Source organism: Pezoporus occidentalis, unplaced genomic scaffold (genome assembly GCF_034315485.1).
Source record: "Pezoporus occidentalis ecotype Australia unplaced genomic scaffold, CSIRO_AGI_Poc_V1 ctg46, whole genome shotgun sequence".
Lineage (NCBI taxonomy): Eukaryota > Metazoa > Chordata > Aves > Psittaciformes > Psittacidae > Pezoporus > Pezoporus occidentalis.
The window spans coordinates 8,000,278-8,140,914 of record NW_026915791.1 but is presented as its reverse complement, the minus strand read 5'-3'; the positions used below and the strand labels follow the sequence as shown (position 1 = coordinate 8,140,914).

The 140,637-nt window shown below is 46.1% G+C and overlaps 3 protein-coding genes across 9 annotated transcripts; 2 read left to right on the top strand and 1 right to left on the bottom strand.

The window, feature by feature from the left end:
• The first annotated feature begins 28,772 nt into the window (after positions 1–28,772).
• PRDM11 (PR/SET domain 11) lies at positions 28,773–81,138 on the top strand. Of its 6 annotated transcripts, none has more exons than XM_062635917.1 (8): positions 28,773–29,214; positions 48,662–48,780; positions 49,324–49,427; positions 50,317–50,579; positions 51,501–51,568; positions 67,222–67,409; positions 70,479–71,129; positions 71,960–81,138. In XM_062635917.1, the coding sequence occupies exons 2-8, from the start codon at positions 48,665–48,667 to the stop codon at positions 74,122–74,124; spliced, it is 3,555 nt and encodes a 1,184-aa protein (XP_062491901.1). In that variant the 5' UTR covers positions 28,773–29,214; positions 48,662–48,664; the 3' UTR covers positions 74,125–81,138. The 6 variants fall into 6 exon arrangements, with proteins under 6 accessions (XP_062491901.1, XP_062491900.1, XP_062491903.1 ...); XM_062635916.1 differs by lacking the exon at positions 28,773–29,214 and adding an exon at positions 29,486–29,692; XM_062635918.1 differs by lacking the exon at positions 28,773–29,214 and adding an exon at positions 30,415–30,720.
• A 4,021-nt stretch (positions 81,139–85,159) lies between these two features.
• SYT13 (synaptotagmin 13) lies at positions 85,160–105,177 on the bottom strand. Of its 2 annotated transcripts, none has more exons than XM_062635909.1 (6): positions 104,619–105,177; positions 99,584–99,806; positions 97,576–97,716; positions 95,632–95,945; positions 91,218–91,347; positions 85,160–90,947 (listed from the first exon to the last, which is right to left on the bottom strand). In XM_062635909.1, exons 1-6 carry the CDS (start codon positions 104,799–104,801, stop codon positions 90,643–90,645), a joined length of 1,296 nt encoding a protein of 431 aa, XP_062491893.1. In that variant the 5' UTR covers positions 104,802–105,177; the 3' UTR covers positions 85,160–90,642. The 2 variants fall into 2 exon arrangements, with proteins under 2 accessions (XP_062491893.1, XP_062491894.1); XM_062635910.1 differs by having other exon boundaries at positions 97,576–97,710; positions 104,619–105,174.
• An 18,498-nt stretch (positions 105,178–123,675) lies between these two features.
• LOC134172462 (astacin-like metalloendopeptidase) lies at positions 123,676–133,269 on the top strand. Its single transcript, XM_062635560.1, has 11 exons — positions 123,676–123,744; positions 123,974–124,002; positions 126,931–126,983; positions 127,791–127,862; positions 128,863–128,997; positions 129,618–129,735; positions 130,443–130,621; positions 130,704–130,788; positions 131,189–131,316; positions 132,317–132,432; positions 132,863–133,269. Exons 1-11 carry the CDS (start codon positions 123,676–123,678, stop codon positions 133,172–133,174), a joined length of 1,296 nt encoding a protein of 431 aa, XP_062491544.1. The 3' UTR covers positions 133,175–133,269.
• The last annotated feature ends 7,368 nt before the right edge of the window (positions 133,270–140,637 follow it).

Sequence of the window (140,637 nt, the reverse complement as noted above, 5' to 3'; positions counted from 1 at the left end):
CCCTTCACTGCTTTTAAAGCAGTTCTTGATCAGTTTTGAACAATGATGTATATATCAAAATCATCTAATTATTATTAATTTGTACTTCATAAAGAGAGAGCTCACATGGCAAGGAAACGAAGTCAGGAACCGCTCGAGATCTCACACCGTTTGATGGGCTTTCTCTGCCTGGATGCACAAGTAGTTGGTGGTTGGACTCCAAGAGCTTTGCCATCTGACAGGATTTAATTAAACTCTACTTCTGCGCATCAGGGTGGATGCTCCTACCCGACGGGCATCAGCACAGGCCATAGAGCAGGATGGAGAACTGGCTCTGCAAGGCCTTTTTGGCTTCCCTTTCTCCCTTGGTCCAAGGCCAAGACATCTCCCTAAGTGCCTGACAACTGCTGAGGATGCTCCTCACTCACAGGAAGGCTGGCAGCAGTCGTCAGGCTTCCCGCTGAGCTGTGGATGGACAAACAGTGTTGACAGCACAGCATCAGAAATCGCTGCCTCATGAAAACTGAGATATCTCGTGGGAATAGTTGGTGTCAGTTTTAAGAAAACATGTTGACTGGAAGGGTTTTGTAAGCAATGCTCTGATTTCATTTTGGTTTGAGTTTTGGGAACTCCTTGGCTGTCTTGTCAAAGAGTTTTAGCTATTGATTTTAATTGTGTGAATATACAACAACACATACGAAGGTTTATTAGGAAATACATGTTACGTTTTTATCTATACAATTGATAGAACCATGGAATGGTTCATGTTGGAAGGGACCTTAAAACTCATCCAGTTCCAAACCCCTGCCATGGGCAGGGACACCTCACACTAGATCATATTGCCCAAGGCTCTGTCCAGCCTGGCCTTGAACACTGCCAGGGATGGGGCAGCCACAGCTCCTCTGGGCACCCTGTGCCAGCGCCTCAGCACCCTCACAGGGAAGAGCTTCTTCCTTATATCTAATCTAAATATACTCTCTTTCAGTTTAAAGCCATCCCCCCTTGTTCTGCCCATAGCCCACTACTCATTTAGCTGTGTTACAGAGTGAATACTCTCCAGATGAGACTTCAGTGAAAAGCTGAAGGAGGTTTTAGCAAGTGAGTTCCAGGACAGAAATTGTTCCCGTCACTTTCTTTCAGAGTCATTATCTCCAATTCATGTGTGGAAAGCAAAGCTTCTAATTAGACACTGCAATGAGTGCATTTTTTATAAATAGCACCAATTGTTCCACTGGGACATTCTCATCTGAATCAGCTCCTATTCAGCTTTGCAGGCTGTGTCTTCCATGTGCAAGGAGGATGTGTTTTACTAACAAAACCCAAGTGGATTGCATGTGACACAAAGGCTGAGGAGTTAGAATGGCATTGGAGAAATCTGGGTTCTGCTGCTGGTTGACATTGGTTTCACCTGCTGCGTCATCCTGAAGTTGCTTAACTTCACCGCAATTCCACCCCTTTTCCATTCCTGAGTCCCTGGGACAAAACCACTGGATGAGGGTTGTTGCTACCATGGACCAGTCCCACTCCACATGGTTGAGTTACTGTGATACAAAAAGCAATTTCAGAGGCACTTTTTGGTGCACTTCCAGCGTGGAGTCGTACAGCAGATACTCACTTCAGGCCAGGTCATCACTGGCTCTGATGCATTTGAGTTGTGGAGTGCTTTGCTTCTGGAGTGCTTTGCTTCTCACTCTGCGGGAGAGAACATTTAGATAGAATCATGGGATGGTTTGGGTTGGAAAGGACCTTAAAGCTCATCCAGTTCCAACCCCCTGCAACAGGCAGGGACACCTTCCACTAGAGCAGGTTGCACCAAGCCCCTGTGTGGAACCGGGCCTTGAACAATGCCAGGGATGGGGCAGCCACAGCTTCTCTGGGCACCCTGTGCCAGCGCCTCAGCACCCTCACAGGGAAGAGCTTCTGCCTAAGAGCTCATCTCAGTCTCCCCTCTGGCAGGTTAAAGCCATTCCCCTTGGCCTGTCCCTACAGGCCCTTGTCCAAAGCCCCTCTCCAGGTTTCCTGGAGCCTCTTTAGGCACTGGAGCAGCTCTAAGGTCTCCCCTTAAGGAGCCTTCTGTTCTCCCTAACCAGCCCAGCTCCCTCAGCCTGTCCCCAGGGAAGCTCTGGAGAGCCCTGACTCTGAAAGCCAATGCAGCCCAGTGTCAGAGGCTGCGTTTATGTGGCAGTGAGTCTGTCACAGAGAGGAACTCTCAAGCGTGCCTGGGGCAAGCGATTCACAGGCTGCTCAGTTTATGAACACATCTCAGCCGGGAGCGTGCGTTTAATTGCTCAATGTACTGTAACACCCGTCGCTTCCTGCATTATCCACTTGCTCGAGCTCTAGAGCTGCCACCTTCTCAAAACAGTCATTTCATGGAGTGAATTGCCTTGCTGTGATTATCTTTTTATGCAATTAATATTTTCTCAGCAAATCATGGATCATGCTGCCTCCTCAATAGCTAAAGCAATTAATGAGCCCCAGCCAGCAGCCATGGCTTGAATGAGTCACTCTGCTGGAGGAAAAGAGATCATCTTTGCATATTCACCCCTTATGCTGTCATTTGCTGGTTGATGTTTTGGGCTGCCGGTACTTGTCTGTTATTCCGTGATGGAGCTGGACCAGGTCTCTAAACCTGCCAGGACAAGAGGCTGCATGTTGAGGACTTAGTCATAGAATCATAGAATGGTTTGGGTTGGAAAGGATCTTAAGATCTTCCAGTTCCAACCCCCCGCTGTGGGCAGGGACACCTCACACTAAACCATGTCACCCAAGGCTCTGTCCAACTTGGGCTTGAACACTGACAGGGATGGAGCATTTACCACTTCCTTGGGCAACCCATTCCAGCGCGTCAGCACCCTCACAGTAAAGAACTTCTTCCTTATATCCAACCTGAACTTCCCATTTTAGTTTATACCCATTACCCCTTGTCCTGTCACTACAGTCCCTAATGAAGAGCCCCACCCCAGCATCCTTGTAGTCCCTTCTCTCATCCTGGTGATCATCTCTGCTTCAGCCTTGAAAATCCCAGACTGGTTTGAGTTGGAAAGGACCTTAAAGCTCATCCAGTTCCAACCCTTGCCATGGGCAGGGACACCTTCCACTAGAGCAGCTTGCTCCAAGCCCCTGTGTCCAACCTGGCCTTGAACACTGCCAGGGATGGGGCAGCCACAGCTTCTCTGGGCAACCTGTCCCAGCAGGCTGTCTCCTGGCCAAACAGTGGATGGGGAAGGTGCCTTCTATAAAACCATAGCCCACCTGACTTCTCCAATAGGGTTTATGAAATTCAGAGAGCTACTCTGTGCTCTGTATCTTATTAAATGAGTGCACTTTTACACCCTTCTTCAAAACAGAAAAACCAAAGTGGGACATTCCTGGAGCAAATTCTGGGTCTTTTTTTAAACACATATACATCAGCCCAATACGCTTTTCAGCACCTGTGTCACAGGCACATTTCAGTTCATTCCTCCCGGTCCAGCTCCATCATGGGAATGACGGACATGTACCCACAGCTTCTACAGCTTGCCACAGTTGGTTTTGCTGAGTGAGGTCAAAAAGGCATTCTGAAACTGTCTGCAGTGCTGCCTTGGTATCTTCCTTATCTGAGAGAGCTAATGTGGAAACTTACAGTGTACAAAGAGTTGAAGTGCTATGAGCCGTTAAAGAATAACCCAAACACTGAATCTCTTTTGTCTCCATTTACCCGTCTGATTCTATGTGAAGTTCTTTGAGTCCCCTTTCATCTCTGACTAAAGAGATAGCTTTGTCATCAGCATGTTGTTTGGTCTTTCTGTTCACTGTCTTTCCAAGCAGCAAGAAATACGAGTCGTAAGGGGGGCATCTGAAGGACTTGAAGGCTTCTGGCTTAGCTCAGGAAAGCAGTTGTGTATATATCTTAAGAGGGATGGAAACCTTTGTACATCTGCACGAAGCAGGCAAGCAGAGAGGAGAAATAGCCTGATGTGTTGTGGTTGCTGAAGAGTGGGATAAACAGAAGCTTAAGGAGCCTTGGAGGCAGGGGTCAGGATTGGGAATTCGAAATGCCAGAAAAGAGATTAGGGAGCAGGCAGCAAGGGCAGGAGGCTAAGTGTGGCTGGAGAGTTTGGAGAAAGCATCACTAAAGCCTGACAAGGAAATCCAGGCAGAAGAGGCACAGGTTGCTTGGATGGTTATTTAGCTGGCAAGTGGAGGATGACCTGGAACTAGAAGAAATTAACAATGGAAAAAAAAAACCAAAATCCAAGTACTGATTGTTCAAATTCCCTTCGCAACCCAGTTTTGTATCTTTTTTATCCTAAGATTGTAATGTCACCTCTCCAAAGTAAAAATGGAGGAAATGGACCTAAAAAGGAGGTGGCAGTGAGCAAGGGGCCCTCACAAGCTACTGATCACATCATTCATGTGTTGAAGCTTTGATTTCAGCGATGAGAACACTCCAGGTCCACCAGATTGTTGTGTGGCTTTTAGTCTGAAGCTGCTGGCCATCATTTTACTCAAAGAAATCCCTCTGGATAGTTGGGAGATTGCTTTTGTAGATGGGATTAGTGCTGAGTCCACCTATATTATGGTTTCTTCCACTCAGGAAGCTTGTCTATAGACTCACTTCCGCGTACAAGGCAGGGCTCAGGAGGCCTTGTGATGCCCCTCCCTGGATGCCTTTATTGCTGCCTATTGAACCAAAGATGTCTAAGAAAGACACAGACCATGCATTAGCCTCCTCCTTTCCCCAGCAATAAGCAAGATCCAGCAGAACGATACAGATTTCTGCTTTCCACGTGGCCCTTCAGTTCATGTTTCTTTTGGGAGGGGAGAAAATCAGCCCACCATTATCATTTATTAACATCTACTTCATGCCACATCTGAATTTCTGACCTACATTGTGCTTGCACAAATAGGTCATGGAAGGAGAATAGTGCCTAAACTTCAAGTTTAGGTCTATTAATTATTAATTGCTCTATTTATTTATTCAAAGGCCCTGGTGAAATGGGAATATTAGCTGTGTTCCTTCCTCATGAGCTCATTTTCTTGCCTGCTCTCTTCTGGCTTTGCACATGTTCTTCTCCACAGAAACCAGTCAAAAAGTGTGTGTGTGTGTGTGTTTGTGGAAGGAAAGGGTCAGTTTTTTGCCAGGCAGGTCAGGGTATGGCCACATACATGTTTTTCATGCACCACTTTGTGGAACAACAAGCTGGCAGACAGAGTGAAATACTAGCTTCATTTCCTGCAGGTCTGAATTTAAAGAAATGGAAGCCAAGGATGAAGAGGCTGAATTGAGAACAACAAACACCAAAGCTACAGAGGCTCTGCCAGTCAAAGAAAGCCTTCCACTGCAGTGATTTATTAATCTGGAAGATGCTGAAGGAGTTCCTTTTCCATCAAGGCTACTCACCTGTAAGCCCCCTTGGTTGTTCAGGGTTTGGAGGATGAATCTGTGCCAAGCAGTGACACTCTTATGTCATCCCAGAATATTCTGCCTCCGTTGTGTGCTCTGTTTCTTGGTAACCCAAAAGAGCAGGAGTCCATAACCTTCCCTTTTATGCTTTCCTTCGCATCATCTGCAGCAGACTGGTGTGTCCAACAGCAGTGGGTGAAAACAGCCCTGTTCTGCGTGTGCTGCAGACAACAGCTCAGGCAGGACTGGGAGCAAACCCTGGTTGCACATCTCTGTGAGCCCAATGCTCCTGCAATGTGCTGCGTGAACACTGAAGGGAAGAAACAGCTACGTCTGGACAAGGCTTCAGGGACTGATCTGAGCACACATCATAAAATGGAACAAAAATCCCCATAGAAATCAAAACCTCTGGGTGTTTTCAGGGAAGAGGGGCAAACCCACATACCTTGGCAGGGCTGTATTCAGACCTGCTCTGAGTCTGCTCAGGTGGAACCTACTGATGTTGACATCCGCACACATTTCCTGAGACACAAGAGCACTGTATTCCTGTACTTAGCATCACCTACAAATCCAGGAAGAGTAAAGAAATCTTGTGTCTCTACTTGCATGTAACTTGATTTAGCCTCAAGGCAGACAGCCCAGCTGCAGGCTGGTGGCCTTCAGACACTTATGAGGCTGTAGGCATCTATGTCAATAATCCTCATCTCTCTCCTCCAAACAGCTCCTGGAGCATCATCCAGCATTTCAACCCAGCATCACATACACTCCTTTATTTTGGATTTAGGGATGACTTTTCTTTGGGTGTATTATATTTCCCCTCTTGTAAACGTTTAAGTATTGCTGCTGCATAAATACTGCCCCAAGGGCTCTTCCTAACACGTCCTGGGATATAGTTATTTTCTTCTTCTCAAGCATTGTCATACAGAGGAAATAAACATGAGGTTTCTGTCCAGAGTCCTGTCCAACTCTTTGGGTGTTCTGTCAGCTCAGATGAGAGGAGATAGAAAGTGATCCTCTCCTCATCGTGCTGCTGACAGCCTGAACTCCTCTCCTTCCTCTCCCTGCCACATCCTGCCATGCTCATTGACCCCAATCCCCACCAACTGCTCCATCAATAAGCTGTTTGCTGCCTGTGGCTCAATGTATCATCGTGCTGTGAGGAAAAAAAAGCAGCCACACATCCCTTTAGCAGGCTGCTTGTTTCAGTGTTTTAACTGTGCACAGAGATGCTCTGATTAAGTTAGGGGATTATATCCATCACCTAGTGAGAGTGCAGATAAAGACATAACTGCAGGTAATGGCAGTGTGAAGATGTGCAGACAGGGCAATAGACAGGAACAATAGCCTCTGAAAGCAAAGCAGGGGAATAATTTCAAGGCTAAATCACACACATTTGCCTCCTTTGGAGGTAGTTAAAGCAAATGATGTGGTGGGAGCAGGTCTAGAAGACTCAGAAGCAGATCCTGGCTTGTTTGGTGTTTAGGCATGGAGCTGGGTCCTCCCTCAGCTCCAGGCTTCCTGCCCCATCACAGGACTGTGGAAAGACCAGCACCCAGCCACCCAGTGCCACAGCAGCTCAGGCATCCCCTCTGCAGAGCCGTGTCAGGAAGGACACAGGGTGTCTCACAAACCTTCACCCGCTGCATTGACCCCACTGCTCTGCGATGCTGGAGGTAAAAATAACCAGTGCTGACACGCACTGGAAATACAAAGAGAGGAGGAGGCTTAGTAAAGGTCGAAGTAGCAACAAGCAGCAGCAAACTCCACACCATCTCCTTACAGTCTACAAATAAAGATGACTTCTTCCAGGCCTGAGTGGTGCATCTTCTCCCTGCTCATCTTGCAGCTTCCACACTTCTGCCCATCAGCAAGCTCCAGCTCCTCCACTGAATCATAGAACCACAGAATCAACCAGGTTGGAAATGACCTTTAAGACCATCAAGTCCAACTGTTGGCCAGCACTGCCAAGGCCACCACTAACCCACGGCACTGAGGCCTCATCTCCACGGTGTGTGAACACTTGCAGGGACGGTGACTGCAGCCCTGCCCTGGGCAGCCTATTCCAATGCCTGAGCACCCTCTGGGGCAGGAATTGTTCCTCAGCTCCATCTAAACCTGCCCTGGTGCAGTTTGAGGCCGTTTCCTCTTGTCCCATCCCTTGTTCCTTGGGAGCAGAGCCCAGCCCCTCCTGGCTCCATCCTCCTGTCAGGCACTTGTAGGCAGCGATCAGGTCCCCCCTGAGCCTTCTCTTCTCCACACTGAACCCGCCTCCCCCCGGTCCCTCAGCCACTCCCCATCACAGCTGTGCTCCAGACAAGTCTTCCCCACCCCACAACCCTTCCCCACCCCTGCATGCTGGTACCTCCTCTCACTTCTGCAAACTCAGTTTCCCTCTTGGTCAGTGCAATTCCTCCCTATACCCAGAAATCACCATCGGGCCCAGAATGCAACCACCAGCACCAGGGAGCAGACACTCACCCACGGAGCACACAGCCTGTGACAAACTGCAAACAGATAAATACACGAAGCATCACCCATCACAGCAGACAAGCCCCTAACGTCTGATGCAAGCATGTGCCTCTGTGCTTTAACCCAAAGGCAGATGGTTGAAACGTGGGGATGTTGGATGCGGCAGTTCCAGTTCAGACCTATGCTCGTTTCTGAGGATAACAGCACTCTGCAGAGCTGTTGGGCTGAAGAATTCCCAGCCCTTCATTTCGTTTCAGATTGTTTTGCATCCACACCGTTCGGGCCTGTGGATGTGGAACTGGTGAGTAGGCGTTCTCCCTCTCGCTGCCTGTATGCTTGAGACGCTTAAGCTGAAGAATAATGACTAGCAGAAGGTGAATATTGAATCTCACGCCTCTGGTATCAGCTTCCAAGCAAGTAATAACTCATGGTAGATAGAGTGCATCTCCAAGAGGTTCTAAGTATTTTCACATTAGGCTCCAAGGTAGAATTGCTTTTCTTTATGGGTTTTGGTTGAGGTTTTAAGGCTTTTTTCTGATGGGTTCATGTTTTACTCAGTAGGTTTCAGGTGGGAAGCAGGGGTTGGAGTTTCCCTTGCCACCACTACTGCATGGGGGTGGTTGCACCTTCCACAAACTAAATCTGCATGAAAGCACATTTCTTTCACAGGATTTTAAAGAGAAATCTATGAGCTGTTCTCTGTATGCATGCATGGATGTGCATGAACACACAGGGAACAAGGCCAGTGGGCTGTAGGAGCATGGCACTGCAGCGCATGGCCCATATGCAGTATAACCATGTAGGAAAGCAGTTTGATGGGCAGAGGGGAGTTGGATTTGCTACACTTTAAATGTCATTTTTTAGCAGGGAGGGGCTTTCAGGCCTCTGTGTAGGCTACATAGAGGAGAGAGCCAGGCACAGGGGCAGTCTGCCTCTGGGGAACATCAGCATTCCATGCGCCCTGCTGGGAAACAGGGAGGAGGAAGCCCCTGAAACAGAATAGGTTTTCATCCCATATGTTACCAGCTCTCAGCTCTGGTGCAGCAGCTTTGCCTCTAAAGGAGAGGCCACAGAGTTTCCCATAGCAACCTTTTTCAACAAGAGGCAAAAAGAGCATCGGCTGCCCCTGAAGACACTAAAAGAAGGTCAAGCTGCAGGAAGAGCCTTCACGCTTCACCCTCCTCGCCTGCAATTTACTTCTGCTCTCACAACAACACATGCCTCAGCTCTGCCTCTTGTCCTGGTTCCCATCTCATCCCCTTACACAGCAGCCTGTCAATGTTGCTGTGGTCGGGAGCAAGCCTCAAAGCACCGAGTGGTACAACATCTCCCTTCATGCCTCCTCCACCCCTAAACCTCTTGGACATACCCCATTTCTTCCATTGTGGGTGCTCACCCTTCTCTCAAGGAGAAGCAGGGGCCAAGCTCAGTGCTGACAGCCTGGAGAAGAGAAGCTGTGTAGAGACCCCAGGGCAGCTTCCAGTGTCTAAAGGGGCTATAAGGATGCTGGAGAGGGACTCTTCATCAGGGACTGGAGTGATAGGAAAGGGGTGATGGGTTCAAACTGAAACAGGGGAAGTTTACAATGGATATAAGGAAGAAGTTCTTTCCTGTGAGGGTGGTGAGGTGCTGGCACAGGTTGCCCAAAGAAGCTGTGGATGGGTTAAGGGCCATAATAGAGATCTGGATGGTACCAAGGGGAAAATTAGCAGAGTAACTGTAACTGCTTGGAATGAAACAAAGCAAAATACAAACATCTTTTTCCCTTCTCCTCACATATGTACTTTACATTTTTAATAAAGACTGGCTTAATTTTTAATTGTCTTCTATTTGTTTCCTAAGCCTGAAACTCTACAGAAAATAAATGTGCCATCCAGACCAGACTGCCAAGTGCTGCTGGCTTTATTTATATAGCCCCAGCACCCTTACTGAGTTATTACTTTGGAGCAGAGCTGGTTCTTAAGAAGCTGTTACCTTGCCCTTGGTGTGAGGGCACTGATGAGCAGTCCCTATGTGTATCCAAGGCCGATGAGATTGGTAGTGTGGGTTGAAGGATAAGTTCTTTCTGAAGCCCTAGCCTATCCAGGGGCCTCCTCTGCATTCAGCTGCTGACGTGGGAGGGCATTCAGGGGCTGCCTGGACCCCTGAGGTTTAGAGGACTAATATCCATTATATTTCATGTGTTGGCTGGGGATGGGAAAATCTCTGTCTAGCTTCCCCAGAGGAAACCTACTGCATTGGCACACAGCCTCCCTTTGCCAGAGAGTGAAAATGAAACAGCCCTGGTAGGTCCCTTCTGGGCCATTTCCCTGAGAAAATCCAGGGGGAGATTCTCTCTTCCAGCTCTTTTTTTCTGACGCCTTTTCAGTCTTGAAATTTGGCTTCCCACCTTATCCCTGTGATTCTGTCTCACAACCAACCACACATCCAGCGTCCATATGTTCCTTCCTAAAGCTTTTCGGTGCTTCCCTGGTTTAGTGCTGTCATTTCCAGATGGAGGTTCCCCTTCCATTCAGTTAGATGCTCTCCCTCCTCCCCTGCTGTCCCGTAGGCTGATGGATGCTGTACTGGTGCTCATGCAGAGCTTACACAAGTGTTGTAACTTGGCCTCTCATCATAGAATCATAGAATAGTTTGGGTTGGAAAGGACCTTAAGATCATCCAGTTCCAGTCCCCTGCCATAGGCAGGGACATGCCCCACTAGACCAGGTTGCTCAAGGCCTGTCCAACATCTCACCTCATATATTCATCCCTGAAATGCTTTTGCAGCTGCTCTCTGAGCTCAGTCCAGGTTGCCATCATTCTTCTGGTGCCACATGTCTTGGTACTGAGGCAGCAGCTCTCATTATCCCTTCCTTCACATCAGTGTGGCTCCTGCCCAGAGGGTTTAATCTGGGCAAATCCAAGCAGGAGGCTCTGAACAGACAACTGTCAGCCCTTCCCACGCTGGGAGTGAGCAATGGGACTGCCGTTGGCTGCTGGTAGATATGACACATAACAAGTAAACCCAGTGATTGAAGAGATTATGAGCAAAGGGGTTGATCTGGGAAAGAATTCCTTTGTGGCCTGGAGGCAGTTCTGTTTGCCTGTGTGTGATCTGTTGACTGCCGTGAGGTCCTGTGGCTATATAACTCCTTTGCCACCATCTAACACTCACAACACACAGGCAGTTGCTGCTGTGGGCTGAAAGAGCCCAGAACTTCTCTGCAGCTTGAGGAAGGGGTGTGTTGCTCCCCACGGGGCACTGCCTCTTAATCACCTCTGTTAAAATGACTTAAATGAACCCTGTGGCTTGTAGAGTCAAGAGGCCCCTAAGGATGCTGTGATGCAGAGATGGACAGGGAAATATTAAGATAGCAGCAAGGAAAGATAGCACATTCTTGCCTGGAAAGAAGAGAAGAAAGCAAAGAAACAGAGCTCCCAGGGGCAGATGAGATGCACACAGATGGGGTCCATTGCCTGTTTGAAAGCACAGCATCTTTCCGCCTGTCCGCCCCACAGGAGCAGGGCAAGAGGTGCTGACAGCCAGTCACACCTCTCCACTGCTGCCACCAGCACCACACTTTGCTGTCAGATGCTGCCTGGGGAGGAGCTGGTCACATGTCACTGGTGCAGCAAAGGGAAGCAGAATTGGTGCTTTGATGAGCTGTCCCCAAGCAACAAGACCTCAGAGCAGCTCCCAGTATCTGCAGGGGGCCTACAAGGATGCTGGAGAGAGACTCTTCATCAGGGACTGTAGTGGTAGGACAAAGCTGAATGGATTTAAACTGAAACAGGGGAAGTTCAGGTTAAATATAAAGAAGTTCTTTACCGTGAGGGTGGTGAGGCATTGGCACAGGTTGCCCAAAGAAGTGGAAAATGCTCCATCTCTGGCAGTGTTCAAGGCCAGGTTGGACAGAACCTTGAATAACATGGTCTAGTGTGAGACATCCCTGCCTATGGCAGGGGGTTGGAACTAGATGATTTTATGGTCCTTTCCAACCCAAACCATTCCAGGATTCTATGGCAAGGTGGGATGGGGCTGAGGACCACTGCCAAGTGCTCCTCCCACAGCATCGCAGCTAGACTGCTTCATTTTTTGGATGAATCCAGGAATGGAGGTTTCAAAGCAACCTGTGAAATGAGGTCATATCTCATGCAGGGGTTTTAAGAGGAGCTGTGTGGATAAATCCCCTGGTCTGCTTTGAATATCATCAAAAAAAGAGATCTGGAACAGTGAGTCATCAAAGGGTTTGTTGTATTTCCCACAAGAATTGATTGTCTGCTGAGAATTCCACATCAAGAAACCACATTTTGCTTCTATTTCTCAAGTCAACCATGTGTAAGATCGGACTCATGAACCTCTGCTGGGTATTGTTAGCCAGGCTCTGTGATGTGCTCCAGCTGCAGGGGATGGAATAGTGCTGGTGGATCCCTGAGATTCCCTTTGGGATGCTGAGGCTTTGTTCTGGCAGTGGAGCAGTCCTGCTGAAGTCAGCCTGACCATGGCAGCCATGCTTCTGCTGCTCAGCCCAGCTCAGTAGGTGACTCTGAGCTTCTTCAGGCTGAGAACTGCTCAGGAGGGAGCAATGTGCTGTTAATGCTGAGGGTAGTTTTATGAGTTGCTTCCTGCTAGAGCCCCATCGCTGTCTATTAGCCTCCAGGCCTCCCACAGCAATAAATGCTTCCCTTTCCTCCACCTTCTCCAAGAGGTTCACTCAGTAGGAGCAAGGCAAAGATGCTTCTAAATCCCTTTACTGTTCATGAAAGTGGATCACATCAAAGACAACCTTCCCCTCCATTCCTGAGAAGGAAATGGTATCACCCTGCAGGCTGGCTCCTCCTTACAGTTCTTTAAATCCTCAAAGAAAGGACCATTTCTCAGTGTTTTCCACTCAAAGATTCACACTTTTCCACCAGCCTTAATCTGTGGCCCCTAAATATCTTCAGTTGCCAGGGCAGAAACTGCACAGGGACTACACAGGCTTAGTTTTCCTTTGCTTCCTTTCACGGGTCCCGCAGGAGCAGACCATGGGCTTCCATGTGCCTGCAGAACTACAGGCAGAAAGCTGAACCATCCTAGTTTGGGTCATACATTAGGAGGCTCCTTCACACAGCACATCCAAGCCTCTGTTCCTCAAGAACAGGGAATTGTAAAGGCCAAAATGTACTTCCATTTTAATCCCATCATCATTCCAGTAGGTGACTGTGAAGCAGAAAAGAATGGCTTTCTTTCCAGCATAGAAAGCTGAATAATTCAGACACCTTCTTTAGGCCTCCTCCTCTCTTCCCAAGATAATAATCATCCCACATTATAGTGCTGCCACAAAACGAGCCACTCAGGACTTCATCGTATTCACTAGGCTTTGCACTGACAAGAGGAGAAAGCACAGATCCTCTTGCTGTTGGAGTGCAAAGAGAGGGAGGATGTTTATGCAGCCCAAGACTAGGGGATCAGCTGGAACGGGAAAAAGACTTGCTGCATCCTTCCCATGTGATTTTGGCCACATCTCTTCATCTGTGACTCCTTCCTCCTCCTGCAGAGACAACAGTGAAAACACAGCAAGCCTGCAGCTGACTGCTGCGAGAAGTAGTATACGGAGTGGGTGTCAAGGACTCGAAGACCACAGTGATGGGGAGTGTTAAAAGAGTTATTCCACATCCTGCATAACTTGTTCCCAAACCTCCAAGAAGCACGGGATGGGCCAATGGTACTGAGGACCTCGCTGAGCCCTGCCTGTAGCCAATGCAGAGTAGGTTGGGCTAGGCACAGCATGAATTGGGCTAGGAACAGCATGAATTGGGCCAGGCATGGCATGCACTAGGCTAGGCACAGCATGGATTGGGCTAGGCATGGCATGGATTGGGCTAGGCATGGCATGGCATGGATGAATTGGGCAGGCTGGCATGGGCTAGGCACAGCATGGATTGGGCTAGGCATGGCATGGATTGGGCTAGGCATGGCATGGATTAGGCTAGGCACAGCATGAATTGGGTTAGGAAAGGCATGGATTGGGCTAGGCATGGCATGGATCAGGCTAGGCACGGCATGAATTGGGCTAGGAACGGCATGGATTGAGCTAGGCATGGCATGGATTAGGCTAGGCACAGCATGGGTTAGGCTAGGCACAGCATGGATTAAGCTAGGCACAGCATGGATTGGGCTAGGAATGGCATGGACTGAGCGAGGCACAGCATGGATTGGCCTAGGCAGGCTCTGCTGCAGCTTCCTTTGCTCCCACACCAAGTCTTACACCTGCACAGCCAGAGGTGAACACCAGCACCATGTGCTCTCTAATCCCTGTAATGGGAAGCCTTTTTCTGAGAAGCAGGGGTTGATTTAGCCCAGGAGATGAAAGTCTAAGTGCCATCAAATTACATGTGATCAGAACCAGGTCAAATTCATAGCAAGTGTACAGATTACAGTCCATACCCGACAATTTAAAATCAGTTGATGCCTCCAAAAGAAAGTAATTATGAGGAACAAATGATGAACAAGGGAAAAGTGGCAGTTCAAGGCAGAAGCACACCCTCCCTTGATGTAAGTTACCGTAGCTTTACAGCAACTGAACAACACTTGTGCCTTTAAAATATCTTAACCGAGGGGAGCTCTATAGACAGACAATATCAGTAATATGCATATAGGGAGTCTGTGAGTACCTGCACAAGTGCATGAAAAGGGATGAAGAGGCTCTAAAGGGAGCTGGAAGAAGTGTGACTCAACACTATGAAGACGGTTAATGTGGATAGAAATGTTCTGAGAACAAAAGAAATCCTATAATTGTTATAGATCTTTTATCCGATGACGATAATGATGTATCTAATATTCCTGCACAACAGAACCCCAACAAAATAGCAGTATGCAATAACTATCTTCTGTATTCCCAAGGAAACTAGGTGGCATATTAATATCCTATGAGAGCAATGCATTATTCTACTCTATTTGAATTACTCTATTCTACATTAACGACAAAAGTTGTTAAATATCCTTTACTAGAGATGAATATTTCTAAATTAGGACACCTAGATAACAGTCAAAAGGTTTCTAAAAGCTCTCTGAAGACCCCTCTAAATGTTTAATATCAAATCTAAGTAAAAATTTGGGACAACTGAGAAGTGCCTGCAAACTGTAAGGAAGGCATTGCTCCATTACCACTTTTACAGCATAAATGGTACGGCAAGGGGAGAGAGATGAGCAGGACCATCTTCCACTAGAGCAGCTTGCTCCAAGCCCCTGTGTCCAACCTGGCCTTGAACACTGCCAGGGATGGGGCAGCCACAGCTTCTCTGGGCACCTTGTGCCAGTGCCTCAGCACCCTCAAAGGGAAGAGCTTCTTCCTTACATCTAACCTAAATATTTCCTCTGTCATCTGCATGGAGCAATCCTCCATGTGTCTGTGCAAGATCCTGGCCAGACCTGCAATTCCTGGGAATTATGGGCAGCTGAAAAGCCGGCAATTTTTCTGCCAGAGCAGCATTTCAAAAAACCTCTTCTTGTTTGACGATGTTCCTGGGGTGTATTTGAAGAAGGTAGATGTTTTTAAGCATGATCTGAGCCAGCAGGAGAAGCAGTGTGTGCCCTGGGAAGGACAAGGGCATGGTGACAAGTTGGGACTTTGGTTCTCTGTTACCAAGGAAAGCCTAAGCAGCCCGCATCAATATGCACAGTCTCTGCTGGCTGGAGAGCTGCCCATGCACAAGCACCTCTGGGAACTGCCAAAAATCTGGTGCCACTTCTTCCTCTGGCTATTGAGACTGGACAGTTCTCTAGCCACTTGGAGATCTTTACCCTTGCAAGGTAAAAGGCTGGGGCCTTTTCTTCCCAGGTATCTGACTTTGCACGGTCTCTCATAAACCAGGATGTCTGGAGCTGGGCTCATTGATTAAAACAAAGATAAATACAGGTAAATAGGTTGCCTTCAGTTTCATTGCTTAGCCTGCAACTCCAAACAGATGAGATGAAACCTTTCCTGTCTCTACCCCACTGTTTGGGTTGAATCCCTAGTGACCATCCCCTTAGGCAGCATATGGCTACTATGGATTCTGCCACAGAAGAGGCAGAGGTTGTGCACCCAGACCTGAGAAAGAAGACAGTCCTCATCTCATTTTCCATGATGCTGGGAGTAGTTTTGCTGATGATGGAAGAGCTGCCACTTGAAAAGGATGCATGTAGAGGTATGCTAATATACTTGCACAGAACAGAGAAAACATCAAGTTTCCAAAGCACTGGGAGGAAATAATCTGTGTTTATGTGTGCAGCACCGCTAGAGAATATGCATCAATCTCTTTCATACATGAGTTCACTTCCTATTTCTTTTGATACTTGCTCTTGTCAAGCTCCAAATAGAGTTTTTCCCGTTTGAGTGCAGGTTCCCTGCTCCCCCCAGGGTCTGAGGGCTGACTTATCTACATGTTACATCAGCTTTTCCAGGCAGAGAGATAAACACAGGCCTAGGGAAAAAGCTTTGTCAGCTTTTGAAGGAAAGATTAAATGCAAGCGGTTACCGAACCTCAGGCAGCACTGGTGCCCAACGTGAAGCTTGATAAACAACACAAATCTCTCTGTTTCAGAGGCACCAGTAGAGTGAGAAATCTATCCCACTTAACTGTGGCAATTGGTCTGATCCTAAGGGAGAGAAAGTCAATCAGACACAGCGCTTCCAGTTCTCTTGCTGTTTGCATGGTGTGTCCAATCTCAGCAGTTGCTCAGAGCTGTCCTTTCTGGAGCTACAGAAAGAGCAGCCACCAAGCCTGGTGCTTCTAAATGCACAGTGGAGAGATGCTTGGCTCTTTTGCAGGTTACCCGTCACCCCTGCAGCACCATCCAGGTTTGAGCTATACACACAATGCTCTGTTGAGAGCACATGAAAAGGCAACCAGAAATGCCTGTGTCCTTGGATATAGTGGGGATGCTTTCCAGTGCAAGTGTGTCACTGGGGAGCTGGAAGGATGCAAAGGAAGGACAAACTGAAAGAAACTCCCATGAAAGGTTGCTCAGAGTGGGATTGTCCAGGGCTTCCACTGTATTCATTGACACTGCTTTGAGAGGCTGCTATAAGACTACAGAGGTCAACTTGCTGCTCAGAAATGACAGCAAAGACATCATCCCTCACTACCAGTGTCTGTGAAACATGACTTTATGATACACACCTACAAGATAAGATGTGTTATGCCACCACAAGTACCCAAGAAGCCTGTAAGTGCATAAACAGTAATGAAAGAGGAATACTTTATTTTCACATCTACTCCAAACCCATCAGTCTTTTGACTCAAACTGGTGCCAGTGATAGCATGGGGCAGCACACTGAAATAGCTTGCTAATGTATCTTGAGCATTCATTTGTTTCAGACCTTCTAGGTGGCTCAGAGATGCACAGGAACATGCACTCTCTGGACTTTAAGTAACAGCTTTGCCAAGAATCCAGCCACGGTGAAGCAGCTTCAGGCTTCAGCTGAAGATCTCCCATGCCCCTTGCTGGAGAAGCAGCGCAATAACAGAGCTCCGGACAGCAAACCTGTGAAAGCAAACGGAAGTCAAGTAGATGATGAATCTACATCCCCATGGATACCGAGGTTGCCCCAAACTCATTTGCAGTAGTGAAAATTGACAAATAAAACCCTACAACTTAAAACGTAAAATAGTACGGGCCTCTCATACTTTAGCACTGATGAAATTCAGTGCGTATTCTTCTATTTCTAAAACCAGAATGACCACTTCAGAGACTGCGGTACATCAGAAATCACATTAGATGCTCATATGGCATAGTGGGAGATGGCATAAAATGACAGTGTTATAGCATAAAGGTACCAAAATCAGTATCAAAATAACTAGCTATGTCCTGATAGCCATTTACTGGTCAGGTATCTGAGATAGTCAGACCTTCTGAGTAGCTCTTGCACTGAGCCAGTCAATGGCAGGAAAAGAGTGGAGAATAAGGTGAATTCAGCAAAGACAAATGTAAGGCCTTGTACTTGGGAAAACATAACCCAGGAGTGCAGCCCAGGCTGGGATCTGCCTGGCTGGGAGGAGCTCTATGGAAAAGGACCTGAGGCTCCCGATGGACAACAAGCTCAGTAAGAGTGGACAGTGTGTTGTTGTGGCAAAGAAAGCCAACAGGATGCTGCCGAACACCAACAAGGGTATCATAGCAGAGACAAAGAAGTCATCATCCCCCCCAGCTCTGCTCTTGTCAGGCCACCCCTGGAATACTGTGCTCAGTTTTGATCCCTGTTATGCAAAAAAGAGAGCTGGGCTTGTCAGCCTAGAGAAAAGAAGGCTCAGTGGACACCTTATCACCATGTTCCAATATTCAAAGGGTGGCTACAAAGAAGATGGAGACTCCTTTTTTACAAGGAATCGCATAGAATAAATGAGAGGTGATGGGTACAAGTTACTGCCAGGGAGATTCTAACTGGACAGAAGACAATTGTGGATAATGAGAAGAATCAGCCATTGGAATAATCTCCCTATGGAAGTGGTGGATTCCCCAGCACTGGACACTGTTATATTTCAGCTGGATAATGTGCTGCGACATGTAGTCTAGGTCACACTCTTGCCAAGAAAGGTTGGACCAGATGATCTTCAAGGTCTATTCCAACCTGGTATTCTATGATTCTATGAAGTTAAAAGAGAAGTGATTTTGACTTGCTGTAGTTACATAGAAAAAGCTGTGGTTCAGTTAATACACTGGAGGGAAGGAATGCCATCCAGAGGGACCCTGACATGCTTGTGAGGTGGGCTGATGCCAACCTCATGAAGTTTAACCATGCCAAGTGCAAGGTCCTACACCTGGGTCGGAGCAATCCCAGGCACAGCTACAGGTTGGGCAGAGAAGAGATGCAGAGCAGCCCAAGGAGAAGGACTTGGGGGTGTTGGTTGAGGAGAAAATGAACATGAGCTGGCTTCAGTGTGCGCTCGCAGCCCAGAAAGCCAACCGTATCCTGGGCTGCATCAAAAGGAGCGTGACCAGCAGGTTGAAGGAGGTGATCCTGCCCCTTTACTCTGCTCTTGTGAGACCTCACCTGGAGCATTGTGTGCAGTTCTGGTGTCCTCAGCATAAAAGGGACATGGAACTGTTGGAACAAGTCCAGAGAAGGCCACAAGGATGATCAGGGGACTGGAGCACCTCCTGTATGAAGACAGGCTGAGAAAGTTGGGGCTGTTCAGCCTGGAGAAGAGAAGGCTGCATGGAGACCTCATAGCAGCCTTCCAGTATCTGAAGGGGGCCTATAGGGATGCTGGGGATGGACTCTTCATTAGAGACTGTAGTGATAGAACAAGGGGTAATAATAGGTTAAAACTTAAACAGGGGAAGTTTAGATTGGATATAAGGAAGAAGTTCTTTATTGTGAGGGTGGTGAGGCACTGGAATGTGTTGCCCAGGGAAGTTGTGAATGCTCCCTCCGTTGTGGTGTTCAAGGCCAGGTTGGACAGTCTTGGGTGACATGGTTTAGTGTGAGTTGTCCCTGCCCATGGCAGGGGGGTTGGAACTGGATGATCTTAAGGTCCTTTCCAACCCTAACTATTCTACGATTCTATAAGCTAATGCTACATTAGCACAAGCCAGATGACAATTCCCTCTCCCTGTGGCTTGGCTTCCACCCTCAGGAGCTATCTTCCTTGATAGGAAAAACATGGAAAGCCCATATTTAGAGACACAACTTTAGATTAGAGACACATATCAATTTGCAATGGCTGAGACACTAAAGGTAAGAGAAATGCTGTCCATTGTGGGAGGAATACTACACTTCTCTTCCTGTGCTTCAGGTGTAGAAGGAGCTGCAGAGAAAGCCCTGCAAGACCCTCCTCTAAAGCTGCTGTTCTCCCTGCATAGTCTTTGGGAAGCCTGAAGAAAACCCACTTTTGTTTAAAATACATTGTATTATTTGGCAAACATTTAATGTGTTCCTAATGGAGCATGAAGTGAGTGGACATATCACTTAACATTTCATTTCTTTCTTCATGCTTTGTCGGTTGGTAGTGATGGCAACTAAGTGACCCAGTGGGAATTGATAATGAAATTACTGTAGCAGCCCAAAACAAAACTGTTTTTAATTTAAGTCCTGCATAAATTAACTTTCTGACATCCTTTAGTTTAATTCTTAATTTTCCAAAGATAAAAGCAGCAGCAGCAGCAGCCACACGTGTCTGACAACTGCAAAGGTGAAAACAGGTTTTTATTCAAAAGCAATGTCTGCATTCTGTGAGAAATTAACAGGTTTTCTAGTTTTATCTGGTTGTAACAAACTCAAGTAATTAAGTAAATAATACAAGCTTGTCTCTGGAATAAGGATATCAAGTAAGAAATCGGAAAGGTGAAAATGTGCCTTAAAATGGCATTGAAAACCAGCTAGATGCAAAGGAAATAACCACAGAGGAAATGCTTAGAAACTGCCAGAGATGCCTCTGCATAAGACTATAAACTGTTTTAAGTCAGTACGTGACAATCACAACAGAAGGATCATTCCAGGGATGGGGCACCCACAACTTCTTTGGGCAACCTATTCTGGTGTCTCATTAGTCTCATAAAAAAGATATGGGTTTTTTTCCCACTATATCTAACCTAAACCTACTTGCTTTTAGTTTAAAACAGTCACCCCTTGGCTTATCACTATGGGCCCTGGTAAAAAGCTTCTCTCCATCTTTCCAAGGCCCCCTTTAAGTATTGAAAGACCACAATAAGGGAATACAGCAACCATAGAATCCCAGACTGGTTTGTGTTGGAAGGGGCCTTAAAGCTCAGCCAGCTCCAACCCCCTGTCACAGGCAGGGACACCTTCCACTAGAGCAGGTTGCTCCAAGCCCCTGTGTCCAACCTGGCCTTGAACACTGCCAGGGATGGGGCAGCCACAGCTTCTCTGGGCACCCTGTGCCAGCGCCTCAGCACCCTCACAGGGAAGAGCTTCTGCCTAAGAGCCCATCTCAATCTCCCCTCTGGCAGGTTAAAGCCGTTCCCCTTGTCCTGTCCCTACAGGCCCTTGTAAAAAGCTCCTCTCCATATTTCTTATGGGCCCCTTCAGGTATTGGATGTCCAGGTACCTCTTAAACACAGAACACAAGAAGCCGATTCTTGACTGAAATACAGAGCCATTAGGCAGGAGCGCTGCCAGCCTGCAGAGTCCAGGGAAAAGAAAAGCCAGCTACTGGGCAGCCAGAATTAGCTTTAAAATCCTGATACTTCAAGTAATAGCAAAGGGGTAGCTGCCTCTTTCATTTACTTCTAGCTTAGGAATCTTTAAATCATTTGTACACAAGCTCAGGCTTTCCACAACCTCTTAACCAGAGGACAAGAAAGCACTATTTTTAAAATGAAAGCTGAGAAACCCATGCAGTCAGAAGCTTTAAGGAAAATACCAAGTGTCATGAGAGTTGGCACCACTCTAGTTCCCTACCACCGTCTTTCTTTAGATCCTGTTCTTAATGCAAAATTAAAGGCTATTTTCTCCCTCACATTCTTCAATGCTACAGTTAAGTGCAATGTGCTGCCCTTTAACTGAATGCTCTTTTTACAAAGCAGTTTGATTATCTTCAATTATGCCATTATCAACAGCTGAGATTAGTTAAAAAAGGCGAAGGTTTATAATTATACTCAATTTTCTTCTCATTTCAGACAATAATGTCTGGACAGTCATTTTGCTTTGTATCATTAGCTTCCAATCGCAATGATTTTCTGACTCTGATGCATTAGAACAACATGAAATTTTTTGAACTGCAAAAAAAACCCAGGCAAATTAGTTGCCACAGAAGTCTTTTCCTTTAGGACTTCAAAACCACACGGAAGTATTTATTTGATGTAGATTAATTGGGTTGCTTTAAATAAAACTGGCATTCAGAGTTAAATTTGATCTACAAGTCTCTCATTTGGAAGAGAGAACCCTGAGATTTATAGGCCGTGTTCTCATGAGGTAGTGCTGGTAACAAAATCCGGTGGTGCAGCAGTGAATGGCAGAGGCTCTGCCTGCAAGTATCTGTTGGAACTATTTGCTTTGGAGCTCTCTGCTCTGGTTGTGAAGTGGAATTAATTTATCCTAATGAAACAGCCTGTTGAGGATAACATCAACTAGTAGATAACTATAGCACAGACTGTCTGTAATATACCCTGTTAGCATTACTGGAAGTGGAACACTCCTGCTGCCCCCTGAATACAATGAAATATGAATAAATGAAGTGTGCAGGAGGCATTCCACCCGGCTGTCTTAAAGTCAAACTGTAAGAGTTGCCTGACAAGGGCTATCTTCTTACAGTAGCAAGCAGCAAAGGGGTCCCCCAGCCTTCCCAAGGCAGCATGAAGTAGCTGCAACTCCCTGTTAAGATGAGTGGGTAGAGGGTTAAGCAGAGGTTGATGCCTAACAGAACTACGTACTGCGAGACTTGGGCTGGAGCAATGGCAACCTGCTCCCAAATTGCATCCCCTGCTCAGGAGCTCAGCCTCAAAGGTACTGCAGTAGATAAACAGCTAGTAATGAACTGATAAACATCCTCATACCACTGAGAAAACCACACAGCAGTATCTGGGGCTCTCCCCATGCCACAGATGATGCTGTGGATCTCAGTAGGGAGCTGAGAGCATTTCCAGGTCTCCTCTTCACGATGTGCTGGCCCCATGGGACAAAGGAGCAGAGGATGCTGTGGTCATACATCCCAGGGTGCAGTTGAAGAGGAGCAAATATAATCTCAAGGGTTGTTGAATAGCACCTAGTATGGAGCTGGACAAGGGCTGAGCCTGGGCAATGGATTAGGCCAGGCACTGCTATGCCAGCTGCATGGAAGGAGCTGCCTTTGGAGCATTGGAATATGCACTCAATCCAGTGTACCCTGAACAGATGAAACCCATGTAGCTCTGTATAAAAGAAGAATTATTTCCTCTCCAGCCTAGAAGCCAATGGAAGGAGTTTGCACCCCTGAGGTAGAAACAAACTGCGTATTTATTGTCAGCATTACAGAAACCTGGTGAGCTAGTACTGGTGACACTTTAATCCACTCAGAACAGCATGGTTTATATTAATAATGCACCCACTAACTGGATTAATAACAGGCTCCTTTCAGATCTCAAATCCAAATTGTCAGCAGAGAATCCCCAGCAAACACAGGCAGCAATGTGGCAGGACTTTCTAAGAAGGAGTATTTACACCCAGCCTCTTCAGTAATTTAATCAGTGACCAGAAAGTTAAATATAAAATTACTGCTGATAAAATTCACAGGTGAATCATCAAGATTAGCAAAGGAGGGAAGAGGAGGTGCTGCATTATCTGATCTGAGGGTACTTGATGGCAGAAGCATGCCAAGAAAAGAGTTTTGCAAGCGGTGCCATGCACACTGGTGCAGGCATGGGCAACTCCCACAGGGTGGTGGAACATCCCCTGTGTAACTGCAGCTCTAGAAAGGGTAAAAGGACAAACAGTTCATGGAGATGCTTCAGTGCTGTGATACAATGAAATACGAGGGTGATCCTGAATGCATAGCTGTAAAGAAGAAATCTGTGTATTTTTGGTTAGGTGCATCCTAGATTCCCGGGGCCATTCAGACAACCATATGTTAAAAGGGATGTTGAAAAACCGAGCAGGGTTCACAGGAAAACAATGAAGGACTGGTAAAAATGTCTTTTGTTGAGAGGTTTAAAGAGATCCATTTGTTAGCCAGAAAGAAGAATTTGAGTTGAGTACAGCATATATAAAATCTTCCCAAGAAGAAAATATCAAGAATGAAGTATAAAGAAAAGTATAAAAAGACCGAGTGGCTACAGGGGAGACGCAGCCAAATTCATACAGAGAATCCAAGCCCATGTTCATAATGAGGAGGGTGAGGACAAACGGAAAGATAAATTCTTTACCTCTTCTTTTCTTCAGATCTGAACTGTTTCTTAAAGACAGCTTTATAGTTAAACACAAGTTATTTGGCTCAAGACAGGGTAGCTGCTTGTGATATACAGAAGTGCACATTCCTATGGACTGCCAAAACATGTGACGGATGCCTAGAAACAAACCACTGAGTTTTGAAGTGCTTGTGAGCGGAGACATTCCTTGCTTTGGGCCAGCTACAGAGAGAGCATTTCATATGGAAAAGCACTTCTGGTTATCCATTAAAAACACACCAGTGCAAATTCTCAAAGCCCAGTGTTTGAAAAAGGCACTATTTGCACATGTCTCATCAAGCCCTAAAGAATCGGGATGGTCTTGGGCAGGTGATCTGGGTTTCTGGCTATGGTTTGAGTGCCTATTTGTCGCTGCAGCCCAAGACACAGGCACTGCTCTGGGTAAAAGGCAATCCACATGCATGCACCAATATTACAATAAATAAGCAGCTTTCTTGGGTATTTTTATGGATTATTTTTAACCCAGTTCAGCTCTCTGCAAACGGCCTTGTCAGCATGGCTGGGCCCGGGCAGCCATGGCAGCACCCACCCACCATAGAGCAGGAATTCCCAAAGCCAGTACTGCCTGAGAAGTGCGGATGCTGAGGCTGTGCCAATGGCTCGTTGCTGCCATGGGAGAGATCCAGCTTTCCTCCTGTCCCCAGACAGCATGGTAGCACCACCTCCTGTTGCTGGTGTTGGCAACTGGTGGCTAATTCTCTGCTGGATTAGCCAGCCAGCTCAGAGAGAGCACCAGTACCAGCCTAAGGGACCATGCCTGCTGGTCTATCTACCTGCTGCATCACAGCATCTTTATCATCAAACCATAGCCTTAAATTCCTGTACAGCTCTGGGCTATATATAGCCATATATAACTATATATAGCCAGGAGGCCTCCCTGGCTCCACAGAGTCATCTAAACCCCAGGCAGGATCATCCCACCCTCCCCACTGTCCGTAACAGTGCCTTTTCCTCCTCTCTCCTTAGCACAAGAGCTGCAGGGGGTGAGCAGGCTCCACTTAGCTCTTGAGATGAGCTCAGCAGATGGTGGCTGAGGTCTTAGAGAACAGAGAAAAAGGGAGAAGGTTGCACCCAGAAGTTTTGTAGAATCAGACTGGTTTGGGTTGGAAGGGACCTTAAAGCTCAACCAGTTCCAACTCCCTGCCATGGACACCTTCCACAAGGGCAGGTTGCTCCAAGGCCTGTCCAACCTGGCCTTGAACACTGCCAAGGATGGAGCAGCCACAGCTCCTCTGGGCACCCTGTGCCAGGGCCTCAGCACCCTCACAGGGAAGAGCTGACTAATGTCTAATCTAAACCTCCCCTCTTTCAGATTAAAACCATTCCCCCTTGTCCTGTCACTCCATGTCCTTCCTAGAGCACTGGAACTGCTCTAAGGTCTCCCCTTAAGGAGCCTTCTCTTCTCCAGGCTGAACCAGCCCAGCTCTCTCAGCCTGGCTCCAGAGCAGAGCTGCTCCAGCCCTTTTCATGGCCCTTCTCTGCCCTTTCTTGCTTTCCAGTTGATCACAGCAATGCTTATCTGCCTCCTTGGGGATTGTTCATTAGGCTTAACCCAGAGACACCCATAAAATTCATGGAGAGCATGGCATTGCTAAAGCATTCATATTCTCCTACTTGTAATAATGAAAGACTCATAGGGCACAATGAGGAAGAAGATGGATCACTGCTGGGTAAAGGTCATCACTACTTCTATTGTAGAGCAGAAATAAACACAAGCTGCAGCCCTGCACAGATACGTGCTCTTCAAAGAGCTCTTCCCCTGTGCCTCTTTCGGGGCCTGTCCCACCCTGCTACAGTCATTTGTTACTATGGGTTTCTGGCCGAGTTTCCTTCTCAGTCATGTAATTTCCTTTTTCTTTTCTTTTGTGGGACGTTTTCAGATTTTCAAAGGGAAAAATCTGTATTCCTATTCACCATCCAACAACCCATCAGTGTGGAAGAGAAATCCTCCTGATTTTCTTAGGGAAACTTTCCAACTTGCTAAGACAGACTTAACAGCCAACTAACTTCATACTGATTGCTAGCATCAACGTGATGGTCCTGCAGATTGCAATCTTTTCTGTGTGCAAGGAAGGTGTTGTCGGGGTAATGGCAGTAAGATTTTCCTTTCTGCTTGCAACCTTTCCTGGAGGAAGAGGCAGTCTGGCCTCAAACAACTCATTCCTTGAAGCCTGGGAAGCAGACGCCAGCCCCCTGGTATTGATGTGGTTATGTAGGATGCCGACAATCTTAAACAAGAGGATATTCAGTTATGTGATGGCTGCTGTGCACATTAGCTTGCAGAAGAACCCAAATGTTTTTCTACCTTTCCTTGGGCACCCTGTTGAAGACAGCCAGGGGAGGCAGCCCCCCAAAGCCTCACCTCCAGCACAGATCCTGACTTCCCCCTTCATGCAGTGCTGCACCAGAGCCCCCGGGTGTTTTTAGGGAATAATATGCCCATTACACGCCATCACTTTTGCTGCATTGGACGTCAGAACTGGCAGAGGTACCTGCTGACTCCCAGCATCTTGCGCTCTGAAGCCCATTTAAGTGTAGTTGTTGACAAGCTGGATTCCGTTTCGTCCACTTTTGCACGCATTATTTTTTTATACCATTGGCTAAAGGCAGCAGAAGAACCCTTTTGCCTCGTTGGGGCATTATCCAGCATTTCATGGAGGAGCAGATTTGACAATCTTAACACTGGAACATCAACTCCTAATTACATCATTCCTATCTGTTGTTGTCATTTTGTTTGTTCCGAGAGCCAGGCAGACAGAGAGAAATTGCTGTGGGTGATGGAGTGAGGGATGAACACAAGGCAAAAGTGCTGAAGCACTCTTTAAATTAATTAATCCTATGCTTTCTCAGTAAGTGAGGGGGCAGTTTGCTAAGAAAGAGGGAGACCTTGCAAGCCCCAAAAGTCACATATTTGAGAGACAGCACAAGTTAGCACCATGTTCCTTCTGTAATGAGTTTCAACGCAGAAAAGACACAAAATCTTCATTGGGACTTTATTGCCTGATGTAGTGGGTTGACCCAGGCTGGACTCCAGGTGCCCATCAAAGCTGTTTCATCATTCCCCTTCCTCTCAGGAGAAAGAAATATAAGGAAAGGCCTGTGGGTTGAGATAAGGACAAAGAGAGATCACTCAGCAATTACTGTCATGGGCAAACCACACTCAACTTGGAGAAACTACCTTAATTCATTACTAATAAATTTGTATTAAATTCCTTCCTCCTACCCCTTCCTCTTTCCAGGCTTAACTTTACTCACAGTTTCTGTTGGTCTTTCCTCCCCAGCAGTGCAGGGGGATTGCAGCAGCGAATGGGGATTGCAGTCAGTTCACCACACGTTGTGCCTGCTCACACTTTTCCTCTGCTTCACTGTGGGTCCCCTCCATGGGCTGCAGGTGGAAATCTGCTCCAGCGTGGACCTCCATGGGCAGCAGGGGCACAGCATCATCACAGCACTGCACACCAGGCTACAAGGGAATCTCTGTTCTGGCGCTTGGAGCACCTCCTGGCCTCCTTCACTGAACTTGGGGTCTGCAGAGCTGTTTCTGTCACATACTCCTCTCTTCTGTTGCAATTGCTGTTGTGCAGGTTTCCACACCCCACACACCTCCCTTAATTATGTTAATCCCAGAGGCACTACCAACCATCACTGATGGGTTCAGCCTTGGCCAGTGGTGGGTCTATCTTGAAGCTGTCTGGCACTGGCTCTATTGGATATGGGAGACGCTTCTAGCAGCTTCTCACAGAAGCCACCCCTGTAGCCCCCCCACTACCAAAACCTCACCACGCAAACCCAAAACACCCATTCAATATGTACAGACAACAAGCACACATTAAGACAAGGCAACTCCCAATAAATTAGCATGCCCGTGTTTGCAAGGAGACATAATAGCTGTTATTTATACTGCACTTACATATTTAATTTTCTTTATAAATAAAAGCTTTATGCCTCCCTTTGAGCCCTCTCTTACAGCCTTTAGACTACAACAGCTCCAACCAAACTATTACCCCAAATTAGCATGCCATTCTGCATGCGCTTGTATTGCTTCCATGATTTTTATTGTTTTCTTAATTATTATTTTTCCTCTCAGTTCATTCATCCATCATCTTTACAAGCCCATTGTCGTACTTGCTGCCAGTTTAGCGCTCTCAAACATTTCAGCACACAGAAATGGCAAACTAGGGCGGCTCTATTAGGATCTCTAATATTTCTGAGGAGTCTGAAGGTGCTGACAGCTTATGGTATGTCTTTCCCAGGCAAGTGCAAGTGCCTCAAAGTCCATCTATCTGCGATTAGTAGGAGTAAAATTACACAGCACGCTTACCCTCCAAGCAGGAATCTGCTCCCCAGAGGTTAGAAATGGGGGACAAAAAGCACATCACAGCTGGAGAGCTGGCCAACAGCTCGAACTTCTGAATAATCACCCGTGCCTCTGCAAGGTGAGCATGTGCTGGACCTGAGTTGATAGCCTTTGCCTTGCTGTTCTGCCAAACAAATGATCTTCTGTTCACTTAAGTGATGCATCAAGACCCCAAAGTCCTGTCACCCCCCAAGCTCTCGGGGACAGCAGCTCAGGGATGGCAGAAGTGGGGCCTCTATTTTTGCCCTATGCCCTGTTTTACTTTGCGCCTCGCTGCTTTTTCTCCACTCCACACCATCCTTTCATAGTAGACGCCTCAGGGTGGTGGATATTGGGAAAGAATTCCTCTTTTCCCTTGGGAATGCAGAAAAGGGTATTTCTCAGGATACGTTCCAAGTATCCAAGCATGCACATTGTCACCACTGCCCTGTTTGCATACAAGCCTATTGTCAACCAAAGGAACTGGAAAATTATGGCTATTTAACCATCCCTTTCTTTACCCCCTGCTGCGCCTCTTTTGGCAAAGCAGCGGAGGAGTTTGCATTGTTTCGCATTTAACGCTCGCAGATGGTTTTATTTAGAATTTGGTTTATTGGTGAGACATGCTTCCTCTGCTTATTAAATTATGCCTACTTTTTGTCATCCCTCATGTAATCCCTGCGCGGAGCTCGGGGGAAGGGGCTGTTGTATTGCCGTTGGATGGATTGCTTTTTAAGGCGGGGGGGGGGGAAGGTGGAAGAGTTAATACAGCCTTGCTCTAAGCGCAGGGCAAACACCGCGTTTCCACATCCACTCCTCGCTCGCACAAGGGCATGAGGCTCCGAAGAGGCGAGCGCAGCCGCGCACCGGCGGGGCTCCACCGGGGGGAGCGGGGCCACCCGGGGGACAGTCGGACTCTCCCCCCGGCTAGCAGCGGAGCCCCGGGGCACGTCCTAGCGCTGTCCCCACAGGCGGGCGGCTCCATCCCGCTCCCGGTCCCGCTCGGGCGGCTGCCGAGCGGCGGCAGGTGGTGGCCGCGGCAGCGCCCGGAGGGGAGCCCCGCGGGTGTCTCCCCTCCGCTCTACCCCGGGGCCGCCCGGGCGGCGGGGTTTGTCCTTCACAGCCCCCCCGAGCCCCCGGCCGCAGATCGCCACCGGCTCCGCGCGGAACTCGCCGGCTCCGGAGCAGGAGGTGGGACCGGGTTGGGTTCGCTCGGCTTTTCCCTTTTATTCCCCTTGCTTTGTGCGGCTTTTAGGGTTTGTTGTTATCATTTCTATACCCTCCTCTGTTTCCACCCCGGTGCTCGGAGGCAAGGCGGGAGCACCGCGGCCCCGGGAGAGCCCTGACGGGCCGAGCCGGGCCGGGCCGGGCGGGCCGGCGGCGCCTCCCCCCGGTTCGGGGGGTCCCCGGGCTCGGCCCCCGAACGCCCCTCTCTTCCGTTCTCCATGTCATTTCCTGTGCTAATAAGATGGTGGTCACGGCCGGGAGGGAGGGAGCCGCCGCCGCCGCCTCCGCCGAGCCCGGCCCGGCCCCGGGACCCGTCCTCGCCTGGGACTAGCCAGCGGGGCCGGCGGGGAGGGTGGGAGGGCGCAGCCAGACGGGCTCTCCCCGCTCCCCCTCCCCGGGCCCCCCGACGCCGAGGCGGGCCCCCCGCGCCCGCAGCGCCGAGGTGAGTCAGCCCCGCTGGTAGCCAAGGTGGCCACGAAAATGGCTGCGGAGTGCGGCGGGGCGGGAGACGGGGGAAGGTCCGGCCGAGCCGTGCCCGGCCGAGCGGTGCCCGGCTGAGGGGTTGCCAGCAGCGCGGACACGACCCGCGGGCTCAGGTAGCGCTGCCCCCCTCCGGTCCCCCCCTTCTCTTCCCCTGCGGCGCTGGGCCCGGCCCGTCCCCGCCGCTCCCGCCCGCGCCGCGGCTGCGCCCGCCCTTCCCCTCAGCGCTGTGTGTGCCCCCCCCCGCCCCGCTCGGCCGTTAACGGGGCCGGTGAGTGACGGGGCCGGCGGCCAATGGGCGGGCGGGGCGGGAGCCACAGTGGAACGTGGGGCGGGGCGGCGGGAGCCCGCGGCAGCACCGGGGCGGGGGGTGAGGGGCGGCCGGGTCGGCGGCCGGGGCCGGGGCCGGAGCGCGGGGCTCCCGCAGCGGAGCGGGGCGAAAGCCGGGTCAGTGGGAGCGCCCCCGCGGCAGCGGAACCCTGCCTGCAGCATCCCCCGGGGCCACGGCGTTGTTGCTGCCCTTGCACCGCTCAGCCAGGGCGCTTCGTGTGGAAAAACTTCCCCAAATTCGTGGGTTTTGGCGTTTTTCCCCATTAACTTACTGACTCATTCTGGCTTCTTTGCAGACGCTCTCGAAGACCGTGATTTTTATACCTGTATTTTTTAAGCCCGGTTCGTATATCCCTTGGCATATTCCAAAGGGGAAGGGAAGATGCCTCCAGCATCCCGTATCAGATCCATTAAAAACCAAACCCAAAACAAACAGAAAACTGGCCCCTGGGCAAAACTGTTGGCTCAGGGTTGCTTCCTCTTTTCCCAGTGATTAATGCTTCTCATTAATGGGAGGAGAACTGGCAGAACCAGCTTAAAAACCACCCGGACCTGGCGGAGAGAGGGTTGTTTTCCAGCGCTGCAGGTGCTGCTCAGTGTTCTGTTGAGCAGCTGAGGAGCCCCAAATATCCAGCAGCCCCCTTGGATCCGGTCCTGCTGGTGACGTTTGATTCCCTGTGAGATCAGTGGAGCCAGGCTGGGCATATTTATGTCCCCTAAATTTCCGTTCATGCACTGAATGGAGATTATAAGCAATGAAAGTGGAAAGGGAAATGACTCTTTCAACTTTCTAATGCCCTGTGTATAAACCCCACCATGGACGTGCGTGCCTGATGAGGACAGTGCGGTTTGTTTGGTTTCAAGCGCAAGCTGCAATCGGAAATGGAAGTATTCGGGTGATGTGTGTTCGTCCCTTGCAAGCGGTGCTTGGAGCAAAGGTGCTCCTGCTCTAAGAATAGCCGCTTAGTGTGTGGCTGGGCGATGTGGGGCTCTTCAGGCACGTGGAGTCTGCAAAGAGATCAAGTGTTGGGGCTGCTGGTGTGGCCAGTGGAAGGATGGTGACATTGAGGAGCTATGGGAGATGCTGAGGGTTGCCCTGGCTCTTGGCTAGATGCTGAGTTGTCTGGTCATGCAGTGATGTGGAGAAGGAGGACCAGGGGAAGCTGCTGTTCCCTCATGCTTTAGGGTTTGTAGAATTGTGCAATGGTTTGAGTTGTAAAGGACCTTAAGACCATCCAATTCCAGCCCCCTGCCATGGGCAGGGACACCTTCCACTAGTGTGGATTGCTCCAAGCCCCATCCAACCTGACCGTGAGCACTGCAAGGGATGGGGCAGCCATGGCTTCTCTGGGCGCCCTGTGCCAGTGCTTCACCACTCTCACAGTAAAGAGTTTCTTCCTAATGTCTAATTTCAATCTCCCCTCTGGCTGTTAAAGCCATTCCTTCTTGTCCTCTTACATGCCCTTGTGAGAAGTCCCTGCCCAGGTTTCCTGTAGCCCCTTTAGGCACTGGAAGCTGTTCTAAGGTCTCCCCTTAAGGAGCCTTCTCTTCTCCAGGCTGAACCAGCCCAGGTCTCTCAGCCTGGCTCCAGAGCAGAGCGGCTTCAGGCCTCTGATCATCTCTGTGGCCTCTTCTCCACTCGCTCCAACAGCTCCACATCACTCTTGTGCTGTTGCCCCAGAGCTGGTTGCAGGACTGCAGGGGGGGGTCTCCCTAGAAAGCAGTAGAGGGGGAGGAATCCCTCCCTTGACCTGCTGCTTATGTTCCTTTCGATGCAGCCCAGGACACGGTTAGTTTCTAGGCTGCAAGAGCTCACTGCTGGCTCATGTTGAGCTTCTCGTAAACCAACACCCCCAAGTCCTCCTCGGGGCTGCTCTCAATCTGGTGTCTGCCTGGACTGTATTTGCGCTTGGGATTGCCCCAACCCAGGGGCAGGAAAAGCACCTCAACACCCAGTGTCTAAAACTGCTGTTCCCTCAGGCTGTCCATGGGAGGTGAGGGGGATCCTGTGGTTCCCAGCCCAGGGCTGGCTTTGCTGTGGAGCTGGCTGGTTTGGGGAGATTGACTTCTCATTCCTCTAGCATCTTTGTGGACCGTGCATGACGCACAGTGTTTTCTGGGCCAGTTTGTGGGGGACTTCCCTCATCATGAGCCTTGCTGGTAGCAATTACTGGTGCTTTCTGACAGTTTAAGGGGGAAGGATTACTGTGAGGGTAATTCCTGGTTTTAAACACTCAGGACACTGCTGGAGGAGCCCAAAGCAGGAAGGTTCCTGCTGCAGCAGGCTGGGTTTGTGATCAGGGCGCCAGAAGCCTCTCAGTGAGTGGAGATTGCAGCCCTGAGTCAGGAATCAGAGTAAAGTATGTGTATTGAGGAGAAAAGCGACAAGCCCAGGCAAGACAGGCCTTTGGTCTTTTTATAAACAGTACCATGCACGCTTTATCCTTCTGCTTGTTGGGGTTTTTTATTAATACACTTTTTTCCTTTCATAACTTCTGTCTCATGCTGGTTAATTCCAAAGCAAAGCTGGGGTTTATTTTAGTTTCCCCCTCCCCTTGTCCATTTATGCAAGAGAAATACATGCTTTTACCTATGTCTTTACTCTCAAATTTGCTGTTAGCAGGGCCTCTCTCTTGCTGGTTTGGCTGCAAGTGCTGCTGACCACTTCCAGAGCTCTTAAAATTCATGACATTTTGGAGTAGCATATTTAAAATTGTTATTACCAGTTGTTGACATTGGGACAATTTGCATGGAGAAACTAAACATAGTCCCAAAGACAAAATGCTGTTTGTTTGATTTGGTGTTTTGTTTTGTTTGGCAGTCAAATAATAGTACTGTAGACTAACTGGGAGACCTCCAGAAGAAGGAAATAAACTGCTAAAGCTTGGTCTGAAGATACAAGGCTGGGTGACTGTAAGAAGTAATGACTCTTGTTCCCGGTGGCATGAGGCAGACATGCAGAGGGGCTTTTTACAAGGGCAGGTAGTGACAGGACAAGGGGAAATGGCTTTAAACTGACAGAGGAGAGATTTAGATTAGGCATTAGTCAGCTCTTCCCTGTGAGGGTGCTGAGGTGCTGGCACAGGGTGCCCAGAGAAGTTGTGGCTGCCCCATCCCTGGCAGTGTTCAAGGCCAGGTTGGATGGGGCTTGGAGCAACCTGCTCTAGTGGAAGGTGTTCCTGCCTATGGCAGGGGATTGGAACTGGATGATCTTTAAGGTCCCTTCCAACACAAACCATTCTATGATTCTATGAACACAGGCGGAAACTTTTGATGCCTGCTTTGTGCTGGGGACGTGTATCTGAGACTTATGAGCAACTGTTTTTCCTAAGAAAGCCAGAACAAGCAAGACATCCCTTTTATTCCTCAGTTTGGATTGCAGTTTTCTAGCATTTTAAGAAATCTGGAGTCATTTGGACGCATGTCTGGGTATACTTGACATGTCTTCTTGCATCAGTGTTGAGTTTTGTGGGTTCTCACCTGAGCACAGGTCCTTCAGAGCCCAGGGCTGAGAGCTGCTTGGGGCACAGGCATAGCTGTTGAAGGGCGCTCAGCACATGCAACATCCATTGGCACTGAGCAAGTGGCAGAATTCCTCCTTGACTGCTGGTGGGCAGCCCTCCCATGGGATGCTGGCTTTTCTGCTCCTCATCTTGCCCCTTGTCATGCTCATGGTGTATTCCATTGCAAGAGCTTCTGTACAGCATTACTGCCTGAAGATCTGTCATAGTGAGTGATGTTTCTTGGACCAGAGCTCCTGTGCAGCTGCAGTTTTATTGCCTCCTCTTGCACTGCTCTCTGCAGTAATGGATTGAAGAAGGCTTCAATTTCACAGGCTCTGTTCTCTCTGTCACCTCCTCTCTGCTACTGAAGGTGTCTTTAAATAAAGCGTCTAGAGCAATGCTCCTGAAGCTCCATTGTGAAATGTTGCTTTTTGGGAGTCCCTGCTAGTTCAACTTCACCTTGTAAATGGATTCCAGAGCAAATCCAGCCTTCCAAAACAAAAGCAGAGAGAATAAGGTGAGAGACAGGGCATCTTCAGGAAGATGAGGGAAAAGTGCTTTAGAAAGGGAGGAAGTTTGTGGGCAAAATAAGGCAAATAAAGATTGATGGAAAACACAGAGTAGTCCTGTGGCTTCTTTGGAATGTGAGAGCATCCAAGGTGGATGGAGGAAAAGCCTGGTGAGGAGGGCAACACAAGCATCCCCTGTTAGAGAAGTTTTTCTTTGAAATGCCCACTGTGTGATAGGCACTACATTACGAATAAAAAGGACCAGGAAGATTTAGAGCAAGGAGGAAAAGCAGCACATCCCAAACTGCACATAACTGCAGGAACCCATGTTTCTGCTGCAAGACAGTCAAGCAATTAAAAATACCAACGCTTAAAGCTTTGCTGTTGTGCTTCCTGGTCACGTTGGCCTGTTTGTGTGAGCAAGATAGCTCATATCCTTGAGAGCTGTTGTTCCAAGGCCTCCTCTCCCTGCAAATCAGCACTTTGGGGTTTCAGACTCTCAAGAGTTTCTCTGCAGTCAGAAGGTAAAAACATTATACATATAATTTAAAGTTTAAGCTGCAGAAGCTGGCAGCCTCCAGAGACAGATCAGTAATGCATACTGCAGAAGACTTCACTGCAGACCCTTGGTCATGGACAGCCATCACTAAGGGGCCCATCAGAAGGGTATTGTAAGCAGAGCTGTCCAATTTGAGCACACTCTGATAAATGGTTTCATTTCTCTACCCCATTTTTTCTCTCCTCCCTTAGGCTTTGGCTTTTCAGCAAGGGTAGTTTTACTCCAGCTGTAGTGACTTGTCCTGGAGGAGGGATTGCTCTTCACAAGCGAGTGTTGGCATTGAGCCCTGCTGGGGCTGGCACTGTTGGAGCTCGGCGCGGCTGCCTGTGTCACTGTCAGCTGCAGGTTGGCTTTTGTAGTATCATAGAATAGTTTGGGTTGGAAGGGACCTTAATGCTCATCCAGTTCAAAACCCCGACCATGGGCAGGGACACCTTCCACTAGAGCAGGTTGCTTCAAGTCCTCTCCAACCTGGCTTTGAGCCCTGGCAGGGATGGGGCAGCCACAGCTTCTCCGGGCACCCTGTGGCAGCACCTCAGCACCCTCATGGTAAAGAAGCTTGGCTGTGGGTACTTCAGGTGATGTATGAGGGCAGAGAGGTGAAAATGCATGGAGGGTGATGTGGGGAATTAGCAGCTTTAGAATTGCTTTAATGAGCTAACCCTGAGAGCATCCTGTCCCTACAGGCCCTTGTCCAAAGCCCCTCTCCAGGTTTCCTGCAGCCCCTTTAGGCACTGGAGCTGCTCTAAGGTCTCCCGTTAAGGAGCCTTCTTTTCTCCAGGCTGAACCAGCCCAGCTTTCTCAGCCTGGCCCCAGAGCAGAGCTGCTCCAGCCCTTACAGCATCTCTCTGGCCCCCTCTGGACTCCCTCCAACAGCTCCATGTCCCTTGTGTGTTGGAGGCCCCAGAGCTGGATGGAGGACTGCAGGGGGGTTCTCCCCAGAGTGCAGTAGAGCGGCAGGTTCACCTCCTTTGACCTGCTGCTCATGCTCCTTTTGATTCAGCCCAGGACACAGTGGGTTTCTGGGCTCAAGTGCACGCTGCCGGGTCGTGTTGAGCTTTAATGAGCTAACCCTGAGAGCATCCTGTGCTGGACCCCAAGCCAGGGGCCATCCCTGGGCTGGCTCCAGGCTCCTGAGTACAGATCAGGGCACTGTGGGCACACAGCTTCTGTGGCCCCAGAGTGTTGAAGGCCAGTAATTGGAGCTGATGTTAGTCAGGGACATCAGCTGTTTCCAGGCTGATAACTGACGTGACATATTGCCCAGTACATTCCTTTTCAGTACAATGAAGCTTTATTTTGAAAATATATCATATAAACTCTATCATAATATGCTGAGTGGAGCTAAATGTGGTCCTTCAACTGCAGATTCAAGCAGCTGAGCAGACTTGAGTGTACATAGCATCTTCATTGAAAATAGATTTCAGTTCAGCTGGGATTACCTTCCCACTCCTCACATGTTCCTTTTTACACCCTTCATTTGGATAAACCTTGACTTCCTCGTGTGTGGGGGGGCGGGGATTGCTCTTCTGTTTTGGTTTGATTTCTTTTGTTCTGAGGCTGCTGCAGTACTTCATGTGGTCTGCTGCTCTCATTAAATTGGAGGACTTCTGCTCAGAAAGGCTAATGCAGATGTTAAATATGCCACAGTTTGCAAAGTTCAGACCTGTTATGCCTTCAGGAGAAAGGAATGAAAACACTTGGAAACTGACTGAAGGAAAATCAATACTGATGGCACATGGGTGTATTTTTGTGTCACTGTGACCAACAAAATATGTCCTACAGTTCTCCTGTATACATACCTAGGCATGCAGATTATCTTTTTTGAGCTTGAATGAGTTTAATCAGCTTCCCATCAGGACTGGGAGAACATTTGTATGTGCAGAATGTGTGTAAGTTGCTTCATTCTTTGGGAAACTCTTCCTAAATGATACGGTGAGGGACCACTGGATGGGTGCAGTGGTACCTGACCCTCAGGGCAGAATCCCACCAGCTAACGCTGCATTGCTGCTGCTAATGCACTACTTCCAGAAACGTGGGTACTGCATGTCCTGGACTTGAGAGCTAGCTCCAACTAAATCTGATGCTAACATACCCTCCTTAGGTGTGGTCTTCACTGGTGGTTGGTGGTCATGAGACCCCACTTGGAGCACTGTCTGCAGTTCTGGTGTCCCCAGCGTAAGAAGGGCATGGAGCTGTTGGAGCAAGTCCAGAGGAGGCCACAAGGATGATCAGGGCCTGGAGCACCTCCTGTATGGAGACAGGCTGAGAAAGTTGGGGCTGTTCAGCCTAGAGAAGAGAAGGCTCCGTGAAGACCTCATAGCAGCTTCCAGTATCTGAAGGGCGCCTACAGGGATGCTGGAGAGGGACTCTTCATCAGGGACTGTAGTAGTAGGACAAGATGTGATGGGTTAGAGCTTAAACAGGGGAAGTTTAGATTGGATCTAAGGAAGAAATTCTTTACTGTGAGGTTGGTGAGGCACTGGAATGGGTTGCCCAGGGAGGCTGTGAGTGCTCCATCCCTGGCCTTGTTCAAGTCCAGGCTGGACAGAGCCTTGGGTGGTATGGTTTGGTGTGAGGTGTCCCTGCCCATGGGAAGGGGGCTGGAACTTAAGGTCCTTTCCAACCCCGGCTGTTCTATGATCTTCTTAGGGGGGGTCAGTGATCTGTTGTAGTTCCTCAGTGACTTGCACACCTGAAGTCGCTATGATGTGCTCCCTCTTATTTCTGGACTAGAACTGAATGAGTTCTTGGACTCTTTCCACTCTTCTGCTAATCAGTACTTTAAAAACGTCCGCAGTGTAGAGGACCAGGTGTTTCTGGTGCCTTTACCCAATACCTTTATATAGAAGGTGCACAGGGGGTGGTTGAAGGAATGAACCAGGAATGCTTGGCTGGAAATCTGTTGTAGTTTGCTGTGTTAGGATACACAGGGTCTGAACACCCCTCTCTGTATGGAAGTGAATGTGCAGGTCATATGGTAGTGATGGTGAATTCAGCACACGGATATCTGATTTCTTGGCAGATTGGACACTGGGAGTATCTGGACTGCTGCCTGCCCCAAGGAAAAGAGGGTCAGCATGACCCATGCTCAGCCAGTACTCATCCAAGCTGTGTAATGTGAACCCCTAACCTGTAGACAGATTTACCAGCCCTGAATAATGTTGTTGTGCTGTGTGATCTTATCTCCCTAATGGCCTGCAAGAGGGTACAAATGAGGAGAAATAAATATGGCTTTTGCTTTTGCTTCCTCTGCATTTTATGAAACAGTTGATTTGTTCTTGTTTTGCCTGGAGTGTTCACCAGTGCCTTTAAAGGACTGAGCTAGGGTTTTAGGAGTTTCAGAGCAAAAGAAAATATGATTTGCTCCTGTCTTCTTGTTTTCCCTGCAAATATTCTTCCCCTTTTTGCTGAACAAGTAAAAATAAAGTTTGCCATGTTCTGATGCCCGAGTAGAGTGAAACTACTGTAAGAGACATAGAGGAACCATAATGTAACATCATTCAGCAGAAATGAACAGGCACCAACTGGACAAATGGTAGCAAAGCAGGATTTTATCTTTATTTTGTGTCTATACCCATAGTCCTGCCTATATGGGGGTCCCCCAGCTGCTGAGACACCCTGCCTGGGTGCTGTAGAGGCTTTACGGTTTGATGTTTGGCTTTTGAGCTGGGTGGTGGGATGGGGCATTGCTCAATAACCAGGTGCCTACTGGAGGTCCAGAGGTGTCCTGGTGGGGTGGGGGTTTCTCATCTGCCTTTGGGATACAGGATTCTGGATTGTGCTTTGTAAGCAATACCATCTGCTCAAGAAACTTTCTGTCGTGTGGCTGTATCGGGTGAAATTGTGTTTTGTGGTTTGTGCTTCTTATGTGACAGAATTTAAAGGCAGTCTTATTTAAACCTCATAGTGTGTATAAAGGCTGACAAACACTTGGTTGTCACTATTGCGTGTGTTAATGGCTTTGTGCAGGACAAGGTGAAATGCACTGAGCTTTCTGACTCGGGGGAACAGTCTGAATGTCATGCTTAGCTTGGCCGTGGTTACAGATGTGTTTGCAAGCCTGTCATAGAGTCATAGAGTCATAGAACGGTTTAGGTGTCCTGTCACTTTGTCCTGTCCTCTCCTCTAGCACCACTACACCTTCACCAGTGCAAGAAAAAATCAAGACTGCTGTAGGTAGTCTTCTTTATTAAAAGATAAAGAGCTGGAACTTGTAGAAAAGCCTTGAGTGAAAGGCTGTCTTGTTAAAAGATGGATTGTGTTCTCCAGAGGGGCTAATTTAGACACTAAGGAAATATGTGTGGAGCTGATTGCTGGCTGGGTGCCTGTCACTGAAGGGCACCGGAGGCTGCAATGCCAGGCAGGGCTGGTAGTGCTGGCACTGCAGCCCATGACTGTTGGCTCGCGTGAATTCTCTCTCTGCCTTCCAGCTAATTTTATCCCGTTGATTTTTTCATGAATCATTTCCCATCTCTGTTGGTTAGAAATTGAAGTGGAACTTTGCTAGCCAGAATAGCCACATCTGCTATTTAGAAAGTACTGTCTGGGGTTTGCTTCCTGCCCACCCCCCCACGCCTTCCCTTCCCCTTCTTTCTCACATCCGTCAGTGCTCACATACACGAACCGCTGGTATCGCTCCCCCAGAGGCATTTTTAGGCTGGCACAAGCGCAGGGGTCCTCAGGGTGGGTGTCTGGGCAGCAGGTGGGTGCTGAGTGCTATGTGGCAGGGTCCCAGGCGTGTGGCAGGGCTGGCAGGACCCCACTGGGGTGGCTTGGGTTTCCTGCACGTGCTTTGTACAACATGAAAGGCGCTCCTGTGGCTGTTCCTAGTGCAGCAGAAGAACAGGAGTGTGCTGCAGTGTCTCAGCCAAGTGCTTCCTCGCTCCAGCCTTTTTGTCTGCCCGTGGATGGGTGGGTGATACGGGCATTAAATTCACATCTTTACTTTCTATAAAGGCGTCTAAGTGATGAAAAACTTGACTTTTCCAGACCCAAAGATAACTTCTCTTTGTTAAGCTGTGCCTGCTTGATTGCCACTGAGGCTGCTGTCTGGGCTAGCAGCAAGGTATGGAGGGAATCATAGAATCATAGTATCAGCAAGGTTGGAAAAGACTTTTAAGATCATCAAGTCCAACCATTACCGCAGGACTGCCAAGGCCACCACTAACCCATATCACTGAGGGCCTCATCTGCATGGTTTTTGAACATTTCCAGGGATGGTGATGCCACCACTTCCCTGGGAGGCTGTTCCAATAACTGATTACCCTCTCTGTGGGTAAATTTCCCAGTAAGTTGATTATCCAAAAGTTGAGCCCTGTAAGTAGAGATCCAGGGAGTCTCATAGGAGTTGCATAGTGTAGGTCCTGTGGGTAAGCAAAGTTTTGCTGGCAAGCTATGCTTAGGAAAAAGCATGTTCCCTTGAAACAGCGAGGCCTAGATAGATAAACAGGAAGAGGTGTCTAGCTTGTTGCTTGATGTTCATCTTTAATCAGTCTTGGTGGATCGCAGCAAATCCAGGAGACTGGAAGCGTGGTTGTGTTGGGATGGTTCTGGAAATGATAGATTGGGTAGCAAGACACTGATTCTGGGTAAATATATAATAGTTCATGCCTGAAACTTGATGTTATGGAAAGTGTCTTCTACTTCTCCAACAGATCTGATTTAGCTTAGAAGATTTTGTTGGTTTAAAGAAAGATCCATAGATGTGATATACTTGGATCTATAAGGCGGTTAACTCAGTGCATGAGGGCACAACTAATACCTAATATCTGATACCATAGAATTTCAATAAAGTACGAGTGGTTAGGAAGTCAAGGTAGCGATTGATAGTCTGCATCCAGTAAATAAACTGAAGTGGCAGTATAAAGAGTAAGGGGGGTGAAGGATACTCAGAACAAAAGGACAGTATTAGTGCACTAATGAATTTACTGTTTGTGTATTAACTTTAAAATGAACTTAGAAAATCATTTTTCAGCATCAAAAGATCAAGGCTCTGGCATTGCCACGTTAGATGAGGGGAGCAAATAATCCAGCTATTTTAAGATAGAGCTCGATCATTTTACAGAAGAGTCTTTGCAACATGATATGTGGAGACTGTGGCTTCAAAGAAGTGGACTCGGTGATCCTTCCCTCCAAAGGAGGCGAGGGAAGAAGCCAATTCTGCCTCACATTCACTCAGTGATGCAGAAGAAGTCACAACTTGCCGCTGGCAAAACGTGTCGATGAAGCAAGTCTGGTGAAATACAGCTGTTGATAGGGGAAGGATGGAGTTACGCAGTTTGTTTGGTAAATGGAGCCATTGAAACAGTCATTTTCATGCAGACAAGTGGAGAGTTATGGACCTGGGAAGGTATCTCCTGAAATCTGTGAAGGGAGGCCTGAGCAGTCCCGTGTAGGGGTCAGAATGGGCAGGTGTCTTCAGGGAGCCTCAGTGCCAGGTCCTGCCTGGAAAAGATCACTCTGATTTTGGACATACAAACAGGGAGGTGATGAATCAGGGTGAGGAGGCAGTTTTATGTCTGTAGTGCTTATATTTACTTCAAGCTTAGTCTGACACCAGCGTGGCTTTCTGGTGCCAGCATCTTGAAGTCATGCAGAGAATACTGGAGGAGTTACACAGAAGAATGACAAAAAACAGTTGGGAAGTTGAGAAGATGCTGCATGGGTTCATATCCAGGACTCTGCTATATATGTGTTTTTATTCAGTGCTGATCACTGTTGCTGTCCAAACACCTTTCAACAGTGCCTTAAGAAACAAGGCTTACGTCTGCCACTTGCTTGTACCCTTGTTCTGTCCTTGGGGAGAAAAATGGTGGTGTAACAGCATCTTGTCTTAGCACTGGGGGTTTGTGTATGTTTTAATTTTGTAAATGTATATATGTATATGTTGAAGAAGCCTAAGGCAAAGAAGTGCAACTGACCAAACATGGTGAGGTTTGTTACATGGGAAGCAATTCTTCCCATGGTCACAAAGCACCATCCCAACATGATGGCTATTTCAGCCTTTCCCATGGGGTTGCAGGGCCCTTTGGAAGAGCTGTTGACTGGTACCCAGAACTAGAGAGATCCAGATACAGCATGTCCCTTGTTGGGATTAACAGTTGAAATGAACTTCTAAGAAGGTGTTGGCTTCTCTTCCCCTTGCTAGGCTTGGATGGAGATTTTGTCCTGTTTGTAGGCTAAAGGGCATGTGACGTACAGGGGATCAGTCAGGTTGACCTAATTCTCCTTTCTACCCTCAGACTGTGAATCTGTGAGATCAGCAGAAGGAGCTGAACAGAGTAAAAATAAGAAGTTTCCAGTTTAAGGGAATTATTTTTAATATATTTAAAAAGTGCAAGTCACTTGCTTGTTCTTCCAGCTGCAGTGAGTAGCTGCCTTGGCTCCATGGCGTGTTTCACTGTTTCATAGGCTTTAAGGCTTCATGGAAGCTTTACATACACAGCATCCTGCTGTGCTGAGTCCTTACTCAACGCTCAATGCAGTTGCACCAAATAGTACCTGGTTTGCAGGGGCTTGTGCTGATCTATGATTTTTCACTATGAGGGTGCTGAGGCACTGGCACAGGGTGCCCAGAGAAGCTGTGGCTGCCCCATCCCTGGCAGTGTTCAAGGCCAGGTTGGACGGGGCTCGGAGCAAGCTGCTCTAGTGGAAGGTGTCCCTGCCTGTGGCAGGGGTTGGAACTGGATGAGCTTTAAGGTGCCTTCCAACCCAAACCATTTCATGATTATATGATACTAGCTTCTTACTTCATGATCATCAGCAAAGGGCAGATGCTTCCAGCTGACCATAATACAGAATTTTGTGTCAAATCCTGTAAAATCATCATCATTTTCCACCTTTGCTAGAAGCCACTGTAAGACAAATTTAAGACTAGTTCAGGGATTATTTCAGAGGTTCTTCTTCTCCCTCTGAAATGTGTCTGTCACAAAATAGATCATGGCAGGTTTTGATGACATGTTTTGCCAGTAAACCATTTAAGAGTGACATTGTGAGCACATCTTGCATCCACTTGAAACGACAGGAGGAGTTCCAGGTTGGCAAACGGGAATTTCCCTTTCCCCAGCCTGTCTACAGTGAGGATGACACCAGGAACATAGTGGCACCCTGATGCTGTTTGTCGTGTCAGTTGTTGGTCTTGAGCAAGTAATTGAAAACACTGAGAACAGTCAGCCTTCCCTGCAGTAAAATGGGTTTAAGTGCTGTGGTTTTGAAGGTTTCTTGTAGTCTCGACCTTCTTTAGTGTCTTCAGAATTCAAGACTCAAAATGTTTCCTGTTTTTTTGGTGAATTTACAGCTACTGACTGTAGTGGAGTGATTGGCAATGATTTAACCAAGTCCTAATCATAGCCCGTGATGCTCAAAAACTTATATCATCCATGCCCTGTAATTTCCACTAATTGAGTTTGAATCTGTGACTAACCCAGCTTGTCTCCAGCTGTGCTGGCTGTGCTCAGCCCTGCTCTTTGGCTGTCAGAGAGCCTTGGCCTTGCATCAAGCTGGGAGACAGGTCATCAGGTCTTTCCCTGACACCAGCTTTCAGGATGCAGAACACCTTTGCCCATAGGAACATTAAGGGGGAAAGTTAAGCTAGCGCTGTGGCAACTGTCAAGGCGAAAGCTCTTTTCCCAGTGGAGCATGGGTTTGGTTCTGTCCGTGGACAGTGGTCCTCCTCTGGGCAAACTGGTTCTCCCTCTTATTTTGTGGAATCTCTTGGTATTTGCATTGGTGGTGAGCATGAGCTGTGTAGCCACCTGGTACTTCATATAGTGACCTGATATGGTTAGCATGGCCAAGGACCTGGGTAAGTGAATTCACCTCGAGAAGAGCAGTCAGCTTGGGTCTTTCTTGGCTGTTTGGGGGGAGCTCAGAGCCTTGAATGCTTTGCTTTATTCCCCCTTCTTGTCTCATCAGTAGCTGACTGTTCTGGATTCCTATTTCTGATAATAATATGCAACTGTAGAAGAAGCATATGAATTCAAGTCCGTCTTTCACCATGGGCCTGCACTTTAAAACATGTTACAAGCTACACAAGATCTTTCTTAAAAGCAGAGGGGATGACCTCCAGAAAGGCGGCAGTGAGAAACTGAGTGGAGGAGCTGTGTGCTGAGGAGGGGATGGATTCCTATATGGCTGTTTCACATGCAAGAATGTCCCAGTCTGGGAAACGTGCCAGTAAAATGTAAAATTAAAGCTCTGTTTTGGAGTCTGATCCGTGCAGATAAGAGTCTCAGGCTGTTAACTAGTAACTACAAGAGGGGCAATGATAAAGGCGGAATACTTGGAGACAGGAATTCACAGGTTTGTTCATGCTTAACCCCATTTCTACGCTTTTTTTTCTGCATTAGAGATTAACAGCTCCCATGTTCTTTTGTTTTCTACTTCCCTGATTGTGAGCAACATGGCGAAGCCACTGCATGTGTCATGAAGATATGTGACGGGTCCTTATCTACTTTGTGAAGAAAGTGGGAGAGGTTATGTGGCACTGCCTGTGAACCCAGGGATGACTTTTGGGATGTGTAGCAGTCACGCTCGTGTTTAGAGGACTTGATGTTGCATGCAAACAACACCTGGATCTTCACAGCATCCCTCTCACCTAGGGATCATCCTAGATGTTGTGGCTGCTCCATCGCTGGCAGTGTTCAAGGCCAGGTTGGACAGGGCTTAGAGCGTCCTGCTCTAGTGGAAGGTGTCCCTGCCCATGACAGGGGGGTGGAAGTGGATGAGCTTTAAGGTCCCTTCCAACCCAAACCATTCTATGGTTTTATGACTTTGCAGTAGGCTGTGTGCACAGTGACACTTGGGAGGACTGGCTGTCCTGGTAGGCACAAGGACATGCACATAGCAGGCAAAGTACCTGCTGAAATATCTTCAGCAGTAACCAAGGAGCCTGCTCTGCTTATGCGTACATGGTGCTTCTCCACATCATCTGAAACCTTCAGAGGAGCTTCATATTTAGGTGTTAGCACAAACACAGCTATAAAAATTGCCCCCAAAAAAGAGAAAAGAACAATGAATTGGAGGAAGTGTAAAGTACAGAATGTGAACTAGTCTCTTGTAGCAGTGGGAAACTGAAAGGGGGGGAGAAAGGGCAAGAAGGAGGAACTAATGGGCAGTGAAATTAGTGAAACTCAAAACCAGCTTTAGATACATCAGAATCTAAACCAGTCCTGAAAGCAGTCACCTGCTGGTGCCTGGAACTGGAGAAATGTCAGATATTCTTTCCTGTAGCTGCTAGAAAAGTTGGATGATGGTACCAGTTGCAGCAGCAACGTGATGCTCTCTGCTGTAGCAGTAGCTTGGGGAAATACCAAACAGCAGCTACTGCTGTTTCCATGCATCCATGGATTTTAAAAGGGCTGCTGAGCAACACTCTGGGCCATAAATGCTGGTTTAAAATATATGTATATATACATACATGTAATGTGAGTTAGACTGAGTAAAAAGTGTGTGTTAGTTGCTAACAAGTAAGCTAATATCAAGTCTAATCTGGGCAAGCTAGAATAGTTGGCAGTCTGATGTTGGCTTCCAATAAAATAACAATAGCAGATAGGGGGTGGATTGGTCATGATTTAAGGGGGTGTTAATTGCAATAATCAGCCTGTTCAGATATTTTAAAATAGGGGTTTTGTGTGATTTTCTGATGTTGCTATAATTCTGCTTGATGAAGGTTAAAGCTTTGGTATGTGTTGTGTGTTTAATGCACTGAAGTTGTGCCACAGATCATCGGAATAAGCATCTAGAATGATTCAGTGTGTGGCATTGTTGGAGCAGGCCCAGAGGAGGCTACAAAGATGCTGCGAGGGCTGGAGCAGCTCTGCTCTGGAGCCAGGCTGAGCCAGGCTGGGTAAGTCTGGAGAAGGGAGACTTTCTTGCAGCCTTTCAGCACTCAAAAGGGGGTTGTAAGAAAGATGGAGCAGGATTTTTAGTAGGACCTGTAGCGCTAGGACAAGGGGTAATATTTAAAACTGAAAGAGGGGAGATCCAGGCTAGATAGAAGAAAGGAAATTTTTCAGTATGAGGGTGGTGAAGCACTGGCACAGGTTACCCAAAGAAGTGGTAAATGCTCCATCCCTGGCAGTGTTCAAGGCCAGGTTGGACAGGGCTTGGAGCAACCTGCTCTAGTGGAAGGTGTCCCTGCCTGTGGCAGGGGGCTGGGACTGGATGAGCTTTAAGGTCCCTTCAACCCAAACTCTTTGATGAGTAACAAAAACCTGATTAAATGAAAGGTCACAGTGTGACAAAAGGAGAGCCATTGCTGATAAGTGTATTTCTAGCAGTGTCACGTGGGAATTGTTTCTTTGGCTTGATTCTAATCAAGTGATGGGTGTTGGTCTCTTTTCCTCCAAGTGGTAGGGTGAGAGGAAATGGCCTCAAGTTGGGCCTGGGGAAGTTTAGATTGGATATTAGGGAAAAATTCTTTACTGAAATAGTTACCAAGCACTGGAACGGGCTGCCCAGGGAAGAGGGTGAGTCGCCATGCCTGGAGACATTTAAAAGATGTGTAGATGTGGCACTTAGGGACATGGCTCAGTGGTGGTGGCAGTGTTAGGTTTACGGGTGGACTCAATGGTCTTGAAGATCTTTTCCAGCCTAAATGATTGTGTGATTTCTTAAGTCTCTTCTTGTCCTGGAGGAAAACTGAAGGGGGCCTACAAGGATGCTGGAGAGGGACTCTTCATCAGAGACTGTAGTAAGAAGACAAGGGGTGATGGATTTAAGGTTAAACAGGTGGAGATTCAGGTTAGATATAAGGAAGAAGTTCTTTACTGTGAGGGTGGTGAAGCACTGGCACAGGTTGCCCAAAGAAGTGGTAAATGCTCCATCCCTGGCAGTGTTCAAGGCCAGGTTGGATGGGGCTTGGAGCAACCTGCTCTAGTGGAAGGTGTCCCTGCCCATGGAAGGGCATTGGAACTGAATGATCGTAATGACCCTTCCAACCCAAACCAGCCTGGAATTCTATGATTCTAAAGCATGAAGTTAATTTGGATTATGTTTGTGGGCAACACAAAATCTAAGCAAGTCACAAGTAATGAAAAGAGGCAAGTTAGTGGTGGAGTTGTGATCTCATGTATGCTGGGTGGGACCAGAAGGAGTTGTATGAATGCAGGTACCGAGTCTCAGAGCAGGAAGGAGGGAGCTGTTGCAGGAGCTTGGGCTCTTAAAGCAGCACAGTTGTTCAGAACATAAACCAGGCAGAAAGTAAATGGGTTCTTGGACGCAAACATGGAAATCCTGAGCAGGGCAGGGAGGGTGTTATCGCCGTGCAAGGTGCTGCTCCCGTCAGCGCAGGAGTGCTGCGGCCGGTGCTGCGCAGGAATGTTGCTGATAAGTTCAGGGAGGACCATGAGAGAGGGGGAAGGCATACAGTGAAATGAGCGGCTCTGCCTGTAAAATAAACACTGGATTTCTTCTTTTTCCCTTTTTCCTTGTTGGAGACATGGCGTAGTTTAAAGGAGTTCACTGGAGGAAGTGCGGTGGCCTGCCTTGTGCAGGAGGTCGCACTGCATCATCACAGGGTCTCTATTGCTCCATAACAGGAATCTCCAGGAGGGAAGAGTAGGAAAGGAAAAGCCATTGTCTCTTCACAGACAGATGTCTGCATCTCTTCCTACTGAAGCCCTGGGGGTTGTGAGTGTTTTACCTCCAGGTGCCTCATCCACCAGGCTTCCAAATGGGTTGGTTTACTGACCAAGAGCATCTCCCCCCCAGCCAGCACCGTTGCAGTCCCCACAGCTAACCAGCTCTGGGGCAGCACCCATCTTTTCTCGGTTTTAATAATTTCCTTCTGCCCCAGCTGCTGCTTTTTGCCTTTTGAGCTGTTTTACTGCAGACTTTCCAGGAAAGGCTTCTCCTTTGGGAAGGGCAGGTATTCCCTGCCTGCAACAGTGGCTGGTGCATGGGGCCATGACTGGAGAGCTTCCCCCTACAGAGAGTGCAGACCAGGGGTTCAGCATTGCAGAATAATGAGTCCCTCCTTGCCCTTACTGTCACTTTCCTTCTTACTGGCTGTGGACATGGAAAAGAGGGGTGGGTCACAGGGAATTTTGGGGGCAGCAGCTGTGAAGTCTGTCCAATCTGGTATGGTGCCTGGGGGCAGCCAGTGTGCATGCCTTGGAGGAAGTCTTAAGACAAATGCAAGCAGCGTTCTATTTCTTCTGTCAGTCTGAGATGCTGTGAAGCTTAATGGCTCTTCCAAAGATCTTGAGTCAAGCAATTCAGAATTATCATCATTTGCTTTATCAGTATTTTCTCTTCAGCGCCATCCCGTGATGGGGGAGGAAGGAATTGTTATCATTCTGGAGTTTGCTGTCCTCAGATATCGTTAAGAGGTTTTCCTGGCTCTTGCATTGAGCTGAGAGAGAAGCATTTTCCCTGCAGCAGCCTGTGTGCCGGGAGGGCTGTGGTAGCTCAGGTCAGGTCATTGCAAGGGATGGGAAGGTTGAGAGCATGACTTGTGCAGTTTGGTGGAGTCCTGCAGGGCACTGTGGGCACTTACCTGTTTGTCCGAGGTGTACGGAGCACACTGAAAGCTCCATCTGCAGAGGTCATGGGAACTGGTATATGTTATATTAGAATCATAGAATCAAGTGATGGTTCATAGAATCGTATTTGTAAATGGATCCTGGTTCATGCTACAACCTGCATTCCTCTTGTCATTCAGTCTCCAGACGCTTGCTCTGAGGTAGTGGTGCTCCGTATTTCCATAACACATCCCACCCATCCGTCTTAAATTCCATGCATGACATTTTTAATGGGTGCTGTGGTGCATACTTCAGATTCCCCGTGCCTCAGGTTGCTCCATGGTGTCTGACACACTTCACCTGACCTGCGACTGAACTGCTCTTTCCTCCCCAGCACGGGAAGGGGTTTCCATCTACTTGTGCCCTGGATGATGACAGTGACTCTTGGTGCAAACTTGCTCTGCTGCTGCATCCCGGAGGAGAAAGGCTGTGATTTCCTGGGGGAGGAAGGCTGCCATTTCCTGGGTGCTCATTTTTCTCCTCCCTCCCTTCATTCTCTTTCAGAACATGAGTGAGAACTTGAAGGACTGTTTGATCCAGACCCAGGCTTCCTTAGGGGAGATGGTGACAATAAAAACAGAGGCCTGCTCTCCGCGCCGGGACCAGGAGTATGGACAGCCTTGGTACGTGGCTGAGCTGCAGTCCCGTGTACTCTAACCTCTTTCTCTCTACCTCCACCCGCCCCGAGCTTAAAGTTGGTTGTGAGGGGTATACTTGAACTTCTCAAAGTCATTAAAACCCTCCCATGTGAAGCTGGAAAAGACCTTTAAGATCATCAAGTTCAACCGTTACCCCAGCACTGCCAAGGCCACTGCTAAACCACGTCGCTGAGGGTCTCATCTACACGGTTTGTGAACACTTCCAGGGACAGTGATTCCACCACAGCCCTGGGCAGCTTGTTCCAGTGCCTGACTACCATTCCATGAAGGAATTTGTCCTAATGTCCATGCATGGAGGTGCTGTAGCTGAAGCTACCTGCTGTAGTCTGAGCCTTAAGCCATCTCAGGTACCAGCTTTTGGCAGGTTGGGCAGCAAGTGGAGTCATTTCTCTGCTGTAGGTGTCAGGACTAAGAGAGTTGATCAGGCCCCATTGCTTCTGCTCCTCTCTCTGTGCAGTCCCAGCATATTGGTTGGTTAATGTCATCTTTCTCTTGTTCCCTCCCCAGCTCTGGAAGGCCTGACCCACAGTCCATGGAGGTGGAACCCAAGAAACTGAAAGGGAAACGGGATTTGATCATGACCAAGAGCTTTCAGCAGGTGGATTTCTGGTGTAAGTGTCTTGTGAGTGAGGGGAAAAACAATGCTGCCACTTGCATAGGCTTTGGTCTTTCCTAGTTGATGCCCTGCTGCTTTAGGTTGGGAAGCAGGGGACAAAAAAGCTGGGGCAAATTTGTATGCTCCTCCAGCACATTTGCTAGGAAGCTGTTGCACAAAAGCAGTTTGTCTGTCGTGGGGCTCTGCAGCAGTAGGGAGGCGAGTGGAAAGTGTGCTGGAAATGTGAAAATGCACGTAGGGAAAACTCCAGGAGCCTGCAAAACCCAAAGGCTTAGATTCAGAAACTGTGAAGGGACAACTCTTTTCCCCATATTCTGGGAAACGGTTGTAGTCACATTGGCATAGCTACAGAATACCAAACTGTAGGCCTGAGTCCCTGTCTGGACACAGGGCAAGTACCTGGGGCTGCTGTCTCTCTCCCAAACACTGAATAAAGGCTGTATGATGAGGGTAATTGTTTTCAGGGTTGTTTGGTTTAGCTCCCCGCTGGTGTGTGGGGAATCAAACCTTTTGGCTTGAGGACACTGCTGCTATCCAGGGATATGCAGGGAGCTGCCAACCTCTGTCTGTGCAGATGGTGGTGGCACCTTTCCCTGTGTGTAGCTCTTGGTGGTGAATCTGTGTAGGACACCAGGGCTCATGCAAGCACAGGTGTTGGTTGGGCAGGCGTGGGCTGGGACAGAGCACTTGTTGAGAGTTGTGTGGTGAAACAAGTGAGCCCTTGGTGAAGTGTCTGCATGGAGGCCAGGCTTTGGGAAAGGGGCTTAGCCAGGCTGGAGAGAGCTGGTTTGCACTGGCCTGAGTACTGTGTGTCCTGTGAGCTGCATGAGCTTTTACAGACATCACATCCTCCCACCCTAACCCCTGTACCCTCACACCCGCAGTCTGTGAGTCCTGCCAGGAGTACTTTGTGGATGAATGCCCGAACCATGGCCCCCCAGTGTTCGTGTCAGACACCCCAGTGCCTGTTGGCATCCCTGACCGGGCAGCGCTGACCATCCCGCCTGGAATGGAGGTGGTGAAAGAGCCCAATGGGGAGAACGACGTGCGCTGTATGAACGAGGTGATCCCCAAAGGGCACATCTTCGGGCCGTACGAGGGGCAGATGTCCAGCCAGGACAAGTCTGCAGGATTCTTCTCATGGCTGGTGAGTGACTTGTCTCCCCAGTGAAGTGATGCCCCAGCCATTCAGCTCAGAGCTGGGGGACTTGTGGAACTGAATCTTAGCCATCTTCCCCCATCTCTGAAGATCTGCTGACCCACAGTAGGCAAACATCTACTGCCGTAATTATTAGCAGCTTAAGGGTGTAGATAGTGAAAGGAGACCAGGTGCCATGGCACCAAGTTCATGGCTGTAGGAAGCAGAGTTTGCTTCCTCTTGCCCCCTGGCCATGTTTTCCATCCCCACTCAACCCTGGGAATCCTCCAGTACCTTTTCCTGCTCCAGTCATTACTTTGAGGATAGAGGAAGGACTGTATCTAGAGATTGCAGAGCTCTCTCATGGACATGCAGCACTCCTTTCTGAGCACAGTAGGTCATCCAAGAGGCCAGGAGAGAGGAGATCCAGTCCATCAGGAAGTGATCTATATGCAGACTCCAGCATCAAAACCCATAATTTTTCCCCCAGTACTACAGGCTTTGCTTAGCCTAGGAGATAGAGATGTCACTGAATGGACAGGTATTAATTATTAGGAGATTCAGGACTTGAGTTATAGGTGGGAAAATAATTGAGAGCTGCTGCTCTGAACTGCTGCTCACGCTTTTCTGTCTGTAAAGTAAATGTGTGTCTCAGCCCTGTGCTGAAAGGGGAGTTAATCTTCTGTATCTGAGGACTGTTAGCAGTTTTGTCAGCTGCATTCATAGTTCTGTATTACCTTTGTGCATAGGAGATGCTTCTTAGTTCTGAGTAGCCTCCACACACATATCCAGGGCAACAGCCTGTAGTACCAGGACAGCTGAGATTCATGTCCTGACTTAAGGCAGGAACTGAAGCAGTGATTTGAGAGTAATACACCTGCTGTCTGGACCAGCTAGTTGACATACTCCATCTGTTCTCTTGTTTCACAGATCGTTGATAAGAACAACCGCTACAAATCCATCGATGGGACAGATGAAACCAAAGCAAACTGGATGAGGTGAGTCCATTTCTCTTCTGCCTTCCCTTTTAGGGTTTTGTCTTCCAGAGAGAGGCCATCAAACACTCCTTGTTTTGTGTGACAGAAAACCAAACCAAAATGCCGCTAGCCCTTCTGTAAAGGGTGTGCTTGTGCTCTTCCAGCGTTTATTGTGATGAGAATCCTTTGGAGGCACATCAGTGACAGGGACTAAAACAAGGATGAGTGTACATGGAGGATGGCTGTTTCCTGGAATGAGGACAAATGATAAAGATGATCCTATTTATCCAGTCATTCAAATACTGACAGGTCTCACTCCATTGGTTTTGGTTTTTTTAACTTTTAGTTCAAATATTTGCAGAATGCTTTGCATTACTCCCAAGGTACCATCTGATTCTGTTTGGGTTTTTTTATCCTTTCCTATTTGATGGACATTGGAAAAGGTGCTTTACTTGTTTTCTTTCTGGGCTTCACTTGAAACAATTGTCAGTGGTGACTGTCATGAGTAGTGGCAGCTTTACTGTGTTAGGAGAAACATGGAGTGAGTTGCCTCAGCTCTGAATGTAGGAATGCTGCTTGTTCTTGCACTCCCTCTGCTGACCCAGCAGAGCAGAACCCAAATACCAGTCAGTGGGGCGGGCTCTGGTTTACCTGCAGCAGTAAGGGAACATGTTTAACCATGATGCAGTGCTTCAGGTATTGTCATGTACCTGCAAAGGATGTAGGTCACTCTTGCAGCCTCCCAAGACAGAGGCAGAGCACTGCAGTGCCTCCTGTGTATGGTGCATCACCAGGATGGGGCATTGCCCACTGAAGCCTGTCCGACATTCAGACCGATCCTTATTCAGGGGTGAATTTTGGAAGTGGCTGTTACCAAGAAGGCATTTCATACAAGAGTAAAGCAGCGTGGGAATTCACTGGTTTGTTGGCCTGGATGTCTAGGATTTTCAGTTGGATTTTAGGAAAGAGAGACGGTGAAGTGCAGGTGGATGCAAGCCTGACCTCACTGGTCAAATGTGGTTGCACCACTTTTGCTCCATGTGAGCGTTCACATGGATGGCAGCAGTTCTGGCCACTACCTTCACAAAGTTCAGCAAAGAATCTCATTTTTCTGTAAGAATTCCAGCTGTTTCATTACTGAATGAGAGAAAATGCTAGGCCTGGGTTGAGGCTGGAGTTGTCACCCCAAAAAGAGGCAGCGGTACAGTAAACAGATAGGTTTGGGGGCATTGAAGCTAAATGATCTTAAGGTCCTTTCCAGCCCTAACTATTCTGTGATCCTATATATCTTGAAGTAAAGAGTACAAAGTTCAAAAATCAGAGTGAGATTTTTCTGCTTGGATCTGGATCTCTATGTGATCTGGATGATAAAGAAGCCAGTGGGAAACATGGTCTTGGAAAGGAAAAATCCAGTGATGAACTCATCTTGCTGCCATGAACATAAGCTGGATGTCTGGATTTATATGGGCACTACTCCTGGTACCAGTACCAAAGAACAGTGTTCTTGTCTAAACTTGTATTTGCCATGGTTAGGTCTCAGGATGAGTGTGATCTGGGCCATTCTGTGCAATCTGGAAAGGAAAGGAGGTTATGGCTTTGTGGAAAGGGAATGTTTGCAGCCCTTCTGGGAAAGGATGTATCAAAGGACCTGTGCACACTGTACCAGTCTAACTGATCTTTCTGTTTTCACTCTTGAAAATTGCTTCTAATAGCAGTGTAATGTAGAATCTGACAGAGATAGTGGTCCTCAAAAAGCCTTGGTTTTGTTTGTAACCAGCTTTCAAACAGAGGTGCACTGGATACCCTGTGCTAGGACATTTGATATGGATATTACCCACAGAAACCCCACTGCCAGGATGCTGTAGACAGTGCTTTTTGTTTTTCAGATGGTGCTCTTTGCCATCACTCACAGATGGAGTGCTTTGCAAAGCAGATGTACTCACCCTCTGGGTAGGTGGGTATGGCAAGGGGAGGGCAGCTTGGGCTGACTCCTCTCTCTTCTTGTAGATCTGGCTATTGTTTTTTGTTGTTTGACTACCACATCTGAGTCCATTTTCATGTTCCTGCTGAGAACAGTGTGTGCTCTGCAGCACTTGCTGGTTTCATTTCAAGTGGCTGTTTACCCAGGGCAGTGGATGACAGGGAGGAAGGAGCACAGAGCACAGCAGATGGCATGGCAATGGGAACATCTTCTTGCCCTTTCTCTTGTCACTCAGTTGACACAAACTCCTGATGCTGGGAGCATGTTCTCCTAAGCTGGCTTTGGCACAAGATAATGCACCCTTCATCCCTCTGTAAAGTGTTTCCAATACTTTATGAAACTCCATGGCTTTTACCTGCAGGGATGTGTGCAAACATCTTCCTCTGGTTTTCTTTTCTGGGGGATCAGGGTGACCTATTACTATGGATTGCAGCAAACCTCAAGCAAAATTGGTGCTTGCTTGGACACAGGCCATAAACTGCTGCTTATGGGAGTTCTTGGGGCTTCTGAAGGACTGTGTAGATCCAGCCTGGTTGTTCCTGATTATTTATAAGGAATTTCTGTTATTCAGTTGTTGGGACCTCTAAAAAAAATAATGGATCAGACCAAAAATGAAAGTAATTCAGGAAGTCCAGTTAACATCCCTCTGAGTATCTATCACTTCCTAGCTGAAGTGCCTCATGTGTGGGGTTTCCAAGCTAGTTGGGGCATTTATAGTCTGTGTCCTTTCTTCCATGTGATTCCCTGAGTTCTCAGGCTTTTGGCACAGTTCAAATTCATCCTTTCCCTCAGCCCATGGGGAAAGGGCTGGTGCAAGACTTCCTCATTCCTTCTCCTTTGCCTTCCTTTCTGCCCCTTTCCCGTCCAAATGCAGTAACAAAAGAGGTTACAGAGAGCAAGGCTGTTCTGTAAGTCTTCCCGTACATATCTCCTTATAGTGGAGACGTCTGTGATTTGATCTTCATACAATAATAGAGCTTGGAAGGGAGCTTTGGTTGGGTCCTCCAACAGCCTGCTCAAAGCAGGATAAGTAGGTCTTTTAAGCTGTTGGTTTGACTTTAGAGGACCATTTAAACATAACACCTTTAAAAGTCAGGGTTACTGTGTCTGCCCATGTGTTTAAGGGCAGTTAAAGCCACCAGCCACTGCACAAGTCATTTTGTCGAACTCCATAAACTGCTCTCTGTTACCTTGCAGCAAGGGGAGCAAATGTTCTTATCCATTACTGAAGCTTATGCAGAGCAAAGGGATCCTAAAGTACTGAAGCACTGTGATCCCTGTAAAAAACCTACTGGAGAGCCCTGGAAAAAGTATCATGCTTGTTTCTTAGAGGCCAGGAAAAGTGGAGTCGGTTGATGCCTTTGTGGGGTGATCAGTAAGTGTTCTGTGTCCTCATAGTTACAACATCACACGTGTTTTTAAAGGAATAGCTGCGCTGCCTTGCACTTTCACATTGACCTGGGCTGAGGTGTGAATTCACAGCCTGATAAAGCCCACACAGCATCTCCAGAGAGATGTTTCCAGGCATCAGTGACTGCTCCTAGGGACATTCTGCATGCTAGAGAAAATGCTTGAGGGGAAAAGATCTCTCTGCCAGTAATGCTGTCTGCATTTTTATAAGGAGGAGGTTAATGTGCCTGCTGGGAACCTCACCTTAATTGAATTTGTAATTAAAACTGGCCAGAACTCATTACTCTTTGCATGGTGAATTAGCTATTAGAATACTTAAGTTCTCTTAAATCATTTTGACTCAACTCATGCTGGAGTAAAGGAGTGGAAACCCTCAAATCTAAATATCCAGGTCTACCACATGTTGTCCTATGTGCATTTAATGGAATACCCTGTGTGGGAAGAGCAAAAAGGTCTCTTAATTCCCCATGGAGGCAGCTTTGCTGCTGAGCAAACATAGGTTCAGCTTAGAAGAGGGGGTTCTTGACCAGATCTGGAGAGACTTGGGTTGTGCAAGCTCACCCCTACCCAGGGGCACTTGGCAAATACAGCTGCTCCTTTTCAGCAGAGCAGCTTGTCAGTGGAGGTGTGTTTCCACCACATGGAGGCACTGATGATACTCTGGTTGTAGGTACCATTGAGAATAGACATGAAGCCCAGTTTTACTGAATGTGATAAAAATCAAACAGTAAATGTTCCTTTGCTCAGTGTTCTTTGCCTCCTTCCAGTGTTCAGGTCGGAGAACTCGTTTTCACTTTTATTTATCTATTATCCCCTTGAGGTCAGTGTAGCAGGTGCTTTGCTGTCTCTCCATCATTTCATTACCTGGCTCTCCATTGTTTCATTACATCTTCTCTCCATAAATGAAGCTCCACCAACAGTCTCTCAAGGGTGCATTTACATTTGTCCTGGCGAAATGCATCTGTGCACTTAGCTCCCAGCCTGGATCTGAGCAGCATTTCCTACTGTTTTTCCAGCTTTAACCAAGGTTAGCAGCTTCTGACACTTATCCCAGTGGAGGGCAGCAGTGTCAGTGAGATTCATTAAGCAGCAGTGTGAGAGCACTAAGGAGAAACCAGAATGATACCTGACAAGGGGCACTCTGCCTTTCTGTAGGTTCTTAGTCTGCAGCCCACAAGCACATGAGTGCATCCCAATACTTCTGCTGGGTCACAGCAGTGCTGGAAGGCACCTATCTCTGAGGAGATACCAGCAGGGCCATCACAAACGTGGGGCAAGTGGGAAAAATGCCAGGGCCTTTGCTTATACCAACCTTTCAGGAAGTATTTTGAGGTGGCTGAAGCCTGCCTGTGAGAGACAGGGCATTCAGCTGAGATTTTGGAATTAAAGGTAATTTAAGATAGCATGGTAGTAGCAAAGTAGTAGCAAAGATGCTATTGCTATTACATAGCATCTTTGCTTTCATTTAATTTGGGACCATAAGCAGAAAGCAAGCTAACACATAGGAAAGCCAATAGGTTTTCCCTCGCATGGTGTCACTTCAGAGTTACAGTTGTTAGGTGTCCCAACCGTTAAGATGTCTTATTTCTTGTATGTTACATATTAATATCCCTTTTAAACATTGATTTTCTAGGCTTGTGGTGACAGCTTTTGGAGGCACTTCATATTAACACTGAAGCCGTCTACCTCAGATGACCAAAGAGGTGGTAAATGCTCCATGCCTGGCAGTGTTCAGGGCCAGGCTGGACAGAGCCTTGGGTGACATGGTCTAGTGTGAGGTGTCCCTGCCTATGGCAGGAGGTTGGAACTGGATGATCTTAAGGTCTTTTCCAGCCGAAACCATTCTGTGATTCTGTGAATGTTGTGTTCTCCCCCATAACTCCATGCTGATGTAGTTTCCTAGCTGAGAACTTCCTTTTAACATATAAAGAATTACATGATGTGAGGACCAAAAAAGTTGACCTCTTTCAATATAGTTCCCAACATCCCTGCTTTCAGTTGTGTTAAGATGTGTTAAAGCAAGTCTTTTCTAATGTATAGCACTAGAATAACCATTTTGGCATTTTCTTTCTCTCTGCTCTCATTCAAGTCAAGGCATACACTAAGTTTTCCCAGCAGTTCTGCTCCTCCGTGGCATCTGCTCTCTTCCATGCTGTTCTCCATGCTCATGCACAGCATTGGCCAGGGTGTTCATTATTCTCCTGTCTGCAGTCCCACCTTGTTTATGTGCTGGATGTTCACATAGTCTGTTTTCTCCTTCTCTGTTGAATAGATCTGCCACTGCCTTTGTTCCCCTAATAAAAAGCCACAGTTAGGACTAGTGTTTTGTTTAAGTTTCCTTTGACTGTGGCTGGAAGAATTAACACCCTCCCCCTTTGGACAGAAGTGCCTCTTCTCAGGATGCTGCCTCCTCTTCTCAATGGGCTGAGGCTACGAGTTGTTGATTTGAAGCACCGCAAACTGGGTGCAGGCTCCTGTCAGCACCAGTGACAGCAAAGCCTAGCCAGGAAAAACAAGTGGGTGGCCTCATTCCTTTTGAGAACAATGGGAAATGACAACCATTTCTGGGTGGAACAAGGGTTTGCAGTGGAGCGGATGAATGCTGGATGTGCCGTACTGCTGGTGCTGAAGAAGAGACTTTTCCTTAGGAAAAGCAAGTTGCAGAAATAGCCCCTCAGTCTGGAATCTCCCTCCCCTGCAAAACATCCCAGTTTGATGTAGTCCCTACATGACGTCCTGCAAGTTTTAACAGAAGGGGTGATGTAAAAGTTTCCATTGCATGTTGTGCCAGGCAGAACAATAGGATATGCTTCAGGCCTCTAGATTTCCTCAAGAGCTCATTTCTGAGCAGTGTCACCGTAGAAGCTAATTCACCACCGTGGTTGTGACTTTTCATGCTTATTCCAGAGCACAAACTGCAGCAGGTGATGTGAGGCTGTGCTGAAATCCTCACAGCTGAGCCAGGGCATCAGACAAAGTGTAAGATTTCATTGTAACTGTAAAGCTGAAGAGGCTCCTTTTACACTGTAGTGTCGCTTGGTGTTTTTTTTTCTTAAGCTTGGGAATTGCTTCTTAAATCATGTGCCTTTTCCTGGTGCAAGTGAGGAAAACTGAGAGGTTGTTGCAGGTTGGGGGGGAGCTGGATCCCACCCAGCTCCTCTGCCCCAGTGCTGCACTGGCCAAGTGGCTGGCTGCAGGGGGATGCTTTGCGTTGATTTCCTTTTACCCAATTGTGCTTTGTGGGATGTTCAACCCAAGGAACATGGCTGAACGAAAGAGGAAGCCCAAGTTTTCCAAGGAAGAACTGGACATTCTGGTCACTGAGGTGACCCGAAATGAAGCCATGCTGTTTGGGAGGGAGACAATGCGTCTATCCCATGCTGACAGGGACAAGATCTGGGAAAGCATAGCCAGGCAGATCACATCAGTCAGCCAGGTGCCCAGGTCTGTGAAAGACATTAAACACAGATGGGACGACATGAAGAGAAGGACCAAGGACAAACTGGCCTTCATGCAGAGGTCCCTGTCCAGCCCCGGCAGCACGGGGCGGCCCTCGGCCATCGTCCTGACTGCCCACGAGAGAGCCATCGAGTCCACACTGCATTCGACACGCCAGAGGCACAGCTACCGGAGAGTGGATCCAGATGTGGTTGACAGCCCGTCAACAAGCTGTAAGTATCACTGCCTTAACACCTCTTTGTCTTATGCTTGCATATCTCAGTGTGACACCACAGGAGCGTTGTGCGGTTTGTGAGATGCTGGGTTGCCTTGTCAAGCCAGGTCCTTACTGCTGAGTTTGGTTTCAAGACAGCCTGCTCTGCTGGGGTGTTGAGATGGATTGAGGGAAAGCTGTTTCCCAGTTAAAATCATCTTTATCTGTTTATCTAGTCCTTTTCCATGCTTCCTTCTAAGGGTAGATGCTGTTCAGATTCCACTTGCTTAATGGGTCATAAGTCTGAACTAATCTTACAAGTGAGGGAGCATCTGTAGTTGAAGTGCAACTACCTCCAGGTCATGAAGAAGTGTTTGTAAAGGATTAGGAGTTCTTCATCTTGCATGCACCCCAATAAAACAGCAGTGCTATCAAGCTGAGAATCATGTGCCAGTTACTAATGGACCACTGCATGGTAACCATCTTCCAGGAGGGTTGTTGAGGGGGCTCAGTGCTCTTTGGTGTTGATGCTCTGAGGCCTGGCCACTAATGGTTTCTCACTAGTGTTCTGAAGAACTGAAGTGTCTGAAATAGGTAGATGATGGCTCTCTTCTTCCTGGCCCTGCCTTCCAAGTTAATCTTCTTACACCACAACTCTCAAGACACCTTCCAGTGCTGAACCACAACCTGCTTTTTGCGGGTTCTTTCCCCACTTGTGTACATACGGTTGTCTTGCGTGGAGGTGCAGCTCAGAGGTGGTCTCTGAGCTTCTAGGGATAACAGAGGAGAGAAAGAGGAGATAATTTCTTGGGAAGTGAGCCAACTAACACTTCATGGGTGGCACTGTCCTACCACATTAGGTCTTACCTCATATCTGAAGTAATGTTAATGGGAAGGAAGGACAAAAGTCTTCAAGAACAAAGTGGCACTTGATCGTTCCTTGCATCTATCTTGGAAGCCAGTTGCACTATTTCAGAGGTAAAATGAGTACAGCTTGTGCAAGGAGGTAGTGGGCAGTTGCAACAAGTGAAGTATCTTTTGCCTGTACCTGTGAACTGCCACATCATTAGACTAATGAGAACTTCCCCATGGTGTTTTGCTTTGGGTTTGGTTTTGCATCAAGTATACTTGCCCTATTAATACAGGGTTTTGCTGCTGCTGTACCTGACTGCCTGGTTATCCCAGTGATGCCAAGCCACATTGTGGCTTTGCAGTTCAGACTTCATGAGCAGCTAATACTACATCTGTGCTTTGCTCAGAGGATGTAAGAAATGACATGGGAGGAGGGTTTTGACATGAGGAACCAAATGTGTCAGGGTGTTCAGAGACTGGACCAAAGGCCAGGAGCCTTTGTCCCTCTAAAATGTTCTAGCTGCTTATGGTTTTGGGGAAGGGATTCACTGCTACTGTCTGAAATAGATTTATGTTCTAGTAATGAACAATGCTATGTACAGGCTACCTTGGCAGCTTGGATTCCTCCTCTGTTGACTGGGTTTGCCTGCTCTTGAGGCCTCTTAGGGCTAAGCTTGTCACCCAGATGCTAATGTTGCAGCACTTGCATGCTGAGCTGTGCATCAGGAGCTACAGGCTTGTGTCAAGTGCCAGACTGGGGAGGGGAAGGGAAAAACTCTTTTTCCCTGTGCTTTGAGATACCATGAAACAGAAGTTAGAGCTGTGAGAGATTCACATCAATAATCTGTGCTTTCTCTTCTATTCAAGCTGATGAAGATGAAGAGATGCCAGGCACTTCTGAGGGACACTGCTTCTCATCGCTGCAGAGGGCTGGTGCAGGAGCCAACCAGCCTTCCACGCCCTCCTTTCTCCACACTCCTTCCTCCTCGGAGCAGTCAGAAGCCACCAGCCAAAGGCAGGAGCTGCACTGTCCATCCCCACAAACCACCTCGTCCTGCAGAGCCCCGCGCTCCCACACAAAGAGCCCTCCCCTCTCCAGCTTCGACCGCCAGCTTCTCCATTCCCACATGCAGCAAACGGAGCTGTTCAGGCAGTTCTGCCAGGAGCTGGTGGCTGTTCACAGGGACATGGCAGACAGCATGCATGTCATCGCTCAGAGCACGGCTGACCTCACCAGCCAGGTTGGCCAGTTGTGCCAGACCCTATCAGAAATCCGTGATGGGGTCCAGGCTTTCCATAGGATGCAGGATCCTAGTGTTGTGCAGCACTCTCCTCCTCAAGCAGCTTGCTCAAAACAGCCCCCTGAGCCCAGTGCAGGGTCTAACCAAAACACCCCAAACCAGACCCCTCCTGCACGGGTTACTAGGTCACGGAAGAGAAAACACCATCTTTAGTCTGATATAACATAAAGAAGGGTGCCCCTTCCTTGAGCTGCTGCATGCTCATGTGGCCTCTCCATCTGTATCAGTACTCTGCGGGGAAGGTCAGCAGCTACCCCAACCAGTCCATTCCCCTGCTAGCTAACAGCAGTATGAATTGTGGCAGCTGAATAGTAGGGCTGGCCCTCTGCAATGGCAAAGAGGAATCCTAAATCTTATAGAGCTTGGAATGTAGGACATCATTCTATTCATAGGTAATAGGAGTTTTCGCTGGGCTCCCCATGCTTTGAATTCTCTTTAAACTAAGCAATGCAATAGGAATCATTGTCTTGATCTCTTCTTGTGCCTGTGAAATGTTATTTACTGAGACAGTGTATTCCAGAGCAAGTGTATTTAAAAGCAACCAACAAATTTGCCCTACCACTGCCTTCCCATCATCTTCCTGCAAATTATTATATGTGGTGTGCAGAGTCGCATCCTTATGGCTCTAGAGACTCTTACTGTCATTATTACCAGCACGAATGGGTAAGCCAGGGCTTACTGTGATTTAGGCATAGGTTTGGGGAGAGGGATGTAAAGCAAAGCTTGTGCAGGGAAGGCAGGGAGGCACAATGCTGAGGCCAGAAGGGCAGGTCTGAGCACTGTGTGGTTTTAGGCTGCTCAGAAGAGCTGCTATGGCATGTGCCTGGATCCTGCAGTGGCACAGGCGCTTACATCAGAGAGTTTAGCCTTTGTTTGCTCCAGTCTAAAACCCCTACCTGCAGTTATTCATAATGTGACAGCATTTAAAGGTAATAGTACCATATTATTTCCTTGCATGTTACAAGCTTCGGTTTTGAACCACCTCTCCCTCCCCAAAATGTGAGAGACTGCACAGAAACAAGGAAGGATGTAGGGCCTTCTTCTGACCTTGGGAACAGGTTGGTTCTGTATCGCTGTAATTCTGTCAACTTCAGTACAGTTACTTTGCACTTACTCAGTGTTACTTAGGGTGGGATCTGTACTTTGTTCTCCTCTCATGAAGAGTTTACAAGCTAAATTCACAGCTGCATAGGTGAAAGTCTTAGATGTGCCGGTTTTGTACTCCTTGCTTTCCCAATGCATCTGCAAGGAAGAACTGTGTTACAACATTAGAATTGCTTTAGTGCTGCATGAGGTTCCCATGTACAGCCCCAGTTCTGAAACTAGGCTTGAATAATGCCATGTCAGGTGGTGAGAGTGTGGCACCTTTTTACGTGATCTCTGTCTTCTCTTCGATTTGCACTTCTGCACCTTCCATCCCTGCAAACCAAAAATGGACTATTAGTTGATCCTATTCTGTTCTATTCCCATGATATGCTCTAGCAGGGAAAAGCTCCAAGCTAGCACAGTTAACATGCTGCTGCTCTCCAGGCTGTCCTATTGTATGTGGTGGGTTGCAGGCAATGTGAATGCCCATCCTCAGTGTCATGTCTGGGCTACAGACTAGGCCAAAAGGTTGTATAAACGTCAGCAGGTATTGAACATAGGCAGTGCAGGGTAGCAGAAGGATGGCTTTATGCGGTCTTGAAGGATCTTCTTGAATCTCTCTGGGCTGTCTGTCAGAAGTATAGTGCACTAGCTTCTCTGCTGGGAAGTTCAATGGATGTCTGCTGTGTCAGGCATTCCTGCTTGTCCTATTTTAGTTGTTCTGTAATCCTGATTCAAGTAATTTATTTTTAGTGGTGTGGTAAAAGGTTTGCTCAAGGAAGCAGACGTCTGGCAAGGAGAAAAACCTGCTTTCCGAGGAATGACCTGTGCTGGTTTCATGCAGAGGACATTCCTCATAGTGCTGGTGCCAGACCAGGGCAGTACTTGCTCACCTTCCTCAGAGGATGTAGTTCTACTTCTGTTATAACATGTATTCTCTAAAGTCACAGTCTCCCTTCAGCTGAAGGGAAGATTGGGAAAGGTGGTAGAAATGGATCTAATTTATGAATCACAACTGAAATAAAAACCATGATATATTTTAAAGGCTGAGTCCATAGAGTGCTGCTGCTATATATTAAAAGTAGTATTTTATATTTTTATAATACCTGGTCCCTGCTGATGTTCTCCTGTGTATGCACTGTGATAGGATAAGCTCCTTGCATGTTGTCCAGGGGGATCCCTTCCAGGAACCCTCAGGTCTGCAGAGGAGGAGGCTCCCATAGGTGCTGGGCGCTGGAGGGAGCTGGTGGTGTTGCTGCCATCAGTTTGCCCACACAGACACGTTCAGACAGTTTCCTGGTGCAGGATGTGCAGCCTTCCATCCAAACACCCAAAGGCTGGGCTCTGGTCAGGAGAAAGGACCTTGTGCTGTGAACTGCCTGATGTCTTCCCCCAGTTTCCTCTGTGGACTATTACAGATTGGCCCAGCTCCGGGGAGGTATCTCCTGCCCTGTGTAGACCCCTTGATGGAGTGGCTTGTCTGTACTGGCTTGCAAAGGATGCTTACTCCTGCACCCATCATGTTAACTGACTGTTGAAGTAAGTGCCTGTGTCAAAGCAAACTGCTGTGCTCAACCCCAGTATCTCCATGTCTTGTACATGCTGAAAAATGAATTATTTCTTTCAAAGTATTTTTGTTAAGAATGCAATAAATATATAACACTTTTAACACAGCTGTCGAGTCGTTTGTTTCTCTCCTATAACATCTGCCTGAGCTGGTCATAAGCCTGTTACACATGCTGGGGTCTCCTGGAGGTGCTGGGGTAGGGTTTGTGGGTATGGCACCTCATGGTATCTACCTGGCCTTGTGGCAGCTCTCATGTGGCATCTCCTGCCCTGCCTCTGCTTTGGGAAAGGCCAAGTGAATGGCGTTTTCCCTGTGGTGCTCAGCCGTGGCAGAGCATCTGCAGAGCACCACCAGAGCCAAGCCAGAGGGTGAGCAACACAGGGGCATGGGGTAGGCATGGGGAGGAGTTGGGTGGGCAGGAGCCTGAGCTTCCTCATTACCGTGATGTTTTCCTGGGCATGCTCACTGGGCCATCCCAAAACCTGGCAATTGGGTGTCCTGAGTGTGCTGCTGGCTGGAGAGGCTATGGGAAAGGTGGCCCTGAACAGGAAGGCGCTGTTTCCAATAGCCATGGAGTTGATCTAAGCCCCAGTAGCAGCAAATGAGTCATTAATGGTCTCCATTGGTGCAGTGGCTGGTCCTCAGTAGCCTGGGCAAGAATCTGTGGTGTTCTTGAGCCTGGCTGAGGGACTGAGCAAGACATGAAGTGTCCTATTCGTAGCTGTTGGCTGTGCTTCCTGCAGGAGCAGGAGCAGCTATGGATGGCTGGGTCTGTTCCATCAGTGATCCTGATCCCACTCCTCCTCCAGGGATCATGCTCCAAGGGAAACTCACTACACAAGCAGAGCCATGCCTGTCTGCATGCAGTACTTGTGTCCTGGGCATCTAAACTAAGGGAGCCGTCCTGCCTCCATGCAGCTTGAGTGTTTGGCATCAGGAGGGGGCTGGCTGCTTTCCAGCCTTCACAAGAAGGTTGCTGATGGTGTGAGCATTGCGGTCTCGGGAGGATGTGTCAGTGAAGGCAGGTCCTGTGCTCTGCCCTCAGCAGCAGTTTGTGTCCCTGCCTTGCCAAGCAGGCTGCTCCTTAATGTTGTGACTTCCTCCATCCTCAGCCCGTGGTGTGCAGACCTTAAGCCAGCAGGCGAGTTTGGGTTTAATGCAGTCCTTTATAACCCGTGTCATTTGTGCCTCTGTGGTCACTAGAGCAGCACTGGTTTCATTTATGCGGATGATCTCATCCCTCTTTATGTTACCTCAGGGAAGTATCGCAGTTGTAAAGCTTCCTCTCAAGGAGTGTAAAGCAGTTACCAGCTGCCAGATGCAGTCAAGAAACATGTTTGTGACTGGATTATTCCACTACTCTCTGCTAAGGGCTTCCTACATACCTTCTGGTGAAAGCAGCAGCGCTCTCCTCCCAGCTCCCCGATGCTCCAGGATGGTCTAGAGCTGCAGGATGCAGCAGCAAAGCTGAAGGACACTGCTCAGGCAGAAACCTGGAGGCACAAAGAGAGCAGGGAACAGGAAAAGCATGCTCATTCTCAATCAAGTACTTCATCGTTAAAGTGAGCCCTGATGGGAGCAGTTACAGTTAACCATGCTCTCCCTTTCCCATGCGGAGTTGTGTTTTAGAGGATTCTGTACATCTCACTGTCACGTGCGCTTTGATGGGGATGCACCAGGCCATCCTGCCCCTGCCCATTGAATTCAGTGCCACTGACTGTGGGAATGTAAGCCTTGAATATTGCCCTAAGGAGCTGTGAGGGACCTCAGGGTGATAAGTGTTCAGGGCCAAGTTGGACAGAGCCTTGGGTGACATGGTCTAGTGTGAGGCATCCCTGCCCGTGGCAGGGAGATGGAACTGGATGATCTTAAGGTCCTTTTCAGCCTAAGCCATTCTATGATTTGATTCTACGATAAATCTATGCAGGTGACCAGACTTCTTTGCAGGGGCACCTTCATCTTGTCATTGCTCTGTTTGGGCAGTGGGATGCAGGGCAGATGCAGGGTCTCTCTCGCTGGTAGAAGCATCCTGGCATTTTGCTTGGACTGGGGAGAGCATCCTCTAGGATCTCCTGTGCTGTGGGGCACCAGGCTGACCACAACAAGTTGCTGCATCTCAAGGGTTGTATTGTCAGGCATCTCTGAATGCCTGATGCACCTTTTGTAGTGATGGCTAACACTCAGAAGTGACAGCCCAGCAGTGCTAGCTGTGTGCTCTTGCAGGACCTCCTTCCCACCGCGCTGTTCCAGGCCTCCTTTCCTTCTCAGACACACATAAGCCGGTGGTTTAAAAGTGCCTTTTGTGCTCAGAAGTAAAACAAGGGTTAACCAAAGCCAATGTTGGGCTAATTTTGGCAGTGCCAGAGCCTGCTGCTTGGATAATGACTGAAGATTGCGGAGCATCCTGCGTCGTTCACATTAGGAAAAATACAACTGATTGCAGGCACATGCACCGTTGCTGACCATTAAAACCAGAACTGCCAGAGCTTCGAGTGGTCTGAGACACTGCAGACTTGTTTGGGGTGTTCTGTGGGAAGCTTCACCATGTTTGTGATCATATGTGTTAGTGGGCTCGTGTGCAGGTGGGCTTGTGTCTTCTGTGTGTGCGTGCACATGGCTGGAGAAGAGGAGAGCATTTGGATTTCTTAAGCCAAAGACATCCCTGTGAGCTATAAGAGAATGTTTGGTCAAGGACTCGTAGCAGCAGATGTCAGAGGAGCCATGTGCCACTCGCCTTCATTAATGTTACTGCAGCAGGAAGTATATAATGCATGTGTAATAATAATAGAGTAATACCGGCAAATGGAATAAGAGAAGAAAAAGCTTTTAGCTGTGAACTGTTCAGATCTGCTTGTATGTGCAATGATGGGGCCTCCTGGTTCTGGGTGGGTGTTAGGAGCTCGTGTTGGTGGCAGCTGGAACCAGTCTTATCAAGCCTTTTTAATGTTCTCTTAACAGGAACACAAGGAGTCTGAGAGCAAATGATGTGATCCTAGCTATAGATCTGTCTTAGCAAGTGAACAGAAGGCCAGTTGCTTGGAGTGGGGATTAATACATTTCTGCTGAGCTGAAATCTAGCTGGTTTAAATTGGGAAGATAAATCCCATGCCCAGAAGGCAGTCTTCCTGTCAGCACTACAAAGAGATGCCCAGTGTAGTGCTGGGGTTTCCATTTGCAGGACTGGTTGTACTCTTATGTCCCACCCTGCTGAATGCCCAAGTGCAAAACCTTTCAGTTCTGGCATGTCCTTGGTTTCCTTTTGGACAACTCGTGAATACCCCCGTGCACATTAAGTGTCCATGTTTCTGTCCTGAGTATCTCAATTCTGCTTGTCCAAGAGGAGAGAAGCAAGGAAATCTGGTATCTACTAAAAAGAGAGATGGTGTTTTGGGAAAAGAGACTGGCTGAGGAAAACTGCCATATTCCAGATGTTCCTGAGGACAAGGGAGGAGTCCATGGGGTGTGAAGTGGTAGTGAGGAGTCAAGAAGTCCTTGTTTCCATCACCAGGCAAAGATATTTCTGCCTGTAAGATTCTGTGTCACCCTCACTGGCAGATGCTCCTTCAGGTTGGATGGACATTGTTGTTATCCCTTCCCCAGCAGAAATGGATCCATTGGCTTAGTGTTCCCTGGGTGTTTGTGCTTGTTGTCCTGTATCTGGCAATTTGCACACCATTACTTATTATTCCATGCTTTCCAGTGTGGCTGTGTTGATGGCTCTCTATGAAGGTCATTCTGGCTCCATCATGGTTGTCATTTTGGTGCAAGGGAAGGGCACAGGAGAGAGCTTTGTGCTTCACACCTGCCTTGTCACCTTGCTTCCAGGTACGTGATCATCTCCCGGGAGGAGAGGGAGCAGAACCTGATGGCCTTCCAGCACAGCGAGAGGATTTACTTCCGTGCCTGCCGTGACATCTGCCCTGGGGAGAAGCTGCGGGTCTGGTACAGTGAGGATTACATGAAGAGGTTGCACTGTATGTCCCAGGAGACCATCAACAGGAACCTCACAAGCGGTGAGTCCTTCCCTTTCCTCCCTTTTCCCTGCATCCCCTTGGGCTGAGACACTTGTTGGACCACGTGTGATGGGTGAAATAGGTAATGCACAGGCTAGGTGAGGAGAGCTGTGTTTCTGGACACAGAGCACCTCTAGGCGAGAGTCACCAGTTATGCATGGCATGGACGGATGGGTGGATGAATGGATGGATGGATGGATGGATGGATGGATGGATGGGTAGGTGTACAAGAAGAATCAGATAACCACTGTCATGGACATCATGAACGAGATTTGTGCTACGTTGTGTCATGTCCTGTGTTGTGTTGTGTCATGTCATGTGTGCGCAAGAGCCTGAAGCAAAGCCCAGGGATCACAGAGCATCTCTAACACAAGACTTTCCAGCCTGAAGATTGCCAGGCTGAAGATCCTACAGACAGCATTAGTTTTTTCCTCTGAACATGCTGCTTCCTCTGGCTCCTTGAGTAGCCTATCTGGGGGGGCTCCATCTGGTTTTGTGTGCATAAGAAAGAGAGATATCCTGGGTGTGTTTGTATGTCCATTTTCCTCGCTTAATTTATCTCCTCTTTCTTCAGAGAGATAATTTGGGATCAGCGCGACATCAGCTAGAGACTCCTTAGTCTCACAACCTTAGAGTGCGTGTACAGCATACAGGAGGCTTTGTTCTTGTCACACTGATTCCTCCCTGGATAAAAATTGTTCTTATCTTAAGGAGTAGCCATTCTGGAACAAACCCAGCGGTCCTTTAGGTCAGTGTAATGTCAGCAATATAGGAAGCTTTAGAGGAAGGCAAAAACTCTTAATGCATCTCTCCATTTATATAGTGCTGATACCTGAACTTAATTAAGGGCGTTTCTTTCCAGGCCTGCCCACAGAATGGCAGGGCCTCAGAGGAGCAGCCACACTAAATATAACTTTCTAATTAAGATTTCCATGTATATTATTACACAGCTGCTGTTGCTGCCTTGACTTGGTAAAAGGTGTCTCCTCTTTAATCATGGAGTGGACAACGTGTCCTGACAAAGCTGGTTATCCTCTCTCACCTTAGAGTCATTATGCACTTGCAGTGTCACATCTTGATGACTATACTTGGGCAATTCCCACTTCTGAATTAACGTTGATGTAAATGTGGTTTTCTATGTTAATGGACATCACTGAGTGATTAGGTCCAGGCTGCAGTGATTTGGCTGCACAACATGCACGCGTTAGTGGTCCAGATGGCTTAGTGCTTAGCATGGCAAGAGAAGGACCATGCCCTTGGAGCAGCTGCTCTGGATGGGCACCAAGGCTCCTGCCCTGCCACACAGACATGCCTTTGGTCATGGTTTGTCATGGTGTCGTGGTTTGAAATGGTCACTCACAGCCTGCTCTGTGCTACAAGTGCAGTGAAGATCTGCTCACCAGGACCCGCCATACCACACACTCGGGTAGAAACTACATGGCCATGCAGAACATTCTAGGAGCATCCTGCGGCATGTTGGGCTCAGCCTGCATTCCAAAAAGCAGCACAGGGATGTTGTTAAACAGAGCATCACTTGGGCCATTGCTAGACTTGCAAGAGACATCACCAACTCAGCCAGAAGGGCACTGGGAGGTGGTCAGGGAGCAGCACCAAAAGCTCTCGAGTCACCTTCTATTGAACAGACTTCAAATCCCCTGCAGATGAGCCCTGTGCGTGAAGTGGCACACTTTAAACTCATAGGGTTTTGTTTCTGTTGGCAGTTTCTGACCTGCCCCACCAATGGAGTTGAGAACAGTAATGTGAGGGAACATCTTGTGATTTATATCTTTTCCATGGGGCTGAACCACTTGGGTTGTTGGGAGAAAAAATCACTGGGGAAGAAGAACCCATTCTCTAAACCCCTACCTCTTCCAGCAGTTGTTTTAGTCTGTAACAGGGGAAATACCAAGACTCAAATACCAATACTCAAGGCTCAAAAGCTTTGCCCATAGAAATCATTATCAGTGTGTTGAAAATGAGATCTGTTGTTACAGATTCGCTCCAGAAGAGGCTGGGGTTGCCAGACAGCATTCAAACCCAGTGCAAAATCCCTGCCTTTCGGCCCAGCCTTTTTTATAGTGCCTTACTCTAACTGTTTCAAGTCTTGCATCTTTTCTGCATTCATAGCATTGCTCTCCTTAGAGAGGGAATGGTAGCTTTTGCTCCGTAACAATTATGAAAGCATGAATACACTTTAAAAGCAAACAAAACCAAAAATCAGCATAAAGCAGCGTCTTGTTTGGGAAGCCATCAATGCTTGAAGTTATTTACAAGATAGAAGAATGATGGAAATTGAGGCAAACCTATCGTCTTTTGAATTTCCAGGTAAGGAAATCTGGCTATTCCATTTATTTTAAGCAATTAATAATTTGTATGAGGTTGCTTTTATTTTATTTTCATTTTATCACTGAATGGCCATGCTCTTAGACTCCACTGATGCCCTATCCTTGGAGGGCATTCACCCATTGTAGCTCAGTTGACAATGAGTACCTTTGGGGTTTAAGAGTGCAGGTTGTTTTTTACTCCTTTACCTTTGCATTTCTGGAGCAGCCTCCAAACTGAATGAGAGTAAAGGGGCTTGCAAACTTTGTGCCATGGTTGTCATGAAATGGTCCAAATCTCTCGCTGCACCGCTGTACACTTGATACCTTTTACCAAGTCAAAACAGGCATAGGTCTTCCAGCCAGCCAAAATAGTGCTTGGGCTCTGAGTGTTAGGTTCCACTGCGATCAGTCATTCACCTCGTAGTCCTCTTCCAGCTCAGGTTGGTTACACCTTTAGGTTAAACGAGCTGCCTGTAGTTGCTCTTCTCTTTAAAGTGTGTGGGTTCTACTCTGCTGTGGCTACCCAAAACTGTCTCTGTTTTTGCAGACGTGCCCATTAGCAGGGCTCCTTCCTCTCGCAAGCCTTGGTTTCCACTGGGTTGTGTCAGTTCCCTGGTTTGGAACACAACGTGCAGACCTGCAGGGATTCAGCCTGCCTTTTTGTTCTATTTTCTGTTTGAGTTTTAGATTGAGGGATGTTGCTGGGTTCCCAGTGATAATCCCCACCCCTCGTTTTCCTTTCTAGGAGACAAAAGGTTACAGAGGGAAAAGCTGGAAAAGAACATGGAGAACCAAGAGGACGCGAGGGGGCCACTCCAGCTCGCCACCTTAAAGCAAGGGAAGAGCCCTTACAAGCGCAGCTGTGAGGAGGGGGAATCCCACCCCCAAACAAAGAAGAAAAAGATTGACCTCATCTTCAAAGATGTCCTGGAGGCTTCTTTGGAGTCCGCCAAATTCGAAGAGAACCAGTTAGTAACAAGTACACCACTTGCCATCAGAAAAGCATCTAAATACCAGGCTGAAGACATCTTTGAGCGGTGTGGCAGTGCCATGCAGCACGGCTCCCTGGGCCTCAGCAGAAACCTGAGCGAGGGGGAATGGAAGGTCCCTCATGGTTCCTCTTTCAGCTCCGCCAAAGAGATGGGAATCCTTGACGATGAGGAAGAAGAGCCTTTGTCACTCAAAGCAGACAGCCCAACAGAGCTGTCACTGGCCTCTGCACAAGGCAACTCCCATGAAATCCCCACCACCTCCTTCTGCCCCAACTGCATCCGTCTGAAGAAGAAGATCCGGGAGCTGCAGGCTGAGTTAGACATGCTGAGATCTGGGAAGTTACCCGAGCCACCCGTGTTACCGCCCCAGGTACCCGAGCTCCAAGAATTCTCAGACCCCACAGGTAAGCCTTGCCGAGTAACAGCGTTCTCCAAACCCTGCCTAAGGAGAGTAGTGAGATGCCTGTGTGCTGTGTACCCATCTAAAGCGTTTTTGCCCTGAATATTCAGGTGAACACGTTGGTTCCATGGAAGGTTTGCTGTCAGGTTTTGTGACCGGGTGGGCCAGGAGCTGACGCTGTGGGCACAGTGGAAAACACTGTCTTGGGAAAGACTCTGTATGACAACTTGCTCTTTGTTGCCATTGTAATCGATAATGCACTGCCAATAAAAAAGACATTCCATTGCAGACGGTTTGTTTGCTGTATTTTTGATGCCTTCTCTTCCAGCGGAAGCCCCTCTGCAGTGCCTCAAGGGCTACCAAACAAGCCTGAATGACTGTGGTAACAGTGAAATGTGCGCTCTTTGTGTATGAAATGATGTCCTGCTGTGCCCTTTGTTGGAAAGCCCTCTCTGTTTCTCCAACCTTAACACAACCATGTGTCCCTTTCTGAAGATACATTTCATTTCCTTCAGGAATGTGTTGTTGAGCAGCCAGGAACCTTCACCAAAGGGAATATGTGGGTCATAGCATGTATTGTGTAAGCGGCCAGGATGTAGTATTCTTTCTTGCTGTCCGTTGTGGCATGGTGCAGACGAATTTCCTATGCAGAAAGATTGATTTGTTTTCCCTTCAAAGCCGTGATTCAAATTCTACCTGTAGTGCACTGTTGGGGCAGGAGAGGGCGGGTTGCGGCCACCTCATCAGGCAGTGCTCTGCTGTCACCAGTAGGATACTTCTCTAGCTCAGCAACTTTGTAAATACCTTTCCTATTTGTTTTTGTTCTTGTTACAGCTTCAGAAAGCATCATCTCTGTTCCCACCATCATGGAGGACGATGACCAAGAGGTAGATTCTGCTGATGAATCAGTTTCCAATGACATGATTGCTGCTACAGATGAGCCTTCCAAGATGTCTTCTGCGACGGGCCGAAGGATACGGCGGTTCAAGCAAGAGTGGCTTAAAAAGTTCTGGTTTCTGCGGTACTCCCCGACACTGAATGAAATGTGGTGCCACGTCTGCAGGCAGTACACAGTGCAATCCTCTCGGACTTCAGCCTTCATCATTGGCTCAAAGCAGTTCAAGATACACACAATAAAGCTTCACAGCCAGAGCAACCTCCACAAGAAGTGCCTGCAGCTTTACAAGCTCAGGATGCACCCAGAGAAGACAGAAGAGATGTGCCGGAACATGACCCTCCTCTTCAACACAGCCTACCACTTGGCCCTGGAGGGCAGGCCCTACTATGACTTTCGGCCTCTGGCAGAACTGCTGAGGAAGTGTGAGCTCAAGGTGGTGGATCAATACATGAACGAGGGAGACTGCCAAATCTTAATCCATCACATTGCCCGGGCTCTTCGAGAGGACCTTGTTGAACGCATCCGACAGTCTCCCTTCCTTAGCATCATCCTAGATGGGCAGAGTGATGACTTGCTTGCAGATACCGTGGCAGTTTATGTGCAGTACACAAGCAGCGATGGGCCTCCGGCAACAGAATTCCTGTCTCTTCAGGAACTGGGCTTTTCTACAACAGACAGTTACCTCCAAGCATTAGACAGGGCTTTTTCCAGTCTCGGAATACAATTGCAGGATGAGAAGCCAACTATTGGCTTGGGAGTCGATGGTGCTAACATTACTGCCAGCCTGAGAGCCAACCTGTTCATGACAATCAGAAAGACCTTGCCCTGGCTTCTCTGTCTGCCCTTTATGGTACATAGGCCCCACTTGGAAATTTTGGATGCAATCAGTGGGAAGGAACTGCCGTGCCTGGAGGAGCTGGAAAACAATCTGAAGCAGCTGCTCAGTTTCTATCGTTACTCTCCCCGACTCATGTGTGAGTTGAGGGTCACTGCAGCCACTCTGTGTGAGGAGACCGAGTTCTTGGGGGACATTAGAGCAGTGAAGTGGATCATCGGGGAGCAGAATGTGCTCAATGCTCTGATCAAGGATTACCTTGAGGTTGTGGCCCATCTCAAAGATGTCAGTGGCCAGACCCAAAGAGCGGATGCTTCTGCCATTGCCTTGGCCCTTCTGCAGTTTCTGATGGACTACCAGTCGATTAAACTTATATACTTCCTACTGGATGTGATTGCTGTGCTTTCACGCCTCGCCTACGTCTTCCAAGGGGAATACCTTCTTGTGTCACAGGTGGATGATAAGATAGAGGAAGCCATCCAAGAAATCAGCCGTCTTGCAGACTCACCTGGGGAATACTTGCAGGAGTTTGAGGAAAACTTCCGTGAAAGCTTTAATGGCATTGCTGTGAAAAACCTCCGGGTGGCTGAAGCCAAATTCCAGTCAATCCGAGAAAAGATCTGCCAGAAGACCCAGGTGATCCTAGCCCAAAGGTTTGATTCCCGTAGCCGGACATTTGTGAAGGCCTGTCAGGTATTTGACCTTGCAACGTGGCCCAGAAGCACTGATGAGCTCATGAGCTATGGGAAGGAGGATATGGTACAGATATTTGAACACCTGGAGACGGTCCCATCCTTTTCCAGAGAGGCTTGCCGAGAGGGGATGGACACCCGCGGGAGTCTGCTGATGGAGTGGCGAGAACTCAAGGTGGATTATTATACCAAAAATGGTTTTAAAGACTTGCTCAGTCACATTTGTAAATACAAACAGAGATTCCCCCTCCTCAATAAAATAGTTCAGATCCTCAAAGTCCTTCCCACCTCATCGGCCTGCTGTGAGAAGGGGCGCGCTGCCCTGCAGAGAGTGCGCAAAAACAACCGCTCCCGGCTCACGCTGGAGCAGCTCAGTGATCTTTTGACCATTGCCGTTAACGGGCCGCCCATTGCCAACTTCGATTGCAAAAGGGCACTAGATAGTTGGTTTGAGGAGAAGTCGGGCAATAGCTATGCTCTGTCAGCTGAAATGCTGAGCAGGATGTCGTCCCTTGATCAGAAGCCGATGTTGCAGAGCATGGACCACGGCTCTGAGTTTTACCCCGATATTTAGGAAGGAATGCCTCAGATCAGAAAGCTGTTGAATAATTTTTTTAATCTATACTCTAAACTTTGATATATTATATAAAATATATATATATATTATCTATATTAAGGAGAAACCCACACTGAAAGTTTTAAAGTTTAAGACGATGTGCGTCTGATAGAAGCTAAGCAGAGTTTTAAAGATTGAGACAACGTTTAGACTTTTACTGGTGTCTCCAACCATGGCAGCTGCAGTGTAGGTGGCAACATTTCATTCTTTAGAAGCATGTGCTGGGGCCATACTCTACATGTTCAAACCTAGCTCTCTATAAGCTACACAACGGGTCTTTGTCAGCCTCATCCTCCCGGCAGTTTCTTTTGTATGTGTGTTGTTGTTGGGTTGTTTTTTTGTGTTGTTTTGTTTTGGGGTTGGTTGTTGGGGTTTTTTATCCTCCTCAGTTTGAATCTCTGCCTCTCTTTCCGTTGTTCAGTCTGGTTATTGAGCCATTTGAGCCTTATGTTGACAACCCTTTGTTCTGATTCCTGACAGAGTATCCCGTGCTTTTCTGTTGTCCCCAGTTCTCCAGCTCCATCCAGTTCTCTTAGCTGAGTGGGAGATATCTTCACTCACAGAGATTACTGGCAGGAGGGAGAGGCTGGGGGTGTGATTTTGGGTTTTTCTTTTGATTTAGCAACAAAACTGTGATGCCTCTTTCTCAGTCTTCTTCCTTTTGGGCTGTAGAGTAATACTTGGCTTTCAGCTCCTTTTCTGATTACAGTAGTACCAGTCTATCATGCATATATTCTAACACGATGTCATGTGCAGACTATAAAATAGCAAATTAGAGAAGGCAGGGGGAAATTTTTTGCATTTATATTTTTATATTGTAGGAGATAAATATATATATATATATATATACAACTATTCATTCGAAAACCAGGGCTGCTGTGGAAGCTAGACAGCCAATGAGTCAAGAGCCATCCATGGGCTTTGAGATTCAAAGGCTTAAAAAGTATATTCTAATTTACATTATTTATACTATGTCTTTATAATCCTAGATTGTTGTGGGGGGTTTTGTTCTGTTTCCTTTTGTTTTCTTTTGGAATGACTGAAAGAAAAACCTGCTGCGCTTTGGTGGCAGGAGCTATCAATGCAAGATTATCTTGGATTATATTCATGTGATGATGTTCTACAAAGGTTCACGTATTCTCTTGTGACCAAGGTAACATGTTCCACAGCACAGCAGAACTGATGACAGCAGGAAGAAGGGATTGCTCTGCTTTTTCCTGTGAAATACTTCTTCCTTTCTTGAAGGGATGCAAAGCCCAGCTGAAATGTGAATGGGGGACTTGCACCTTCCATCACATAGAGATTGTTCTGTGGGCTTGGGGTTCTTCTTTGTTTTATTCTTTTACAGTAAACGAGCTCCAGGTATTCACACAGTATCACTTCAGGTTAGAAAAGCAAAAAAAAAAAAAAAAAAAGAGAAAAAAAGATAAAAACTAACCAAAAAAAAACAACCCCACACAAACAAAAAGGTGCAAAAACTCCACAGATGCTAGTGCCTTGCCCTGCTGATGTGGCATGGACAGCACCAACCTGACCAGATCATCGTGGGGGTGAGAACATGTTGTCCAGAAGGTGTCCGACACGTTCTCACTCCCCAGAGGGATGAGCTTTGTGCCAAGCTGTGTTGTTTGGAAACATGATGGTGGTATCAGCAACACTGAACCTTTCCTTTCTCCTGTTACCCCCCTGCCCTTGGTCTTGGTGCTAAGATATCTCTAGAACCGTTGCTGCTAGTTGATAGCTTTTCATTTATATAAATATATATATATATATAAAATATTATTTTATTTTTTAAACTTTTTTGTTTGTTTTCAATGGAGATGTAGCATGTTTGGAACCGATCTCTCTCGGAGTCACTTTCACTGCCAGGGTTCACGCACTGTCTTCCCCGGAAAACACGCACTTCTACCTAGGTCTTGCTCACCTCCTGCTAAACCCCTTTGCCCCCAGCAGAACCACACAGCCAGCACTGGGCAGAGATGTGTGGCCAAGCCACTGTGGACCAGATCAGCTTTCAGATCCCATGGGAACAGCTAGACTGGTGTTGGTCAGAGCTTTGGAAGCGTTTTCCCTCTATCCCTGTGGGACTGAGCCTACCCAAAGCACTAGTGGTGGCCAGTCTTTGTGTCCTGACTCTGCCTCCTTTGCTGTAAAATGGGGCCAGATGGTCCAAGGGGTGTAGAGCAGACCCCACCTACCTTCCGTAGCACTTACTCCCTGTCCCCTCTGCCTTACCTCAGATGGCAACGTCGGGAGCTAGGTCAGGGCATTGCGCCGTTGCAGAGCAGGGGCATTGATGCGCAACACATAGCAAGCAAAATAATAGGTGTTGTTTGCATTTTCTTCCCAATAAATGATGTGATCAAATTGACCTGTTCGTCTACAGGAGTAAAAATTAAACCCTCTGCAGCTGGGCAGGCTTGGGCTGTTGTTTGACTGATGGTAAAATAGGGATCTCTCCACACAAGGTGCTTCAGCTCTGCTCAGGGTGCTGCTCCTTGGTAGGGAGGAGGCAGGCTCCCTCCTTAGCTAACATTTTGGAGATGTAAAAAGAAAGATGGAATTGCTGCTCCGTTAGTCTCTGACCTGGAGATGGGCAAGGTGAACGTAGATGCTGGAGACAAGAAGTGATTGGATGCACCAGAGAGGAATAGGGAGGCTGGAGAGAGTCTTCCTTGTCGAGCAGCAGAAGAAACAAGTAGCAGATAGTTGATGCAAGCTGTGTTGGCTGTCAGAGGGGCTGTAAAGACAGTTTTCCCTTCTCCCTTTTTCTTCCATTTTCTCTTTGTTCAACTCCACAGCTCTTTGCAGGGGGGAAATAATCACCTGCCTTGCTGTGCCAGAAGAGGTTTGGATTGGATATTAGGACAAATTCCTTCCCCAGAGGGTGCTCAGGCATTGGAACAGGCTGCCCAGGGCAGGGCTGGAGTCACCATCCCTGCAAGTGTTCACACACCGTGGAGACGAGGCCTCAGTGCCTTGGGTTAGTGGTGGCCTTGGCAGTGCTGGGGAATGGTTGGACTGGATGAGCTTAAAGGTCTTTTCCAACCCGATGGATTCTATGATGCTGTTTGCAGCAGTGGAAGCTTGTGGGCACATGGGCCCACCAAAGTGCCTGGCCTGCATGGAGGGAAGGGACACTTGAGTTTCCAGACACCTTTGCAGACAGGAGTGCTCCCCAGGGCTTGTGCTGAGCCACCTGAGAGGCCCGTTTACAACTGCTCTGAGCCTTTCTGCTGTTGCCACTGGGGAGTAAACGGTGCCTTGCCTTGTTGGCAAGTAAGAGCTGCCACAGGCTTGTTCAAGAATGATTCCTCTAATTTGTCACTCCTTTGCTTCATTTGCGAATCCTATCCTCAGTGACAGCTCTCACCGGCTGCTCTCATTCCTCATGGCAGAGCAGAACGTGCACCAGTGCTGGTTTTTCCTCCAGGCAGTCAGCTGGCAAAGGGAAAGTGCTTGTTTCTTTTGCAAATGACTTTGTGTGCATCAGTGAGCGGCATGGGTAGGAAGCATGATTCCCTGCCATGGGATGTTATGGATACCTGCAGTGGGAAAGGTCAGGGATGGGGGAAAAAGCCAGCCCAGCTCCCCCAACACAAACAATTCCCAGCTTTTGTCCTAGACAAATGCAGGTGCTTTGCAAGCTTTCCCTCTAGCCTTCCCTGCCTATCTCCCATCTGTAGCTGTTACTCCCATGGATAGGCTGTGGATGGAAACGTGACTGCAGGCACGAGCAAGACGGGGAGGAATACCAATGCAAAGTGCCTCTGGCTTCCCTGCCTGGCCTTTCCTAGGAGCAGATTTAATTCTGTGCCCTGTTTACAATCCCCAGGGCCCGGCTGGGCAGCAGCAGGCATGGGGAAGGCTCTTTGGATCAGAGATCACCATGGTTTTGGTTAAATCAATGCCTTTCCTGCTGTGCTGACTGAGAGGAGGTTGTTTTGAACGTGTTGCTTACAGCATCTTGAACTGCTTTGGCTGCACAGAGAGAAGGGTTTAATTTGTCTCAGATGAGCTCTTTGTGTTCTCCCCCCCCTCCCTGTATCTTCGCTATGGCATTGGACTGTGAATAATGCACACTTCTCCAGACCCTCGGGTTTCTGTTGCCAATCTCCCCTCCCCTCTCTTTGCTCAGGCTCTTGCCTCTTTCACCCTGCTGTGAAGCAGGAATCCGTGAAGCACATCCAGACATGTCCTTCTGCAGGGCTCGCCTGTGGCCGCAGGGGTCCCTCTGGCCACGAGGCCGAACTCAGCAGGGATAATCCTCACAAGAGACCAAAGCTCTTCCCATACCAGCAAAAGCACGTGGGAGCCACAGGGGGTTGAGAGGGGACGTGATGGGCAAGGTCCTGATGTGTTGCCTGCCTTGAGTCTCATCTGACCGCTGCGATGTCCCCCCTGTGCTGTTGTGCTTTTGCTGATACAGCTCCTCAGACGTGATTCAGGCTCAGTCCCATCTCTTTCTCACAGCACAAACTCAACCAGGTCGCCCTCGGGGTCCTTCAGGGTCCCTTTTCTTTCTTATCTCATGAGGATTGCTGTTTGTTTGACCAGTGGGTAAGACAACCTAGACAGCCGGCTTGCAAATAAGCATCAACAGCCTCTGCTTTTGCAGATTGCCCTCTGAGCCCTGTCGAAAGAGGTCTTAAAAGCAGAGAAAATGGTACGTTGCTCCCCCAGCCATTGTATTCAATGCAGTAATGCCTATGCAATTCCTGTCTCCCTTGGAGACACGTATGATGTGTGTGCATGTAAGCTAGTGTATGTATACAGTACATATGCATATGGTCTATATATTGTATATACGCACATCCCAGTACATATACACACAATACAAAAAAAAAGATTAAAATCACATGCTTATATATCTATAAATAAAATCCTATATATTTATATATTTCTATGTTTTCAATAGATATAAAGATATAATATAGAGATAGTCTCAACCACCCTTGTGTAAGGCTGGCCCTGTGTTCTGGCACAAGGCACGTAACACTGAAGACTTTGGACTTTGGGATAGTTTTAGCCATACACTGAGGCCTGCATTTAGGTGTATAGCACTCTATGGAGAGGGGCTTTGCTGTGGTTAGGGCAAGGGGTGTCCTTGCTGGCATGTTAACCAAGTGCTAAATAAGGTTTGTGTCATAGGGGAATGTCTTGGTGGGGGGAAATTGCTTGAGTGTCCCTGTCTTCTCCCGAGTGAGCCTGTGTGTTCGCACTTGCACAGATGCATATCCTGCCTTCATATGCACTTTGCTCTCTCTGCACAGATGCAGCTGGCAACTGGTGCCATGAGAATGGGGCTTTCTGCTGTTCTTCCCAGTGCTCCTTGGTGCTGGCAGGCCCAGCGAGAGCATGGCTTTGCTCATGGGCATCAGTCAGTGACACAGCCATGCACTGGGATAAAGGCAGCAGGAAAGCCAAGGCATTCCTAAGTAGAGGGAGGGCTGCTGCTGCGCGGTCGGAGGTTGACAGGGATGGTGTTTGGAGCTGGAGTAGCATGGATGAGAAAGGACCGCGAGCTCAGAGCAGTAAGGATGGGAGTGTGTAAGCCCAATGGTGCAGCTCTGTTGGGCCAGGCTGGCTGCTGCTGTGCTGCAGGAGCCACTCCGCTCCCTCAGGCTTCATGGATGCTCCTCTGGTGAGCATCCTGCCTGGGTGGGGGACCTGGTGGCTTTTCTGGAGGAAAGGGAATGATGTTATTGAGCAGAAGATGTGGTCAGTGGCACATGTGGCCTTTGGGCCCCAGCACACTGTGTGCTGACCTTACCAGGCTGAAGCACCAGAGGGTGCACCCGTCTTGCCCAAGCTGGTTTTGCATGACAGGCGTTTCTGTGCCGAGACTGGGGATGGATCCAGGCATTGGATCAGCCTCCCCTGTGTGGCCATGTCTGCGGGATGGACAGCAGCCTCATCCCTCCATCCCTCCCTTCACACAGCCACTGTTAGGACACTGACCCTGCTGCGGGGTGCAGTCCCTGGCTGGTGCTTGAGGCAACCCAAGAGGTTCCTCTGGCTGGGCTGGCATCACCATGCTGCTTCCCCCTAAGCATTGAAGGGGAGGCATGGAGGTTTGGCTTTGCAGGTCCACCCCACCATGCGCTCCTCTCCATTGGTTCTAACTGCTGGGAAGAGGATGGGTTGTAATTCCGCCTTGCCGAACGGAACGACTCATTACACTGGTATCGCATTGAGCTCCGCAAGCTCCCCCCAAGCCCTACCACACACCTCAGTGCCCTCTCCCTGGCCTCTCTCCTCCACACAACTGGTAATCCACCTCACCACAACCCGCCTGCCGGCAGCTCCCCATCCCGGCCATGCAGCGCCGATGGGGAGCCCTCCCCGGCTCCTCATGAACCTCAGCGATGGTTTTCCTCGCTCCCAGCCCTCTCCTTCGGATGCCACTGACACTCACGGAGGCTCAGCCCGGCGAGGGGCTCCCCCTGCACTGCACCTCATGTCGAATAAGCTCGCTGGGCCTCGTGAGGGAACCATGTCTCATATGCTGTAATGTCCCGAATGCTATGGGAGGGCCACGGAGTTTTTCTGCCAGTCAATGGCATCCTCATAAACTCACCCGACTGTTGGCAAAAAAGGCATTTTCTACTTGCAGAAAACAGGAGGTTTCGCCTCGAACCTCTCCATATCCACAAGCACAGCCCTGCTGAACTGTTTCAAACGATCTCTCACCCACCCACCGCACACACACAAACACATGAAATGAGAGGAAAATATCTAGACGTCTATTATTACATATGTATTAATATGTTAATATCACTCTTTTGGAGAACATTAAAAATGTTATTACTTTACAGACTATGCTTTATAGTACCTGTGTGAAAGGACCTAGGACACTGGATACGAATAGAGCTATGTTGATATATCATAGTATGTACACGAGAACCTTCCTTTTGTCATATTATCCTTGTAATGTAAAATGTTTGTTAATAAAAAAACATTTAAATTTAACACATTGGGTTGCTCATTCTTTACATTGTGCGTGGGGGTTAATGTTGTTTTCCCAGAGCAAGGGTTATGGATGAGGATGAGGATATGGATACGGTAAGGATATGGATGCCCTTGCAGTTCCCTTTCTAGCTGGGTGCAGTGGTGGTATTGTTTGTTGTAGTGGGCTGTGCTTGTGACACACATTGACACTTGAAGGATGGAGACTCTTCTGCTGAGCTCTATGTGCTCCAAAGCCTGGGGAAGTTGGACTTTTTCTAGCCTTAAAATAAAGGGCAAGTTTAACTTTGTATTCTTGTTCTTTGACATTCAGGTTATGGTTGAGGCTGAGTCCACGAGGGGTGAACTAAAGGTGGGACATTTAACACAGTTCAATGAAATAAGAGCCATTTTGGACATGGAGGTTCTTGTACCTCCTAAATCTGCATGGGTGTGAGAGGCAACATCTTCAGTTGGAGTATCCATGGGTTAGCGCTGGGCTGTGAGTTGTGTTTCCTGACCAAACACTGTCAAAGCTGAGAACATTGGCTCCTTTTGGGTTCACTTTGGGTTTGCAGGGCAGTGCAGGCAGGGAGGACATTGCAGAGGTTTAGGCTAACCCCGCTATAGGGTGTCAGCCACAGCTAGAGAGGAACATAGGCAGGAAAAACACCTTCCAGCTCATTCAGTTGCTCACTGAGCTGTAAATGTGTCTGTGGGGGAAATCAGGACGTACAGGAGCAAAGCAGTGCAGCCGACTGCACGGATCCTATATATGCACTGTAAGTGTTGATGCTGATGGTACTGATGAGCTTCAGTACATACAGGTGAAAGCTCTCATAAACAGGACTGGCTCTTTAGTTTAACTGGTTCAGGAGGGATCCCAGTTTTCCAATTGATCTTGGGCATGGATGCCTGGGAATAGATGGGTGCCAGCGGGTAAGTCAGTGTTACATGAAGTGGGCAAGCAGCTTAGCCCTGTAGCAAATGTTTAATGCATAAAAAGGGTTTTGCTCCCCCTTTGAGGTTCTGCTGCCATATGGATGCTCACAGTGTTGGACTTGAGCATCCATAGATTAGGTGCCCAGCTGTATCCCACTGTTGCAAGGTGAAATGCTTTGCACCTTGCTGGTGCTCCCAAACGAAAGGAAATTTGGGTGGAAATTCTGGCTTTCATGGAGATTTGGATTTAGAGGTTTCTGGTCCAAGGGAAAGCATGTGTATGGATGCATCAGACCCCATAGGTGATGGACTGTGCAGAAGCTTCGATTTCAGACTGAATGCCCCCCAGTTTTAACTAAGGGACTTGAAGTGAGAGGTTATTTCCAGACTCAGAAGTGGAAATAACCTGAAATCAGTGATCCAATAGAAAAACTTGCTTTTAGTGACTTCCTCGAAGTCATTGAGCAGGCCAAGTATTACAAACAACTTGCCATTACCTGGCAGCTTTCACTGTAGTGGTTTAAAATCACTTCTTTCTGAGCAGTAAGCAATGTCCTGGTGCTTGTCAGGGCTCCAGCTTAGGCTCCAGGCTGGTGGAAACCTCATCTCTGGGGTTTTGCTTTGCTAGTCAATTGGCAGCACACAAAGCAGGGCAATGCTTCACTTTCAGCAGCTCAACCATGTGTAAGTCAGGGCAGTGTGTGAAGTGCATTGCTAAAGTGGTTTTGTGCTGTGGACACTTGACCAACTGGGTTGGCAGTGATCAGCTTCCTGATGCTAACTTCAAACCAAGGTCTTAAAGCAAGATGCCTTCAAGCAAAGTGCATGAGCCGGTGTCACGAAGGGAAGCTTGCACAAGTAAATCTGATGTAGGGCTAAAGGTGCCCTTGGTGTTTAGGGCCACTGATTGTCATGTTAACAGGAGTGAAAAGGAAATTGAAACACTCCTTTGTGATGGTTGTCATAGCACTAAAGCCTGGTGTGCTCCTCCTCAGCCCCGCTGGTGTCCTGGACATGGTCCATGGAGATGGCTGTTGATCAGCAGCTGGCATTTACAACTTGATTTAGCAAAATAACCCCAACGTGTTGTTTCTTCCTGGAAACAGGAGTTGTGATGTGATGCTTGCAGGCATTACAGAGAGGTTTGCGGTGCTTCCTGGGTCTGTCTTCCCTATCTACATCTCCTGAGGAAGGAGGGGAGCATGGGCAGCCAAGCACATCAGTGACACGAGTGGGTTTAAGTGGATACCCCCAAGGTGTTCGAATCAGAGGGATGGGGCTGGCTCTGTGGTGACACAGAGCAGTGGGCACAGGGGACCAGAGGCTGCTTCTTGCAGAGCTGTTCCACACGGATGGAGCCACAGCTCATTTACAAGGGGCTCTAAAAATATCTGCAGGATAATCAAAGTCTCCTGCAGAACAGCATATGTGCCAGCTAGGCTTCTGAGCTCTCTGAAGTGCCCCGTTTGATGTTGTTTTGATCCAAGGGGGAAAACAAGTGTGCTGTCTGCGCTGCTGCAGCTGCCCCACTTATGGGGCCACTGATGGTCCCTCCAGAGGCACAGAGGGGTGGGAAAGCAGCATGGAGGTGCTGGGGATGGGATGGAGATAGGGAGCCTTGTGTGGCACTGGGATGGGATTTGCAGAGCTGCCTCACATTGTGATGCTCGGGAGAGCTGTCCTGGAGAACTGGGTAGGCTTCAGGTCTGAGCTGTCTTCTCAGGGGCATCTTGGAGCCCCTTCCTCGCTGGGTTTATTCTCAGTACATCTGAAGGGGGCCTACAGGGATGCTGGAGAGGGACTCATCATCAGGGACTGTAATGATAGGACAAGGGGTGATGGGTTCAGAATTGAACAGGGGAAGTTCAGGTTGGATATAAGGAAGAAGTTCTTTACTGTGAGGGTGCTGAGGCGCTGGCACAGGATGCCCAGAGAAGCTGTGGCTGCCCCATCCCTGGCAGTGTTCAAGGCCAGGTTGGACACAGAGGCTTGGAGCAACCTGCTCTAGTGGAAGGTGTCCCTGCCCGTGGCAGGGGTTGGAAGTGGATGAGGTTTAAGGTCCCTTCCAGCCCAACCCAACCTGTGATTCTATGATTCCACATTCAGCAGGCACTAAATTCAGGGAAGCAGAGGAACAGGCTGCAAACCTCTATGGCCATCACTGTCAATGACTGCACAGTGGTGGATTAAGTGCCACTCTCCTGGCACACAGAGGATTAGGGGCCAGTCCCATTTTAACGTTTAAATACCGTGGGAGGAGGAAAAGCTTCTGATAACTCCAAAGTGACAACGAGCAGCAGCGTTAAGAGAAGAATGGTTCTGCAGCAGCTATTGCTGCTTCTCAGTGCTGTGAGCTGGGAATTACTGAGTAACCCCGTGCTAATCCCCCCTGTGGGAAGGATTGTCCCTGGCAAATGCACTCCCTGCGCAGCAAAAACACAGCTCCTTTGCCCCCACCTCTATGGGTAATGCTTCAGTAGCATCAGCCTCACTGTGCAGCAGACAGGCTGGTGACATCCATTTGAGAGGGCTCTGGCAGGTTCGCTTTGTTGTTCCTCCTTGTGCTTTAATGCAGACTGTGATGGGTAAGAGGGTGCCCCCAAACTGTCAGTGAGGTAAGTGCTTCCCACTCCTGCCCCCAAAATCTGCTTTCTCTTTTATGTACCGTTTTTGATCTCTATGTCTTGTTAGGAATCAGCTCGTTGCAGTGATGGTATTAGGTCAGCTAAGTAGGTGTTCCTCCTTACTGCAGCAGTTACTTGGAAGTATTGAGTGGCAAAAAGACTGAATCCAAATTCACTTCTTAGTTTTGTTTCAGAGATGGAGCCAGTATCTGGGAGGAACCTGATTCCCAGATTCTATTCCCTAACCTCCTTACAGTGGCAGGAAAGCCTTTCCAACACTGTTTAATTGCCACCTTGCTGAAAAAGCCAATAGATTTCCTGTGCTTGGCCATGGTAGGACTCCATAGCTGACTGCTCCCCTTCCCGTCATACACCCATCCTTGGTGACACCATTCTGAGGACTTTCTGTTGGCTCATCCCTGTCCTTTGTACCCCTGATGTGAGCTGCAAGCAAGGGGGGAAACAACACATACACACTGTTGGAACAGTTTGGAATCATTTACTTGCAGTGATTTACATGTTGTGCTCTAACACTGAACGCAAAGGCTGAGCCTCATGCTCTGGTTTGTGCTTTGGACTGTGTGAACAATATAGAGTCTTGACAAACAATATGTGGCTCTGTACAATAAACACTGGGACACCAAAGGACCAAGTAAGCAGAAAAGCCTTCTCATGCTGGAAGGCTACAAAACACTATTTCACTTTGCTACTGTTCTTGTGCAGTTTGATTATTACCGATAGAACAAACAATATAAGGTGTCAAGTACTGCTATTTACTCATCATGCTTCTCTTTCAACAAAAGAATCAAATACACTTGAGACTTAGTGAAAACCAGAAACACATAAAAAATGCTGCCAAAGCTCTGCCCTTCAATTCAATCCAACTTCAAACTGACCTTCAAAAGAGTGCGGGGAGCATGGTCCAAGCCACATTAGCTCCCAACTCTTCCTAAACATCACCATGCCCAACGCATTTTAGACATGAGGAAAATTTGGGAAAACCTCGGGCTGTATTTCTAGAACCCAAATTGCAACCTCCTGCATTCTGGAAGAAAACCAATCTGGGTGTCTTTGGGCACCACTTTGGGCAATACTGACAGCAGATGCTAGCAAAATGCAAAGTACTTTTGCTCAAGGTGTTGAAAGCACAGTGGTGCCTGGGAGAACAGTTAAGCCTGAATCTTTTTCCAGCCCAGTTGAAGGGAATTTTCCATTGATTTTGATGTATTCCCTCTTTGCAAAGCAAACATGGTTCCTATCACTATGTGAGGATATTTGGGATGCGAAGTGAGGGGAAAACTGCATTGAAATAGTGTTACCCTTACAGGAGACCAGCTGCAACTGCTCCCCCTTACAACTGGGGAAGGGGTGAGGGTAGTAGTGAGTCTAAATCATCCCAGAGATGTCTAAAGCATCCCAGAGATGTTTTAATAACTATCAATGATTGTGCTTTTAAATCTCTTCTACTGCAGCACAAATTGCCTAAAATCAGACTAAATCACTTCTCTAGGAAGATCTAGCTCTGAGGGCAAGTCAAGGCAAAGCAACATATGGTTGTAATCTATATTTTAACCAAGTAACTAGCCTCAAGTTATCTCCTCTGGCCTCTCAGTCCTGTCCAGAGGCCTCAGCATGAGACCACCTCTCCCAGGGCATGCTGGATGCAATATGGGAGCTGCATTTCTCATTCTGTTTTACAGTAGTTGTGTTGTTTGGGTTTTGTCTCTGGACAAGGGACTGTGAATCCCTGTCTTTAAATTTGTTTCTCTCTGTCCCTTGGTGAAAGGACTGTTCATTCTGACCAGGTAGATTTCCCCCCACCCTCTGTTTTCATTTCCTTCCTCCCTGCAGTCTCTTGGCTTACAGCTTCTTCATGTTAATGGGTTTTTGCTATAACCCATTAACATGAAGAAGAATAATGAGACAAACAACATGAAGAAGAATAATCAGTGCAACCCCCAAATAGCCACTGCGGACTCTAATGCCTATTTTTGGTCACGCACACAGCTAAAGAACATTAATTGCCTGTGGGGTTTTTTTTTGCTGCTTCTCTTATGATGCAGTTTATAAGCAGCACCCTTTGATTGAAGACATTCGTGACGTTCTTGGATTTAGGAGCTGATAACCAAAGGGTTGCCTGGCTCGGTTCCCTGTCCCTCCTGCACTTGGGTGATGCTTCACCAGCTTGTGTTGCTGAAGCTGCTGGATATGATGGCAGGATGCATTTCCAAACACGTTGCATTTGTATTCATGACGTTGTCATCCGCCACAACAGCTCCCTGCAGTTTGTCTGCTTGGACCAGTTTAGCATCTCCAGCCCTTGGGGTGCTGAGGCTTAGGGGCATACAGCATTGCTAAACAGGGATGAGGGCAGGGCCATGGCAGGCAATGGAATGCGGTGACAAACGGCTCCTATTAACAGAGTTCAAAAGGGCCTGAGCTGAGGGTCCCTGCCCCTCCAGTACCACACGTACGCAGCATTCCTCCTGCCCAGGAAAACCAGCGCCCTTCCCTGCTCCCGCTTCCAGCCCCAGCACATCAAATGCTGCCTCATTAAACAAGCACCCGTCAGGTTTTGTTCAGGTTGAGCTGAATGGGAGAAACATTCCTTCCAGGATAAAATGCCAGACAACAGAGATGATCCAGCTGGGAAAGATGCATGCGCTTTCCCTCTTCCTTTTTTCCTATTTAAATCCCGTTGCAGCAAAGTGAGGCAACACCACCGTTTGTTAACAGTGATGGCACCACTTTGCTCCTAAAACAGATTTGTAGTTAAGCAGTGTGTAGACACGTAAAAGGGACATTATGAGATTATGTGAGGGGCTGTGCCTTTAGAATGCCATAGGATTGCTGTCTAATTACAGGGTGTGCCAAAATCTCTAGGGGCAGATAATGCTGTTTACCATCAGTCACCAAGATGTTATAAAGGGTTCATTAAAATAAGCAGGAGACAGAACTAAAGAAATCTCTTGGCAGCAAGGCAAATATTTCGCCCTTTAGGCTTTCCGGTGCCAGCCAAATAGGTTCGTACCGGGGGATTATCCTTATCGTTATCCTAAATAGAAGGGAGAATCACAGTGCTGCCAGGAGCCTCTTTGTGGAGTAGGCCAACATTACAATGACTTTTGCACTTCAAGGAAATAACGATTCCAAATCTGTATCTGCAGGCACCTATGAACAGAGCAGCTATTAAGAATTCACTGTCAGCCTGAAACCCTGTGTCTACTTTGTTCGCAGCATCCTACAGCTTTCAGTTAATAAACAAAGCCCCACAGAGCAAAACAAGAAGTCAATTATTTCTTGTTTAAATCCCCTCTAGCCAGTGGAGCAATATCAGAGATTGAAACTTTAGCTCTAAGCTCCATTGGCGTACTTAGCTTTTCTGTTTGGTTGGTTGATCAGAGCTGTTTCTATCACTCTCTAAAATGATCCTTTAACTCCTGGCTACACCAGCTTTAAAGGGAAGAGCAGTTTTACCTATAGAGGGTAACAGACTTTTCAGTGTGCATCAACCTTGTCAGTCTCTTCACAGAGCCACAGCATCGCCGAGGATGGAAAACACCTCTGGAGATCATCTTGTCCAAACCCAGAGGGGTAAACTAGATCTGGTGGTTCAGTGTTGTATCCCATCAAGTTTTGTTTCCAAGGATGGAAACTCACAACATCCTCTCTTGACAACTTGTTCCAGTGTTTGGCCATCCTCAGAATAATTTTTCTTTGTTTTTATCAAGTGTTCAAATGGAATTTCCTTTATTGCAATTTGTGCCCTTGCCTCTTGTCCTGTTACTGGACAGCACTGAAGAGTCTTCTCCTAGATCAGGTATTTATACATATTGCTAAGCTCCCCCCGATGTTTCTTTTGACCAGGCTGAACAGACCCAGCTCTCTCAAACTCTCCTCATGCAGAAGGTGCTCCAGTCCCTTCATCATCTTCATGGCCATTTGCTGCACTCTCTCCAGTAAGTCCATATCTTTCTTGCACCGGGGAGCTCTGAAGTAGATGCAGCACTCCAGATGTGCCCTCACCAGAGCTGAGTAGGGAGGATCACCCCTTTGACCTGCTCACAATGCTTTTCCTGTTGCAGACCAAGACACTATTGACCTTCTTTGCTGCAAGAGCGCATTGCTGGGTCACGTTCAACAGAATGCTCAGGTCCTTTCCTAGGAAGCTGCTTTCCAGATGGTCAGCTCCAGCCCTGCACTGGTGCATGGGGTTGTTCTTCTGCAGGTGCAGGACTTAGCTCTTCTTGTTGAACTTCAGGAAGGTCCTGTCAGACCATTTCTCCAGCCTCTCCACATGCCTCTGAATGGCAGCACAACTGCCTGGTGTATGAACCACTACTCTCAGCGTTGCACCATCTGCAAACTTGTTGAGGGCATACTCAGCCCTGTTGTCCAGGTCATTTAAGAAGATGCTAAGCAGTGCCATCCCCACTACCAGCTCCAGTCACCGCTTAGTGACTGGCTTCCAGCTGAGCTTCCTTGCCCTGTTTGTAACTGCTGTCACTTCAGTCCATTTTCAGACACTGGTTTTGGTGTTTGCCAACAGGATAGCAGCATCTGCTAGACTTGTTTGACTAAGCCATCAAAATGGGATGGATACTAGATAAAGCTTAGCTTATATTCTGAATTTAACAGAGGATCAAGTTGACCCTGCAAATATGAAGTTCTCGGAGTTTTTCAGCGCTACAAACTACATGGCTCTGTTTTCAGACTGTTGAGTGCCTTGTCCCAGTTGAAGTCCTTTAAAGCTGTTGTCTACTCCTTTAAATGAAGCGGTAGGACAAGCAGTGTGCTTATGGGGTCATAACATCATCACTGCCAACGCCAGACTTTCAGCCCATCGAGACACGAAAGGACAGTAAACAGTAACATTTAAGCTACATCAAGTCTTGAATGTGCACACACAAAAAAACAAGCCTTGGGGAGTCTGTCTGGTCAGTGAATTCCTTCTGTCTGGAAGTGATGAAATACATGGCAGTTCTTAAGGTTTGGTTTTGAGTAAGGCTGGTATGAGGATTTGGGTGCAATAGTTAACTGTCAAACCAAAACCGTCAATCCACTGCTAAGGTATGAAATGATCTCATTTCTCTTCCCTCGTCTTAAATGTTGCCTGGAATAAAAGTATTTGAAACTTCCTAGCTCAGAAAAAAAACCAAGCAGAAAACATGGCAGTAAGCAGAAAGATTTGGTCCAGGTTTTTGGAGGTGACTTCTTGTCTGTGTTTAGGGTCTTCCTGCGTGACAGTGTGGAAAGATAGAAGATGTAGGTATTGTGCTGAAGGATCCTGAAACATTCACATTTTCAGTGGTTTTCATGAATCCTAAATATCAAACACTCCAGGAAACAAAAGTACATGAAGGTATTTGACTTCTTGTTTGGCAGTGTTTGCTTCAAAGGCTACATAGGATGATAGTGTTGACTGTCTCACTCTCTTCTTCCTCTGTTTTCTCTCTTAGTTCTAGATACCCATTTATTGCACATCTTCTTCACTCTCTTTCATATTGATACTTCATGTCTGCAGTGAAAGTCACTTCTGTGATCGGCATTTCTCACAGTCTTATAAAGTATTACGGAAAACAATGACTGGTAAAACATCCGCCACGTGTTTGTGATTATGGAGCCAGCGCTCATCAAGGACTTGAGTGACAGAGCCAGATGCCAAGGATGATCTCACATTTCCATGATACCTTTACTCCTCTACAGAAACAAGGACCTCACACAGATGACAGTGGGAATTAATTCAAATCATCCAGGCAGCCAACCCCCTTGTTTGAGAGAACCACTTGATCAGATGAGACGTTGTCCTTTAAATACATTTTCCAGGCAGTCTCCCTGGCTAGGATGAGGCAGGAAAATCAGACAAGGGGGTATAAGAAGGATGCTGTGCTGGTAAGCTTTGTGGAGGGAAGGTGAAATGCAGCTTATTCGCCCAGGCTCAGAGGCAGGAATCACCAGGAGCCTACATGTGGAGCTGGTGCCACATGGCGATCTGTCTCCTGGGGTTCCTCAGCATTTCTTCCCAATGGCTCCTCTCCGTGCCCGTGGCATGTAAGCCCAGGCTGCACTTGCCAAGCACGTGGCTCTGCCCAGCACCGACCTGGCTCAGCATTTCCAGCTCCACACTGGAGGCACGCAGGAGCTCTTGAGGCACCTCGAACATGATCATCTCGTTCCACACAGGGTTGATCTTGTGCTTTGCGCGTTTGGTCTGCTTCTTCTTCAGCTTCAAGGACTGATGCCTCAGTGTCACCTTGACAGAAACATCTGTATAGGGAGTGGAAAGAGGCACCATGTTAATGAGCATGAGACAAAATGAATGCAAGAGAATTCTAACTAACTGGTGACTGAGAGAGAGAACATGAGAAACATTGATCTTGGTTTTGGTTTTCACTTTTTAGCAATTATTCAAATCTCTTTGGCTTTCTAAGACAAACATTTACTTTTTTTCTGCCAAACAACCACACTTCCCACTTTCCTTCTAGATTTACATAACAGCAGAAACAACAGTCTCTGTTTTCTTGCTGTTCTACTCACCATTGCCAAGTAGATCTTTCAGCTGCTTGGAATGGAGGTTTTTAGCCTTGATGATCACCACCAGCAGGCGGTTCGCTGCTGGCAGGTAGCTGATGGAGAGCAGGACCTCCCCATGGCCCGTAGATGGCTCCTGGAAACAGAAATGCAGGAAGGGTTTCTTTTATATACAGTCATGGCCATAACGTGAAATACTAGAGTACTATTTAGGAGAGCTAAATAGTATGAGGTGATGAACCGACCAAGTTGTCCCCGTGTCTTTGTACAGGGGATATCTTTCCAGTTACATTGGATGAGAATAAACTTGACAAAGATGTCTGTCCTCCACACTTAAGTTACTGTTTTCTTTTGTGAGTTATGCTTTCTTTTGTCATTGGAAAGAAGCAGCTTCCTTACATCTACTTTTAGTGGAATATTTAATCAGAAGAAGAGGATTTGGGGCTGAACTACATGCAAGTAGTCAGATACTCATTTTTTGAGATTATCTAGCTGCTCTTTATTTACATCCCCTACTTCCATTACTGCTTTTCATCATTCACTCTTCATTTCAGCTGCTACTGTGGATTTATATTAGATACTAGGAAAATATCTTTACTATGGGGGTGGTGAGACATGAGAAGCTTGCTGTCCAGAGGAGCTGTGGCTGCCCCATCCCTGGCAGTGTTCAAGGCCAGGTTGGATGGGGCTTGGAGCAACCTGCTCTAGTGGAAGGTGTCCCTGCCCATGGCAGGGATTTGGAACTGGATGAATTTTAAGGTCCCTTCCAACACAAACCATTCTATGATTCTATGATTCATTTTCTCAGAAGGCCTTGACCTCACATGGACCGTGGTCCACAATGCCTAGCAGGAGTGTAGGTCTCCCTAGGAAAGAGTAGGAGATACCTAGGGCTGTGCCACAGCCAGACCCTGGAGCTGGAGCTGGAGCTGAATCTTCTCTGACACCCTCACTTGATATAGTAAAAAGCCCACCCATCCTGAAATCGTTCATGAGCTCCACAGTGCTTTATCTCCTCTTCCTTTCCAGCAGTCTTCCCTCCAGCTTGTGGGCATCTCTCCCTGCTGCCCTGCGGGATTTCCTCCAGGACAAAGGCTTGGAACCATCGGTCCTCATTCAGCAGGGCACACTTTTGTTTTTCTTTCCTTTTCTTCTCTTTTATTCCTTTCTTCCCATTAGTGATTGGCCTCTTAGCCTCCTGACCTATCCTTCCCCCTTGCCTTGGGCAAGCACCCCCGGAGGGGGGAAGCAGAGGGACCACATCACCCATCACTCTTCCCTGGGAGAACAGTGCCATTTCCTCCTCGGGAGCTGGCTGGGAAGCAAGGGAAGCCAGGAAAGCCCATGCTGGTACTTGCAGAGCTGCCAGCCTGTGGCAAGGAGCAAAAGGGGAGCAGTAATTCTCTCAGTGAGTAGGAGCTTGTGACAGAAATCTGCTTTAGTGTGAGGTTAATGACCCAGAAGAGCCCCAGAAAGCCAATGTCAATTCAATAGACTCCCTTTGGACTCCTTAGCATGATCTACACGCTTCAGGACAGGCAGCCCTTCTCCAGGCCATTTCTGTGCTCTGCGCTATGCTTCTAAGTGAGCCATAAATATTTCAGGTTGAGTTCTCACCCGGTTACTCACAACAGGCAGGGGCAGGCCCCTGTGTGCTCCCCAGGAGCTGACTGACTCTGCAGCAAACACGGTTGTCATCGCTGTCTGGTTTGAATGACTGATTTGTCATGCACAAATCAGGGGGGAGGCCATTAGCAAGGAAGCCTGAAATCCAATCCCAATTCAACCCCAGTAAATCTCCTTCTCAAGAGCTCAGGTAGAAACAAAGGGCTCGTGTGCATTTCACTCGCATAAATCCTGCCCTACATCTAAGTAGATGCTAAAAACCCCCACAACACAGAACCAAACAGAGGCAGATTCAAATAGATGCATACTCACTATGAAAGAATGGGTGTTTGTACATGAATGGACAAATACAAATACCACCTCAGTACGCAACCATAGTCAAGCCAGGTCATAAGCTGCTTTTGTTTATTTACTCCCTCTACCGGGTCTCACACTATAGCTCTTGGCTAGAATTTGGTTCCTGTAGCTCCAGGCGCGCATAGATAACGTGGAGATTGGAGATAGGGGTCGGCAGGGCTCTGTAAACGTGCACACACACTCATGCACGTACACACAGACACACACATTGTACACACATACCACATCTGGTGCTTATGGCTCGCAAGCTCCTACTATTCTCATCAAGTTTTTGACCAGTCTGTATCCACATGAACGCAAAACCTACAGTGGGTTGGTGTCTGCTGGAGTTTTGTATGAAGAGACCAAGACAAAGGTAGTTTTCCTTCCCACTCCTTCTGGGATCTGTTTTCTGTATTTCCCTTTTTCCTGTTAAATCCATAACCTGCCTTTTGTGCTACAATTCACACAACCACCAGAGGCTTTCAGTCTTCCCTTCTGTACAACAGGACTGAAAGCATCAGGGAGTTATCAATGAATTACGTGTGCATCACAAAGGGGAAGGTGCTATTCGAGGAGCCACTATCATCACTGTCATTAGCAAGGCAGTGGGAGGGAAGGAAGACAAGATAAGGATATCAGCCCGCAGGATCTGTGTTTGCATTGCTCACAAAACTCACTGAATTCCTGAATGCGAATTGCACTACCTGCTTAGCTCTGAGCTCCTTCCCTTGTGTGTGGGAGAATCACTGGGAAGGCAGGGATGAGATTTCTGCCTCTCATGGCATCTCAAGGAAATGTCAGACTTTGTTTAAAGCCCAGAAACTTTGTTCCTGGATGGATGTTGTCAAAAATAGCTCCTCTTTTTTATCAGCTCCTCCTCACTCCCTCCCGCTCTGGTTCTCAATGACTGATTCAGGATCTGTATATAAGCTCTCTGTGCAATGGTTGGCTCTCTCAGGTCCCAGATGACGCAAATTCAGCTTTCACTGCACATCCTCAGCTCAAACTGGGGCACTGCTCAGCAATGCTGTGAGTGTTAACCTTGTGCTGTCAGCCTGGAGAAGAAATGAATGCTGCCCTGTTCCTTTGCAGAGTTGTGGAGCTGGACCAAGGCAGAATTCCCAGCGTGTCAGGACTCCATCGGGTGCCCTTGAGTGACAACTGACCATTGCTGTGCACAGGCTGTTCCTTGGGTATTGCTTACAAAGCAGAGATTGCAGTAGATGAGGGGGAGGCTCCATCTATCTCAGTTTAGGAATTTAAATCATTGGAATAATTTCTTTCGGACACCTCTTTTTGCAGCAGTGGATTGGGAACTGAGTTCAATTTACAGCTGTTAGGCTGCTCATTATTAATATGCAGCTATTTAGCCTGGTTCTTGAAGCTTATTAAACCTCACATTTGTTTCTGCTGCCTCTCTCTCTGCCAGAGGGTTTTTAAAGGCCAGCACTGTTAGCATTCAAGTGGTGATCAGGTAAATGAGCATTATAGGAAATCAGACATTCTAACTCTGTACTCGGTGCCTGTGGCCATCCCAGTGGAGAGCCCTCACCCCCGATGGTGATAGGCAATCATTTATTTCAGCATGAGTAGCGACAGCGATGCTGTTGTTTTGCATTGCTCACCCCATATACCAGAGTACAATAGGTACCCACTTGTAGCAATGTACTAGTAGCAACAATAGCAGCATGTTGTTAAGTGTATTGCTGCTGCTAAAAGAAGAATCTAGATCATGGCAAGGAAAAGGCTCCTGAGGAGATGTGCAAGAAGTTAGTGCATGTGAAGCATCCCCTGTATCTACTTCAAGTACTGGTGTAATCTTCTCTCCATTTTCCCTGCCTGTGCAGCTGGATAAGGAAGGAAAAGGAGGGTTTAATGTTTTAGACCAACACAATGCAATGAGTGATGTTTTGACATCTACCAGAACATACAGCACTGGATTGATCCCAGAAGGATAAGTTGTCTTCAGGCCAGCATTTCGGTCCCAACAATGTACTTCATTCCTAGCTTAAGGCTCCCTGAGGTGTCCCTATATGCCTCACCCACATCCAGCTCTGCAGAGTCCCTCCATCCTGCTCTGTAAGCACTCATTCTGGTGTTCCAGCTCTTGCTACTATGGTCCAGCATCACTAAATCACAGAAGCCCATATAACTTCTAGACGCAGGCTTTAAATTAGAGATACCAATGTCAAGGGTCGTGTAATTGAAGGAGGAGGCGAGGGAGTTCTGACACATCTTAACTGCCAGAAGCTGTAGATGGAAGGGCTGGTTGATGGGCCTTTGGTTGTTTTCTGGAATGGTTTTAGCTAGAGACCAGCACAGAGCAGTGCAGAGTGATATCTGCAGTCACACATCACCCCTCTAAACCTTGCTCCAGGCAAATACAGCCACCCACTGACATGGAAGAGGCCTTCTCTTGCCCAAACCAAAATCATTAGAGTCCCCGGGTCCTTACCTTCTCTGGGATCTTTAGCCTTTCCCATTGGGCTGTCCCAAAGGACTCCTCCACGTTAGCAAGGCTCAGTTTGAGTTCCCCCACAATGCTGTGTCTGGAGAACTTGTCGCAGTTTCTCAGGGTGAGAGTCAATGTCCCCTCCGGCATCTCCTCCTCTGTTAATGGGAATCGCAGGACCTCCTCCCAGAGGGTGTGAAGCACCTTCTTCTTCAGCTCTGTTTGGGCTTCAGCAGTGCCAGATTTGCTCACCAGCGTACCCAGTACGTAGCAATGGCAGCCAGCATCTTGGTCCCCACTCATTCTGCCATGCATAGCTGGAAGAGAATGATTGATTTTAAGGACCTCTCACAAAAGGCAGCCCTAAAATATCTGTGACTAAACTGCTCATTTATGAGAGCCATAAAATAGAGCAGCTTCACAGACATTGACCCCTGTTCCTGCTTGTACGGGGCAGACTAAGCTGTGAGCCCATGCTGTGGTGTTTTGCTCACGCTGCACAATGTCCTTGTCCTTCTGCTGCTGCAAAAGGATGCTGTTAGTGCTTGGGAGAGTAACAGCTAAGTTCAAGGAAACATGCTCTGTTGAAAGATGCAGAGCAGCAATGAGCTGAGCCTCAGCATGGCACAGGGACTGGCAGCTCCCATTTACTTTTACACAAAGAAAGCCTCTTATGTAGGCTTCAAAAAGCATTATGGTCAGTCACAGACATCAGAGACAGGAGACACCTCGCTCTTGGCACACATCCACCCCTGCAGGCCAGTGGGGGATATATCTAAGGGTTATTACAGTTTGCTTGTACAACCTCTGGTAAATGAGTCCTTCAGAAACCATCCCACAGCCCCAGAGATCTTTGTCAAGAGACGTTTATCCCTAGTTTTATATCCCTTTTATGTTGAAAAGCCTGGAGTGAGAACAGACAGCTCCTCATGAGCTCCCATGTCCCATAGTCTGTGGGGTCTACTGGTTTCTTGGGGAGCAGAGCTGGATCCTGCTGGGTGACAAAGGGGCTCTAAGTGATGAGGAGGAAGAGAAGGTGCAGGTTCTCTTGCACCACACATGCAGGAGATCCATGGTGGCAGCCAATAGTCATGGTGTCCTCCCTGGAAGGGAGCTGAGGGCTTGCTGCTGGCAGGCAACTCACAGCAGTGGCTGCCGTTTAGCACCCTTCCGATTCTCGGCTCAGAGGGTGTGATTTGATGAGGTTTCCACAGAGATCTGCACAGTGCATGAATTATTCACTCAGCTTATTTTGCTTTCCCAGAGGAACTGATGATGCTCCAGCCCTGAGCGGAGAAGCCGTTACAGTTGTCAGTTCCCACTTCAGAGAGTGACACAGAGCCTGGCTGCCTGGCCAGGCGCAGCAGAGGGACCTTCCTCAGTGGACTACAAGATAAGTTTGGTGTCTCCAGCTCAGACCTTGACTGGAGGAAGAGGCAGTAAGGAGTGGGTCAATTGAAGAATGCAAGTTATAGAGAGGAAGGAGACAGCAACCCTGTTCCCATTGCCCCAAAAGAAAAAATAGAAAGAAGAGGTTGCTTTGTACCCTGAGGAAGGAGAGGCCCATCTTGGTGCCTGACTTCTGCTTTTGAGCTCTGCAAACTATTGTTCTCCATCCCTGGGGACATTCCAGACCAGGCTGGATGTGGTTCTGGGCAACCTGATCTAGTTGAAGATGTCCCTGCTCATTGCGACAGGGTTGGACCAGATGATCTTTGAAGGTCTCCTCCAACCCAAACTATTCCATGTTTCCATGCTCACTTCAATCACTGCCATCCCCAGGTATTCCTATTCTGCAAGAACAGAACCAGTGAAATAGCCAGTGGTCCTGGGGACATTTATTGGTTTTAAGGTAGGAGGGGAACTCTCTATAAAATCAATGGTACAAGGTGTCTTGTACTCTCCAGATGGAGAATGACCGACCGGTGGAAGACCTCTGCCCCTTACCTTCCAGAAGGGCCACACGCAGCTCAGCTCTTTCTTGATCATACAGCAGGGAGTAGCGCAGCTCAGGGGCCTGGTTACAGCTGGCTGCCCTCTCGGGGTTCAAGTGCTCCGTGACACACACATCCTTTACTACACCTGCAACTGAAATAACGCCTTTAGCAAGCAGGTCTTTACCTTCCAAGGAGCACAAATCCACCCTGTCTTGACTTGGCTTTTCTAAGCGTCTTGCTATTCCTGCTCCTTGTGTGCAGGAATGTCATTTCTGTTCCTTCTTCCTCCATCATATCTGCTTTTTGCACCGTTTTCTCACCCTTTCAGCTCTTTCTATAGCACTTGGACAAGGCTTCTGCTCTCCACCACTTTGTGCTCTAAGATGGTTCACACACTTGCTCTTTTACCTTGTGCCTAAGCCAAGGTGCCAAAACTACACTCATTACTTGTTATATTGGTTTATATTGGTTTTAACTTGCATTGGGGAATTGAATATTGTGTTCCCCTGAATGAGAACATGAACCTGCTTTTGAGCTGCTGTGCTTTAGTTCAGATCTCTCTAAATCTTTTTATTTTTCATTTTAACAATATAGTCTTTGCCATGTAGAAGGCATCTATTCCCATAACTCTTGACCAGGTGGAAGTTAATGAGCTTGGGAAGCTGAGGCCATTGCTCCATATATGATTTTGAAGTCGAGTACATATTTTATATTGAAACGAATCAAACTGCAAGACTAAAAGGGAAGCCACAGCTTTTTTGTCATCAAAAGCTGTTATCTGCAAGGTCAGTTCTGATTCACACAGAAAATAATAGTGGGACTAGCACATTTCCTCCTAAAAATCTCAGCCAGCCACAGTCCAGATCAGTTCAATGTGACACCAAAATAAGAACGCAACAATTTGTGCTTTATTTCAGCAACACTTGAGCTACGAAATCAGGCGCAGCAGGAAGCAAACTTGCTTATGTCATTAGCAGTGCAGGGAGGCTCTTACACCAACACACTTACATAAAGCTTTAGCCCACATGCAGCCATCCTCCTTCAGCCTCTCCACCCTATAATCTTCTCCCTGACACCCAAGGATGTGGCTCAGACAGCCTCTTCCTCCAATGCAGCTGCTTCCAATGGTTCGTACTTTTCCATATTCACAAGTGTCAGGGTGGAGGGGATAATGTAGGAATCATCCTCCCAGAAGGACAGAAATATGACCTCAAACAATTCCAAAAACCTAAACTCTTTTATAAAGCCATGGCAGATGGCACCGTGTCCCTGGCAAATCATCAGGAAGATTGTATTAATTCAGTAACCATAAGAGTCAATTATTCTGTTAAAAGACAGTTGTGGATGTAAAGATCAGTATGGAAGCAACCCAGACATGCTGCCAGAAGTACATAATTAACACTGCATTTTCTCTAAGACCCCAGGAATCTTATGTTCCAGGCTTTGGCATGTTACCCTTTGGGCTGGCTGGAAACAAGAATTCTGTTTGGCAAAAGAACCTGAGGTGTCAGCCTTTGGTTTCAGTGGTCATTAAAGCCAAGGGTATCTTACCAAACCAGTGGGGAAAATAAGAGCAGAGAAAATAAAGTAGAAGCTTAAACCTCTGCTGCCAATATCCTTGGTAGGGACAGTTGGCATTTGTCCTGGAGGAGCTACTCTGCCTAGTTTTGGCCAGATACCTCACCTATATTCTGGCAAATGGTCTCAGTAAAACTACACCAAAACGTGCTTTTGTGCAAAATGTCTGCTTCCAGTGAACAAAAGATGTTTAAGTGAAACCAATTCAGAACCAGACACAACTACAGCTTTGTCAACGGACTGTCATGATCTACATGACTACTAACTACTAAACACATGCATTGAAGACAGAACTCACTATGTTCATTACAAGAAAGCAAAAAGCACCCATGTCTTTGTTTTCCCATTTACTTCCCTAACTGCAATCACACTATGCTCAGAAGCGTTACAGATCTACACTAAGAAAAGCAATTGTTAGCATGAAGACCAAATGCTCCTACCGTTTTGAGGGAGAACAAACAGCTCTTCATTGACTTGGATCTTCATCCTGTTCTCATCCAAATCAGCGTGTTTTCCAGTAGCTGGCTCTTCTGTTGTCTTCAGGGAGTACTGCGTGTAGTTAACAATTTCAGGTGAAGTTACTATGGGTTTGGGGCCATAAATGTTGGGAAACTTCAGGAGTGCTCGAGGCTGGACTGGCTCTGCCGTTTTCTTAACGTTGAACTGAAAATTAAAACCTTGTTTATTACTTTTGTGCTGATTACGCTAATTCTTCTGATTCCCTCAATGCTAACCAAGCTAAGAACAAGGAAGAAAAGATGATGCCTCTAGTCATTCTTACCATCATTGTTTCTTGGGGTGTAAGAACCATTGTCTGTATGCCCAGGGATATTCTTGCCAAAGCCAATACCCTTGTACCTGGTGTATGTCTTTCCAGATTTACCCCTCTGTAGATGTTTGGTTGCAACAAGAAAAAGGTATGTTCTTAATGTTTGATTATTCCTCTGTTCCCGTACCAGTAAATCCTTCTCTCATAAGTCTGTGTTTTCTCTTAGAAGCAAAACCAGCCATGAAGTTAATTTTTCTGTATAGATGTATGGTATTTGTTTCCAATTCAGCCTCTCGGACTATTTCTTGGCTCTGTGGACCAGAGCTCTGCCTGACCCAGGGGCACACATTTCCCCTTTATTACACCAGGATTGAAATTTGGATTCCAGTTTGTTCCTAACGTTTCAATTCCCTGCTGAATTGTGAACATGGAATGAGAGGAAGGATCTGACAGGCAGTGTCATGCCCAGGCAGCCCAAGCAAAGTCACAAAGGCATGGCTGTTCCCCCAAAACAATGAAAAATACATTAGTGGAATATAGCAGTTCCTCTTTCCTTATGTCCCAAGAAAGGATCCTGTCTGCTGACTACTGAAATCATTCCTTATTCATTTATATTTGGATTCATCTACATGAAAGAACAAAAGCAAATGACCCTTGCACCAGATTTTATTAATGTTTCCAAAACACAAAAGACAAAAAGCAGAAGTAAACCTGCCATTTTGCTGGATTATTGTGCAGTGGGATCGCCTCCAACCCTGCCGCCTGCCAACCCATTCTGTGTTAAATATAGATTGAGGGTGAGCCAGAAAATGTTTGCAATTGTAATTAAAGTTTTTCATTAATGTCACTGTTTCCTATTAATAATGAATATAAATGATGCCCTCAAGCACTTGCCTGTGTTGGGATGGTGTGCTCCCAGTTCACATGTCCTGAGGGAGCATACCTATCCCTCAAGAAACAGAGCTGAAGAAAGGGAGCTGTCTTGGATTTTAGCTCTTTAGTCATACTCTGCTTATGGAGCTCATAGCACCATGGTTACATGCACTTGGCAGTGGTAAAGAGCTATTTAGGTCACTGACTCCATGTTCTCAAGGTGCATGAGTGTTTAAGAAGTCCGCTGTGTAGCACAGCGTTTTGTCTTGTTTAATTTGAAGGGCTCTGACAGAGAAGTGGGCTGAGAAAGAAAGACGTCACTGTGTGCAGTCCCCACCTAGCATTCAGCTGAGTTTAGATGTTGTGTAAATCACATGCTGCAGGTCTGTGAGTGAGATCCCTCTTTTAGACATGTGAGCCACATCAGTCATAAAATATTTAGGCAACTTGAAGTTACTCATCCAAACCTTAAACACAGTTCTCCATTTTTCTGCAATTAAAGCGGACCAACCAAGCAAAATAGGTTAGGAACCACTAGACAACAGCATGAAAAACCAGGCACTTTTGTTCTGCAAAGGCATTACTTCTAACACACACATAGTGCCTGCCATGGTGCTCAGCATCCGCTGTTCTTTCTCTCCTGAAGCTGCTGTATAGGGCTGCTGTCCTGCCAATCACTGACGAATCACTGACTATCACACCTGAGCATTATGCCTGGCACTTTGGGATCCTTTGGGATGAAGAAACACCGTACAAATGTGAGGTATTGTCAGTACAATCTTTTCTTCCACTTGCTAAAAGCCAGACATTTAGTCAGGAAATCCATCAGCATACATCCATACAGCAAGTAAGAGCTCCACTGGGTCTCAGTATTCCTCTTGTCTGTCTGCTCTGCAGAATTAGAGATGAGAGACATATGCAAGCACAGTGGGACTAACCCACCCCCTCTTCCAATTGCATCTGCCTCTGTTTATTATTTTTGCTGCCAGCTCTGTTCCCAAGTGCTGTCTGCTAATCCAGTTACATAGCAATGCCCTATGAAAGCTCCAAATCAGCAGCAGCATCTTAAAAGAAAGAGATGAACAGAAGAGTTCAGATAGTTCTGCGTAAAATGCATGAAAGCAAAGGAACCAAAAGTAGCAAGAAGGCTGCAAATGACCCTTCAGGGTCCCTGCCCAATGTCCCTCAAGCAATGCACCAAATTGCTGGATGTGTTTAGGAATCCTCATCTGCACATTTTGCTGAGACTTTGCATATTTCCAGCAGTTTTAATGTTTCTGTAGATATATCTTTGCGTTTGAGCTTTTCCTCCTCACATATGCAGGGCATGTCCCTGGGGAGCCTCTGTCTATAGCAAATACAAGCATTGCTGTCATGGGAGACATGCCAAGTGAATAAAATGCAGTCTTGCTTTGTCTCTCTTTTGTCAACCCTGTTTATCAGAATCAGTGGCCCTGACAGGCTTCAATAATTATGTCAAGCACTGGCTAGGACATACAGGATATTAATGCAGAAGGGAAATAGTCCCAACAGAACAATTTATAAACGTAGACACAGATGATAAAACTTCACAAGCTCGGAACTCAATCTGAGATTAACGCCATCAAGGTATAGACTGATTCTGAATCACTGACAACAAAGGGAATGCATGTTCCTGGCAAGAAAACTATTTTAACTGACAAAAAAAAACCCCATGTTTAAACATACTGAACATGTAAACTAAGAACATTTTGCACTTTCTGTGACAGAATGTTCATTCGGCTGCTAGAATTTGTCCTGATTTCTTTAAAAGGAAAAAGGCTAAAATCAAACCCAGTAACATCATTAGAAATAATACTTGTAATTAGAAAGTCTACAGTGCTAAAGGAGTACAATCACTCAGGTAACAGTCATACATGGAGGCCAGGTTGAATAATTCGACCCCTGTTGGTCAAGTACTGGATTAAGCTATGGAGAAACATGATGAGTGCAGAAACGTTGCGAGGACCATAAGCTGATAGCTGCTGGGTATGAAAGCTTGGTTGGACTTCACAGTGACTTAGTGCTTATTTCAGTCGTGCAAGCAGGATGACACCCTGCAGGACAAACTCCAGGATGGATTAACGTTTTCACAAGATACAGTCCAAAAGGTTGTATAAAAGGAAAATGACCAGTCCAAGGGTCGTGGAGTTAAGGTAATGATTTGAGTGGTTTCTGAGCTAGAAGATTACAACGACAAAAGCTCTCTTGTAGAAAGAGACTGATGGTAAAGTTATCTGTGGTTAGCATTGTTCCAGACAACAGCTAGATAAAATGCTATGCTAAGTGATATGGCTGTCCAAGTTACACAGTTCTCATTCATTTTAACAGTAAACTAGGAAAATCTCAACATTACTGTACATCCGTATATACGAGACTTGGCAAATCCCCTGTATGGGTCAGAAAAGACAAGAAAAGGACATGACAAAACTATCAGACACGATAGCAGGTGAAATTCATCCTAGGAAAATAGAAACAGGTCCTTGGACATATTCACTGTGCTCATAGGTGAATGCTCTGAATTAGCAGCAACCCCTTGAGAAGTCCTAAGCCCAGTACAGATGTTCATCCATGGTCAGTGGAGCAATCCTCCCTCCCCTAAGCAACCAAAAGCTCTGGGAACATGATTCTGTGTGTCTGCACCAGATCTTGCAGTACAATTAGTAGATCTGGTCATCTTTTCTCTGAGCAAACTGCAACAGAAACAGGAGGATGCCAGGGCTCTTTTCTAGTAAGAGCCTGAGAGCGGTAGCCAAAGAGAGCTGAATATGTAATTACAAACATTACAGAGTTCAATTAGGACTCCTGCTACCCTCTTTAAGAATACGAAAATAACAGGCAGCTTAGTTAATTAGAAGGCAAACAAAGACTGTTATACAACGGGTCACTGGTCTTTGGAAGTGGCTAACATTTGCTTGAATGGCTAGATGAAAGTGAAAAGGATGTAGGCACATACAAACATCGAGCAACAGGTAGTACTTTCAGAGACTGATCAGCGCGATAGCTCGTGCTAAAGACCATAATTAATGAAGGAAATCAGTCAAATATTTCCTTTTGAAGGAGAGCTTCCCATTAATAAATGTATTAGCAGGGTCATATAATTCCCCTTGCTCTCTGTTGTACTGAGGTCAGGGGTAAATCAGGGGTTTTGGATTCTGACAAGCAACAAAGACCACACAGGCATGCTGGATGTCATCCATACTCCACATTGCTGTTAGAGTAAATGAAAAAGCAATTCACAGTGTGATGAGGTTGTCCAGTCACTGCACTACAGATTGTCACATTTTATTATCATTACAGTGCCTCATTTTAACTTCACACATAATTAATCCCCTCAGTCAGAGGGGCAGAGGGAGGAGGAGGGATGGTTTTCACAAGAAACCAGCTGTTGACAGGGAGCTATCCTGCAGGACCCATAAGATACTGTGGATAGAGTTAGAGAAATAGCTGCTATAGGAGACCCCAGCAGGAGTCATCTCCTCTTGACAACGCTGCATGCACATGGTAAAGTCCAGTCTTTCCTTAGAAAATCATTTCCTTTGTGATCTAAGCAGCATTTCCAGTCCTCCTCCCCTATTTTTCCCGTTAGCAGCTCTCTCTTTGGCAATGTGGCAGCTGTCTCCTGCTCCAGTAATTCCATGGGTCACTGAGCCCATCTCGGCTATCCCCTCACTCCTCCTCCCATTAACATGCTGCCACATCCTGAACACAGTAAGCAGATAAATAGGCAGCAGAAATCACATGCTGAGAAGCCGAACAGAAAAGTTGCATCCCCACCCTCTGCATTTAAAGGTAAATCAGAGACTGTGTCTTACTTGCTGGACTGGCTGAAGCACACTGGGCTTAGTATTTTCCGTGTCCTCCTCTTGGTCCTTTTCTGAGAGTCCTTTCCCAGGTTGCTTGCATTTGCAGAGGCAGGTGAGACCGCAGAGGGCAAGGATGCTAGTTGCAGTCCCTAAGGTAGCCCCCAGGGCTATCACTGGGGCAGATAAAACCATTGTCCTGGGCTGCACAGGAACAGAAAGCACAGAAACCCTGTGACTCCTTCTCCTCCCTGGGATAGCAGCTCTCTCACATCCACTTTGATTTCTATCCTGGCTTCATTCTCCTTGAAAGTCTGAAAACAATTCTCTTGTGCAGCAGTGAAAAAGGGACCAATCTAGAGACAGAGATAAATCATCCCACCTTTGCTAGGCAACAAGGCTACCTTTCTATCCTAATGATGGAGTTTCTGCTCCAGGTCAGGTAGAGGAAATAGTGATTGTGGTGCCTGCAATCTCCATATAGCTGCAAACAGGCAGTTTTCATTGAAGCCTGTTCTCCAGCTCCACTGGGAAAAGTCTGATGTGTGATAGAGAGGAAAGACGTCAGCAGAAGGGGCTGGGCCTTGCTAGCTAACTCACAGAAAGTGCATCCAGCTCCCTAGCAATATTTCTGAGGGCTAGCTTGCTAATTTCCTCAAAGAGGTTGAATTTTCCTGTCTCATAGCAGAGACAGTGATTGCCAAAAAGTGCTGGCTGGAGAAACCCTGTTAGGGTGACACTGCATGATAACACTACAGTCAGAGTAAAGCCTGTGTGTAACCCAGGCAGAACTTTCTCATTCTTCAGAAGCTGGGCAATAAACACATGCAATAATGAAGCACTGTCCCAGTTCCACCACCTTCCCCTTGAAGCTCAGGGTCTGAACCTTTTGGAGCTGCTTTCTGTTGCATCAATGCAAAGCAGAGCTTCCATTTAAAAAGACAGCAGAAAAGCCAATCGCACAAGACACACTGGTGGATATGCTGCTTCCTCTGGAGAGGATGAGAGAGCAAACAACATATGCTCAGTATTACTCACACTGCTTACTACACTGTATGAGGCTGACACCGGAAGAACCTACATGAATAGACCTGAAAGGCTAAAAGTCCATCTCAGCTTTCTGTTGAGGTGGTGGAGTGATTAACTTTCTCTGACTCATCTATTTTTGCCTTGTTTCTCAACTGCCCACCTTGGGGAAGTGGGGAATAAATGCCATCTTTTGCTGTGTTTCCTGTGACACATACAGCCATTTTCCAGGTACTTCACAAGTGGTACCTAGTGGCCAGAAGATGATTATAATTCTGGGTCATTATATATCTGGGCCAGAGTGGAACTAGTATGGCAAAAGCAAAATATTCCTTATAAGACTCTGGAAAAAATACTCAGTTCTACTGGGAGTTTCTTTGTCTTTCTATTTTGGAGTACAATTTGTGCCTGTAGATCAGGGGAAATGAAAGGACTATGTACAGAGAAATTCAGGGGTTTTATCTTTATGCAGCTCAGGTTGTGCCATAAACTTGTCTTGCCATTTTTTTTATGCTTCACGTCTCACTGATGATGACTCTCTCAGCCTTTGTTCCATTATAGATGACACGTTCACCTCTCTGGCACAAAGCTTCCCTCACGCATCCAATTCTCACTTTAATTGCTAAAGATTCCTCTTCAACACTGTAGCATCCTTATGGATGCAGTGCACATCCTGTCATCTTGCCTTCTCCTCACTCTACCAGGCTTGTCAAACATGCAACTTGCCCCATGCTGACCTCCATCAGGAAGAGAATCACAATAGACTCCTTAAGCAGAGACAGTCCCTCAACATGCTCCTGAGCACATGCGAACTGGCATTTCAGCCAGACATTGAGCTTTGTCTTCTCTCTATACAAGAACATCAAAGTGGCCACAGCAGGCTGGACCACTGGCACATCTCTCGCTGTGCTCTGTACTGGGAAGAACATCACAGGGAGGGGATTGAGAAATCTGACTAAACGCTCCTTTGCTTCTTGCTCTGTGTGGCTCAAGAGCTTCCCAAGCCTTGAGCAGTATCCTTGTGCTTACCTCTGCTGATCTGAACTTTCTCTGCCACAGGACTGTTGAAACCATTTGCTGACTTAGCTAACAACTACTTCAGTCAGCCCATCGTTGAACAGTTACTGTTGTAATCGCAGGGCCTTGAGGTGCTATCTTGAATTCGAAGGATGTGCCATATTGTTATGGACTTCTACCACCACTTGAGAAGTAGAAGGGAGGAGAGTCTGACGGATGACAAAAGGAATGAACACACTTTTTGGATGCCTCTGGTTTCCTCCACAGGATGGGTTCTTCCTCAAGATGCTAATGAAGTCAAACACAGCTAGATCAGAGGTCCCTTAGATTTGGAAATCATATGAAAAGGAAGAAGTTGCTGTAATCACACTGACAGAGATTTGGAGTGGAGAAGGCATTCAGCCCATCCATGAGAACCAATCTTCATGTGTTTTCTACAAGCTGTGCTGTGAATTTTGTAATGGACTGCTTACAACAGGCTGTGGAAGGAATCTCTTTGCAAGACAATAACTTAATAGTACACCTCCAAGATGTTTTCTAGCTGCTTTTATATGAAGATGAAGTTTTCCTTGCCAGAAATTGTATTGCAGAGAAATGTAAGGTGTACAAAATCATCATCAGATGGCATATTTTAATAGTAATAACCAGGCAGCAGTCTTTTGCTTGGAAAATGAAACAGCTCTTGCTAAGCATGGAATATTAGCACTATGTGAGCTTCTGCAAGTGACAGGCCAAAGATTGTGGAATTTTGTGTGTGCGCTGATGCATGCAACTGGTACAGATACATAATTTAACTGTAGCTTTGGCACATACCATCACGCCATGATGGGTGCTTGTTTTTAACACATGCAGTTCTAAAATAACCTGGACCATGAATATATTTGAACCATAAATATATTTCAAAGTCAGCTTTACACTTGCTTATTTTAACACCCCGTGATAAAATCACTTCTTTAAAGCAGTAGTAGGCTAAAATGGGACCAGGCTGATGACCTTTCTCACTGGCCATTCACACTGATATTGTCCAGAATCACATAGCTTTTTTTATCTGTCACATCTCCCATTGAAAAGAGACTTGCCAAGGCAGAAAGATGAAAGGCTGTTTTTGCAAGCTAAATTTTATGGGCAGGTTCAGGCCTGACAACGTATTTTACAGTGTCTCTATTCACATATTTCCTCCAAATTCTCATACAAGTCATGTGTAAGAATGACAAAAGCATATAAATAGTTTTCAGCTCCTAATACTTTAGACATCAGCATTCTGTGATGACAAAATACAAGGCACTGGGTAATCTTTGGTGCTTACAGACATTATGTTCCTCCTGTGAGCTTTTCCACTGGCCACTGGATGAAAGAGACTCTCTGAATGAAGAACTAGGAGTACCGATCACACAGAGAATTACAAGAGATTTTGTATTGCCTGGCTGTCATTCATGCCTTACCAGAAAAAAAGCCCTTTAATGCAATTGCCAACCACTTGAATAAGCAGGTCAGGGATTTGCAACCTCTTTTTTTTCCTAGCATTAGAAGACACAAATTAAAGATCTGGAATCCCTCGGTACCACAAGAAAAAGCTGACATACATGTGAAGGAATGATGGTTGGAGTCTACTTTCCCTGGCTCAGCCCACTTTATCAGAGCTGCTCTGGTTCTTACTGAGGCATTTCACCAGGCACTAGTGCGAGTTAACAGGAGGAAATGGGAAAGAGGGATTTTGCAGGGAAATCCTTCTAACAGTCAGATTTAGCCTGAAGGTGTAAGCTCATGTTTTCACTTGCATTGACTTGCTATGAGACTCTGAGATTCTTTACTACGGAAATGGGACGGTTTGAACAGGATGATAGTCTAAAATAGCTTGCTAAATCATAGAAAGGTGTTTACACCACCCAACTTTGTGCACTGCAATAGCCAGTTAATGACAGAAGACCACATATGGCTGTCATGCATTTCTAGCAAATACATAAAGGTAAAGGGCTTGTGCTTACAATGACTACATCTACCATGTTTTTGTATGCTGTTGCCTCAGGTTGTAAACACTTGAAGAAGGGGATTTTGTCTTCCTCCATGTGAAGTATTCTTCCATCAGATGATGAAGTATTACAGGCCACTGAAATAATCTTTTGCAGTGCTATTAAGACAAAGTAGTTGTCTCTATATACCAAAATAGAAGAAAAAAAAGAAGGAAGATTTATGAGAGAATATGGGCTTGCCCCCTCCATCACTGTCACTGAAACAGGCCTGTAGATATAGATCAAGTAAATGAAGTAATTAAGAGAATAACAAAATAATTTTCTAAAAGGTATTTATACAATGACTTACAATACAGTGATCAACCTCACGAAAATGGGCTTCAAAGTGTGGTGCTTCAGCTGGTGTTAATGGATGTAGAGCTCCTGAAACCTCTGGACATACAGGAATATCTTCCAGCTATATGTGTAGTCTTTTGCCATCCTCCTCAGGATGATGATGATAAGGATTTAGCATGCAAAAGGATACGGCTTGTTGCATGCATAGTAAATTATTCTTTACTAGGACATTACACTGTCCTGAGACCAAGATCTGTGGGATTAAGGAGATCTATGGATAAAAACTGGCTGTGTACCTATCTCAGGAGGCTGCCATGTACCCCCTATCACCAGCAACCACCAACAATCTGGCTGTGGTACAGCTCTTGCATCCCTTGAGGCAACATCAAATGAATACTCTGCGGTACTGAGTGGGAAGCTCAACACTAGGAAGCAGGGAGAAGGAGCCAAAACCCAAAAGTGCTTAGGAAGGGTAAGAAGAAAAACACTGGGCAGGAATGGGGAGGATCTGTGACATCTGAATTGGGCACTGGTGTGGCTGCTGTAGAACAAATCTGCACCCCGCTCTGTTGGGCAGAGGACCAGCTCGCTGGGCACATTAGAAGCTCACGAAAGAGCCACGTGAATGAATAAAGAGCTGGAAGGCATGAACTGGAGTGTGACTCAAGGAGATCACTGTTCATTGATGAAAAGGTTAAGGGATGACTCGGTCAAAATCCTGAAGTACCCAGCTGGGAAATAAACCTCTGATAATAGAGGTTCTTTTCTGTTGAGCAAACAGCACATTACCAGGAGCTAATGGCCAGAAGCTGATGCCAGGCAAACTCAGAGGAGAAACATGTTGCAGGTTTCCAGCACTGGGCATAGTTTCAGTGGGAACAATTTCCAAGGGACTGCAGAGGGTTCTCCATCATGGGTAGTTTTGAAATCAAGACTACTGTTGTGCAGCTTGTTTTTACAGAACTATTTTCATTCAGCTACATGTTAAACTGCTCATAGAATCATAGAATCATAGAATAGACTTGGGTTGGAAGGGACCTTCAAAGGCCATCTATTTCCACCCCCCTGCAATGAGCAGGGACACCTTCTACTAGATCAGGTTGCCCAGAAACACATCCAGCCTGGCCTTGAATGTCTCCGGGGATGGTGCATCCACCACCTCTCTGGGCAACCTGTGCTAATACTAACTCCCAATGTAACCACCAATGTGGTGTTTTATGTTTGCATAGGACCCCCTTGGGATGTTAAAAGAGAGTATTACTGTGTGAGGGAGCTTTTCAGAAAGTCACAGTTCATCTAAAAGCACCAAAGGGCCACCTGCAATGAGAAAGGCATTCTGTGCTTTAGCAAATCACATCATACCACAGAGCCCAGCAGAAAAACAATGTCCGAGTCAGGTGAATTGCTTCAGTGTGAGCTCTGAGCACCTCAGTAATGGAGATTCAGAAGGCAAATGTCTTCTCAGGACAGACGTGGGTTTGTTTTCACCCGGGACAAACCTGGCTGGGAGAAAGAAAGAAAAATAAATCACTGCAAATGCAACTGAAAGGGAAGTGTTGTGCAGTGAAGTGGCAGGCGCAAGGTTAAGTAAGTTCCCAATTAGCAGGTGGACCTAAGCAAATGAGCAAATGTTTTCCTAAATGGGGGAGGGCGCTTTACTCAGAGCAGATCAACAACCCAGATATTTTGCTTTTCCATCGAACTCATGCGAAGCTGCTAATGCAACGCCAGGAAAACAGGGCTTGTTTTGTGCCTGCCTATCTCCATTTCATCTGAGCATTGCCTCTTGCTGGCTGGAGAAGCAGAGCTTGGTTTTGCACAGGTAGATCCACTGCGAGTGTGCTTTTATTTCTTTCCTACCATATATTTCTTGTATATAATCATAAGAGATTTGAGAAGCCTCAGAAACTTCTGAAGTGTCAGACGCCGAATTATACATTGTGTATTTGCAATAAAATGCTGCCTCCTAGAGGTAATGGTGGTTTTCTTATAGTTTCTCTCAAGAGTTGGTTAATATGCTTGAGTTTCATTTTTTTACACCACCAATGCTGAAAAGAATCAGAGCAAAGCATTAGGATCCTATACTTCAAGCTAAAATTATATCTCTAGCTATGTTAAGGCTGCAAAGCCGGGAAATTCAAGAATTATAGTTGCCTATAAAGCCTTAGTTCTATGGGCTTCCATGCCAGCCTGGTCTTTAAATCTTTAAGGACAGGATGATGCACTATTTCACTTCCAAATGAACTCTGAATAGTTTGCGGATAAATTGTACTCATTTTGGGAATTAAATAGGGCTATATATTGAGAGCAGATGGTTTTGATTTGTGTCCCCCTCTATGAAGGAGTAAAGAAAAATAAGATTCCAGATTGCTGGCTGACCTTATATTTTTAGAAGCTGGAAGTGTGCACAATTATATCTTTCTCTCTCAGTTTCTGTATACCAAACCTTGTACCTCATGGTCTGATTTACACAAGAGCTGAGTGAGTGAATGTGTCTGCAGCAAAATTCCATGAGAGCCATGCTGGAGCATGCACAACAGGTCTTTAGGAGGGAGAAAGCCTAAGGGGGCAAGCAGTCCTTCTGGACATGCAGCAGGGCTTGGGGTTATGTATTCTACCCTGCTGTGTTCCTCATCCCACTGCCTCTCAGGCCACGTACACCACTGCCACTGCAGAAGAAACTTCCAGAGAAAGAAAGGGAAGACTCATAAAATGCCTGTCATGTTTTTCACCTCAGTGCAAGAAGCAAACTGGTAACATAATGGCCAAAAAGCAGCATCTGCTTCTGTGCGAATTACTTCTGTTTTGGGAGCAGATTGCCTTTCCCTTAAATCTTGTGTGCAGTTCTTGCCTCTCCGATCTAAAATAAGATGTCACCAAACTGACAAATGTTCATAGATGGATCAGGAGGAATGATCGAAGATGTGGAACAGCTTCTCTATAAGGAATGAATGAGCAAGATGTAACTCCTTGGCCCAGAAAAGAGATGCTGCAAAGGGAGAAGAACGGGGTCTCCGAAATCCTGAGCATACTGGAGAAACTAGGGGTCAACTTCCCAATCCCAGTATAAGAACTACAAGGAAGGTTCAAGCAGAATCCAAACAAAAAAGAGTGGAGATATCATATACGCTTGCCTTGTTCTCATGTGCTTTCTAGGCAGCCACTTTTGGCCCCTGTCAGAGAGAGGACACAGAGAGGCCAGAACCTGAGGGGTTCTCCTAGCAGACATCATGTGCTGCAGACATCAGTGTGTAGGAAACACATTTTGTTTCCTACACCTCTTAGGTAAAAGTCTCAGAATCAGTTTGGGGTTTGGCAATGCTATTTTGAGTCACTGATTCATGTAAAGCAGCAGTTTGGCAGCAGCTCTTGGCTTCTTATTCTTTCCTTCCATGTTTCCTTTGAGTCTTGGTGACAATTTTCACATATTCCCTCCCTCTGTCAAAGAGGTACAGGTAGGAAATCATAGCGAACAGATTAGGAGACAATCTGCTCCATCTAGTCACTTGCTGTTTGTTGGGGCCTTTTGCTAGGTACCTCCATCAGCAGAAGCTGCAAGTACCTCAGCAGTGTTCGTTCTTACTGCCAAACGGTGAAGGACTTTTTGCAGTGATTTTTGTACTGTTATTAATATAAAGAACACCACAAGAACGGTTTTCCCTAAGATTGATCCTTGACATAGAAAGGAGCATTTCTTGTTCCTTGATCCCAAGAGAGAAAAAAGCAGAGGAAATCATTACAGATAAGAGAGACTCATAGTTCCTAGTTCTGGAGTTGAGAAATTACATTTCAGTTGTGTTCACTTCTAGCAATTGCTTGTGACCCACAGGATTTCATCTGGGTTTGGAACATTTTCTTTGACACTGGTATCATATGAATTTCAGCCAACGTTCTGTTCAAAAAGAGTTGACACCTGTGATCGTGTACCCAGACATTCCAGGCAAGAGACAAAGAGACCTTACAAACACCATCTACAGAAACATCCTTCTCAGAAAACAGCCTCCAGCCATCAGGGTAGATGTCTTCCATCAAGTTTATTGGCAATGAGTTAAGTGCAAAGAGTGGCATGGGTCCATGCTTAGGAGATCCTTACTGCACCACTGCTGTAGTCAGCCTGACCTCCTTGCCTTCCTGTGAAATAGTTGAGACTGGGAATAGATTTTGCTGTCTGCAGAAACACATGATATTTCTACCTTTTCAGATTCAGATCATAGTGAGACCTGACCTCATCCGGGCCAAGTTTGACACAATAATTGCTACTCAGAATCCATTGGCCGGTGTGAAATAGAGCAATATCACACTTCACACTTAAGCCAGCACCGTTATTGACAGTTTTGCAGTCAGACTTAATCTAAATGATCTTGAGATAGCCACCACCTCCAGGATTTAGACACATGGCATTGCCTGTGATTGATTGCCCCAGAGGGCTGTACTTGCTCTGTACACAACTTTCAGCCTGCAAAGTAGTCATGGCAGAACCCTCCTCTATCAAGAGACTGAAAAAGTTACATCCAAACGTGAAAGGAGGCTCCTTTAAGTAGCTCTAGGAAATTGTTCCCTTCATTTTCACAATTGCCCAAATTATACATGGGAGAGGACTGTGCTGTCCCCACTGGGCTCCCTGACTTAAAGCTCTGCATCCTCAATTTTTTCCTAGCTCCTCTCACAAAACTCATGAGGAAGTTGTCTTCCAGCTGCAAAGCTGCAAAGTGGGTCAGGGAAACCTGACACAGTTATGGTTAAGAGTAAAATCCTTGCTGCAAATTCCCTTATTGACTCAGTTGTTTCCTCTCTGCTTTCCACAGTCTCAACTGCACTGCTGTGCTTACACTGGCCAGCTCACTCTGTCCTTTTTTTCCTGGACACATTTGTGACTTTTGAAACTCAGTTATATCAACCATCTCTCTACTTTCATAAACCTTTTCCTTCTCTCTCTCCTCTTCTGTTCTTTTTGTAGGTCTTCTACTCTTGCCTTAACTGTATGAGAATCTGTTATCTATTGAGAGAAGGGACACTTTTTCCTCTATACCCTATCTCCACCCGATCTTTTCCTGATCTATTCCCACTATCATATTTCCCTATAGCTTACAGAGCCCATGCCAACATCTAACTGATCAGCCTTCTTACAGTGTGAAATCTCAGGCTGACACTGATGTCTTCTCCTGAGAGACTTCATGTGAGCTTAAGTCTAACATAGTCATATTAGAACTCATGATTTTCCTATCCAAGTTGCCTTCACGATGCAACATCTTCTGTCACACCACTAGTTACACATTAAACACCCTCATGACTGAGGCCCGTACATCTTGGATGTCCCCAACATGACATACACATATCGTATCAGCAGCAGTTTGCATCTTCTTGGTCAGTGCCAGTCTCTGATTACTTCAGTCTTACTTCAGTCTGTGCAGCTGAAGTGCCAATTGCACTGAAGGTGTTTCATGGCATTATCTGACAAAGATATGTGATTAAGATTAAATCACCCCAAAGCTACAGTTTAGGAGAGAAAGACTTCTGCTCCAACAAAGTTCAGATTTTGCATTTCACCTAAATGGTGACAAAATACATGAATCTTGTGTCAGAATTTCTGTCCAAAGTTGAGACACACTTGGTACCAGACAGTAGGAGGGAAAGGTCGGCTCCTGTCTCTAGAACAAGAACAGTTGTGTAATCCTCTGTGGTTGCATGGCAAGATGAGTAGAAAAGAACCTGCCTACAACTTCTTTTCCCCAGTTTGGCTAACTCTGCACAGATCAGGACACAGAAACAATTGGGTACAGAACCCACACCATGATTAAATTCAGAGGCTACTTCTTCATTTAAAACAACAATGTTGGTGCTCTAAACACCTTGAAAATCTCAGTAGGGTTGTTCCGGACAGAGTGGAATATACAGTGCCTGCTGGGCCTAATGGACTCTGGGAAGAAGTTCACACTTTCCTTATTCTTATGTCACAGACAGACAAAAGACAAGGCAAAGAGACACCAGTCACTGCCAAGTGTGCCATACACACACACCATATAACGCTGGACTCTGCAGCAATACCCAAGTGGTCTACTGGATGGGAAGGAGCTCGGAAGGACTCTCTTCCCCCAAAACTGTACGATCTGTAGCTTGATCATCTAAACCAGATCTGTGTTGCTACAGAATAGGATCACTTCCACACACAGCAGTGATCTTTGTTTCTGGCAAAATCAGACATTCAGCTACAAGTGTGATCACGAGGTTAATGAGGCTACAGCTACCAGGCAGCAAATATTGCCAGGCCTTTCTTGTGCTTCACTGCCAGCACTTGACAGCCTGTCACTACTGCCTCTGCCCAGTGGCACTGCTGATGTGTAGGACAGGATGCACAGCCCACACCTCAGTTAAGAGCAGGACTCCTTCCCCATGCCCTGCAACATAAAGGGAAAGGTAAGGGGCAAGGAAGGCAGATGCGAAGCAGCTGCTCCCAAGCTGAAGGTAAAGAGGTGGTGGTTTCCCATTTTCTTCCAGCTTTTACTGTGGTTCCCCTCCAGACCTGGCCAGGTGAGCACACATTGACATGAGTGGAAGGCTGCAAATGCAGACACTTATTGGGTATAAGGATCAGCCTGGTGTTTCCCCCTCCTCCCCAGTTTTACTTAACAGGAGGACACACAAACAACATAAGGGCTCTGAACATACACAGACCTTCATTCCCAGCTGTGGTTGATGCCACCAGGAAGAAGAGCTGCATGTCCTTGGCAGCTTCAACAGCATAGGGCAGGAAGATAGAGAGATGTGAGGGAGTCCCTTGACCACCAGCAGGAACCTGGCCAGGGATAGGAGAGTTGCCTGGGGGTGGAATGACCCGTTCTGATGTCTTCCAAGGGGAAATGCACTCAGAGTGTGACAGTGCCTGTCTATCACTCTGGAGAAACACCACTGCTTCCCATTTCATAGGGTTGGTTTATGGCTGACAGCAAAGATGTATCTGTAAGCAGCAGAGTTGTGAGGAATGTAAGTGAAAATACTGTTTAATGAAAGAGTGCTCTAAACCACCCTAGAATAGCAGTCAAACCATCTGCTAAGTAACCATACAACAGAGTATGGAAATGATATCATTGTCTCATAACAGCTCATAATCTGGGCCAACTGCTTTCACTGACATCAAAGAACTTGCCCATTAGTTTGAGTCTGTGAGTGCTTTAATCAAATGTACCCATCAGCAGAGATGCACGCATTCCTGCTCCTGTGAGCACTGGTAGGTCATCAAGTCTGCTCCCCAGTTAGTTTCATGCTTAGGAAAAAAAATGACTAAGTTTTCCTGGTTAATTGGGTAAAAAGGTTGACTTGACTGTGTGCTACATATATTTCTATTTTTTTAGCTATGTCATCACGTAAACCAGCACCTTAGTGCTTGTTTCTTCATCAGACGTCAAGATACCAGAACTGCAATGGTCCAGGGGTAGAGCCGTAATTCATCTAATGGCAGACCTCAGAGACTGCTTCTATGGCCCTCATAAATTCTTGGAGAGACGAACTCTCCATTCTCTCCTCCTTTTTATGATGGTCCAAAATGAGTAATACATGGGCCTTTCTCTCTTCTAGATCAGAAAAGATTACCAGAATGAAGAAAGCAATAAATACTCCTTCTCTCCTTTGCAGTAACCAACCACTTTGAATATTCCACATCACCCACTTCCTCAATTTCCTACAAAAAGAATTTGCTTATTTAAAGGAGGAATACAAATATCCTTACAGATCCTTTTTATGACATTCCTTATCAGAGATAGAAGGCAGATACATATGTAAAGTATGGGATCAGACCTCTAAGTAGAATCTTTCTCGGAGTGCCTTGACCTTGATTTGTTGCTGAACTCACACTGTATCATTTGCACATCCACAACAGAACCATCCCTGTAAGAAACCAGGGCTGCAGTTCAGATCTTCCAGGATAAATAAATAGTTTTCCTCCATACAAGCCTGTGAACTGAGAGCCAAAGCTGAGCCCACTGAGAATTGAAACTGCAGCAAAGATGAACCTGAAGCCAGAAGACTAAACTTGAAAGCCTTTAGATTAAAGTTGGGCCATGCACGCTTCTATCAGCTAATTACATAAATCTCAAATAAATTAAATATGAACACACAGTGAGGCTTTTCTCTCCAGCAGATCTCAAGGCAGCCGTTCCAATTTATTTCAACTGCAATTTCTCTAAGGAGAGAGATATGTCCACTGGGCAACAGAGAGAACACTGGTAAGTGCTTGAGAAATGGTAATCGTAGGTAATGTGGCAATGCTCATTTAATGTGTTCAGTAACTAATGGCAGAGTCATTGCAGATGAGTGGAAAAGAGAGGTCCCCTTGGAAGCTTTTTCTTTAATGCAATCACAGCTGTAAGCCAAGGTTAATGTAGCCACAGCTCCCCTGGGAAGCATCACAGATAGACTGGTCACGGTTTGGGTAGCAGCCATCCTTTTTTCCTATTAGGTCTCCTCTTCCCCAGGGGAATATTGAAGTCATTGGATTGGCACCCACCTCCTCTGGGATTCTTCCAGGCCCTATGGGAGAAAATCCATCAATTCCTGGGTGACCTGAAGCAAACCAATAGTGAGAGAGAGCAACGCACACATGTATGTATACATTCAGCTCCTCTGCTCTGAAGCAGGGAAAAAATCTTATTTCCTTCCCAGATGGGAAAGATGGAATGGTAAATCCCTAATGATTTATACATACGAATAGCAGGAGCCCTAACATGGCACAAAGAGGCAATATTCTGCTCCTTGAGGAACAGGCAGCCCTTAGAAACTGAAAGAGGATGAAGGGGGGTTTTCTGTGACGGATGAAGTAATCACAATTTGACTTGTAGATGTAGATTTTAAATGTGAATTATTTCCTTGTAAAAGTTAAACTTCAACACAAAGAGTCAACAGGAAATAGTTTCCTCCCAGAAGAGGAAGCAAAGCCGTATGCTAACTTGATAAAAGGGTATAACTCATGGTGAGGTTTTCAATGCAGGGAACTGACATTCAGAAAAACCCAGTGAGACTGAAACCATCTTCTGGAGCCTCCCATTGGAATAATTCAATAATTCAGAACTCCTGCAGAGAGGACAATTGGTGAGCCAGTCAGTGAATGACAAGCAAGGGTATTGGGATAGGCAGTACAGCCAGCCTTTCTGATGGGGTACAGAGGGAAAGAAATCAAGTGTGATGATGATGAGTTCATATGGGAGCCCAGAATAAGAGACAGTTTGATGACCTTCAAAGGTCTTTTCTAATCTAGTTCATTCTATGATACCATGACTAGGATTACCACTAGACTCTTTACCAGGCAGATCTGTGTACCATAAAGGCAGAGATGTTTTCTGCTTACAGCACAGTCAGCTCCCATGCACTCATGTGAGAAGCAGACATGAGACCATGTTTCAATACCCTTAGTTAAATCATCCAACAAACGTCCATAAAGTTAACTTCCATGGCACAGTTAATGTGACCAAAATCTCCTCGTTGGTAACAGGAGACCCTTTCTCACAGGAGGGGAGCTGGCTGGCATTGCACAATCTGTCACAAGGAGCCACAGACAGACATCCTCAGTGCTATACGTGTGCAGCTGGGGCAGCACCGTGTGATGGCATGTCTCCCTTCAGAGGGCAAGGGAGACCAAAGATAACCCCAGGCACCGCTCCAACAGCTCGCACCTTACCCCATCACACAGATTCCTTTGCAATCAGGGCAACATTGTTCTGCAGGCTGGAAGCATCATGTAAAACCTTTGATCCATCCATTCTTCACCTAAGGGCAGCAGACAAATCAGATGGCTTCCCCAGATAAAAGAAAGGAATTTGTTATTCTTTTCTAAGACAATCAGAAGTTCATTACTAGAGCTGTCCAAATTAAAGTTCCAATTTCATCATCTCCAGTCCCCTCCCTCAGCCCAAATAATCATCAGATCATACATCATTACAGGTACTAGTTTAATTGCTAAATCATCCTTTTGCCAAATTTGGTGTTGAAAGCCGACTTTGGAATTAAAATCAACTTTGTTTCAACATTTATTTTAGAAGGTACAGTATCATTATGACTTCTCTGATTTGCTTCTTTATTGGTTTAGTTTGGGTTTTTTCCTTAAATCTATATTTTTCTCTTGTAAAATACAATCCAGCAGAAAACAAAATCTTTTTCTTCATTGTCCCTCTTTTTCTGATGACAGACTGAAGACCAAAGTTTCTAGGTTTGGCTCTGAGGAGAAAACTGACTAATGAATAGCAAGCCAATGTTCGCCATTTAGGTTTGAGTTCTCTCACAGAAACACTGCCAGGGCTAGGACTGCAGCTGGAGCTAGTCATTAGTGTCATGTAGGATGTGTAAGTGCTCTGGTAGGGAATTTGTAGACCATGCAGATTCGTTTCTACAGATGGTTTAGAAAGGACATGGGAATCGTTTGGGAGCCCCTCAGAAACTGGAAGCGCAACAGAAAGTGGAATAGGAATCATGCTGAACAACTCCAGGTCTTCTCTGAGAGGTAGGATCCAAAGGAAAAAATGTAGAGAGAAACATGAAGAACAAGTAAATCTATTAATTCAACAAGTATGCTCCGGGGTGTGGGAAAGCAGCTTCTAACTGCACTTCACCTTATCTAGAGTTGTGTTTTATGACACACGTCAGTCCTCTATATACAGACTTGCAGTCTATGCTGGTTACCCAGCACCTTCAGAAGCTACAAGCACTTCAATAATAGTTTCAACCAGCAAAGTGCAGTACTGGTTGACATGAATTCATGACATGAAATTACCCACTCCTAATCCACTGCATTGCCAAAAATGTATGGGCAATTAGGAAGGAACTAAAATGTTACTGTAGAACCAGCAAGAGCTGAATTTTAAGAAGGACTGAAGGGCTGAAAGGCCTCTAAACCAAGACTGGAAAAGCTTGTGTGAGAACTGATCTATATCTGAAAAGAATCTGATTTATATCTGAAAAGGATCTGATAATAAAGACACCACAGAAAAGGAAGTAAACTCTGTGACAGTGTTATGACACCTGGAATTAGTGAGAGGCAGACTAAAATACACTGAGCTGGAAGCAGTGCACAGGACCAGAGTTCCTGGACAAAGGATGGGTTCAGAATGAATGAGCTTAGAGCTGAGCTGAAAGCAGAATTTGTCCTCCAAATAAAAATGGGCCAAAATCCCCAGATGTCCCACAAAGCAGACATTCCTGACACATGATATTGAGCAGTTCTGTAATCCTGGGTCAGAGTGCCATTAACCCCAGCCTGTAAATGTAGTTGTATGATGCTTATTTATGTGATGCGAATCCACAGCAATTTCAGTTATGCATTGTGGACCATGCCACTGCTTCAGTGTTGGTTTTGGTAAAGCCAGATTTTAAACCCTGAAGATTTGTTAGTGTCTTATGGTATGGTAGCTTCCACATGACTGCCATAAGATGTTCAACATAAATATGTCTATTTTCTTGTTTCCAGGAGTTATTTTTCCCCTGCATTTTACTGTGCAGCAATTAGTAGCTAGTAGTTACAGAGGTTGGTAGTTGGCTATAATAGACACTTAATTTCTCTTTTGTGACTAGCTCTTGATGGTTTACATTCTATTTTGGGAGCTGCTTACATTGAAACACTCCAAAGAGAATAAGGATTGTGTAGCACATATGACTAATGACACACAACTAAGTAAAATCTGAAAGATGCCTACAGGAGTGTTGTAACTCTTGCACATCTGCTGTTTTGATTTTGGCTATGTATGATTTACAGTGAGCTCCCATATGCAACAGAAAGTACATTTTATCATTGGTATGATATGTCTGATGTATATCTATAGCATCTTTTCTTGCTTATGCATACAGGTCTCTGCAAATCAGCTTCTGTTCTCCAGCACAGCTCTAAGTTTTGCAGTGGTCTTTCAGGAGCAATGCTCTTTCTGCCAACAGACTCCTTGTAGACTATGGCACTGTCCAAGTAATTCCTGATGTTTGGTTGGTTTGGACACTTGCTGATCACTGTTCACATCGGCAAAGTCTGTGTGGTCCCTGCTGTCCACTAGAAACTGGGCTATACAGACAGGAGAACTCAAGTACAATAGAATTTCCCACACGCTTTTCTTCTGTACATGCACAGTTGCTCTTTGCTCAGCCCTGGTTTGGCTCCTAAAGGTTCAAGACAATTTCTGTGGCACTTTTTCTTGCAGCTTTACTGTATCTGGGAAAACCATATAATGTTTTTTTGGCAATACCTCCAAAAATTAGGCAATATTTTGATTAATGAGAACGGGACTGCTAACATTTCCTCCCCCATAACACCACGCTTAGGAAAACAGCCACATATTGAATCTAAATATCAGGCACAAGCCAAAGCTGATGGGATCTTGAGAAGCACAGCAGGCGTGAGTGTCAGCACTCCCCGTTACTCTACTGTGTGCACTTTGCCAGATGTAGCATTTACAGCCACATTCTTGATCCTAACAGCAGTCTCCCGATCTTGTTAGCGTAAGGAAAAGGTGGCGTGCAGCAATCTGTCTGATGAACTGCTTAATATGGCAGCATATTAGCATGTCCAGCATAAAACATGCAGCATCCTTTTGCCAGCCCAGTTCCCTCATTCATTCCTAGACATTAGCTAATCTGTCACTCAGGAGGCAGTAGCATTTTCCCAATAACATGCTACCAAGATTCTAAGGTTACCAACCTTCCTAACTTGCTTTTAAGCTTTGTTTTATTCCCTCACTACCTCTGACCCATGCTTTTCATCCTGGACTGTTTTTTCCTGGGAGTGGTGTGACCTTTCCTTTTCCCCCCACTTAATTCTAAAGAAAGCAGATTAAATGCAAGCCCCATTCTGCAGCATCTATTTGGTATGGTTTTGGCATGGTTTTGACATTTTGCCCTTGTATTGAGCAAGAAACCTGGAAAACCCTTGTAGGACTGCAGACCAGAGCTACATAGCTTTGCTGCAGCACAAGGAGGATTTTGAACTCTGTAATACACAAATATGAAGAAAGGCACTTAGCACTGCTTAGTGCAAATGTTTATGCGCGCAGAGGACACACAGACTGCCTGTGTCAGCAGGATTAGCATGCTGACAATGCCTGCTTGATCTTTGTTCTTTCATGGTCAACATCTTACTCTGCTTTTTACTTTCTGGTGCCTAATAAGCACCTAGTAAGGTGCTGCATACCTTACTTCAGGGAGAGTGCAGGGACAGAAAGGGAAAAGTGGTACCCTTGTATGCTGCCTCCCTGTGGGTACAATGAAAGTTTATCCCTGGATATTGTCAGTCCAGACTTTCTTTAAATAGTGTGAGATTGTAAGCTCTCTTCCACTGAATTAATTGTAGAGTAAAAACCACCAGTGCAATTCAGATTACATTTCCATGTAATTCCTATCTTTGACTGAGTATGATGCTGGATGTGAGGGTGCTGAGGCACTCACACAGGTTGCCCAAAGAAGTGGTAAATGCTCCATCCCTGGCAGTGTTCAAGGCCAGGTTGGACAGAGCCTTGGGTGCCATGGTTTAGTGTGAGGTGTCCCTGCCCATGGCAGGGGGTTGGAACTGCATGATCTTAAGGTCCTTTCCAACCCAAAGCATTCTGTGATTCTATGATTTTATGTTTTGCAGACAAATGGGTGCAAAGCCCTCAGCTGCTTCTTGATTCATTCACCAAAATGGATAATTTATAGAACATCTTATTCAATATGGAAATAGAAACAGTGTGAGTGGGTTTAAAACTTACCCGGATGGTACCTGAGCAGTGGCATGGTCTAGAGAGAGAATCTGTATATTCTGTAATTCAGTTTCCTTCTCCATGCATGGAAAACGAACTTTGACATGGAACAAGTGTGTATCAGAGACCAGACAATTCCCCAACTAGACCACCTTCAGCAAATGGTTCACCAAGCACAGCTTTGCTGGAAGAGCTTGCAACAAGAGCTTTTTGTGACAAGAGTCCCGGTGCCTGCTGGTTTACCTTTTACAAGCATTTCTTCTGCTCATTTCTTCCTACATCCACTTCTGGACAAGAGCATTTCAACAAGCAACAGGTCTGTTAATCATTCTCAGAGTGAGTGAAGTGCTGCTTATGTTGTTGCCAGCTTTTTTCCCTTCTCTGACTGCTGTTCACCTACAGCTGTCAGACTGCCAGGAATTATGGAACACAGGAAACATTCCTGATATTATGAATTATCAGGGAACAGAGAGGAAACAAAGATTCTACTTACAGAACCATAAGCTGAGAAGATGAAGGATGACTTCTCAAGGAAATCAGGCATGACTTCACGGAGTAATGATGTATTGCATGTTCTAAAGCAACACAACACTCTAATGGCCATCTGTGCTTTCTGTGACATGCAGAAAAAAGCCACCTACCATCTGAAATCCCAGCAATGCAGTACTCTGGAAAGTTATCTAGGAACAAGGGCTTCCTAGGTGGTATCAGTCAAACTGAGCACTTACAGAAAGATCCTCCAAGAAACAGAGGAAGTGCATGGTGGCACAAGCATGAGGCTGATCCAGCTCTAGAGAGTATGAATGACAGCATGAAGACAAGGGATGCTATAGATCACAGTGACAGCGATAGCACAACACCAGAGATGCCCAGAGGCTAAACAGGCTATTGAGGCTGCAAAAGAAGTTTGCTTCCTGCTAGGATTCCCATTGGCTGGAGCAGGTTTCCCCCCCTGGCAGAGCAGGTATATCTAGCGGCAGCGCTCCTGAACGGGTGCTGGTGGTCTGTCAGGACTGGAGAATGGATCTGAAGATGTTCCTAGTCTTCACTGCCTTTCTGCTTCACGCTAGCTTGGGCTTCCCTATTCAGGTGAGAGCAGCTCCATGCAGCTGTGCTCCGTCTTCTGACCTGTTCTTCCTTGGAGTGGTGCTATGGAGACCCGTTTTGATAAATTTCCTTCAAGAAAAATATAAGTAATATAATGATATATAAAGCAAATGTAATAATTTAGTTCCTTCCTTTGGCCTGATTTTGATGCTGTTGTTGCTGCATTTATGAGCTGTGGGAGAATAATGCCTTTTACCTATTGGTTTTGCAGGAGAACTATGAAAACAGCACAACAAGTAAGTAGGACTTTTACTGTGTTTTAAGGACAACTGTTAATTCTTGACTGTGTATCATACACTTTGTATGTGAGTGGCTTGGCTTTGGAGCATGTGAAAGCATTGACTCGGGCATTTTGAATAAGGCCATGTTTCTTAGTCTGTTCTGGGGCTGATTACAGATGTATTTTCATATGGAAGTGCTTTACACATACTTTGGGGTATGGCTTGTTCAGTTAATTCAGATGTGCTTTCACAGGCTTGAAAATAGCATTTTAGTAAGATATTTGGATATTTTTCCCTTAAGTTGAGTGTTACAAAATGACTGCTACTCATTTGCCTCCTTGCCTACCTGGTGCAGCATTAAGAGAAAGAGAAGTCAGGTGTCAGAGAAATCTTTGCATTGTGCTGGGATAGAAAACAAATAGTACGGGCCTAGCTGGGAAGCTTTTGTCAATTCACAAAATAGAATGGGATAATTGCAGATCTCCATAGAAGGTCAATGGAAATAAATCTGTAGGTGGATTTTAACTACAGCAGGGAAGGGGGTGATGAGCTGTGAGAGGCAGAGGCCTTGGGAAAATAGAGCACTGACCAGTTCTTCTTTTGAGCTGTCATTTATGGCATGGAAGCAAAGGGGTGTTGTAAAATTACTGCTCAGCATATTTGGAGCTGGCTGAGGGACATGCTTGAGTTCAAAGTAGTCAGTTGCTGGGACTCAGAGTTGCAGCGTGACTGGGACAAATGCATACCATGAGTTTTAACTTATCATTGTTACAGCTTTTTGTGCCTTTTTGAAGCATCTCTCAGTATTTACAGTGCAGGGAAAATGCAAATATATCATTCTGAAGGCTGTACCACACCAGATGTTTATTTGATGAAGGATGTGGCAGACGCCTTCTGTGATACCTCATCTGAGTTTTAAAAAGGGGTTGCAGGCTTTATGTGCCTAGGAACCTGGAGCCTAATTTCTCTTGACTTTGACTAGTCTATTAATCTAATGCATCTTGAGTGCATGGATTCTGAATCTGGTCAACCAATTCAAAAACACACTTTCCTACAGAAAGTTTTATATGCCATGGATCTTCCTGGTGGGAACCGAGTGAACTTCTCTATAAAAAACCCCCATCATTACAGTAGACTCCCACAGTCATGTAACAGACGTGACAATGTAGAAAGACTGAAGCTTTTTTGGCTGAATAGAAGCAATTCTGTTGCAGGTTCTACATAGATTCTGAGTAGGAGGAAGTCCACTCAGCACTTTTGGTCAATAACAACTATGAAAAGGGAAAGATGCTTCAAGGTGTGACAGAGCTTGGTACATCTGTTGAAACTATGTGTTCAGAAAGATAAGGAACATGGGTAGGCTTAGAAATAAGAACTATTTGCCTAAGTGTTCTTTTGTCAGTGTTGGATGGGGTAAAAAACAACAAAAAAGGCTTTATATTTTGACAAAGAAAACTGCAATTATTGGCAAACTGGAGGAGATTGCCAGACAGGTTTGGGGCACATTCATCATACTTAAGAACAGGTCAAACAAACCGTGGACAGGAATAACAGTTTCTGCCTTAGGGAAAGCAGACAAAGAATGACTCCTGGAGGTCCTTGCAATTTCTAAACTTTTACGACATTCTAACAATGAAGATCCTCCTCATAAACCAGATCACATTTTCACTTCCATGCTTGTATCTAAAAGCTGACTTCTGATATAAATCAAAAGATGTTACACTAGAAAGAAATTTCAGGACTCAGAATGATTCCAAGCTGCTGCCAGGTACATACTAAAGCTGAGATTATTTGCCTCATTGCTAAATTATAGCCTTCATCCCATGTTATAACTTTCCTCTTTGACACTGTGGAACCAGACAGGATTGTTGAGCTGGTTAGCCTGCTCCTCTTGCAGTGCAGTCTAGGGGCAGAGCATATTTTGGTCCCTGGTTTCTTTTGTCACTTTTCACACTGATAAAATGCTTTGCTGATTCCTCAATGGAACATGACCAGGTTTCTGTCCCTTAGCAAGATATACTAGGAATTTTCATGGCTCTTTGTCTAAATATCAGTTTCTGTGTCCATGTATCAGTTAATGCACCCCATTCACCTCCATGCAAGAGGAATTGCCAAAGGCATTCCCATGGCTGAGGAGGCCTGAGCTATTGAGCACTGTGAAGTTGCATTCAGAAACTAATTCACTTCTTTTGTTTCTCTCTTTTCTTCCTTGCTTTTTGCAGCAACAGAACCTGCTGAGGTAAGGACAGCTAAATGAGCTCTTTTAACTACTTTGGGGTTCAGCATTGTGGAAAGTGAGCTCAAGACTCATGTACTCCACTCATATCTTCATCTGTGCAGGAAATACTTTTCCAGTCAACACTGCAACAGAGTGAGCGGTTTCCATCCCTATTCCATTTGTTGCTCCACAATGCCCAGATACTTTCCACATTCCAGGATGCTTTTGCCTTCTAGAGAAGGGTCATAGAGAAAAAACAAACTCCCTTTTTATTTATACAAGGCAAGAGAAGTATGGCAATCTGCTTTGCTACAGACATGACCCTCACAGCTGGGTACCAGCCCCACAGTTCCCTAGAAGCAGTGTGTACCACTGTATGGTGAGGTGATACTGGGAGGATCTGAAACTTACTGCACAAGTCTCCTTGGGAACATCATCTAGTGGGAGATGACCCTGCCTGTGGCAGGGGGTTAGAATTAGATGATCTTCAAGGTCCCTTCCAAACCAAACCGTTCTGTGATTTTATGAGTCTATGATTCCCTTTATAATATCCATATTTGCCAAGATATCAAAGAGGAATATCTACCACAACATGGTACTTCTTTACAAATGATGCAGTATATAGAAGCTCAATACCGCACTGGTGGAAGATAGTTTCAGTGGTTGCCTACACAGCTGTGATCTTTGCATGTTCTCTTATTTAATATTTTTGTTATAATGTAAAGTGAGAAATAACACTAATGCATCATTGTTTCAGGTTACTACACAAGAGGATATATATGGTATGTATTACTCTACCTAAATATAAGTATTTGATAGGAGATACTGATTGTTAGCTACCCAAATCCTGCAGACAATAACATGTGCTTAACACAGATTGATCTTAAGGAAGAAATTGTAAATGAATGCACTCACCATATTTCATGCAAAGCAGGGTCTTTTGGTTTTGGCCAATCTCTTGGCCTTACTAAAAACCTCAGCTGTAATTTCTACTGAAAATAGCTCTGCTTAGATAATGCCTTGACTTAAGTCATTTCCAAAGGTTAGAGAAAGCACAGAGGCCATGTGCTTGTGCTTTTATTGATGTCAAGACTTACTGCATAATGCTCAGTGTTGGCTTATTCTACTTGTCCCTGATGCTTAGCTGTGGACATCAATCAACCCCATGGAACAACAATACATTTTAATTTCATTGGTTTCAAGGGTTTTTCAAGAGGTCAGCATGACCAGCAGCAAGCAGCAGGACTCCTTCCATCCTTTTGCCCTTGGTGTTTTATGCTGGGGGGTTGAGTGTGAACTGTGCATGCAGAAGGAAAACTGTGCTGTTGGGGAGAGAGGGGAAGATTGAAAGAGAATGGGGTTGGGGGCTGGATTAATGCCAAAATAGCCACAGGTGAAGGTTCACAAGACTGTACCATTGGGCAAATAGCTACACGACTGAATCCCATGCCAGTCCCTTAATAGGTTTTGCATCCATCACTGTAATCAAGACCCAGTCTAAGAAAGCTCCTGGAAAATCACCATGCTAAAAATCAGGATTTGCATTTTCCATAGAAATGAGAAAATGATCTTCTTGTATTTCTGTGCAGAATCTCCATCACCTACAGAGTCTGACACTGAGGAAGAAGTTATTTTTAACAGAATTCTGAAAATTAACAAAGGTAATACCACCAAATCCCTGCTTATAATGGGTGTCTCTACTGCTTTTTTTTGGGGTGACGTGGGAGTTACAAGTCTCACCACAATCTGTGCAAGTATTTTTCCCATCTTGCACACCATCATGTAAGAGATGCCCAGAGTCAGGCCACTGTGTGGTCTGCTGAAGCCCCATGGCATCTTGAATCTATAGTGTCAATATGAAGATGATATCAGGTATGGAGCCAACAGAACTATGCAGACAGCTCCTTCAGCTTTAGCTCTCCACATCTTTGTCATTCTTTGGCCATAAAAAGAGAACTTGGATATTTGGATGCTTTATTATTTAACTGCTTTTTTCTTGAATGCATGCATCACTTTCATTCAGTCATAGTATGTCTTTATAGTACAGACTCCTAGATAAGCTATAGTCAGTTCCATGCTCCCTGCTCCAGACTTCCTCTCCCTTGATTCTTCCAAACATTCCCCTTTCTATTAGCTTGTCTTTCTCACATTTTCTCCTTCAGCAGTTATTTAAGAAGCTTTACTACTGTCTAGAAATGGACACCAAACCGTCCTACAGTTTTCTCTAGACAACACTCACTTCTCTTTTTGGTTTGATTGCTTTCTTGGGTTTCCTTATTGACATCTCTCGTCTTTCCCCAGCATCCTTCCTGGGGAGATTTTTGATGCCATTCATTCAGTGTCACATGATAGATGATGAAATAGTACCAAAGTACAACATCCCTCTCACTATTGCAACTGTGTTTGGTCATTTCCTGTCTTGCCATAACCCCATCCAAGAGAGCTGGAGCTTCCCACCTCTTCTCTTAGATGAGGACACAGCAGCAAAAGTAGGGATGCATTTGAAGTCCATCAATAGCCCATTTCTCATGCTAGCCAGGAGAAGATGCTTAGGGAAAAATAGAAAAGGAGGATGAGTAGAGTAACCCTTTTCCAAGGATACTTAGTAGATGTCCAGCAATCTGTGGCTCAGGAATTTCCACCCATCCTCTCTCACAACAGACAGCTCTCAGTACTTACAAGAAGGTGACATAGCTCCACGAAGGAGTCGCAGTGCCATCAACTGTCGCCATTGCAATTGGCCGCAGTCCAGCGATGGGATTGTTCGTGTGCCCTACGTCTTGGATCCTACTTACGGTGGGTGTAAATTTCTATTATTATTTTTACTGGATTTTATTCAATAAGCTTCAGGTAGAAACCTACTTCCAGTAGCCTCACAAATACTTGATTAAATCAGTTCTAAGGATTCACTTGTACTGTGCAAGCACAGAAAAATTGTAAATTACAAAGACCTCAACAGGAAAAAGAAAAAGAGATCAAATATCCTCAAGAAGTTTGCCTCCGTAATGTTTTGGGACTGGTCTCTTGGAGACAAGAAAGATCATTCCTTCTAATGGTACTTGCCAGGATACCTGCCTTTATAAGTCCCATGACTATTGCAGTGTGGCTTCAATAGCCTATTTTTCATCAGCAAAAGAGCTTTCTATAACTGTCTCCAAGTGTCTAATCAGAAGATCATAGAATAGAATAGAATCATAGAATAGTGAGGGTTGGAAAGGACCTTAACATCACAATTACTACTAAAACTTAAAAGGAGTATTTGAGAAAAAAAGGGCCCCACCTGAATCCATTTCAACATTTCTGGATAAAGAGGATAATGCAGGGCTATTAATAGCTTAAATGAAATTAATTACTGAATAAATTAATTATTGGTCCTTGTGTGTTCCCCACCCCCCAATTAACCCTTTCTTCTCCAGAGGAGAGCCACATAAACGGGATTCATGATGCCATGGCAGAATTTGAAGCACTGACTTGTATTAAATTTGTGAAGCGTAAGACAGAGCGTGACTACCTCAGCATTAAATCTGCTGATGGGTAAGTTGAATTAACAAATTATGCTACATTGTTTTTCAGTTCTTCACCACACTTATTCCATGTGACCTTAGAGAGGAAAGAGGAATGGATCTCCTCGCATACCTTGCTAGTGCAAGGACTTGGCGGTTGTATTAGGAACTCAACAAAGACACTGAAGTGATGCAGATCATGGGAAAGCACCATTAAGGTGGAAAGAATAACAAGCTCATGTTTTCTGTGTGGCACTCTTAGCACCACATGTAACACGTTACTGGAGGTCTTATTTGGACAGGCAAAAACCAATTTCAACTTATGAAATAAACAGTTCTCTGAATCACACAGTTGGCTGTCAAGGTGAGAATTAAAGCTTATGAGAGAATTGTTTAACATCCATTAGCTTTAAAGCGCTATTCATCTTCGCTCCAGTTTTCATACAGTGTTCAGTGTTTTGGAAAAACAGCTGTTACTTCTAGGGTCTTAAAGACTCTGTGCACAGAAAGTCAGAATGTAGGAGCCTCCATGCTAATGAATGCCTTCCAGGATGCTTCAGTAATGATCACACTGTTGTTTCCTACATCATGGTCAGGTTTGCCCCTCTGTAGACTATCACAGTGGACAGGAAGGAATCCTTCCACTCCCACAAGACATGTCTGAAGCAAGGTTCTCTGTTCTGTTCCATTTTCTGCCTGACAATAAAGTCTTCTGTTGGTGTTTCATGCTTCTCTCAGCTGCTGGTCCAACTATGGGAGAGTAGGAGGTGGACAGACCGTCTCTGTGATGAAAGGAGGCTGCATGTGGAAAGGAATAATTCAACATGAACTGGACCATGCTCTGGGCTTTTTGCATGAACATTCTCGAAGTGACAGGGATAAACATGTAAAGATCATGTGGGAGTACATCAGTCCAGGCAAGTACTTTTGAACTCTTCAATGCAGAAAGTGGTGTAATACATAGGGAGCATAGACTAAGTACAATATTATATATTCCAGCTGACAGACCAGACTTCAAGAAGTTTGAAAACTCGAATAACCTGGGTCTTCCATATGATTATTCCTCAGTAATGCACTATGGCCCGTAAGTAGCAGCATGGCATTGCTTTTGTTGGAACTTAAATCTTACATTAGAATTAGTTTCTACAATAACTCTTTCCTAACTACCAGTTTCCCCATTTCTCCTTCTGAGACAAACACTGTGAAGCAGTTCAGACAAGCCCCTCTTTAAGATTATCTTATTCACTACCCTTTAGCTTTCCATTAATCAGCCATTCACAGCTGAGCTTGGGAACAAAGGAGGACATCTTGAGATTGACTCTGCTTACTGCTGGTTATGTTAATCAAACCTATTTGAAGGGCACTGCTAGTCACAACAACATGAGCACCATTCTTGTTCTGCCTCCAAAACGTTCCATTAAATCCTGAAAGAAGTAATTGTACCTAAAGAACATTTGTTTTTATGGCTTTGTTTTTTTTTTCAGATATACATTCACTAATACCACTGGGAAAGCAACTATTGTACCAATTCCTGATGAATCAGTCCATATTGGACAAAGGCAGGGACTAAGCAACTTGGACGTGGCCAAAATCAACAAACTTTACAATTGCAGTAAGTGTCTCGGAGCCATCCTTTCATTGTTTACTCAGACCTATTTGGGCACACTGCAGAGACAGCAGTTTCTCATTAAAGAATGTGAGACTACTCACCTAAATTCATAGTACCCACCAAGGTTGTGCAGGGAGAGAATGCCAAGGTCAAGCTAGAGACACATCGTGATTAGTGGGAAGATGCTTTCTGCTTCTAAATTAAATCAGACACATTCACTATATTGGCATAAGGGGCCTAATTGCATACCACATTGTAGCTTCACTGGAGTAATTTGCTTTCTTAGAGCTCAAGAGACAACTATAAATCCCATAAAGAACCAGACATCTCTGTTCCTCATTGCAGTTTGCATTTAAGACCTGAACCAAACCAGAACAGTTATAGGCTTCTCTGAAATGGAAGTTTCATGAACCCTTATCCAGTTTTCAAATGTTTAAGCTGTCATTCTATATTTGGATGTATTTTTAACTCTTTATTTTTAACCTCTGTTAGAAGATATTCTCCCATACAGAGAAATTTATTTAGTCAAAGGGAAAAAACACGATTACTAAAATATTACCCCTTGCACAGAGGAAAGCTCAAGACCTCCTCCTAAGCGTAGAGTTTAAGCACTGCAAAGACATCATATTTGCACTTGACTCTTCTAACATCACTTGACTTTCCCATCTCAGTGGGAAATAACATCACCAACTGCAGTGAGTTGAAACCTCTCACATTTTTTATAGAGGTGCAGAGAGATCCCGTGCTAAATTATAGAGTAATCAATAAAAGCTGATGCTTTTTCTAAGCACTACTTTATTTTCCATTTTGATGTAGATGCTTATGTATCATGTGAAAATTAGGACAATATGATTCTTCATTTTAATCAGGACCTACCAGTACTCTGAAATGAATACTGGCAGATCAGAAAATCGAGACCAATCCATTCTGAAGAGATTTTAATTGCAAATGAATGGAAGTTTCTGCAAGCCTGGTGCTGAAGCAAATGCTGTTTCTTTCTCAGGTCGCTGCAGCACTATTCTTGATGCAGCATCTGGGTCACTGAGATCTGCGAACCACCCAAGAAATTACTCAGATAACACCAACTGTGTCTGGCTCATCCGAACCCGATCCAGAAAGGTAATCACAGGTTAACAGTGATCTTGGAATATGCATGAACTTACTTCTTTATGATAAGCATTTTGCACTTTGTCTGCATGCCAGTTGCCAGATTAAGATCTTTTCCATGAGAGAGTTTTCAGCCTAGTCTCTACTTCTTGTCCTTAAGCCAGGTATGGGCAAAGACAACTGCAGAGTTGTGATTTTGAAAAACTTCCATATGCTGGGCTTCAGGTTTGAAAAATCAAGAGAAAGCAGTCTGAGCATGGGAGCATTCAGTCACAGGCCTGTTAGATCTGAACCCTGCAACTTCAGGGAATGAGTGTTAAGGCTGGGTAAGCAATTCCCATTTGGGCTTGGCTACAGCTTAGATTCTGTCTGTTTTATAGGATATTCCATGAAAGAAGTTACAAACTTGTATAATAAAGGCTGGTTTTCTCTTCCCTTCCAGATTTCATTGCACTTTCAAGCCTTTGAGCTGCAGACAACCAGAGGATGTCAGGGTGATTATGTTAAAGTTTATGATGGATCCAGCAAATCTTCTGCACTTCTAATGGACAAGACCTGTGGATCAAAGTTACCCAATGATGTAACTGCTTCTGGTAATCTCATGCTCGTAGAGTTCGTCACCGATGGTGCTGGTACAGCTTCTGGTTTTGAAGCCACCTTTACTTCTGGTAGGTCTGAGAACAAGGAGAGTGAAAAAAGAAAAACAGTCTGTGTCAATGAGCCTTCCTCTTCACAGAGGAAAAGCATTGTGTGAGGAACTGGTCTTTACAAAAGCCATTACTTTCTACCTTGCCTTTGATATAATGGATCGGTCTTACATTGGTACCATCTAATTCATTCAGGCAGACGGGGTCCATGCTCAGGACCAGTGGTGTTAGCTAGGTGATGTACTGTTCACTTTGCTTCTCAGATACATTGCCATTCCAAAGCATGTGCCATTAAAGATAACACCAATTTAATGTTAGTGCTAGTGTTACTAGCACAGTAGAAAGAGAATAAATCATGATGAATTATTTAAATATATTGTTCCTTTGAGAAAAAGATGCAGTTTTTAATCTCACAGTTCAGAGGGCAAGACAGATCTATGAAGAACCAGGTCACCCAGCCCCATGGCAAGAAAAGGGGCAGTATTTCCATGGTCAGGACCCCCCAAATATATCTGCCTGAAACACTTTTTCTTCAGTTCCATTTAATTAAGAACTAAGGCCATGACTATACAATTAAGTTACCACAGGCTTCAAGTTAGCATGTATCAGCTGGAATAAAGAAAAACCTGCGTGCATGTCTATAGCCTACAGCAACTGCACAGTAGTGCAGCTGGCATTAGTATGGAAGAAAGCTCAGCTCCATTGTATGACCTTGTATTTTGCCATGGGATAAGAACACAGAGTTTGCATAAATCCACTGAAATGTTTAAAGAAACTTACCCACATACCCAAATCAAACAGCAATTTTGCATTGTCTCTATGTAGTATCTATTCCTGTCCATTGTAGCTATGGAAGGAAATAAGAAAACTCCCCATGCCACTTTGATGTGTCAACACCTATAAACCGATCCTAGCTGTCAAATAAAATGTGATTTAATATTTACATATTTCAGAGATACTATGGTTTGTTCAGAGAGCTCTGAAAGCTAAATATTCTTTCATTTCACTTACAGTGAGGATCCAAGGAAAACGCAGCATCCACGACTGACTTCGTGAAGAACTTATTCTGTGAATATTGAAATTATGTATTTCCTCCTTTGCTCTTATCCTGGCTTGGATCAGTATGAAATTTAATTCTATTAAGAATCGAAGTTTTCATCTTCCTGAGAAAGTTTATTCCCCAAGCCATATAGATGTATGAATTCTATACATCCGGCGCGCTCCTCCTTTTGTCTGCACTGTTAAGTTATTACCTCTTTCTATTTAACAATTAAATAAAAAGCTTCATAATAAAAAATGTTTCCATTTCTATTTTTCAAGAGTCCCTTCCAGCCGTACACACGATCAGTGTGCTCTTACTTCTTAGCCCCCTTCATTCAGCCACAGGGATGACAACGTCACCATAGGTTTAGTTAGTGGGCTGAAGAGATAAGCTGCATGCTTTACAAATTCAGTTTATGATCTTCACAGTCTTGAGCATGAAAAGGTCTTAGATAAAGAGCCTTTCTGCAGCCTAACATTCAAGCTTCCAATAATGACATTTAACAACCAGGTGATACCCTTAAATCACAGGAAAGATGGACAAGACAAAATCATTGCCGGTAAAGGACAGGTACTTCCCATTGCAGTTTTCCTTGTACAGTTGGGTAGGCAGGGGACAGTTGAGGGTACCTTTTATCCACAAGCACTTTTAGCCAGCAGATACATTAAGCCTACGACATGACAAGAGGTACTAGATAATGCTGCCGGAGTTCATGCACATCTTCAGTTCTTCAGGCAAGGAGCTAAAGAAGGTTTGTCAGGCAAAAAAAAGCTGAACTCTCCTCTTCTGATCTCATAAGGAGAACAGAGATCTGCAAGAATGGCTGAGCTCCTGGAGAGTTCATCTCACAGCCTTTACCTGCAATCACACTTTTAAAATGACATCCTCTGGACCAAGACAAGCCTGTAAGGGAGCTGAGAACAAAATAGGCTGCTATTTTCCTCTTGTAACATAGACAGAGAGTTAAACACGGCTAACCTGGGTATTTAACACGTGTATGTTTAGGTCTGAAAAAAACAAATACTTTTCCTGTTCTTGCTCTGTAACACTAGGAACCTTGGAATTCCTCTCATGGAGATACATTTCTAGAAAAGAGCAGTGGGAAGTGAATTTGAATCTTAGAGTAAAAATTATACAACAAAGACATTATTAATTTATTTTCCTTTGTTAAAGGAGGCACCAAAAAGACCTAATTTGCAAGAATTCACTCAAAGCCGTGTCTGTATTCATACTGTTTGATGAAGAATCAGTCACTTCTTGGTGGTGGAGAAACTTTAATACCACTGAAGATTGCTTCATTATCCACAGTGGCTATGCAAATACCTCTGAACACAGTGATTTTGAGTCTGTTTTAGAAGTTCTTCAGACACTGCAAGAAGGGTTCAGTGTCTGCTACGCTTCTCTAGTTACTCTCAGCAGTCAAGTGTCGCTCATCAACACATCTTAAAAGGATTAGTCTTTTTGAAATGTTGTTAAAAATGCAGTTCTAGATAAATATATTTGACAGTTGTGATTCCTGAGCCCCACAAAGCAAAGTGGAATAAGTAATAGTGCAAAGCCAGAATCTACCGGTGGATCAGTGAGGACCTAGCCTTTTTGATGTGGAGAGGAATTTGAAGTGGAATTAAGGTGTTCCATAGGGTGATAAAAAGGCTGTTTCATGTGATTTAGGTTCTTATGCTTGAAGGAGGGTTGGTGATTTCAGTAGATGAGCTTTGTGGAAAAGAGCTCTGAAATACCGTTGGCAAAGACTGAGAATTTGATAAAGCTGTGATCATCTGCGTGTTGCTAAAAGAATTAAGAGGTTTTCTTTTTAAGGGAAATTAAAGTTTTTCTTTTTAAGGGAAATTAAATTTTTTCTTTTTAAGGGAAATTAAATTTTTTCTTTTTAAGGGAAATTAAAGTTATGTCTGTTAGGCAAAACTAAACCCAGTGGATGATAAGACCCTGCAGTTTCCCCTTCTCATCTCAATAGAATAAGATCCATTTCACTGCCAAGAGGCTGCCAGCAGAGCCCATGTCTGCATGGGGGTGGTCTGATCCCTGTTGCATAGGGCAGAGGAGAAGCTGGTCAAAGACTGAGCAGAGGTTCAATCTGAGCATGTGACCATTCACTTGCCCCAGGCAACTCTCCACAGATACCATAATGCTGTGAGCAGCCCAGGGCAGTCACTGATTCCACCTAGCCTGTGTTCCTAACCATCCAGGCAGCCTGTCCATGTCTAGAAATGCTTTCTAGCTTAAGGAGTTTAGCATCCTCTTGCTCTGATAATAAACATCCCCTACCACAATTTCAACCTGAGTGTAGAAGCCAGCCTGCTCAGCAGGATCATGTCTTCACCTATTGCCCTATAGCACAAGTATAACCTCTCCCTTGTGTATGTGGGGATTTCTCTCAAGCTCTAGCGACATGCATTAGGCTACAGACAGGGCAGCAGAACTACCAGTGAGTGTCTTGGCCTAGGAACAGCTTCATTAAATACTACTGAGTGGTCAAGTTGTGATTCCAAGCGCTCACTGTCAGACACGCACACAGAACCATGTCTGCATCCTCTCCCTCATCCTTGGTTATCTCCAGAAGAAACATCAGATAATGCAGCAAAATCATCTCCAGAGACTCCATCTTGGTGGAAAAAATGTTTGCTGGGCAACAGAGTACTTCAATAGGGTTGTAAATCACATCTGGGATTGTCCCAAACCCATATCCATGTGTTTGCACAATCTCCTCTGGGACAGGAGTGGGCATCTCTCAAGAAGCCTTAGTCTGGAAGCTACTACAGCAGGACAGAACACCAGGCATATTATGAGACTACCCTGCAGGTTTCTGGGGTGCTGTCCTGAAGGGGTGAAGCTGGGACTTCTTCTGGTCCTGGAGCAAATCCACTTTGGCATATAGAAACCTTCATATATACAAAGCCTCTTTGGCATATGGAAAGCTTCACATACACAAAGCCTCCCACACATGTGGCAGAACATCACTTTTAGGACACTAGCGCTTCCCCTAAACTGCATCCATAGCGATCCAGCCAGGCCAGTCCTTGTGGAGAGATTCTTAACAGAAATACGAAGATTGGCAGGAATGCTGTAGGGATGGAAACGTGCGCGTGTGAGAAAGCACTGGAAGAAGCAGCCAAACAAGGGTTACAAGAACAGCCAGTATTGATAACAAGGGACATCATTCCCACGACACTGCTCCCATGACACTGCACCCAGGAGAATCATGGAGGAATGCATTGTTTATGGCATGACCACGGGGTCTATATTCCATGCAGGCAACAGCACAGATGACTTGTCAGTGGAAAATCCTGCACTCACACGCCAGCAAGTTTGCAGCTACATTTTTGGTGTCATTCCTTTTTTTCTGCTACCGTAGCAGGAAAAGAGAACTATCCTTCCTGCAGTAACAGGCTGTTTGAACACAAAAGGCTCTTCTATGAGGAGGCACGAATAATTGCCATGCTTATTTCAGTGGTGGCTCCCCCTCATGGTCTGAACTCTTCTTCACTAGGCACTATGCAGACATGGGACAGCTATACTATCACCTTGAACCGCAGGTCCCCCATGGGGGTGTTTGTATTCAGTCATGAGGAACATGCATGGGGCACATGAGGCTCTGCCCCATCCTGCTTCACTGCCCATGCTGGCAGGGCCCCTTCAACTGCGTTCAGATCAAGCCTTGAGAATATGCAGAACTCCCCAAAGCAGAGGCATCCATCTCAACCAGAGCCCCCCTGCCCTGGCCCTAGCAAGAGGTGGGCCAAGCCATCTCTGCAACAGCATCAGGGGAACATAAGCAGAACCATTTGCAATTTTGCTTTCCATTCAGTTGCTTAAGTTAGTTAATGTCTTCACTAAATGATAAAGCTTTTTCCTTCAGGCAACTAGTTTCTGTGGAAAGTGTTACCTTATTGAAAGCCAATATTTCTTAACCAGCTGCCACTTGGGTTAAGACGTTGCTTGAAGGGAGAGACTGAAATACTGATCTGTGGAAAGGCAGTACAGTGCTCTGTGCCTTAGTTTTGACATGCAGATTATTTCTATGAAAAAGAAGTTCTATATTGTAGATCAAATGCTAACCTGTCAATAAACTGAACTAGGGGAAAAAAGCCCCACTACTCTAAACCTATCTAACTGACCAAGGGATTAAGATGTTGTGTATGCTGCTCTGGTATGGAGCACTAAATAAAGAGAGAGCTAGAACAATCCGGATTTTATAGCAAAAATTAAAATCAGTTCAACATATATAGATTGTATTTTCATTTAAGACTGTACTCCACTTTCTCTGTAATCTTTCCCTTGAATTTTTCTCATTGATGCATATTGATGCATGCGCTGATACATCTGAAAGAATTTTAGCTTGGTGCTCAAGGGCAAGTTCCTCTGCTGACTCACAGGCTTCCTGTGTTAAGAAGGAATATTGCTTTACAAACATCTTTCACATCATTATTTTATATGAAAGATATTTGTCTTTCTTTATAGAAAAGTGATAACTTTTAGTCAGCCTTTTCCACTGCTTTGAATGCTTAAAAGAAAAACAAAGTGAAAACAAGTACAATCTCAAAATCATAGAATGGTTTGGGTTGGAAAGGACATTAAGATCACCCAGTTCCAACCGTCCTGCCATGGGCAGGGACACCTCACACTAAACCATGCCACCCAAGGCTCTATCCAACCTGGACTTGAACACCGCCAGGGATGGATCATTCACAACCTCCCTGGGCAACCCATTCCAGTGCCTCACCACCCTCACAGTAAAGAACTTCTTCCTTATACCCAATCCAAACTTCCCCTGTTTAAGTTTGAACCCGTTACTCCTTGTCCTATCACTGCAGTCCCTAATGAAGAGTCCCTCCCCAGCATCTCTATAGCCCCCCTTCAGATACTGGAAGGCTGCTATGAGGTCTCCACACAGCCTTCTCTTCTCCAGGCTGAACAGCCCCAACTTGCTCAGCCTATCTTCATATCTTCTTCTTTCCCCTCCAATTCCAACACATACAGTCATTCATAGAAACTGTTCTGTATCGCATTCTAGTTTCAGAGGAATTGGTATCATCCTTTACCAGGAAAATAGTTACAGCTCAAAACACATTCAGAAGTTCATTGAACAATGTCACTCTATATATGTAATCAGTACCTGATATTCTAAATGAAGTGATGGGCATTAGAGTGAGAAACCTCACAATGGGTATGAAAAGAAAACATTTTTATTTGGCATTAATTCGCAGAATAGATGTTGCCTGAATTTACCTGGTTTACATCTCTTTCAGGAAAATGGTAAAGACAGTATCAGAAAGAATACTCTTTCTCTTTTTTTTTTTTAATTATTATGTTTTCTTTGATTATACTTAAAGAAATCCTAAACATTCTATTCCTCTTAGTTCATTTCAGCTTTGGTAATATTAGATAAAACCATTTAATTTGACACAATATATTGCTTACTAGATAGTAGTTGCAATTTTTGACTATTGTTCCTGAATTCTTATATAAAGGAAGCTTTGCTTGTATGCTTAGGATCTGGAAACACTGACAACTATAGCTATGTGACCAGCAAGTGCTCTAATCCACAAGGAGACCATGAATTACAGATGGAAAGTATTATATTAGACTTCATATTTATTTAGAAATTCCTGGAAAAAGCATGTGGAAAATCATACATTTTAAAGGTACTGACATAATTCCATTATATTTGTCATATATTACATTTATTATTTAGTCAAACTACTGTAATTATAGAGCATCTAGACTAAACTGTGGCTCAATCCCCAACAGGCATTTCCAGTAAAACAATGACAATAATAAGAATAATTTTCCTTCAAATGGGTTCTTGAAAAGCTGTAAATATGAAACAGCCATTCTGCATAGAAAAAAATTGCTTTGGAGAAGTGTTTATTCCTTTTTAATAACCTGAAAATGTGCCTTCCTGGGTATTAACAAGACATTAGTGGATAAAACATAAAATCATTTCTTATGTTTGTAGGGGGGGATGTGGTGATGATGATAATAGGAGGAATATGGACTAATGCATATATTCAAGATGTCACTTTAAACAATAGAATTGTATAAAGCATTACTTATAAGGAGTAACACTATATATAAATGCCTTATATATAAATAAATAGCTATTTGCCTAAAAAGATATTAGTAAAAATTAACCAACTATTTGACATGCCAATCAATAAGCGAAGAAGACTTCCACTTATGCAAAAAGCCAAATCCCATTTTTTAGGATAGATCTAAGAATAATCATCATCTTCTTCACCTCTTAACATGTACACACCAGCCTGATGATTTACTGGATGCCACTTGTCCCCGCACAGGTTTCTGTTCTTTACAAACAATACTTTTCTGTGTAGTAATTTCCTTTCCTATCTGACCCTCCTGTGTCTGAGTAGCTGACAGCTTTGCTTTCCCACCATGTATTGCAGTAGCAAGGCAAAACCTATCTCGAGATAAATATCATCTTACCTCTGGCACTTGTTTCTGGTTCATAATTGCTGTAATGTTAGCCATAGGACATCCAATTTTAAC

Bases quoted from the DNA above. Each gene is read 5' to 3' on its own strand.
- PRDM11 (XM_062635917.1), top strand. From the start codon at position 48,665: ATGAGTGAGAACTTGAAGGACTGTTTGATCCAGACCCAGGCTTCCTTA. The intron at 48,781-49,323 runs GTACGTGGCTGA...TTCCCTCCCCAG, and splicing joins CAGGAGTATGGACAGCCTTG to CTCTGGAAGGCCTGACCCAC. The intron at 49,428-50,316 runs GTAAGTGTCTTG...TCACACCCGCAG, and splicing joins TCAGCAGGTGGATTTCTGGT to TCTGTGAGTCCTGCCAGGAG.
- SYT13 (XM_062635909.1), bottom strand. From the start codon at position 104,801: ATGGTTTTATCTGCCCCAGTGATAGCCCTGGGGGCTACCTTAGGGACT. The intron at 91,348-95,631 runs GTAAGGACCCGG...TTCTGTTTCCAG, and splicing joins GGCTAAAGATCCCAGAGAAG to GAGCCATCTACGGGCCATGG. The intron at 90,948-91,217 runs GTGAGTAGAACA...CTCCCTATACAG, and splicing joins GAAAGATCTACTTGGCAATG to ATGTTTCTGTCAAGGTGACA.
- LOC134172462 (XM_062635560.1), top strand. From the start codon at position 123,676: ATGGATCTGAAGATGTTCCTAGTCTTCACTGCCTTTCTGCTTCACGCT. The intron at 126,984-127,790 runs GTATGTATTACT...ATTTCTGTGCAG, and splicing joins TACACAAGAGGATATATATG to AATCTCCATCACCTACAGAG. The intron at 128,998-129,617 runs GTGGGTGTAAAT...TTTCTTCTCCAG, and splicing joins CGTCTTGGATCCTACTTACG to AGGAGAGCCACATAAACGGG.